This window comes from Micropterus salmoides, unplaced genomic scaffold (assembly GCF_014851395.1).
Source record: "Micropterus salmoides isolate LMB-PRFRI ecotype aquatic unplaced genomic scaffold, ASM1485139v1 Ms_hic_scaffold_18, whole genome shotgun sequence".
In the NCBI taxonomy this organism is placed as follows: Eukaryota; Metazoa; Chordata; class Actinopteri; order Centrarchiformes; family Centrarchidae; genus Micropterus; species Micropterus salmoides.
Genome location: NW_024040928.1, coordinates 25,186,592 through 25,330,770, shown reverse-complemented (window position 1 = coordinate 25,330,770; position 144,179 = coordinate 25,186,592). Strand labels below are relative to the sequence as shown.

Below are 144,179 nucleotides of genomic sequence, written 5' to 3'. Positions count from 1 at the left end.
ATAACATCACACTGTAAAGAATGCTTTTTCCTTGCTCAAGATACTTTCACTCTTGTAAGGACATATCTCCCTTCACTGAGTCTAACGTTTATGTTGATACTCAGAGAACATTTCCATCAGTTTATGTTTCATTCATTTGTGCAACGTTAATTTAGGAGTCAACATGAATTCCTTGCCAGCAACGTCTAACAACACATATTCAACATCAGTCACGTTGGCACAGTGTCAAACGGGACAAACGTTGGTTTGTTGTCAAGAAATTAAGTTTAGCCGTGGCTTTCCTTACATTAATAACATATTTCCATATCTCACAGAACATTATGTTGCATTTTCTGCATAATAACTGACATGGACATTTGTATATTGTATTGTGTTTTGGTAGTTAATGACTTACTTGCACAGAGATGTTTTTATCCACTTTTCTGAATGCTAACCACACTATTTTCAATAAAGTGGAACATTTTTAATGAAGTGTTCACAGAAAAGACCCCCTCATTTATATACACACATCCCCTATTCCTGTAGGCCACTACAATAGTATGTCCTTTGTACTGTATTTATCTGTAGGAGTTTTTACAATAAAAAAAAAAATAATAATAATTTGTGTTTTCATTTGCTTTCAAGATGATGTTAAATTAAGTGAAGAATGTTAATTTGTCTATAGAACATAGAAAAGATATAAATTCAGGTATGTGTAGGTATGATGCAAATTAGTGACAACAGGCATAAACGAGAAACCAGGGCTTGCAAAAGGTTCCTAGGTACGTATCAAATATGCACCAACAGGCATTGGGGGAGTCCGTGTGTTATCTTGGCTTGCAGTCTGCAAGGAAGAGGTGTGATGTGAATTTGCGACAATCGGCGCCAAGGGTTTAATGTCAATCTCATCAACAGCCCACTGTCAACATTGACTGTCATCGTCATTTTTATTTAGGATTTTATAAAATGAAATATTATAAATAATCTTATCTAATTAGGTAATCCCGGGGGACAGGGACCAAGAGAGGAAGGGGGCCCATAGAGACTGCTTTTATATAGGGCCCAGTATTTTGGGCTACGCCCTGGTGTCTGGACTGAAAACCAGATTGAAATGTGTGAAGGAGACTGTTGATGGATATGTGGGCAGTGAGCTGATCAGTGACCCCCTTCTGCAGTAATTTTGACAAAAACGAAAGAATGGGAATTGGTCCATAATTGTACAAAAATTGCAGATCGATGTTGGGGGTTTTCAGGAGAGGTTTTCAGCAGGTCACAAAATGAATTCAGATCAGAATTATTTATAACTTCAAGAGTGGGATAAATTGAAAGAGGGAACAGTTTCTTAAAAAGCTTAGATAGTATGGGATCTAAAGAGCAGGTTGTAGGTTTGGAAGTGTTAACCAAGGCCTCAGAGGAAATGGTATCAAACTGAGAGAGGGTAGAATTGGAACTGAGTCATAACATTGATATAAAAAATCTTATTAGAGACTGATATAATATTTAATAAGAAATAATAAACTTAAGGTCAGCTGAGGAGGAGGGTGCAGGATGGGAATTTATCAGGCTAACCAGTGTCTCAGGTTGAGTTCTGTTCTATAGGACAGATATTCTTTGGCGGTGGTTAGTTCTGCCAAGGGAGATGTTAATAGGGCCTCTAAGCCTCAAGGTGGAGCTAGTGTGTTTTTATTAGGGGAGAGAGAAGTTGTAGTGGGCAGAGGAGAGAGAGAAAAAGCAAAGGGGAGCAGGGACAGGTGAGAAAGGCCTCTTCTCCTACTCATTCTCCTGCTCACCGAGCCTCGTCTGCTGCTCCAGGCCACTCTGCTGCTCCAGGCCACTCTGCTGCAGACAACACCCTGATCGCCAATATGTTGCCTCTGGGTAATTTCAACCAAGAAACTCATGCCTTCAGTCCTTGGACATTTTGTGTTCCATTGTTCAACTAGACAGCGTAGACAGTGGTGGCTGACTTTGTTTGACATCAATACTTCACCTGTGGTTTGGAGGTTTTTCATGCTATATGCTCACTGCAGAGATGACTAGTTAAATTTTAAAGACGCATGAAATGTATTCACATTCATATTAAGTCAGAGTAGGTGTTTCTTTGCATTCATAACTTTGACTTTGAAGGTTTCGATTCTGTCAGAGAGATCTATATGAACTAATTGTTAAGAGATGTCACTGAATTTACAGTTTGTGTCAGATCACAAAGCAGCATTGATACCTGCATTACAGCTGTTAATAGCACTACGTTTTGATGCAAATGGTGTGTTTCAAAACACTGTTGGAGACATGATTCATCTCCACAAATTCACAGTATATCGGGCCATCCGCAGGGGGTCACTGGCACTGACCTACTGCCTTCCGCAATCTGCTCACCTCCCCACTAAGGCCGAGTCTGAAGTAATGAAACAAAAACATGCATCAATGGGACTCACGTCCGGGTCCAGGCACCATCTGATAATGAGTATCTGTATGTCAACCACAAGGGATACCGTTCGATCAATGTTTAGATTGCTTGTGTCACCAATTATAATATCTTTAGTTTGGTGGCAAGATGGCCTGGATCTGCACATGACGCACGTATCCTCTGTGAGAGTGCGTTATACCAGGATTTCGAGGCTGGAAGAGTTAACGGGCTGCTTCTCGGTGTGAATAGGCTACCCACTGAAACACTGATTGGTGACGCCTATAATTGCTCCAAGGACTGAGCAAGAATGATGGTATAACACCATCCACACCACCACTAGGTCACATGCGATGCATCAGAGTCGTCAAGAGCAGGTAAAATCCTTGTGTCAGCACCATGGATAGCGGCATAGTGCTGTCACTAGATCACTGAAAACTATATAAATAGGCTAAATAAACAAACTCTGGAAAAAATTACATATTTAGGTTTGACAGTAATCATTAACTAGGCCTATTTTTTAGGTTTCATTGTCTTCATGGGGAGATGCACACACTGTCCTCCACAACATCTGTGTCACCAAGAGGATCCCTCTCACTAGGCAGGAGGAAGGTATTGACCCTGTGGACCATGCAGGGCATAAAGATGTCGGTCTAGTCCGTACATGCATTATTAATGGTCTGTAAATGTAACCTATTGATTCACTTCAGTTTTTTGGCTACAGAAAATAAAGATTTCCTCAATTAATGCAGGAAAAACACATTTTATTAACCTCAAAATGGGCTTCCTGATTTGACAATAAATCAAGACTTGAATATTGTTGTACAAAGTCAGACTGGAATAGAAACGGTTGAGCACAAAAAAAATACTGATAAATGAAAACAAAAACAAACAAGAGATTTTTGTTCGTGTAAATGTGCACCCAAGTTCCAAGAGTTCACTAAACTCACCACATTAGAAACAGCAGATTTGGTTTTCTTAGTTAAATCAAATGTAGCTAATAAAGAATCTTTAACAATAATATTGATCAAGTTGTTTTTTACAATGTGCCTTCCATTTATATATGATATATGTATTCTCCCCGACATATTTCTGACACATCGCCGACATCTGCCAGATCTCTAGCATGCCAAATATCTGGAGAAATCGGCCGACTCGACATCCACATTCAGCCAATGAGAGCAGGCTGCTACTTTTTCACAGCAAAACACTTTTCACTCCCCTCCAGCTTTCTCTGTAGCTCAGACAATCCCTACTACCTGCATGCGCTAATCCATTCTTTAACTCATATCCTTTGCTTTGTCTTTATAATTGGTATCTTTAGAAAAACAAACAACAGCTGTTTTGTCTGTAGGTTTGTGTCATTTCCCGTTTCACATTTCATGTGTGTTATCTTGACAAAACGTGGTTTGGGGACCAGTGTCGGCTGTGATAGAGTCGTTGTCAGCTCGCGTTGTGTGTGACCCCCTGTCACCTATCAGTCACGTAGTGTGAACGCCACAACGACGTCAAGACTACGGTCATAAGACAGTAAGATGTGTAGTGTGAACAGCATGCTGAAAGTCGTGTAGTCTGCACGAGCCTTTACAGTAATCTGAGTCTGCTAGCCCAAGTTTTTAATGAATTCGACTAAAGTTAGCACGCTAGGTGGCCCCAGTACAGAGGTGAGGAAACCCCGCATATCCTGCTAACGGCTAACGGCTGAGATCAGGTTGGTTTATTAGAAAAAAGACAGGATTCAAAGGTGAACAGAAGGTGAAGAGTCTCCTCGCCCACCAGAATCTGACTCCTGATGTCCATGGTGCAATATGGTGATACTGTAGCAGCTGCTGAAGAACACAGATAAGATGATATTTTACTGCTCTGAGATCTGATGGTTCCTTATTGTATCTTTGCAGTTATTTTTACTGAGAACTGAGGAGGAAGTGTTTTGGTGAGAATGTGGTTAACAATACCAGCAGAGCTCTGGAGGTGTTACCCTCTAATGATGACACTTGACACTTTACTGAGACTTAAGACAAATGAGTTTTTATCAAATTGTGTTGAAAACAAAGTTAAGGTTTGGGGTCACTGAGACTAGTTTTAACAATTCAATTCAATTCACTTTTATTTATATAGCGCCAAATCACAACAACAGTTATCTCAGAGCACTTTTCATAATAAAAGCAGGTCTAGACCGTACTCTGTGATGTTATTTACAGAAACCCAACAATTCACACCAAGAGCAGCACTAGGCGACAGAGGCAAGGAAAAACTTCCTTTTAAGAGGCAGAAACCTCAAGCAGAACCATGGCTCAGGGTGGGCGGCCATCTGCCTCGACCGGTTGGGGGTGAGGGAGAGAGAGAGAGGAGGGAGGGAGGGAGAGAGAGGGCAAGAGAGGGGCAGAGAGACAGAGAGAGAGGGAGAGGAATACAGCCTACACAATATACACACGGATGTACAGACAGTGAAGGTGATGTTGCTAAAGACTGGATGAATAATGGTACAGATATTTATGAGGTTGCATACAGAGGGAGAGAAAGTAGAGGAGAGAGGAGCTCAGTGCATCATAGGAAATCCCCCGGCAGTCTAGGCCTATAGCAGCATAACTAAGGGATGGTTCAGGACTCACCTGAGCCAGCCCTAACTATAAGCTTTATCAAAGAGGAAAGTCTTAAGCCTACTCTTAAATGTGGAGATGGTGTCTGCCTCCTGAACCCAAACTGGAACCTGGTTCCACAGGAGAGGAGCTTGATAGCTGAACGCTCTGGCTCCTAGTCTACTTTTGGAAACTCTAGGAACCACAAGTAACCCTGCATTCTGGGAGCGCAGTGCTCTGGTGGGGTAGTAAGGTACTATGAGCTCTTTAAGATAAGATGGTGCCTGACCATTAAGAGCTTTGTAGGTAAGAAGAATGATTTTAAATTCTATTCTGGATTTTACTGGAAGCCAATGCAAAGAAGCTAAAACAGGAAATATGATCTCTTTTCCTGGTTCCTGTCAGAACACGTGCTGCAGCATTCTGGATCAGCTGAAGAGTCTTAACGGACTTTTTCGAGCAGCCTGATAATAAGGAATTGCAGTAATCCAGCCTAGAAGTAACAAATGCATGGACTAGTTTTTCTGCATCATTTTTAGACAGGATGTTCCTGACTTTTGCAAGATTACATAGGTGAAAAAAGGCGGTCCTTGAAATTTGCTTAATGTGAGACTTAAACGACATGTCCTGATCAAAGATAACTCCAAGATTCCTCACAGTGGTGCTGGAGGCCAGGGCGATGCCATCCAGGGAAACTATATCTTTAGATAATGCATCATGGAGGTGCCTGGGCCCCAGAAAAATAACTTCCGTTTTATCTGGGTTTAACATTAGAAAATTACAGGTCATCCAGGTTTTAACATCCTGAAGGCACATTTGAAGTTTAGCTAACTGATGAGTTTCAGCTGGCTTGATCAATAGATATAACTGAGTATCATCTGCATAACAATAAAAATTTATGGATTGTTTCCTGATAATATTGCCTAAAGGAAGCATATATAAAGTGAAGGGGATTGGTCCGAACAACAAGTCTTTAATGGCCGGGACGTAGAGCATCAAGCCTCCACAATAGCAGCAGGTGTGTTCATGGTTTTCAAAGGAAATGGTTTGACATAAATAAACATTTTGTGCTCCACAGTTGAACTAGAGAGCATAAGAAAGTGGTGAAAGTGTGTTAGTTTGATGTAGTTTCTTCACCTGTGGTTTGGAGGTTTTTCATGCTATATGCTGACTGCAGACACAACTAGTTTGATATTTAAGATGTGTGAAATGTATTTACATTCATATTAGGTCAGAGTAGGTGGTCATGTACATCCAGAACATCTTTAAGTATGTAGTTATTATATGTGTGCGTTATCAGGTCACTTTAGATACTGTAGCAGCTGGTGAAGAACACAGGTAAGATGATATTTTACTGGTCTGAGATCTGCTGGTTCCTCGTTCAATCTGCAGGGGAAGTTTTTTGGTGAGGATGTGGTTAACAACAGCAGCAGAGCTCTGGAGGTGTTACTCCTATAATGACCAGATGAACATCAGAAACACACGAAGCTCACAGGAACAGACACTAGATACTTTAGTGGGACTTAAGACAAAGAGTTTTTTTTTCAAATTCTGTTGAAAACACCTTTAAGGTTTGGGATCAATAAGACTAGTTTTAACAAAGAGTTTAAACACAGATGAGCGTGCTGAACTGTCATATTAATGTAGGCAGACCTCCTTCTCTTCTGGCTGACATGAGCTGGTATGAAGTTCACACTGACCTGAAGTATCTGGGATTAACACATGTAAAAATTTAACCCTTGTGAGTTTCCTCTCATTCAACTGTTTAATTCAATTCTCAAAAGTGACTCAGTCAAGATGAGCGTTGTCCCACTTCCTCTTAGTTTGCTTTAATTACTTTCATACCAGAACAAAAAAATTACCTGAACAGAGATACAGACATTAAAATGACTGCATATAAACAGTAACAGGAGAAACAGAAATAACAGTAAATAATAAATATACAACAATAAATCCTGAAAATGATCATAAAATAAGTCTAAAAAAACATTGATCAGTTATCAGTGTAAATAAACTGTAATATGAGCTGTAACTACACTGTGGTCAATTTGTTTGGTTAGTTGACGGTGGCGTAGAGGTCGCTGGGATCAGCTGAGGCTCCAGCAGAAGAAGAGGAAGCTTTCACGGTGCTGTAGGTCACTGCATCATCTTCATCATCACCATCTTTACCCAGAACCTGGAAAAGAGACAAATAGCACAACGCAGAAATTACACAACATTAAATGAGACAGAATAATGCAGGTAAATGCAACATTATGATATCCAGCAGCACATAAACACAAAGCTCAATAATGAAACAGCAAACAACATTACAAAGAGCAACACAACACAAAACAGTGAGTCAGTCCAGTCAGTTCAGTTTGAAGATGTGCTGTTAAAGATCTGTTTGTACATGTACTGAGCTCCTCTGGCCGCTCGTTGGTGAGATATTTTGTTCTGGACCAAAGTGTTGGACACACTGACATCACAATCCTTACATGTAGACCTGGGCTGTAAAGGGAAAATAAAGAATCTGTCCTGTTTTTATACCTGAGAAGTGTTTTCATTCACTGCCATCATCACTAGAACCAATCAGACAGCTTACCCGGCCTTTACTGTTGGTCTTCCTGGTGTAGCTGATGGAGGCGTAGGAAACACCATCTTCAGGATCAGCCTACACAGAGAAGACAACATAATGGCTGCTCAGTAACATGTGGACTTGATTGTGTTCTGGTCTGTTCTGGTGTCGTCCAGCTGCATCATCAGACTCCCCACTTCTTCTCTTGCAGAAAGAACTTAGATTCAAGAGTCACTGTGTGTCTCATAGAGCTACATTTTGAACAACAAATCTAAAAACAGTGAGTGTAACTTTGTCCTGGGTGTAGTGTGAGATCTCACCGTGTCCTGACTGCTTTCTGGACTCACTGCAGGGTTTAAGCTCCGTCCCTGAAAACAACAAACAAACAGAGTCTACTTCCATGTGGTCAAACACTGGCTCTGTGAAGGCTGTTTAGATTTGGATGACTCTGTCAGAGAGCAGCTGATTTAGCTCTGTCATAACTGTAGAAACATTTGATTACTCAGCCGTAAAACTCACAGTGTTTTCATCCATCTGGGTTTTTTTTCCTGAAGAGACAAAAGAGAGTCGACTTTCGCTTCAACAATACAAATCCAGGTTCATAAAAACACCTTCTTTACAAAAGTTTCATCTGTGGAAGCTCTCACCTGTAGTTCTTTTCCACATGATGAGAGCAATAATAGTTATTAAGAGTGCTGCAACTCCCACAAACACAAAGATGAGCGTCCACTGACCTGGAAAGGTTTGTTCAGCTTTGTGCAGACAGGGATTGCAGTTAAATATCCATTTTATTTACAAGTAATTACAATACAGTCTCTACATGTTCCACTACGTTATGTTTTCCAGATCACTTCCTACTTTCTGTTTTATACTACGATGAATGGGCAGTTCTGCCTTTCCAGAAGTGACTTAATTAAATAAGCTGTTTGAAAAAAAAAACATAACAACAAAGAATTATAAATGACTAAAAGAAAAGTCAAAGAAATAAGTTAGTGTGGAGAGAAAGAGAACAGGAAGAAAGAGAGACTCTAAAGAAAGATGACTTACTACCTCCTGGTTTTGAAGTATCATTGGTTGCTGTTGTGGTTGTAGCTGGTTTTGTGCTGTTTTCATTTGTTGTTATTGATTTTGTTGATTCAGTTGCTGTTGTTGGTGGTGGTGGTAATGGTGTTGGTTTTGTTATTGCTGTTTTTCGTGCGTCACCTGCTTGAATGAAATAACACAACCCAAGAAACTGTTCAGTTAGAAAATCCCTCATGTTTACCATCTGCTGTCACTAAATGAGAAAGAATGATGTCATCTTAAAAAGTCATCAAATAAACAAATGTTTTGGTGGTTTTAGTGATCTCAGCATTCTCACCTGTTTTCTCACCCGAGGACTGAGGGCTGAAGGTGAACAGCTGCACTTTTCCAGAGGAACCATCTGTCACTTCACACTTCAAGTTAGACTTTGATTTGTAACTAAAATGAGAATCCAGGAAAGACACAGTGGCGTAGCAGACAGACTGTGATGTCTTCATGTCTTTGTCATCTTTGTCCACATCTTTACCCTCATACAGCCACTTTACTGTGTGTTCACGCTCTCCATGTGTCAACACAGAGCAGTTTAACGTCACCTTATCAGTGTCCTTATGTTCAGTCACTGGTGAAGGTGGAGATATTGTGAGAGAAAGACAACAAGAGTAAAGTTAACTTCATCACTGTGATCATAATTATTGTAATGTTTCAGTATATTGTTCTAACAAGACAGTTTGAGCTGAAAACATTATGATGGAAATACTCACTGTTAATAACAGAGAGTAGAACCAGAGAGTCTTCACCTTGTTGTTGTCCTCCTTTTTGTTTGAACTGTCTGCAGGTGTAACAACCAACATCCTCGACTGTGACATTCTTTATAACCAGAGAACAGTTCTCTGTAACACTCAGTCTGTCTGATTTAGCTTTGGTGTTGTTGAGAATCTGCCCAAGTTCAACCAGCTCTACTGCTGCTGTGTTTCCTGAACCAACAAAGACCCATGTAGTATATTCACATTTTTGCTGACCGTCTATCACATTTTCACAAGGCAAAGTGACTTCATCTCCAACTCTGACAGTGAAGTAGAGGGGAGGTTTTTCAGCTGCTGCTGTTGAGAAAATGATGAAAAATAAAGTGAAATGAGAAAATGTCTGTTATGTTCATAGTTAGTGACGATTATTTCTTTATCCTTAGTTTCCAAGAGTTCACTAAACTCACCACATTAGAAACAACAGATTTGGTTTTCTTAGTTAAATCAAATGTAGCTAATAAAGAATCTTTAATAATATTGATCAAGTTATTTTTTACAATGTGCCTTCCATTTATATATGTGATATATGTATTCTTACCTGTAAACTGAAGCACCGCTGTAAGAAATAAAGAAATCCATTTGAACTCAACCATCATGATTCTCTGAGTCTCTCCTTCTTCTGTCTCTTGTTCTCGTGCTCAGAACTGTCTGAGTTTCTAAACTAGTGCTTTAGTAGAGAGACGCAGCAGCTACTTCCTGTGGTTAGGATGATGTCGCTTCCTCATCAGTGAATTTTATTCTGTTTTAGATTTCAGTCTCTCTGAATTTCTTGTCGATATCCAAACAGCCAGAAACTCAAGAATTTTCTCTTTTACAGTTTTGAAATGTAGTTTTCTCTCATCCACAGTGACTGACAGAGACCCCAAATTATTGATCAGCATTATGAGATGCAGCCATCAGAGTTCACACTTTTTGTTTAGTCCCACGATCTATTTGTGACAATGACGTGTTTTACCTCCTGCAAAGAAGAAGAAGCGGAAGTTGAAGGTGTGAAAATTCTTAGTTAAAAGAAATGTTTGCAATAATGCAACTTGTTTTTTTAGATAGTGTTTATTCAGCTTGTTCTCATTCCCATCAAAACACCTGATACTACATGCTTTTTCTCCAAAACATTATTTTATTCATCATTATTGTGTGTGTGTGTGTGTGTGTGTGTGTGTGTGTGTGTGTGTGTGTGTGTGTGTGTGGTTGTGGTTGGGGTTGCCATGGTGATGTGGGTGTGAGCGCGGAGGTCATGACCAGAGGTCAGCTGCTGTTGAACTGCGCTCTGCCCATGTAAAAGTTGATCACTGTGAATTTGCTGTGACTAAACTGTTATATGTTGCTTAATGTTATGTCTTACTCACCCTGTGTGAGTCTTACTGTAATCTGAGTCTACTAGCCAAAGTTCTTCTAAATGAATTCGGTAGCAAACTAAACGCCTAACGTTAGCATGCTAGGCAGCCCCAGTACAGAAGGGAGGAAACCCTGGCTGTTTCTCAATACCGAGTTCGCCAAGTTCAGACTTCTGTTCTGTAAAATTCGAACTTGGCAAGTTTGACTCGGGAATACAAACTCCCAGGAACGGGAACACGCAGTCAGTCATTCAGCAAAAGGAACAGCTGCGGACTTGATGACGGCCGGACCCGTTAGCAGGCGGGACCTCACATCTCCGAAAACGTAGCAAATTTTAAAATCAGCTCTGTATTGAGAAGTCAACCACACATTTGGAGTTTAAACTACAAACTATATTCCTGCATAAAAAACTCTGACATTTCTGCTTTTTGGTGGTGAAATGCATTCTGGGATGCTAGGCTTTCCGATGTCCACACAAGTCACCACCGATGCAGGCTCGGTAAAACGGGCGGTGCGAGAACACATCCAGGTATTTGACTGTACTTGGCTAGATGCGGATTTTTGAACTGGAACAGTACTGATGACGTTTCACAAGAACAGACAAGAACCCAGATTGAGAAACAGCTCCTGTGTATCCTGCTAACGTCTGCATTCTGTCTGTTACACAGCCAGCTCATGTTCTCCTGTGCTTTTATTGTGAATGCAGATATGGAAAATCCTGAACTGTGCTTGTGTTATTGATGCCAGAACACAACGCAGAGTACATCAGCAGACACGCACACACACAGGGTTGGGGAGTAATGGATTACATGTAATGGCGTTATGTAATCAGGATACCAAAAAAAAAGTCATTGTATTCCGTTACAGTACAAAAACAAAATCCGTAATCAGATTACAGTTACAATTTGAAAAATCGTTGATTACTCATATTGATTACTCATATTGATTACTTTTCTCCATCAAATATGATCCAATTTCACCAAGATCTGTGAAAAAAGTTGTGTTTTTGCACAATAATCAATGGGGCCCAGAAACACTATGCTTCAGCAGCTTCATATTGAGAAATATTTGGATGCTAAATTAATACACAAGTGCAGAATGAGTTATCTGTTATAATGAGTTATTTTCCAAATGACAAACTCTTAAATGTCATCAAAAATACCTACAAAACACATTTTTTGTAATTGATGGCCCAGGTACTGCCATAGTGGTGACATAGTGCAAAGCATATCATATAAAAACATTTAAACATGTATTTTGGTAATGGGAGATTTTGTTATTCAATGTTTCTCTGAAAATATACTGAGCAGAAAACGCATCATTGATTCCTCTCTTAGGGCGGCAGAGTGGTCTGGTGGATCGCACAGTGGCCTCACAGCATGAAGGTAGCGTGTTCATACCCTGGTTGCCCTGGCCTTTATGTGTAGAGTTTTGCGTGATCTCCCTGTGACTGCATAGGTTTTTTCCGGGTGCTCTGACTTCCTCCCACCGTCCAAAGACATGCAAACTAGGTTGATTGGTGACCCTCAATTGTCCTTAGGTGTGGATGTGAGTGTGAGTGGTTGTTTGTCTATGTGTGGCCCTGCTATGGATTGGCGACCTGTCCAGGGTGTACCTCGCCTTTCGCCCCAATGTCAGCTGGGATTGGCTCCAGCCCCCAGCGACCCTGCATGCAGGATAAACGGTTGATGATGGATGGATGAATATATATTAGTGTTCAGAATCACTATCAACACCCTATCAAGAAATTAAGTTTAATCGTGGTTTTCCTTACAATAAAAACATATTTCCATATCTTACTGAACATTATGTTGCATTTTCTGCATAATAACTGACATGGACATTTGTATATTGTATTGTGTTTTGGTAGTTAATGACTTACTTGCACAGAGATGTCTCAGTATGTTTTTATCCACTTTACTGAATGCTAACCACACTATTTTCAATAAAGTGGAACATTTTTAATGAAGTGTTCACAGAAAAGACCCCCTACAATAGTATGTCCATTGTACTGTATTTATCTGTAGGAGTTAATGTCAATTCCCATCTCATCAACAGCCCACTGTCAACATTGACTGTCATCATCATTTTTTATTTAGGATTTTATATAAATAAAATTTTATAAACAACCTTATCTAACTAGGTAATCCCGGGGGGACAGGGACCAAGAGAGGAAGGGGGCCCACAGAGACTGCTTTTATATAGGGCCCAGAATTTTGGGCTACACACCTGGTGTCTGGACTGAAAACCAGATTGAAATGTGTGAAGGAGACTGTTGATGGATAAGTGGGCAGTGAGCTGATCAGATCAGAATTATTTAATTTCAAGAGTGGGATAAATTGAAAGAGGGAACAGTTTCTTAAAAAGATTAGATTGTATGGGATCTAATCAGCAGGTTGTAGGTTTGGAGGTGTTAACCAAGGCTTCAGAGGAAATGGTATCAAACTGAGAGAGGGTAGAATTGGAACTGAGTCATAACATTGATATAAAAAATCTTATTAGAGACTGATATAATATTTAATAAGAAATAATAAACTTAAGGTCAGCTGAGGAGGAGGGTGCAGGATGGAAATTTATCAGGCTAACTCTCAATAAGCTTCTGGATCTGAGCTGTCAAGGATGGACAGCATGTGCCTCAGGTTGAGTTTTGTTCTATAGGACAGATTTGTCCTCTAAGCCTCAAGGTGGAGCTAGTGTGTTCTTAGTAGAGGAGAGAGAAGAAAAGCAAAGGGGAGCAGGGACAGGTGAGAAAGGCCTCTTCTCCTACTCGTTCTCCTGCTCAAACAGCCTTGTCTGCTGCTCCAGGCCACTGAGCTGCTGACAACACCCTGATCACCATCATGCTGTCTCTGGGTAATTTCAACCAAGCTATCAACAAACACCTTCAGTCCCTGGAAGGTGCAGCCTGTCTGTGTTCAACCAGCCCTTCACATCCATTCTGATTTGAGCGGCTCAACATTCACTGGCCTCTGCCGTCACAGCTCCTCCACCAGGTAGGTCACACATCCCTCTCACATTTCTTAAACTCCTATTCCTTTCCCTTATTAATTACTATTTAAGCCTCTTTTTCAGTTCAGTCTCTCCTGATTAAACCGGTGGAGGTTTTACCCTCTAAAGATGACCAGAATAACATCAGAAAAACATGAGGCTCACAGGAACAGACAGTCGACACTTTAATAGGACATAAGAAGAAGAGGGGCTTATTGAATTCTGTTGAAAAGTACATTAACCCCTGGAAGGTTTGGGGTCACTGAGACTTGAGTTGCAACAAACGGTTAAAACATTGACGACATCCTGACAAACTGTCTTTAACTGTCCGGATGTAGAGCATCAGTCCCCCACAATATGTAGCAGCAGGTCTGTTCATGTTGTTTTCAAAGAAAATGGTTTCACAAAATAAATATTTTGATTTGGAGGGTGTTCATATGCTCACTGCAGACACGACTAGTTGAAAGTTTAAGATGTGTGAAATGTATTTACATTCATATTAGGTCAGAGTAGGTGGTCATGTGCATCCAGAACATCTGAAAGTAGCTGGAGTTATTAGGTTTCTGTGCATGAACTGATCACTTTTAATGCATTTATATCTGTATTTAGACACATTTGAGCGCCCAGTGAGAACAGAAAACATGGTGTAGGATTAAGTGGTAAACATTTATTCATTTTCAGACTAGATATCAGACGTAATAAAGAAGAGACTCCATTAAGGCTGAAAACTCATTCAAGCCAAACATGAACAAATCCCAACAAATATGTCAACAACAATGCTAACTGAAAAATGAGTTCTTCTGTACACAGAGACATGAAACTGTGCTCGAGCTGCTGTAGCTTCAAAAGCAAACAGTAAACCTTAAAATCAGGTCTGAATTCTTCAGCTGGATCTGTTAACTGAAGTTGAAATCCAGCTGCTGTGTTTTGAACTGGCTGCAGAAAATAAAGATTTTCACAACTGATGCAGGAATAGACATTTTATAAAACTCGCAGTGAGCTTCCTGATATGAGATGACTTGAATATTGTTGAATATTGTCGAATATTATAATGTTGATATGGAAGTTGTTAAACAGTGGATTCTGGCCATAGACTGTATATAAGAAGTGGACGTAGTCACCCTTTGGTTTGTGGACTGCCGTTTTGAAGCCTCGAGGTGGCCGATAGGGCACCGCCATGTTGAGTTTTTGCAACCAGAAATGCCCGGAAGGGACCATATTTGGACGAGACAGTGGCGCTAACGGCTGTCTGTGGAGCTAGTTAGCTTGCTTCTTGGTGCATCTATAATTCGACTTAACTGTCATTTTAACAGGGCTGTCAGCTTTATCTAGCGAACAATAGTCTTAAAATTAAATGTACTCACCAGAGAAAGTGAACAGCCAACTCCTAATATGCTTTTTTAACGGCGCTGGTTAAATTTACACAGTGCTGTGGGTACGAGTCACTCTAGCCTGATTGGCTGCCATGGTTACAACTTGTCAATCACAGATAATCCCATCCTAAAGCATACTCTGCTTTATGGTCTATTTCAAAATAAATGGGACCATAATTTACAAAATGAACATCATTTTAACATTGTTTCTTCTTTTTTCGCAACCAGAAGTGTCGCCCCCTGCTGGCCGTTCAGTAGAGTGCAGGTTTAAGGGACTTCCGCATTGGGGTCACGTCTCAGACCGGAAGCTTCCCGCGTCATTGTGACAGAAACAGAGGGGTCTCCAAAGTTTTCACAGTTCACCACACCATCATCTTCATCTTAGTCATTATTCACCTGTGAAACACAAACAAACCCTCACTCTGACACACTTTTACATCACTGACCGACATTTAACACAAGGAGATAAGAAATAATTTTACAGTACCTGAACGCACAACCAGTTACTGTTACATGTTTCTGCCACTGACAGAGGAAGTGTTTTTGTGGTAGCGAAGGTCTGTGTAGGTACTGTATATTAGCCCAAACATACCCCAAATCCAAAATGTTCCTCCCAGTTTACTGTTGATGTTTTGAAACTGAACACAGTTCACTGCTGAGTCAGCAGACCCTGAACGCACCATTAGTTACTGATCTTTACCTCTCTCATCTTTATCTGACTGACTGCTGGACAGTTTGCATTGGAATTAGATTTTATAATAGTATAGTAACATGGACATTGTTTTTTGAAATAAAAACAAATCTATCTGTGCTGTTTAAAGCCGCTAGAGTTTAAGTGAGAAAATACTGCATGATGTAAAAGGTGAAACGACCCTTTAATCTGGAACTCATAATGTTCAGTTTGTATTGACACTGTGTCAAAGATGTGTTGATTCAGATCTATGGTGTCTCTGGTTTGTGTTGGCGTAATTCAATTTTCTTGTTTATCTAATATTTACACGCAATTAATATTTTTATTGCAAAATAATTTAGCTTTTCTCTGCAATGAATCCTTTGAGCTTTGCTGCTACGACCACTTCAACACAACTCAGTGAGTCCTGTTTCTGTTTGTCTTCTTCGATCTATCTCTACACTTCAGAATGAAGAACAGATGTCACAAACACCGGTTTGCTGTGTAAAGTACCAACTGTAAAAACATTATAAACTCACTGTGTTTTCATCCATCTGTGTTTTTGTCCCTGAAAAGAAAAGAGAAAGAGCCGACTTTAGTTTCCACAGTGAAAATCCAGCTTTATCAAAACTTCCTGTTTCTGAGTTTCATCTGTGAATGTTCTCACCTTTAGTTCTTGTCCAGATGTTGACTGCCACAACAATTATTATGAGTGCTGCTAAACCCACAGACACAATGATGAACCTCCACCAGTCTGAAAAAAATTAAACCATTAAACATATTTCAGCTGCAGTTTTCTGATCTGTAGTGAAGTACAAATAAATGATTAGTAAATCATGTGTCACTATATCTTAAGATGCCTGAATCTTTGTGTGCATGTCTAAAATTCACTGTTGGATTTTCATCTTCTTTTCTTCTAAACCAAAGTCAACACATGTCAAACATAGATCAGAGACTCTAGAGAAAGATTAGTTACGGCCTTGTAGTTTTGATGAAGTATCATTGATTGCTGTTGTGGCTGAAACAGATTTTGTGCTGTTTTCAGGTGTTCTTGTTGATTTAGTAGTTGCTGTTTTTCGTGCGTCACCTGCATGAATGAAATAACACAACCCAAGAAACTGTTGAGTTTGAAAATACCTCATGTTTACCATCTGCTGTCACTAAATGAGAATGATGTTATCTTATAAAGTCATTAAATAAACAAATGTTTTGGTGGTTTTAGTCATCTTGAACAGCTCAGCATATTTTCACCTGTTTTCTCACCTGAGGACTGAGGGCTGAAGGTGAACAGCTGCACTTTTCCAGAGTAACCATCTGTCACTTCACACTTCAAGTTAGACTTTGATTTGTAACTAAAATGAGAATCCAGGAAAGACACAGTGGCGTAGCAGACAGACTGTGATGTCTTCAAGTCTTTGTTATCTTTGTTCACATCTTTACCCTCATACAGCCACTTCACTGTGTGTCTACAGCTGTGTTCATGTTTCGACACAGAGCAGTTTAACGTCACCTTATCAGTGTCCTTACGTTCAGTCACTGGTGAAGATGGAGATATTGTGAGAGAAAGACAACAAGAGTAAAGTTAACTTCATCACTGTGATCATAATTATTGTAATGTTTCAGTATATTGTTCTAACAAGACAGTTTGAGCTGAAAACATTATGATGGAAATACTCACTGTTAATAACAGAGAGTAGAACCCAAGAGTCTTCACCTTGATGTTGTCCTCCTTTTTGTTTGAACTGTCTGCAGGTGTAACGACCAACATCCTCGACTGTGACCTTCTTTATAACCAGAGAACAGTTCTCTGTAACACTCAGTCTGTCTGATTTAGCTTTGGTGTTTTCACCAATCTTTCCATGTTCAAACAGCTCTACTGCTGCTGTGTTTCCTAAACCAGCAAAGACCCATGTAGTATATTCACATCTTTGCTGACCGTCTATCACATTTTCACAAGGCAAAGTGACTTCATCTCCAATTCTGTCAGTGAAGGAGAGGGGAAGTTTTTCAGCTGCTGTCTGTTATGTTCATAGTTAGTGACGATTATTTCTTTATCCTTAGTTTCCAAGAGTTCACTAAACTCACCACATTAGAAACAACAGATTTGGTTTTCTTAGTTAAATCAAATGTAGCTAATAAAGAATCTTTAATAATATTGATCAAGTTATTTTTTACAATGTGCCTTCCATTTATATATGTGATATATGTATTCTTACCTGTAAACTGAAGCACCGCTGTAAGAAATAAAGAAATCCATTTGAACTCAACCATCATGATTCTCTGAGTCTCTCCTTCTTCTGTCTCTTGTTCTCGTGCTCAGAACTGTCTGAGTTTCTAAACTAGTGCTTTAGTAGAGAGACGCAGCAGCTACTTCCTGTGGTTAGGATGATGTCACTTCATCATAGTGACTTTTAGTCTGTTTTAGATTTCAGTCCCTCTGAATTTCTTGTCAATGTCCAAACAGCCAGAAACTCTGTTAGAATTTTCTCTTTTAAATTTTTGAAATGCAGTTTTCTTTCATCCACAGTGACTGACAGAGACCCCAAAGTCTTAATCAGCAAAATGAGATGCAGCCATCATAGTTCACACTTTTCGTTTAGTCCCACGATCTATTTGTGACAATGACGTATTTTACCTCCTGCAACGAAGAAGAAGCGGAAGTTGAGGGTGTGAAGACTGTTAAAGATAAATATTTGCCATAACACTAGTTTTCTTTAGATTGTTGTTATCAGAAAACAGACATGATCCATGGTGATGTTTGACAGCACACATGAACAGACAGGTGAAGAGTCAAACTCCTCTCCTACCAGAATCTGACTCCTGATGCAATATGGTGATACTGTAGCAGCTGCTGAAGAACACAGATATTTTACTGGTCTAAGGTCCGTCGGTTCCTTATTTTTTTCTTTGCAGGTATTTTTATGAGACTTGAAGGGGAAGTATTTTGGTCAGAATGTGGTTAACAACTGTAGCAGAGCTCTACCCTCGACTGATGAGCAGATAAACATCAGAAACACATGAGGTTCAAAGGTACAGACAGTTTACACTTTAGAAGGACATAAGACAAAGAGACGCTTATAGAATTCTGTTTAAAACTACATTAACCCTGGAAGGTTTGGGGTCACTGGAACTAGTTGCAACAAAGGGTTAAAACATGAGATGTAGAGCATCAAGTCTCCACAATATGTAGATGCAGGTGTGTTCATGTTGTTGTCAAATTAAATGTTTGGCTCAACTGTTTACAAAATAGACCAATAGATCCTCTTTTGATAAGATTTTGTCCCATGTTTTATTACAGAAAATGTATTAGGGCTGAATGAATTCATCGATTAATTTGATTTCTAAAAATGACACTGGAATCATAAAATACAGTCTAGTATTAAGTGATAAACATTTCTTTATTTGCATATTATATTGTTATCAGATACAATAAAGAGGAGGACTGTCACCGACTTCATTGAGCCCTAAAACCCATTCAAACACACAAACATCCAAACAAATATGTCAACAACTATGCTAAATGAAAGTGAATTCATATGAGTTCTTCATGAGACATGAAACGGAGCTCAAGCAGCTGTAGCTTCAAAAACAAACAGTAAACCTTAATTTCAGGTCTGAATTCTTCAGCTGGAAGACGATTTGAAGGTTCAGTGTTTTATATTTAGGAGTATCTACTGACAGAAATGCAATATAATATACATAACTTTGTTTTCAGTGGTCTACAAAGACCTTACAAAATGAACCATTATGTTTTTTCCCCCTTTAGAATGAGTCAGTTGTATCTAAATACACTGCAGGTCCACTTAAGTGTTGCGCCTCTATGTTTCTATAGTAGCCGAAATGGACAAACTGCTCTACAGATTGTGTTTCGTGGCTATGTACAAGTACAAGAAGAAGAAAAGCAGTAGTAATAGTGGTCTGGTTTGTTAGAAGTAAAAAGAAACATGAAATTTGTACAAATGGAGGACCACATGTATTGTTTAGCATAAAAGACCTGACGGCGCGTGTTGGCCACCGTAGCTGCTCATACCTGCTTAGAAAGGGAGGGGTGAGACGTGACTGAGCTGCTGGTTGCTATCTACAGTCTAGAGTTGCAATGTGCAAACTTTACCACTAAAACGTGCATACTGAACCTTTAATGAAGTTAACAGTAAAATGTCATCTACAGGTTTCAACTACTCGTGTCAATGTGCTGTTATTGGTCTGCAGTTTTCTCTGATGGGTTTATGTTGATGCAGAAGTTTTTGATCAGCGGAGTCTGATAGAGGCAGAAGGGTCTCCAAAGTTTTCATAGGTCACCACGCCGTCATCTTCATCATTATTCACCTGTGAAACACAAACACTCACTGATGACTTTCACATCACTGAATAGGAAATAATCCTATAGCAGCTAAGCGCACCATCAGTTACTCTTCTGTGTTTCTACAACTGAGAGAATATGTGTTTTTGTGGTAACAAAGAACATGTGAAAGAAAATAAATACAGCATCGACTGTAGTGAGTGTATAGCTTGTAAATTTGCTGTCCCCTCAAAATAACACATCACACAGCCAGTAACGTCTAAACTGCTGGCGACAAAAGTGAGTACACCCCTAAGTGAAAATGTTTTATATTTTGTGTGGCCAACATTATTTCTCAGCACTGCCTTAACCCTCTTGGGCATGGAGTTCACCAGAGCTTCACAGGTTGCCACTGGAGTCGTCTTCCACTCCTCCATGACAACATCACGGAGCTGGTGGATGTTAGAGACCTTGCGCCCCACGGATGCTCAATACGATTTAGGTCTGGGGACATGCTTGGCCAGTCCATCACCTTTACCCTCAGCTTCTTTAGGAAGGCAGTAGTCATCTTGGAGGTGTGTTTGGGGTCGTTATCATGTTGAAAAACTGCCCTGTGGCCCAGTATCTAAGGGGAGGGGATCTGCTTCAGTGTGTCACAGTACATGCTGGCATTCATGGTTCCTTCAATGAACTGTAGCTCCCCAGTGCCGGCAGCACTCATGCAGCCCAAGACCATGACACTCGCACCACCATGCTTGACTGTAAGCAAGACACGCTTGTCTTTGTACTCCTCGCCTGGTTGCCGCCACACACGCTTTACACCATCTGAACCAAATAAGTATTCTTGTGCTCATCAGACCACAGGACATGGTTCCAGTAATCCATGTCCTTAATCTGCTTGTCTTCAGAAAACTGTTTGCAGGCTTTCTTGTGCATCACCTTTAGAAGAGGATTATAATTTGATGCAGTGTGTGGCGTATGGTCTGAGCACTGACAGGATGAAACTGGATCGTATTTGATGGAAAATATTTTCTGGTTGTCTCTCTGATGTTTCCCGGCTGCTCTGCCTCAACTCTGTGACTTTTCTGATGGACAGATAGTTTTACTTGTTGCTGTAGCAAGTCAGCTAACTGCTGCTAACTAGCTCAATCAGCCTGCAAGTACAGGTCAAACTAGCTTACTCTGCTCAAACTGTGAACTTGGAGCACCAGAGTGTGCGTTTAGGTTTATACCTTCACTCAAGCACTGGAGGTTTTCAGGCCAGGGGAGGGGGTCCCAGCGGGGAATGATTCAGGGGGGCGTCACCAGGGTAGCGCGCAACAAAACTGCGCTCAGCAGCCTCCAAGTGAACGCAACATGAACAGAACCGAACACAGTCTCGTTAACGTTGACTCAGCCCCTGGGATGTCTCTGTGTTCCCATTGGTCAGACTGGCCTCTGTCGGTCTCAGAGGCTGGTCATCAGTCCGCACAGTCTGCATGACATGATACACCTCTGTGCCTGTATTTATCAAGCTTGTGCGCAGCATGTGCACAGCATGCTGGCGTGTCAATGACGTAGCCTATCACACAGCCGAAACCAACATCTGCACTATGGTGCACCTGGTCAGTGCTTGTAAATTATCCACTGCAACTTGTAACGTAAAGGCTACAAGTTGTTTTTTTTGCCAAGTGAAGTCTGTGCGAAGAACATATGCACATAAGATGACCCCTCCCCATCTGTGAATGTTCTCACCTTTAGTTCATGTCCAGATGTTGACTGCCACAACAATTATTATGAGTGCTGCTAAACCCACAAACACAATGATGAACCTCAACCAATCTGGAAAGAGAATGAAAACATAACAAATATATTTCAGCTGAAGCTTTCTGATCTGTAGTGAAGTACAAATACACTATTAGTAAATCATGCATGACTATATCTTAAGTTGCTGTGGGATTTTCATCTTTATTTCCTAATGAAACTTTTCTTCCAAACCAAAGTCAATCATCTTTAAACACACACAGAGAACAGATATTCAGGAGAAAGATTAGTTCTTACATTGTAGTTTTGTTGAAGTATCATTGGTTGCTGTCGTGGTTGTAACATGTTTTGTGCTGTTTTCAGTTGTTGTGGTTGATTTAGTTGTTGTTTGTGTTTCACCTGCACAAAAGCACAACCCAAGAAACTGTTCAGTTAGAAAATACCGCGTTTACCATCTGCTGTCACTAAATGAGAAAGAATGATGTCATCTTAAAAAGTCATTAACAAATGTTTTGGTGGTTTTATTCATCTTGAACAGCTCAGCATATTCTCACCTGCTTTCTCACCTGAGATCTGAGGGCTGAAGGTGAACAGCTGCACTTTTTCAGTGCAATCATCTGTCACTTTACACTTCAAGTTAGATCTTGATGTGTAAGATAAATGAGAATCCAGGAAAGACACAGTGGCGTAGCAGCCAGCCTGTGATGTCTTCATGTCTCTGTTATCTTTGTTCACATCGTTACCCTCATACAGCCACTTCACTGTGTGTCCACATTGTCCAGGTGTCAACACAGAGCAGTTTAACGTCACCTTATCACCGTCCTTACGTTCAGTCACTGGTGAACATGGAGATATTGTGAGAGAAAGACAACAAGAGTAAAGTTAACTTCATCACTGTGATCATAATTATTGTAATGTTTCAGTATATTGTTCTAACAAGACAGTTTGAGCTGAAAACATTATGATGTAAATACTCACTGTTAACAACAGACAGATAAACCTGAGACTCTCGATGTCCTGATTTGAACTGTCTGCAGATGTAATAACCAACATCCTCGACTGTGACCTTCTTTATAACCAGAGAACAGTTCACTGTAACACTCAGTCTGTCTGATTTAGCTTTGGTGTTAACGATAGTCTGACCAAGTTTAACCAGCTCTACTGCTGCTGTGTTTCCTGAACCCCCGAATGCCCATGTAGCATCAACACATTCTTGCTGACTGTCTTTAACATTTTCACAAGGCAAAGTGACGTCATCTCCAACTCTGACACTGAAGGAGGGAGGAGGTGTTTCAGCTGGTGCTTTTGAGAAAATGATGAAAAATAAAGTGAAATAAGAAAATGATCATAGGTAGTGATGACTTTATCCTTAGTTTCCAAGTTCACTAAACTCACTATGTTAAAAACAGATTTAGTTTTAGTTACAATTTAGCTAATAAAGTACCTTTAGCAATAATGTTCATTTATATATGTATATATGTATTCTTACCTGTAAATTGAAGCACCGCTGTAAGAAATAAAGACATTTTAATCCATTTAAACTTAACCATTGTGATTCTCTGTCTCTTGTTCTCGTGCTCAGAGCTGTCCGAGTTTCTAAAGTAGCACTTTAGTATAGAGAGCTGCACCTACTTCCTGTGATTAAGATGATGTCACCTCCTCATTTTGACTGTTAGACTGTTTTCGTCTCTTTGAATTTCTTTTTCTTCCTTCACAGTGTGTTTGTGATAATGACATGTTTCACCTCCTGAAATGAAAAAGAAGTTGTTGAAGGTGAGAAGATCATTAGTTTAGATAAATGTTTGCAACAATGCAACTTGTTTTCTTAGTGTTTATTAGAAAACAGACATGAGTCATTGTGACGTTTGACAGGACACAGACAAATAAAGAGTGAATATGCTCCCTGCAGAGAACACTAGTGTGAAATGCATTGACATTCATAGTAGGCCAGAGCAGGTGGTCATCCAAAACCTTGACCTTGAAAGTAGCCTGAGTTATTACATCTCTGGCATTCTCAGGTCACTTTGGGTGCATTTCTATTTTTAATCAGGCAATAGTGTCCAATGAGAACAGAGCTTTTCAACCCAACAGAGGGAAGGTTTTCTACTAGAAGGGGACAAGAGTTTGTACATAGTAGTGGGATGACATTTAAAGTGATAAATAATTTGTAACTTTACATTGTTACACTGTTAGTCCATTAAAGAATCACAAACTCCAGTGTAGAATTAAAGGTACAGCCACAAGAGGTGCCCCCTGGTGGTCGTGTGGTCTGGTGCTCGTAAGCGTGCTCAAACTAATGAGCAAACAAAATCGGACACGCAGAGGCCGAAACACCGGGAGACTTCACACAACATGCTGGAAACTCAGGTAAACTCCCACTGCTGTTACAGTAATATTTGTATCAGCTTGATGTTGAACTAATCCATGCTCGTTGTACGATAAGGTTACATTGACTACATTTAGACGACATGATACATCAGCGTGACCTTGCCGCCACTTTTAAATAACTCAGCAATGTCAGCACAGCTAAATGTATTTGATGATAACGAAAACGGTTAGTGAGCTCCACAACTGCTTTGTACCCTTAAATCATTTCTAGTAGGTTAAAATCAACACTTTAATACTTGTGGTCCACAGGACACTAATATGGTGTTAGCTGGTGATGTCTCTCCGTGACTAAAGCCTTTCTGATGTTGACTGTGTTTTCACCCGAGGTTGATCTGATTTCTGTTTGGCCTGAAGGTCTCCAGCACATAAAACAGTTTTTTTTATCCTTACGTGGAGTTTGTTTTGTGAGTCTATGTTGTGCTGGGAGCCAGTCGTTATTTTGGTTTTAGTGAACTCCATGTTGTTAACTGCAGAGTTGTTGCTGTGTATACAGTACAGAATCAATAAACAAGAGGCACGGGGCCGCACATCCCGGGAAATCCGGAGTCTTCACATAGAACAGCAGTAGCTCATCTGTTGGATCGGACCACAGGGGCCAAACTTGCCTCCCCACAAGCATCAATGGGCGTTGGCCCTTCATTAACCTGTCACCGGTTCACGGCTTTTCCTTCCTTGAACCGCTTTTGATAGGTGCAGACTGTTGTTGGAGATGCTCTGGACCAGTCACCTAGCCATCACAATGTGGCCCTTGTCAAAGTTGCTCAAGTATTTACCAGCAAAATCCACTGACTCCACCTCCGCTCTCCACTCCGCAGAGAAAAATGCAGCGGGTCTATTTTTGACAGAAACAGCATTGGACCGGGCAGGAAGTCTGACACAATACAAGCTTAAGATAAGAGATAAGAAATGCCACAGTGACTGCTAGCGCACAGGCTGCGATGTCTTCATATCTTTGATACCTTCTTCCACATCTTTACCGTCTTACAGCCACTTTACTGTGTTCACACCCTCCATATGTCGACACAGAGCAGGTTCATCATCGCCCATCGTCCTTAAATATTTAAAACTGTTGTGTACGTGGGCTGTAATACCTTTTCCTGAATGGATTATTTTAATAAAATCAATCACAGTCTCAACAGAAATGTAAACAACTGCACATCAATAAATATTTTACAGCCATCTATAAACAGAGAGATAATAAGCATGTGTATTTTACCTTACACATAATCTGCCGTTTAAGAGTGTTGGTAAAGGGATGAACTAGATCTAGTTCATCCCTTTACCAACAATCTTTAATTCTATCCAAAGCTACAAGAAACCATTTCTCAACCACCATCTGCTGTCTATTATACAGTGACCTGCTGTTGAATGCATCTAATACTACATGACTGTCTACAATGAGGATTTGCAACTTTAAGATTTCACTCAACTATAGCTACAACATTTCACATTTGAAAGAGGCGCTAGATAACTTTGTTTCTGGAACCCACGTCCCCTCTGGTTTAATCATTTCCAACGCACCAACTGTAACTACAGACAAACGGCTCACATATACAGGTGCTGGTCATTAGAATCTCATCAAAAAGTTCATTTATTTCAGTAATTCCATTCAAAAAGTGAAACTTATTATATTCATTCATTACACACAGACTGATATATTTCAAATGTTTATTTCATTTAATTGTGATGATTAAAACTGACAACTAATGAAAATCCCAAAATCAGTATCTCAGAAAATGTGAATATTACTTAAGATTTTTAGAAATGTTGGTCAACTGAAAAATGTGAACATGAAAAGTTTGAACATGTACAGCACTCAATACTTAGTTGGGGCTCCTTTTGCCTGAATTACTGCAGCAATGCGGCGTGGCATGGAGTCGATCAGTCTGTGGCACTGCTCAGGTGTTATGAGAGCCCAGGTTGCTCTGATAGTGGCCTTCAGCTCTTCTGCATTGTTGGGTCTGGCGTATCGCATCTTCCTCTTCACAATACCGCATAGATTTTCTATAGGGTTAAGGTCAGGCGAGTTTGCTGGCCAATTAAGAACAGGGATACCATGATCCTTAAACCAGGTACTGGTAGCTTTGGCACTGTCTGCAGGTGCCAATTCCTGTTGGAAAATGAAATCTGCATCTCCATAAAGTTGGTCAGCAGCAGGAAGCATGAAGTGCCCTAAAACTTCCTGGTAGACGGCTGCGTTGACCTTGGACCTCAGAAAACACAGTGGACCAACACCAGCAGATGACACGGCACCCCAAACCATCACTGACTGTGGAAACTTTACACTGGACTGCAAGCAACGTGGATTCTGTGCCTCTCCTCTCTTCCTCCAGACTCTGGGACCTTGATTTCCAAAGGAAATGCAAAATTTACTTTCATCAGAGAACATAACTTTGGACCACTCAGCAGCAGGTCTGTGCGTGGTGGTTCTTGAAGCACTGACTCCAGCTGCAGTCCACTCTTTGTGAATCTCCCCCACATTTTTGAATGGGTTTTGTTTCACAATCCTCTCCAGGGTGCGGTTATCCCTATTGCTTGTACACTTTTTTCTACCACATCTTTTCCTTCCCTTGGCCTCTCTATTAATGTGCTTGGACACAGAGCTCTGTGAACAGCCAGCCTCTTTAGCAATGACCTTTTGTGTCTCGCCCTCCTTGTGCAAGGTGTCAATGGTCGTCTTTTGGACAGCTGTCAAGTCAGCAGTCTTCCCCATGATTGTGTAGCCTACAGAACTAGACTGAGAGACCATTTAAAGGCCTTTGCAGGTGTTTTGAGTTAATTAGCTGATCAGAGTGTGGCACCAGGTGTCTTCAATATTGAACCTTTTCACAATATTCTAATTTTCTGAGATACTGATTTTGGGGTTTCAGTTATAATCATCACAATTAAAAGGAATGAACACTTGAAATATATCAGTCTGTGTGGAATGAATGTATACATTATACAAGTTTCACTTTTTGAATGGAATTAATGAAATAAATGAACTTTTTGATTCTAATTATATGACCAGCACCTGTATGTTTAAAATACGTTAAACATTATAGTTGAACTAATTACCGTTATCGCTCTGCCACTGATAAACATGGGAATAGCTTTGTGGCTACTTTAGCTATGTGCAGCGTTAGCTGCTGTCAGCGATGTTAGAAAATATTTAGAAGTGATGAACTAGGGGAAAATGATAGGACCATTAGCTAGAACTGCCACACTGTTTCAGAATTAAGTCTACAATCAAGTCTGTCAACAGTGCAGCCTCCACCACTCACTTACTGTACCATTAAACACAGTGCTGTGAGCTGGGAGGTCATGAATGTTTTCAGGAGAGGAGACGTGATGAGGGCTCTTTTTATTATAATTTCAGTCATGTATTTCACCTGAATGACCAACTCTCCGGGAATTCAGACTGAACTCTTTGTTGTCTGGTCTGCATGTTTTGTAGACTCTGGTCAGCTGCTGTGTTGTTTTGTGGTGTTGTTAACAGGGGAGTTGCAGAGCGCCCTCTGGTGGGCAAACTATGCATCACTCATGACATGACTGAAGGATCTGTATCTCCTGTTCTTTTTTAATAGTCTATAATCGGCTGTTATAAACGCCAATGCCGATTTAAGTACAATTAGCTCATATCGGCCGATTATATCAGCAGCAGCATCATAAATATAGACACTTCAACCCTTTATTTAAATCTCTGCAATTTAGCCATTTAGTTAACACTCTCATCCACATGCATTTACACCAGACAGTAGATAACTAATCAATCAGCAATAATAAATACCAGCTGTCTTAGAAGAAACCAACAGACAAGTGGTCAGGGACCAGATGTCACAGCGGCCTGTAAACAATCCTGTGGAGATAAATGAGAAGGGGATTTGCTCTACTGATAAACAAACTGCACTTACGTGAAAACAATTACTTTAGAAGGCTATGCAACAAATGAACTGAAGCTAATTGAAAGTGCACCCTCTAAAGAACCTATTGGTTCCTTTTCAGCAAGTGGAAGCTATAAGACCCACACAGTTTTACTAAGATTTTCTAATGATTATGATCTAAAGATGCATTTTTCTGCTTGGTTAGTGCTGCATTGAAGTCTCTGCAGCAGTTTTATATATCGTCATTGTCATCATCCAAGTATTTATGTATTAGTATTAGTATTAGTATTTATCCATGTTTCATGGAAGGGCTGAACACGAGTCCTGTCATAGACACCTATGGCATAGGTTTTGGTTTATAATCCAGCGTTGCTTGTAGCACTACAGTGAAAAGTTGAAAAATGTTTTACTTTATACAAATGTCCTCTGATGCAATGTGAGCAACAACCAGGCGACAGCCAACCACACTTGTTTTGATTCCCATAGAAACCGAAGAGCCGAGTTGTTTACTGCTCCGCACCACTACTGGAGTGGGGATCACTTCTAGTGCAGATGCAGGACTACAGTGCCCATGACGACACAGGACACGGCCTGTGAAGGCTTGATTAATATTAACATAATATATAACACACATAACATATTGAAACCACAATGACCAACTGATATAAAGTGTTGATGACAAGATGGCGTATTAGTGGTTCTCGAGCTGTCAGTTCCTTATTAATTATTATTGACAGTTAAATAATGCACAGTTGCTGCCCTTGCAACAATTTTGTCTTTTTTTGTTCCTTCTACAAAAATAGGCCACTTTTTCATTTCATTTGTATTATATTTATATCTTGTATGTAGAATAAGTATGAACTTCATTTTACATATTGACTCTAACAGCATTCAAATTAAATATAGTTATTGATTACTTGATGCAGAGATAAGTGACGGCAGCCTAAAACTTTCATTGACTAACATCCCATATTTCTTCCCCGCTGCGTTCAGAAACCAAAACATGTAAAAAGAAACTTCTTCCACTATTTTACATTTACATTAACTTATTTATCTGATGCTTTTTATCCAAAGCGACTTACAATTGCTATACATGTCAGAGGTCGCACGCCTCTGGAGCAACTAGGGGTTAAGTGTCTTGCTCAGGGACACAATGGTGCATGTGTCACAGTGGGGGGATTTAACCCGGGTCTCTCACATCAAAGGCAGGCGTCTTATCCATTGTGCCATCACCACCCTATTTTCGTAACATATGAACTATTTTCTTTCTACCCATAGTTCCTACATGAAACTGCTCACATCAAGGACTGTAGATTAGCTTGAGTAACTGGGTCATGATTTTTGAAAACAGACATTGCTGTTGAGTTTTGAGCACCACAGGCCGAGTATATGGCAGACATCTCTATGGGAGATTTCTCCAAAACTCCGCAGCCTTGGTTCCTGTTTTTACATCAACTTGCAATACAATTTACTATGATTTTGCACCGTTAACCTATTTAAAAAACTTTTTAGGACATGTTTTATAGAATCTTGTTAAGTGTCTGTAACAAGACAAACAAACTTGGTAACATGGTATCTTGTCTTAGCTTGTAAAGAACACAGAAACAACATATAATAGGGGTAACCAATATTTTAATATAATTTTTAATTTAGATATGAAAGGCTTCATAAAAGAACATTCTTTCCCAAATTGCGGCATGGAGGCGTGTCTTTTTAGCATATTCTCAAAACTGGAATGAAATAATTTCCAAACACTGCAATAAAAAACAGGCAGTTTCTGCTACAGTAATACAATTTTCCATTTACGTGACGTCACAGAGGTCAAGAAACAAGATCCAGCAGCTGCCTGCATCCACAGAAACCATTAAAATAAAAACAAAAAGCAAATACTGTAATCACAAGATCATCCGTGCCAATTTCAACACATACTCTTGGTATACATTAACATGCTTTAAAGTAAAAAGTAAAGTTGTGTGAAAACAGGTCCCCTCTAAAAAAAAAAATAAACATACAAAGCAAGACTACGTCCACATGAAGCCATACAACTTTTAAAACGCAGTTTAAGTGTAAAAACAATGTGCGTCTTCACTACTTCTATGTTGTTTTGGTAAAGATCAACATCCACACTGAACAGGAAAATAGCTTAATCTCTTCATCTTTAACTTCTTTTCATTCTGCAAACAATAAAACTCTCATCACAACAAACACCAGCTGAGGAGCGGGACTAACACTTTGCTGAGTCTCAGCTCTTTAAACCTCTTTCTGTCCCCTCCTGCTCTCTGTGTTCACCTATACTGTCTTTTAATACTGCAGAACTCACCATTTACTTTGTCCTCACTTACTCTATATGTTTATCCGTTTCTACAGCCATATAATGGATAGAGTTTATAATGATGATTGATAACATAACATGTTAAGCAGCAGTCAATCCCTAGCTGCTCTGGTTCAAGTCATTATTTTACAATCATGAGTAAGGCTACAGCTAATCATTATTTTGATTAATGGACCGTTTTATATCATCCTATAAAACGCCAGTTTGTCTGACAAACTAAATGTTTACGGTAAAACAGAAAAAAAACCAGCAAATCCTCACATTTTAGAAGATGGGATCAGCAAATGTTTGTTTTTGTGCTTAAACAATTTAAAAAAAAATAGTTGCAGATAATTTTTCTGGTATTCGCCAAAATACTTATACCTAAAAACAGGTGAGTAATGGAAGCTGTTTTGGCCTTCGCCTGTGTTGTATGTTATCGCTTCACAGAGAAAGTTTGAAGAAAATTACCTCCTTAATTTTCCTGCCACGCATCCCGTGACTGTGCAGGCCAGTTTTCTGCAACACAAAGCGCACTTCGTTTTTTTGTCTTAAGACACGGCGGCTTAGTGTGGACAAACGGCTGAAACGGAGTGTGAAAGTGTAAATTTAACCGGCTTAATGTGAACGTACTCGAAGTCAGTGCAATAGAGTTAAAAAAAGAAGAAGCACTCGCTCTGGATGCTGGATACTGGCTTCCTGCAGCAGCTGGGTGTGAGGCTTTTCACATTGTCGTCCTCTCTTCAGTTCGCTGAGGATTCAGCAGCCTCACAGTCCCCGTCTTTTCACCGAATGGACCCGTGTTCAGGGAAGGGAAAGGACTTCAGCCACCAGCTGGTGGATTCCGCTTTTGACTTGTCCGCTATCTGAGCCATTTTGAAAGGTAACCAGCCAGAATCTGGAAGTCCTCTCCGGCGCTTTAAGCTGGCTAGTGAATTTATCAAAGTGGCTGGTCAAGCTTTGGAACATGAAAATTTGGTTTCCCGCCCTTCCTGATTTTAGTTTTCAGTGCAAATCAGCAAGAGTCTCTTTTTCATCCACTGCACCTCACGCTGAACTGAGCTGGAACAAAGTGCCTCAAGTTCGCAGGGGACTTTTTTTTTGTGACCTCAGTAACAAAACTAGAATCTCAGTTAAAACAATAAGGAAAAATATACACAAATATATGTTTACATTATGTACATTTACAGAAGCTCTTTAAAAAGTCAAAATCGACACAAGGCTGCCTTATCAAAAATGTCCAAAGAAAGTGTCATCATCTCTTTACATAATGTAAACACGAGACACAGATCTGTGTTGCTGCTGGAGACGACCTCATCCTTTTCATACTTACGTTTACGTCCTGAAAATAACGTCTCAACAACATTAATCACAAAAGGTGACAGCGAGAGGTGACGTGCACAGCAGGTCGGTCAGATCCAGCAACAACACAGAGTCTCTAAAAATGTTCACAAATGCAGGCAGCATGTTGAATTATGGGAAATTGTACTACAGTTAATAAAAACTCCCTATATCGTATTGCAGTGTGTTAAAGGCCAAACTCAATTTAACTCACAAAGTTTCCAATTGTTCCAATCACAAACCTGCGATCATGATTTATCCTGAACCTTCAGCAGCGACTTTAAGTGAACGCTCATTTGCTCTCGGCTTTGGTTGCTCTGTTGAGGCTCGTTTTCTCCGACCCAGTGGCTGGGCGGTTTGGGTAAGACACTCGGTGAGGGCGGCTCACTGAACTTCGCTCCAGCGTAGATCTTCTCGCCATCTTTGAGGTATTCAGACGCGGCTTCAGCAGGCGGTGTGTTCACGATCTTCACATTGTTGGAGGCGTGGAGGGGTTTTTTCTGCTCCCGGAGCGGAGGCTGGTGGAGCGAAAAGGGCTTATTGGGGCTGCTGTTATCTTTCTTTGAGGGGTGAGAAGCGCCGGGGGTCTGGCCCTGTTTGGGCTTGTGGCTCCGTGTCACCACGTTCTGGGTGATCTGATCGTGTCTGGGCAGGTTGCGGGGAGGTTGGCCCCCCGGCTGCATGGCCCCTCGTTCCAATCTGCCACCTCTGGATTTCAGCAGCTGAGAAACAGAAACAAACTCTTATTAACCCAGTTATCTCATAAATATAATTGTTCTATTACTGGACAAATAAAAATCCTCATGTTGAGCATGAAAGTTCATACTTCACCTTGGAAATAGTAGTTTGACAAGAAAAACATTCAAGGTCGACTTACAAGCTTTAATCAGAGCTTTCAGCTTAAACTAATGGCCTTCATCAGTGGATCACGATACCAGAATTTTAGTAGTCGATACAGATACTAGTAAAATTCCACGATTCTCCATGTCAATTCGATACCACGGTAAAAACCAAAAACAATAAATATCACGTACTTTAACAAACACTGTTTTAATAAAAAAACATTTAAACATTACAAAAACAACAAACAGCTGTGAAAGTAGTGAGAGGATGTCCAGGATAGATGTTATAATTACAATGTAATTATTAAATTAATAACCTAATTTTCTTAACTTTTCTTTGCAATCTCACAGGTGTTCAATGTTTAAGGGAGGGTAATTATAAAATATATATTTTTTTATTTATTTAATAAAGTCTGTGAGAAGAAGAACTGATGATCTTTACAAGTCTTACTGTTGCTTTTTTCCTTTTTCCTTTCTTTCTCTTGTGTTTTTAATTTATTTATAGTATTGCCTTTGTTTTCCTTTGTGTTCTATGTTTGGCAAGTGCTTTTGAAATTTTAACCACTGCTGCCTGAAGACCATTAACCGAATAGTGTACCACAGTTATCAGCCAGCAGTGTGAATATTTACCTTTGGAGGGTGTCACAATTTACATTATTCAGAGTTTACACCTGAGTAACACCTGAATTAATGTTTTCCAACCTGTGCTACCATGTGACGTGACTCGGGGGTGTGCTCACAACGCTGCCGCAATATGTTAAAATAATTTTCCAGGACAAAACAAGATTTTCCAGGAAATTTTGCTTTTCCTCTGACTTTCCATGTGTTTTCCATGACTGGAAAATTGGTCAACTGTTTTCCAGGTTTTCCAGGACGCGGTAGAACTCAGAGTTCAAATACATTTTTATGGACAGGATTTAAAAACTTTCCAATTCTGTTTCAGGGACCCATAATAAAAATGTCCATGACAATTCACAGCCTACAGGTTCATGAACTACACTATACAGTTCTGTTTCTATCATGCAGATTACAAACTAGATTTTATTTGATCCATAACGTGAGGGCGGTGGTCCGTCTTTACAGTGAAGCCACTTCGGGGAGTCTGATGATGTAATTTTTTTTTTGCAATGTTTTTAAAACATATTAATTATTATATTTAATTATTATAAAAAGAAAAAGAAAAAAAGATTTGATTACATCTGACAAACACTGGTGAAGCAGAACGGATCAGAAAACACAAATGAATATTTTGCAACTGGGACAAGATAAGTGTATGTGTTATATAGTTTGTTTTTGTTTGTGGTTTGCCAGCAGAAAGAGGACACCACACACAGGTTGAGATGGTGTGACTGGGACGTCTAGAAGCTCGTTAAGTTGGGTCAAACCTCAAATTTTACCACAATTACATCAAACCTCATTTCCTCTGTTTTTACCTCCTGTACTGACAATATCAACATCAAACACACCGAATTATATTCTATTTTCACATCAAGTTAAACAGGAGTCTTTTTCAATAATTACCAAACAAGTTTTGCAGAGGAGAGGCCAATGCATGCCCAAAAATAACTGTTAAAATAACCAGTTGCTGTTAACCTGTTAATCCACATAAAGATGCCAGCAGAAAGAGGAAGTACACCACGTTTCTACTTTCGATTCTTCACAACTGCGTCAGTCACTAAATGGGGTTTAATCACGCTTAAATCCACAAGAAAACATGAACATTTTTAATTGTTTAACAGACTGCATCATCTTTTTGTGCGGCTGTATGAGGTCATAACTTAAAAAATATGCTGATATTGATGTGAACAGGGCTGCAAATGACTCTTATTTTTAACAGAATAATAGTTTGGTCATTAAACAGTGAAACATGAGCACTGTAGTTTTTACACAGAGACCAAGTTGATGTCTTCCAATGTCTTGTTTTGCCCCACAAACAATCCCAAAACTCACAAATACTCACGCATTATCATAAAAAAAACTACCAAAACCAGCAAATATTCACATTTGAGAGCTAAAGTTGTGGCACTTTTGCTTAAAAAAATACAATCACGGTTAACTAAATCACCATAACAGCTGCCAACTAAATTTTCTGTTGATTGACTAATGAAACTATAGATTAAGAATGTGTGTAACATATATAAAGAAGATTACCAGGCTTTCAGGAGAGGACATCAAGTGATTTCTGGTAATAAATGAGCTGTTTTTACTGATCAAGAACAAATACTGGATGTCATATTAGGTTCAAACTGCCTTTTCTTTATCTCACTGGACGATACTGTGCGGTAAACACAGTCTGCAGCAGATAAACAACAACAAACCAGGAAGATACCTCTTTCTTGGCTCCCTGTTTGAGCTGATGGAGGGTCAGGGCGGTCTGTGTGTCGGTGCCGGGCTGAGCTGCAGCTCTGTTTGCCGACGGAGCCGTCAGAGTGCTGCTGTTGTTGTTGTTGAGGTCTGAAAGGCGGATGTTGGGGCAGTTTCTCGGGGGTTTCTGGTGATGCATCGGCGCTGCTGACCGCAGCTTCCTGCCTCCTTTCTTCAGCAGCGCCTGCCTCGTTTTGTTGCCCGTGTTCAACCCATCGCTGCTGGAAATCAAAGATTTCGGGTTGTTGTTTTCGACGTTGCCGATGTTGGCCTCATCGCTGTGAGCCGGAGAGCCGTCTAACATTTCTCTGAGTTGGCGAAAACATAAACAAGCTGTGAAATTCCCCTGCAGCTAAGTTGGCTTAACCTAACGTTAGCTAACGACGTCGCAAGCTAACAGCAAGCTAAGCTTCTTCTTCGCGAGTGGATATTACACTTTATTATCCAAACGACTCTCACGCAGAAGTAATTACTTAACGACTATAGCGTTATTTTGTTGTCTAATTAGTTTTAATTACTTCTGATGCTAAATAAGTCGAGAGATAATCCTTTATCCCGAGATGGCGTCGAGGTAATGAGCTTGTTGGAGCAGAAGTAGCGTTAACACGCGTTAAGCTAGCCACAATAAAACACATGACTTCCGGTTAGGTATTTCAAAATAAAACGTCGTATTGGCCGCCGGGCAAAATGCTGTGATGCATTGTTTTGTAATCATGGGGTCTGTGCAAGATTAATATTTATAAAAACAGGGCAATAAATAAGTAATTTAAATGTCCTGTTTTACAACAATAAAGATAAGATATACTTTATTGTTTCCTTAATGGAAATTTGTCCGTCTGACCGTTCTACAGCTTCGCAAAAACAACACACAACTAACAATAACATCTCCCAACACATACTCTCATGTACATTAGACAGGTACCTGTATAAATATACACATTCCAATTTTGTCCATTTTATATTTATATATTTATACAAATCCAGTCCCCCCTGTAATGTGTTTGGACAACACAAATCAGGAGTAATGCACATGTAAATAACTGCCAAATTGTTTGTTTGTTTTTTCCCAAAGCCTGATTATTAATTTATGACTTGCTTCAGTTTATTCCATATTTATATCTACTATATCTATTTATGTCAACTGTATGTTTACTCTTGGTCTAGCAACTAATCACCGTAGATTAGGTGCTAGACAAAATACTACTAAGTTAAAGAGGACCTAATAACACAATGTAAAAATTTTGCTTTCAGATCTGTATCAAGTTAAAGTAAAGTGTTATCAGCAAAATGTACTGTTAGTATCAAAAGTAAGTATTCATGATCAGGTCTGCAGTTAGGATTCAAGGAACACTTAGTTTGAACTTTGACTTTAACTGTTCAATTATAATATTTTAATTTATATAATAAATTTCCAAACATGAATGGCAAAGTCCTGCTTCAGTGCCTTCTCCAAACTCCAGGGGTACAATATTAATGGTTATGTTAAAATATCTGGACACTAAAAATACTGAAATCAGCATATAAAATGCCCATGGTGTTATTTAAAGTTTTTAATTGTAGAATATTAGTTTACATTCTATAATTAAAAACTTTAAATTGGCACAAAATGTCAGTGTTATTTCATAGCATAGCATACTATAATAATGTAATCATATTATAGAATTATTATTACTGATAAATGCATAAGCAACCTTTTGCTGTTGTAGCTGGTAATGTAAAGTCATTTGATCTGTGGAGATGCATAATATTAAATAAACTGATTAAATGTTTGTATGTAAATTAGAATTAGCATCTTTGTGTCATCTTTATCTCTCAGAAATGTAGTGCCAAGTATTGGGGCATAATTACTGTACTTCAGTATTTCATTAATCTCCATCACTGCATGTTGACACTGCGTATTGATTGTCACTTTCTACATTATTGTTTTGTAGATAAAATCTCCCCTAACTTCCGGTAGCATTCTGTATAGCTTGACACATCTCCACTTCCGGGGACCTTGTTTCCAGTAAGGGGTTTTCCCGACTTGATTCTGTCACTGACGTTCAACCTTTTTATTTGGTAGCACTTTTCGGAGGCGGGGCAAAACTGTAACACTAGAGAAAAAAAAAAGAAAAGAAAAGTGTATGCTATCAGATCACTGTCTCACCTTCTTGTCTCCACTAAAACAGAGTTTAAGGTTATTCTCTTGTCTTTAAGAAGCAATGAAAGCTCTACAGGTCGGCCTACATGTGACTGTAAGAAATGTTCAAATGGTTTGAGTCACAAAGACCTCTCAGTTCACTGGGAGTGAATCAAAATCTGGTGAAGCTTCTTTGAGTTTTTATTCTTACAGTCATTCTAACAGCCTTCGTGAGGAATTAACCTGTGCTGAAAACATTTATTTATATTGATTGTTGACTACATATGCAGTACATATGTATAGGCCTACTTTAAATGCGAGCATGGTTTTAGTAGCTCCCCTTAATGTCTGTAATGCTAATATATTTTCAGTACTCATTTATCAAGCAAAACTATAAAACATTTGTTGGTTCCAGCTTCTTTAGCAACACAATTTGTTACTTGGTACTTTCATTTTAAATTCAATATTCATCATAAAATCTTTGTTTGTCAGACAAAACAACATTCCAGACGTTTTGGTTCTGGAGAAATGAGCAATTTTGACTGTTTTTTAAATGATTATGTAGTTAATTAAAAAAATAATAATAATCAGCAGATGAATCAATAATGAAAAAAACTGTTGCATACCTAAAGATATTTTCCTTGTGTAGGAAGTCCTCTACATAAACAAAGTTAGCCTTGCTAAATGATAAGTAAAATTATTGAAAAGGCTGTTTTTCAACAGCTTAGTGCTTTCTTGGCACTAAATAACTGTTTTGATGTCTTCTAGTCAGGTTTTCGACCACACCACAGCACTGAGACGGCTCTTGTTAAGGTCTTCAATGATATCCATTAAAACACTGACAGTGGCAGAATTTCAGTCTTAGTATTATTGGATCTCAGTGCTGCATTCGACACGGTCGACCACAACATATTACTAGACAGACTTGAAAACTGGGTTGGACTTTCTGGCACAGTACTAAAATGATTTATATCCTACTTAAAGGACAGGGACTACTTTGTGTTTATAGGTAATCACACATGAGCTGACAAAAATGACACGTGGAGTTCCCCAAGGCTGCATTCTGGGACCTCTTTGTTTAACATTTACATGCTTCCACTGGCTCAGATTATGAAAAACAACAATGGTAACATATGTTACCATAATTATGCAGATGACACACAGATTTACATAACCATTTCACCAGGGGACTATGATCCCATACGAGTGCTGAGTAACTGTATTGAGCAGGTCAACGACTTGATGTGCCAGAATATTCTTCAACTGAACAAAGATAAACTGAAGTTATTGTTTTAGGATTTTTGGAAGTCAGTGCTCGACTTCAATCTGTAATGTTAAATCTTGGTGTAGTCATGGACTCAGATCTGAATTTGAGGAGCCACATTAAGACAATTACAAAGTCAGCCTACTATCACCTGAAGAATATATCACGGATTAAAGGACTTATCTCTCAGCAAGACCTGGAAAAGCTTATCCATGCATTTATCTTCAGTCGACTTGACTACTGTAACAGTGTCCTTACAGGGCTCCCTAAGAAATCCATCAGACAGCTGCAGCTGATTCAGAACGCTGCTGCTCGAGTCCTCACTAAGACCAAAAAGGTGGATCACATCACTCCAGTTCTGAGGTCTTTACATTGGCTTCCTGTATGTCAAAACAAATTCTGCTGTTAGTTTATAAAGCAATAAATGGTTTAGGGCCAAAATACATTTCTGATCTTCTGCTTCATTATGAACCATCCAGACCTCTCAGGTCGTCTGGGGCAGGTCTGCTTTCTGTCCCCAGAGTCAAATCTAAACAAGGAGAAGCAGTGTTCAGTTATTATGCTCCGTATATCTGGAATAAACTCCCAGATAACTGCAGGTCTGCTGAAACAGTCAATTATTTTAAATTAAGACTGAAGGCTTTTCCTTTTACCATTGCTTTTAATTAAATATTTAAGATTTTTCTTTTTAACCACTGCCTTAACTAGTAGATTAATAAGTTACACTGTACTGTAACTTTGACTGTCCTGTTTTATTTTTCTTTGTTTTTAGCTTTTTACCATTGCTTTTAATTAAATATTTACAAAGAAAGAGTGAGAAATGAGTAGGTAATAGAGTGAAAAGATAATGAGAGTGAGATTGAACAGAGTGAACGAAGTGGTCTTAAATCTCGCGCCCGAGTGATTTGCAGGAACCTCTGTCCACCTGTAAACGCGCAGGTGGGTCCAGAGTATAACTGGATCAAAGTGGCCTGCGGACAGACATGTCCTGGTTTCTCTGTAGTGTCCGAAGGTTTTTGGAGTTTCAGTGGACCCAAAGATTTCTATGGACCCGAGTACAGACTAGCTAGAGAGAGTAGATTAAAGTACTTCTCTGTTTATTCTCTTTTCAAAATAATTGTAACTCAATTATTTGCTCAACCCCTCAGCCTGTTTTTATTTTCCATTTAACTCTTTTAACCCTGATTGCACACTGCACTGTAACTTTTATTATTTTTTAATGTGTATTATTTCAATTTCCCTGTGTTGCTTTTAAACTTTTTTATATTTCTGTTGCTTTTATGTTTTATGTAAAGCACTTTGAATTACCTTGTTGTTGAAATGTGCTATACAAATAAACTTGCCTTGCTGTTTTGTAATAAATGAATAACTATAAGGAACATATGCACAGACACTGAACACAGGTTTGGTATCACAGTTTTACTGTAGAAAATGTGATGCACAGTTGAAACCTTTTTGTTCTTAACAGACCCCAAACTCCCCTTCAAAACATTCAGTAATATGGACGTCTAAAATGTGCGTACAGTACCTCATACGTCTACACCTCATCCCTCTTTTTTGGATCGAGGATTTTTTTAGAACCAGGATGAACTTGTTCAAGAAACACTAACAATAAATTGGTCGGCTGGTACATTTTTTTTTCCCTCAATACAAGTGCACAAAAATCTTAAAAACTATTAATAACGAGTGAAAAAACACAGGCGTTTTAATCCACTACATAATAGGCTGAGACTTATTTGGCAAAGAGAACCAAGAAACTTAAAGGCAAATCTGAAACTCACATGGGAGGACGTGTTAAAGGTTTGTTTCAGTACAAAAAATAGATATATAAACAATATACAAATACAACATAAACATCTAAATATCCGTCCCTGTGAGCGCAGTACATATCGTTTGTCACCATGACCGTCAAAGGCAAATTAAATCAAAGAGACATTGAGGGTCCTGGAGGCGGTTCTCTTATCTGGAGGCAGCGTCAGGGCTCAGGGCTCCGCCTCAGCTTCGGGATCGTCGTAGATGTAGCTGCCGACACCTCCAGTGTTTACGCCTGAGGGCAGAACACCCAAATACATTTGGAAAATCTCATCAGCAACGTGTCTTTTGAGAAACATGGTCTCAGTTATTAAACCTCAGTGTGAGCAGTTTTCATTGGAACTACTTTCTATGGATGAAATATTGCCCATGAAAGCTCGACAGCGTGTTCTGTAGATTTATCCACATGACTTCATATAAGAATAGACCTAAGTGGGCATATAATTTTTATGTGATTTGCTGGAAAAAACAAAACAGCAAGCTTTCCTGATATTTGTCTCCTGCAAAGGCTGATGGAAGACATAGGAAAAACTACATTAAAGCCTTTACATTAACATCTTAATGGATTTACATAATGAAATAATAACCTGGACAATTAGATGTTAAAAGAAATTCGAAGTTCACTCTCAAACATTTTGATGATCCTGTTTGTCAATGTCTCCAAATATAACGGCCTGCAATGTTTCACATTTCAGCTCCTTGTTCTGGTTTATTACAGTGTTCAAGCCCCTCAGAGGCCTCAGTAGGTGGCTGCACCCTGGCATAGATTACACACATGAGAGCCTAATTAATAATATAATGAAGTCACCGCTGCTGATAAATAATAACAATAATGAATGAAGTTACCGCTGTTGTGCCACACACGGGGAAAAAAGCCCGTTCTTCATTTGGATCCTGCTGCTGTGTGATGGCTACAGGTATTTAATAATTTATAATAAATATAATGGGTGAGATTTATTATTCTAATGCATTTCAGACTCAGTGAACCTGTAGTCTTACGTTCAGAAGTCCTGTGTGCACAGAAAGCCTAGTTAACCTACATATCGACAGAGCCTATTAAAAGAATATTAAATTGAGAACATGAATTAGTAATGAATTATAATCTGTGCACATGAAATGCTAATTTGAGGGCACAAATTTGTTTCCTGTGACACTTCCCAGGCTCTGTATGTTCGACATTTCCTGCTTTCTTCTTCTACAGCAACCTTCCCGCATGCTTATTGAAAATTAGTTGCCAACTACAGTGTCGGAGAGCAATGGATACTCCCGCAGGGACAAGTGCACGATTTGTATGAATATATGTTTACAGACAGTGCGAGGCCCTGCAGATTGCTGCAGCAAACATCCTGAGAGCTAAAACTTGAGGTTCCCTTTGTAAGTAGAGCCTCAGTTTTACATACAGAATTGTTAAGTTAGGGTTAGGGTTCCCAAGGCTAATGACTAAGTTAATTTAGAATGGCTATAGGATTATGTGGTGAGAACACATAAGGACATAATAATAGTTTCCTCCTCTCTTCATGTACCTTTGCCCTTTTTACCAAGTTGCAATCTGAAACTTGAAGGCCACTACCATTGATAAACAGTGGTTATTTTTCTTCACCCACCCAGGTATGAGTCAACCAATACATGGCTTTCAATAACTGAATAAAGGACAGTTTCTCTCTAACCCTCCCACAGTGCTGCACTAAGTGACTTCATACCTTTGGGCCCAAACAGCACAGCGTAGCATGGTTTGTGGCAGTATGGCTGTCCATCATGCTGCAACGGAAAGAAAATTATTCCATCTTTTGGCAACATTTTTGTTTTTTTAACATGATTAAAAATTTAACATCCAGCTTTGTGAGCGTGGTGTCGCTGCATGTCTCACCTCTGCATGGCTGCCAGGAGCCAGAGTCTTACTGCACCTCTCACAGCGCAGACAGGGCCGGTGCCAGTTCTTCCCAAGAGACGACACCTTCTCAGCTGCACACACACACACACACACACACACGCCATCATGCAGATAGTCACCAAGGCAACCAGCCCCCTTAGACACATTCCTACACTCTTATAATACATGCAAACTGCGAGACATCCATCTGCTCACCAAAATATACTGTCTTGTTGCATCGTGGGCAGATGTTGGGTCCTCCAGAGAAAGATGAGAAGCTTGCAGCTGATAGAAACACATTTAGATTGATGGATTATTTAGCAGCTTTATATGGCAATAAGTGAACATAATTATTTTCCAACACACACCATTTCTTTCGTTACGCCTCTACCTATTACCTGTTTTTCTCTTTAGACATACACATCTTCAAATGATCACTTTGACTCAAACATCATCATTTTACTGACAGTTTGATATATTTCCTTCCTCTGTGAGTTTCTCCTTTTGCCATCTTGATTTTCCTTTTTATTCTCTAAAAGCTGCCCCTCCCCATATCTTCAGTATGTTAATCATCTATGCAACTAAAGTGATTAAAATAATCCAAATCCTTCCAGAGAGGATAATATTCTAGCAGACATGGAATTTATCTTCCCAACATATGACTATAACTTTCTATTTTTGCTCCACATATTTCTCACCCTTCACTGGTCCCCGTGCGTGGGCTTTCTTCTCCTCCTCTGGTTTGGCATCTGTTTCCATGGAAACAGCGGCAGGGGCTTCGTTGGCCAGATTGTCGTACACGTAGGAACCAGCTCCGCCGATGTTCACGCCTAAAACACACACAAACGTTGCATTTACAACACAGAAAATGGCCATTGTAGAGTTGTTACAAGTATTCTTTTTAAGTGTAACCAAGGAAAAACAGCACCTTTTGGTCCAAAGAGGGCGGCGTAGCAGGGCTTGTGGCAGTAAGGCTTCCCATCATGCTGCAAAATACAAGAGGGAGGGAGAGTGGGACTAAAGGTCCAGTTTCTCGAAAAGTTTAGTTAAACACATTTTTGTATTTAGTCTGTTTGGATTCACATAATGCCAAATAACAAATGAACCAGGACTTATTCACAGAGGTTTATAAGACTTGTCTGCTCTCTGTTATTTTCTCTGTTCACACCAACACATAACAAAAGAGCTAACTATGACCATCAGTCCATTCTGCATTCTGTTAACTGTCACTTGATTGTATTATTCTCTGTGAAAGCCTGCGACAAACCACTCTCTTTTTTTGCTAACTGTTTTGTTTAAATCAAAAATAGACTAATATGACTTGTCCAGGAAAATGTCATCAGCTTGACTTTCCATGTATGACCCCTTACAGACATTAAAATATGCAACATTTGCTGGCTTCATCTCCAGTAATGGCCGTCTGCCATCCAGACATGGCTGGACCGATAAGGAGCTGCTTCATGTTTTCATCTGACCGAACATTCAGCTTCGTTTTTTATCCGTCCAGCTGTCTAGACAGCCTGCGCTACAAGGGTTCAGTTCAGTACATATCCGAACAAATCTTTGACAACGAATCTTTATACTGACTTTATTCTGACTGTACAGAATCACCATTGTCTCTGACTGAATCAGTAGCTTTTAGTGAGGAGCACTGGTGACTGAGAGCTGATATTCACAGTAAGTTATATCGTCATTAAATGCTTAGTAAAAGACTGCAAAAGACACAGAAAAGTTATTAAGTTATTAAGTTATTAAACACATGTACAGAGCTTGTCTGTCAGAATCAGTGCTGAATATCAGGCCCAAACCCATGAATAGTGATGTGTTCACTTAGCATAAACAGTCAGCGACTACAAATCTTTGAACTGAACTGGATGATTTTTTTTGGCAGTTTCAGATCAGGTTTCACTCCCCCAAAAATGTGTCAGAGCAGCAATTTGATGCAACTTTGATATAAATGACACTGCTTTTTCTGGGACTAACTGCTACTGCTGAGATAAATACATCCTCAAAATAAGGTAGATAGTTTAACTTTTTTGGCCTTTGACAGAGAATGTAACCACAAGAGGAAGTACACAGTTTCCTTGTGGTCAAACTTGCCATTGTCATTGGTGGTTAGAAAGTCAGTCGATTTTGACTCTAAAGAAACCAGTGTAGTCTACTTCCTGTTGAGGTTTTGTCCTCTTGTGTTAACAAAGGTTAACAAAGGCATTGGCTTTGGTTTTGAAACAGCCTGTGACTGCAAGTATTTAGTATTTAGTAACTCTTTAGATCATTAGTCACAAATGTTATTAGGACATATGGTCTAGTTCGCCAGGCAGATCCTTCCCCTACTGTCATGATCATGATGTCATGATCTGTCCCAGCAGTGTCTCTTTCCTTCATGATCAGTCAAAAGTTGAAAAAAGTTTATTCTAAAGTGAGATTAAAGCTCTTAGGCATGCATGTGCCACTATGATGACATTAAAATGTGGCAATATGTTAATTTAAAAATGTTCTATTGTTACTTCATAAATCTCTCTAGATTAAAGCATCGTCTTAAAAGATACCCTCTCAACTCAAACTCTAATTTTCATGCCTCCTCCAGTTCACTTTCTCTTACCTCAGCGTGGCCTCCTGGATTCAACGTCTTGCTGCAGCGCTCACATTTCAGACAGAACTTGTGCCAGTCTTTCCCTAAAGACGACACCTTCTCCGCTGTAAAAGCAAAAGAGACAGAAATCAGAAATATTTATCAATATGTTATGGTGTTTATGAGACATTTACACATTCAAAATAGGTGAATAGATCTAGCTAAGGTGAATGGGCCAGGTACTCACTTCTGGGTAACCCAATGATAATGGGGCAGGCCAATAAATAGAGAAAATCACCAAGAGTATAAATGCACCAAAGAAAAAATGAAGATCCAATCATCTAAGCCACATCCAGAGATACAATAAAAAACAAAACACAACCGAAAAGTGTTGTATAAACAGAAATGGTCCAGAAATCAAATCAGAGCTAAGATTATAACATCCCTATCAAAAAATATGTAATAGAGAACCAGGGAAAAAGGTGTTAAGAGGCATAAGACAGCTTCTCAGAATTGTAATGCTTGTCAAGTTTGGCAGCATCCTTTAGCCTCTGCAGTGAACGGCTGCCTTCCATTGTCTTCAAACAAGCAGTTTTTAACACCAGATCCAAAGGAGGTCACGCTCAAATGTGGCTTTTTATTTCCACACAAATGAACCTTCAAACGGTTCATAACAAGCTTGGAAAGTAACACCTTCAGAGGAAGTACAGAACAACTGCTAATACATTTTGACACAATCTTGATACAATACATAAGTAAAACTGATTTATAGCAGAGGTTTGTTCCATGACACAACACTGTTACAGTTAAAGTGACAGAAGACACTTGAAGGGCACTTGTTAGTTCACATCAACCTAAAGAACATTCTTTCCACTGCGTTTGGATGAAGAGCAGACTGACACACAGAGATTCCCATTTCGTTGTCTCAGTCAAATTAATTCAGACTTTTTATAAAGCTACTGTACGTTCCTCCATCCCTCTAACTCTACTAACACTAACCTCAATTATCAGAGCTACATGCCAAACGCTAACCCCACCCTAAACCTATTTCTATAAATAAATAAAAAGATAATAAATAGAGTTTCACTGATACAACTCCTTTAATCATCTACTCAAATTTCGCAGCTTGAAACATTATATGATAATTATCAAAATTATCATATAATGTTTAGAGTTAAAGCCACTGCCGTCCTGTTTCATGTCAATTAACTGATAAGTAGAACAAGTTAGCAATGTTATTAGTAATGTAAAGAAATGTTACTAGCTAATGTTATCTGCAGGTTAAGAAAAGACTTTTACAAGCTACAGTAAAAATCAGGTCCACCTTTACCAGCTAAAACATTAACATGATGCACAAGTAGATGCATCAATTATAATGCAATAATATAACGGGCCATGCTGCATGACGAGTACTACTTTTGCTTAAATAAACATTTGAATGCAAGGCTATTATTTGTAACAAATTTTTAAACCCCTTGACTATCGAATATGCACAAGCTGGCATTGGGGGAACACATCTGTTTTCTCGGCTGCAGTCTGAATGGAAAGCAATGTGATGCAAATTTGCGACAATCAGCATTAAGGGATTAAATATTAACTATATCATGAGGAAAAATTTAAATCTGGTGTGAGACAAAATAAAAGGCACACCCTGGTCTCCAAGAAAAGTTAAAGTAAAGAAAAACTGCATAACCCTTCCCCTTCATGACTTCCGCCGTAATAATTTTTGTACAGTCACTAAAACAATATCTTTGTTCAAGCTACTGAACAGTTTCAGTCACAGAGACTGTTGTGAAAAGGACAGAAGGATGGGCAGAGGGGGAGAGCGGTTCACTAACAGTGATTTATCTGTTTTTCTTCCTCCCAGAATATCCCAGCAGATACACTGAGGCCCTGATACAACATGACACTTCCTGTTTACACTCACTGCCCAGCCTGTCACTGTGATATGTGACAGAAAGTCACCTTGGCACACAGCGAGCACTTTGCATTGATGGTGGAGGACAATTGTGTGTGTGTAACAAGTGTATACAGTAGTGTTTTAGTGTTACTTATAATGCCAGTAGATATGGTTTGTAAGAATCTACTGAGCAAATCACATTAAATACTGTTATTTTTAAAAGAATGGTATTTGAGTCTGCAGTTTCTAGAGCAACATTTCAGCAGGGATTAAAATTCCTTTCTTTTTCTTCCTCTTCATTTCTTTATCTAATGAAACAGCACACATTTTTCCACTCCTGTACTATACTCTTTCTTGTCTTGTTTCAATTTATTTACTTTTGGGTCCTTTATGTCCTTCTACCAACTTCTTTCCCTCCTTCTGTGTGTGTGTAGGTTTGTATGTTTGTTTTCTTGTATCTCTTTTGGCTGCTGACAACTTTGAAGCTCAAAATCTGAAAATAGATCAAACTTTCTGAGCTTCAACAACTCACACGGCCAGAGGAAACATGTTTTCTTTTAAATTCACTGCATATTTTCAAGAAGAAAGAGAGAACAGCGTGTTCGGTTGAACCTGCAGGGTGGGGCTTTGCTGCTGTTCCCCAGAGAAATGAAGGTGGAAAGAACAAAAAGAAAATCCATCCATTTGATGCATGTGCAATCAATCAATTATTTACAATGCCATGTGGTGCCGCTCCAAAATGAATAGAAGCTGAAAACTGATATATGGTCACTAAAGACACTCCTAAGCAACATGATATCACATTTTTATATCATGACTATTTCATTTGTCATAAGTGCTCGGATAACACAGTTTAGGGTGATGACCACAAGTGAACAGGACTGTTTATGGCTCCCTGTAATCTTATCCAAAGATAGTGAACCAATTATAACCCAGTCTGGGCTGCGTCAAAGCAGAGTGGTTACCAGTTTGAGTCTTAGACTCACCATCTCAGGCATTTTTTTAACATTTCTGGAAGAAACTGTCATATTCATATCAAATCAAACATATGAGGCACTGCAGACTTCAGATAGGAGGGTTATTAGATCAGGATATTAGATGTGCCTGGTGGAACATCACTGTAATGTAATACTACTCTGTGTGTGAGTTACTCAGCAGCGAGTTTATTGAGGTTTTCTTGTAACACTAATCCTCCTGCCAGCTTCTCAAATGAGATTTTTTTCTTTTTTTTTGTCTTCTATGATAATAAACCAAATATCTTGAGGTTTTGGATTGATGGTGATGGACAAAAAAGCTCTAAGCTTTAGGCTTTCAGAGATTTGGATGTGAATTTTTCACCATTTTGTGACATTTTATAGACAAAACAATAATGAAAATAATCATTATCTCCACCTCTTATCTATGTGCATGCTTTACACTTTTAGGTTAGACAACATACATTTATCGTTGTAATATCCACCCTTTATGTGCAATCTGATTCAAGGCCTCTTATTAGACCTTTAATATTTATCTGCTTCTCGTTCTTCTTATTTGTCAGCTTTAAAAGGAGAATAATAGAGTTGGTGATGTGACATTATGCCTTCAATGATAAATATTTATTTACTTTGTCAGAGATTTTGTCATACAATTTTTAACATGGTAGCTTCATATCTTTGGAAAGCCAATGTGGTCATGTTGCATATCAAGGAGCAGGACTGCTTTATGGCAATACTGGATTTTTTAAAATAGGTTGTCACATTATATATTTATCCATATTGCTGATAATGACTCAGTTTCACCAACATATTTTGCAACGTAATCTGAAATACAGTTTATTTTAGGCCTATTAGATTTTGACTCAGTGAAACACTAGAAATCAATAAAACTCAATCTTATCAGCAAGAGTTTAACTCTTCACCGTGTGATTTTGAGTGCTTGAGTAATATAATGTAGGCTGCTGATCACCATATTAATGTTCTCCATATTACCAAGCCCCGCCTGTACTACAGATTGTGCGCACATTCCTTTGAAAAGAAGAGATGATTTATACGATAGTTATGAATTTAATCATCAAATAATATATTATGTACAGTGCTTCTTAAAAGTGTTTACAGTTAGTATATTAAATTTATGAAACAATATAGTTATTACAGCATTTAACAAAATGAAACTCCCTTCTTTTGTCAATGGGCGCACGTCATCTCAGATCCTCTATGGACTCTATCTGCATCCGTTTCTGTATCTGCATGTCCTGTAATAAATCTAATCTGTTTCAAACACGCACTAGAATCAAACGTATTGCATTAAAACACATAGAGTATTTAAAAAAAATATAGCGGACTATCTTTTCATGAGATGCTGACACTTCCACCCAGCAGTCAAAGCTTCGCCTCTGATAATAGTCTCAACGCTGAAAAAGACGCACTCACCGAAATACACCGTCTTATCGCATTTAGGACATTTTGACGCCATGTTCCGTGTGAACAAAGAGAATGATCCGGTTTCAGTCCGTCTGTCTGCAGCTGCAGCGGAGCAGACACACCTCAGAGGATGGTGGTGGTGGTGATGGTGATGGGAGAGACCGACGCTCACATCCTCCCTCTGCTTCTTATCCTTCATTTGCATGGCCCCGCCCCCAATTGTGACATAATGCAGCCATGTTTTTCAGCCTAGGCCTACAGTAGATATAAAACAAGAAATGAAAAAAAACAACATATAAATGTAGTCCATAATATTTAATTTAGGATTCAATGAGGTACTATTCTTCCACTTCATATCTGTGGCAGGTTAATAATCGGTTCATAACATCATTGTATTATTTCTTATTACACACAGGTGGAAAATATAACATTTACTCAGATATTATACTTCATTAAAGTACTTTGTATGTATTTTTATTTATTCTATTAATTGTACTTCATATTTCTGCTCCACTCACATAAACTACATCTACTTAATCATTCTTCTCTCCACTACATTTATCTGGCAGCTGTAGTTACTGGTTACTTTGCAAAATTAGATTTTTCATGCAAATATGATTTGATTAAAATGTACAGTTAAAATGTTGCTTACATGTTATTGCGTCATGATAATATGATAATATAGTGTCATTTGACCTAATGAAAGATTTTGCTTTTATACTTAAATTACACTTTGCTTATTTTATTTAAATTTGCATTAATCCTTTTGGTCACTTGGGAGTAGCAGAACACGCAATCGACTCAACATAAACATGTCATCATCTATACATTTGACATGGCAACATTATCGTTCATTTGGAGTCATGTATCTGGTCTCCTATGTTGGTCTAATATTGACTGTACTTTCAGCTCTGTGTTGGTCCATCCTGATCTGGCTCTTTTGCTGCCAAATGGTACAAAAATGGTTAAATGCTATGTGTTCACCAGTTAGTTGCTAACGATGGATGTTGGGCAGATAGTTGTTTATCAGTGCTTTTTCGCTGAAAACAGCTTGTTAACCTGGAAATCCAGTACAAAAACCCAAAAGTGAAAGTGGTAAAGATTAGCCTGTTTAGGTATTTACAGGTTTCTAATCAATGACTACAGGCTGAGGTGGAGGATATATTACTAACTGTTTTCCTCCTAGAGCCTTTCCTACTGCCTGTCAACTTCTCAATCAGGCCCTGACTAGAAAGATACTTGATGAAAGTTTTCTAGTTAATGACTCACTCCTAATTGTAAGTGGTAGTTGCTTTCCATCAGCATTTTCTGTTCCTATTTAACATGATACACACATCAGGTCACATTAGGATTATGTCAAACAATCACACATCAACTTCATTTCATTAAAAACCTGTATAAAACATTTATCTGTGATGATTTTTAAACTCAAAAATGGACAGAATGAACAGTATCATTTTTCTTAAATTTTAAAAAATATCACAATTATTGCCACCTTATATTATAATGTGTATCTGTCCGCAGCTGATCTCAAATACTACTGGACCCATCAGCCTAACATTTCATATTTATATTTATGACTGTATGGACCTCTCGTGGTTCCCGTGATTTACAATTTATTGACTATATATTGACTTTATATCACCTCCGACTGCTGACTCCTTACGTCAGTTAAATTATTTATGTGTATAAGTGACATGACTTAAGTACGTCACATAAGTTAAAATAAGCCTTTAGTTTCACATGTGACAAGATCATCAGTCTCCTGGGTGAATGTCCTGTGTTTGTTTGACCCATCTCTCCACCCTGACCTCGGCCTTACATGGACTTTATCGCTCTTTGTACTACATCACATGAAATGTTTTCTACATGACATTCACTTGTAAAATGACACACCGTCTCGGCACAATTGATGTGTTATTCATACGTCATTTGGTGATATCAGGCTCAGTAGGGATCTGAGCTCTGCTGAGTGCACTCTTCTAGCTGTTGTTTGGTCCTGTTAATGACAGAATGACATGTCAATTTATTTAACGAATAATTGCTAACGTTTTTAAATTTCACGAACATGTCAAAATTAAAAAAAATGTATATCTGGTGGGCAGAACAGCCTTCAATCTAAAATACAATCAAAACATCTTTTTATAGGTCAAGAAGAAGAATCAGAATGAAGTTTATTGCTAGGTAGACATTTACATTTGTGACCTTAATTTAACTGAGCGTAAACCCGTCTACAGATATGTGTCGTTGCAGGTGCCTCTATTTTGGAAACGTCATTAATCCTAAATCCTAGCAATGCTGGCTCCCATGCATTCGTCAGTGTCACCTCTCTGCTGTGTTTGTTTCCTCTGTGTGGTTGTTAGGTTACGTTGCCTGACAGCACTGCTCTTCACAGGGAATGTTAAGTGAAGCTCTGCAGCTCCCAAGAGAGCTGCACTGTACATTCTTGGCAACAAGATACCACGAGAGTAGACATAAGGTGCCCTGTTGTGTGGAATTAAGAAGAATAATACATAATACATGTAAATATAGCTTGTTTTTTTTCATTTTTAGACCAAAAATTAAACATAAACTGAGATGCCCTCTCTGTGTCTCCAGTTGTTGGTGTAAAAGCAAATAAATGTGACAAATCACCATATGTTACTTTTCCCTTTTCTAAATATTTGACTAAACTAAACATAGTAAGATCCCTAAAAGCTGCAATAAGACAAAACAGATCCTCAAAAATGAGCTATGGGCCACCTTTAACCTCCACTCTGTGTGTATTGTGAATTCATTAGCTAGTTATTAGTTTATGGTAACTTTATTATCCACTGTGACCCAGGACGCCCTCGTCTCTGTTAGGCTGCTAAATATTCACATGTGTGTTCTGTGGATAGGTGTCAGTAGGCGGGGTTGTCATCAACATCTACTGGAGCCACCTGGGGCCCTGTGTTCTCCATATAATGCCTGTGGCACTGAGGAAATAGAGAGGAGGGAAACGCAGTTCCCTGTCCTCTACGCTCCCCATTCTTTTTGCTTTCTTTGTTAACACTACACCACACTCATCATTTCATCCATAACTACTGATTAGCTGATTACCATACTACACTGCATTATTTGCTTAGTTATGTTTTGTTAATTAAACGTTTGAGTTATTGTAAAATAAAAGTAACGGTACCTTTTATACTGCTGGTTATCGCATTGTGATTATTCACGTCAGGGTTTTTGAGTCGGCCCGTGACAGCACACATTTATTTATTAAAATGCCCCACATAATATATAAAATAGTTTTGTGTTAAAAGCGTCAAAGGAAACGTTTTGACATTTTGGGAAGTTACTGGCACTGACAGTGAAGCAGTCTGGCACAGAACCCTTGTAAAATGATGATTTTTCATTTCTCCGTTTTGGTTTTTGTGCAGATTAAACAAACAAGATAGGTGTTCATTTGTGAATTTTCATTTTTATACTGTTTTAGGTGCTGATAGGTGAATTTTGTTGCCTGTGGACAGAGCCGGGCTAGCTGCTTCTTTACCATTTATGTATAAAATGTGCTTCAAGATTGTATACAATATAAACCCTATACTGAGCAATTAATTACATTACCACAAACTAGCTGCCATCTTTGCCTTTGGGCCCCCTGAAGGTCTGGGACCCTGGGGCAGTTGCTTGCTTTGCCTATCAGGTGAATCAGCTCTTAACATATTTTCAGGCAGTCTGGAAACAAATGTGAAGAATAATTGTATATGCTCACACAGGCTCCTTCCTCTGGTTTCACGCTAGTTTAACAGTTGGTGGTGGTCTAGATGCAAACAATGCAGGATTTATAATGTATATCATCCCAGTTTGTACGAATCATCACGTCTCACCTGTCTCTATGATGACAGGCGTTTTGCCTTTGAGTGTGTCCATAAAGCACATGTATACCCATATTTTTATGAGCTAGTATATTCAATGCACACTCAAGCCTTTAAGATGATTCCTAACTTCAACACTAACCAATCACATATTAAACTTTTGCACCCTGTTGAATAAAAGAGAGTGGTGAAATACTTATTGTGCCAATAAGACTTTCCTTTCTATAGGCTGACAAGTGCATGCTGTATTTTCAAAACGAGATAAACACCCATAAACAGACACAGCAAAGATGGAAACAGCAGCAATTTTTTTCCACATTTAGTGCACTTGGTCTTGAGCCATCTAGGGCCTGGGAATGCACTAATCTTAAAATAAACATATCCAGATTGTGCCTCTATGTAATTTTGGCATAGACATCAACAATGACTGGATGTCTGTGTTGTAGGGGTGATCTACTCCCAAGCAGCTTCTGAATCATATCTACCTAAAAGGCCTTTGTTGATCTTAACATTATCTGTCTTATTAGCATGCTGTCCAGTGTATTCCAGGAATAATACAGGAATTTTTGTGATCAAAAATGCTTCCTGCTCTTTTCTCAGAGTACAGATCAACAATCCAGGTGCAATGGGAGCCAGGGGGAGCTTGGCTGATTACTGATGCATGAACACATCAATGAGCCACACTGTTGCACTGGGTGACACGTGTCTTCATTATCATCAACACACGCACACTGTAGTTTGGCTTTACCAGCAGATACTTTAATGTGTGTTTTGTCAGCCGTGTCTCGAAGAAATTACATTTCTATACAATTTATTTGCAACAGCACATCCGTGTTCAAGGGAACTTAAATTACATCACAAAATTAATCGTCAGGACACCATGAATGTCTGTACAAACCTTTGTGCCAATCCATCTAGTTGATATTTTAGTTTGGACCAGAGTTGGTTTCTTCCACCTCTTTGGTCCAGACTGAAATACAGCTCAAGAATTATTGGATTTACGCCAACTGCAGGTCAAGTTTTCAGAGCTGCTAACATGACTGCAGACTGTAGATTTATTAGAAATGCTAAGAACAGTAGGTTCATGGCTGATAATTAAATCATGGATGTGGTGGTTCCATTTACATTACATTTACTCATTTGGCAGACGCTTTTATACAACATACAAGCATCAACAGAGCATCAAATACAGATCTACAACTGACAATACATACTAGTAAGAGCAGCAATAAATACTAGTAAGAGCTCATAGTACATATCACATCAATGGGGTAAATACCAAGGGAAGGAAGTAAGAGTTAACAAAAAGTGCAATCAAAACAAAAAGTGCAATCAATACAAGATAATTGTAGGGGATAGAAGAAGAAGAGCACAGGAAGTGCATGTTAGAGGTGTTAGAGCCAGTGGAGGTCACTGAGAAATGGAGTGACATGAGTCCTTTTGGGCTGATCAAAAACCAGATGCACTACTGCATTCTGAACCATTTGTAAGGGTTTCACTGCACAAGCTGGAAGACCTGCTAGGAGGGCACTAATAGTCGAGGCGAGAGATAACCATGGCCTGTACCAGAAGCTGCTTGGCATGCTGAGTGAGGTAGGGCCTGATTTTCCTTATGTTGTATAGAGAAAAGCGGCATGACCGAGAGACAGTAGCAACATGGTCTGAAAAGGACAGCTGGTCATCAATCATGACACCCAAGTTTCTCACCACCTTGGTTGGAGTGATGGTTGCGGAGTCAATTTGTAGTTTGATGTTATGGTGGGTAGATTGCTTGGCTGGAATGACCAAGAGTTCAGTCTTAGAGAGGTTTAGTTGAAGGTGGCAAGCCTTCATCCATGCAGATATGTCCGATAGACAGTCCGTGATCTGCACCGAGACGGTGGGTTTGCCTGGACCACAGGAGTGCTTTACTCGAGATGCCCATTGCTGAGAGAGCGGATAGCAGGATCCTCTGATTGACTGTGTCAAAGGCAGCTGATAGGTCAAGCATGATAAGAACCGAGGATTGGGCTGCAGCTTTAGCTGACCTTAGGGCTTCTGTTACAGACAGAAGCTGTTTCAGTAGAGTGGGCACTAGAGTGGGAGGTCATTCCCTAAGAGGAATTCTGAGACCTGTTTGAATACTGCCCATTCAATAGTTTTGGATAAAAAAGGTAGAAGAGACACTGGTCGATAGTTCTCAACTTGAGTTGAGTTATGGGATATGTGTTACATAACCGCAAAAGAAATGAAAAGACTTCTTTAGAAGGCGGAACAAAAAAAAGGAAATGACAGGACCTTACTGCAAGGAAACTTCCTGTGCATCTTTCAACATAATGTAAAAGAACAGAAGGTCAAGAACATTAAGGAACTGACAGCTCACTAACCGCTGACACACCAATATATCTTATTGTTGTGTTGCACATGGGTATTTCTAGGGAATGTATTATACTTTGCATGTTGATTATTTCAAGTTTAGCAATACACCTACAATTATTTTATTTATTGATTTTTATACCTACATGAAGGTAGATAAGATCATTGTAACATACCATTCTTGGTAGCTTCCTAGCCTACCTTCATCTGTTGTTATATTGACATGGCCACCAAACATGAAATAGAGAAGGTATTTTCCATATTTTCTCAAAATCTCAGTAATATCTGGCACGTGTGCATGTCTCTTTGTTCTGCCATGGAGACTGGTTTAGCTTTCCTGCATAACCGCACACACACAGCTTGGCTGACAGCCCATTTTGGTTAATAAAGCAAAACGCATAGTTGATAACAGACTAGTTGAAAGAAGGTATAAATGGCCACAAATGACAGAAATAGTGACAGAAACATAAAATACAAGTTAAGGAGGCAGGAAGAAGGAACACCTCAATTTCATCAAAAAAAGGGAAATCAATCTATCTGAGGAACCATTAGTTCATGAGATACTGACATAGAGAGAGAGCAGAATGTCCAGTTTCAGATGGGTTAAAATGTCACTATTTCTGGTGTTGCTTCATTTGACAGGTAGGACAATATATGAAAATATTACACAGCATTCATTCTAACAGAAGCCATGAAGACATTTGGTTAAACCTCTATTTAACAAAATACAATTGTTTATTTTTGTGACATGTTCCCTTTCATTTATTTCACAGCAGTGACTGGACAATACTCTCCCGTCGTTGTCAGAGATGGAGATGATGTCACTATACCTTGTGAAAATGTGAGATACAACCAGAATGACTGTGAATATACAAATTGGCTCGTCAGTGGTGCAGGAAACACACCATCAGTGGAGCTGGTTGCACGTGGGCAAATTGGAGAAACCGCCATGACTAAACCAGACAAACTGAGTGTTACAGCGAACTGTTCCCTGGTGATAAAGAAGGTCACAGTTGAGGATGTTGGCCGTTACAGCTGCAGACAGTTAAACAGATCAGGAGAACAACAAGGTCAAGATGCTCGTGTCTATCTGTCTGTTCTTCACTGTGAGTATTTACATCATAATTTTTTCAGCTCAAATTGTCTTGTTAGAACAATATGACATAAACATTACAATACCATGATTACAGTGATGAAGTTTATCTTGTTGTCTCTCATACAATATATCCACCAGTGGATGAATATAGGGATCATGAAAAGGTGTTACTCTCCTGCTCTGTGTCGACATACGCATGGTGTTCACAGAGAGTGAATTGGCTGTTTAACGGTAAAGATGTGGATATAAAAGATGTCAGCATATCACAGACTGACTGCTTGGCAAGTGTGCACTTTAAGACTTCGCATTACATTTACACGTCAAGGTATGAATCGTTTGTGTGTGAAGCGACTGATATTTACACTGGAAAAGTGCTGCAGTTTACCTTCAGCCATCAGTCGTCAGGTGAGAATCTAAAATATTGTTTTAAATCTACATTGGATGGATTAATTTAATTCATCTTTATCTATCTTTCTTCTTCATTTAGTTACTGCAGACAGTTGATGCGTTGTTGCCTTTTGTTACCGTATTTCTCAGGTGATGATACAACAGTGAGAACAGATGAAAATAGTTATTCTACATCTGCAAACGATACAACAAAATCACAAGGTGTGAACATTTAAGATTCTGATTCCAGGATTTAAAACATAACAGAAAGCTGCGTCTAAAATGTTTTTAATATCTTCCAGGTTGGTGGAGGTTAGTAATTTTGTCTGTGGGTTTAGCAGCACTCTTAACAGCTGTTGTGGCTGTCAACATGTGGACGAGAACTAAACGTGAGAAAATTCACAACTGAAACTTTTATAAATAAAAGATTTGATAAATGTGGATTTTACTTGTGGAAGCTAAAGTAGAGTCTTTGTCTTTTGCTACGCTTTTTGTCAGGGAACACAACACAGACAAATGAAAACACTGTAAGTGTAAAGACTGAATCATACTTATTTTACAATGATGATTTTAAAAGGTATCTTTTGTGATATTTGTTCTTCACAACTACTTGAAGGGGCAATGTGTAAGATATGGCCAGAATTATAGTTAGTTATAGTTATAGGAAACAAAAAAAAAGAATGTGAGCAACATCATATGATCAATATGATGTAACAGCTCTGACGTTATGTCAAAGATGTATGATGTACTATGTTGCAGAAGTACTGAAATGAGCATGCTAACCTGCTAGCCCCAGCCTGTCCTAAGGCCTATGTCGGTGTGGTTTAATAGATTTGAATGATAGTGAACTGTTACAACCTCTTGCACAAAAGAAAAAATAAAACTACATATATTTTGATGTCGGACCTCATTGCTCATTAGAAGAAGCTGAATGAGAAATTAACACACCACAATGACAACACAAGTTGCATTCTCCCAAGTCACCATAGAGTTAAATTAAAATCTCTCTGACATCATATCAACAAAAACTGAACATGATTGGATTAGATTTGATTAGATTCAACTTTATTGTTATTATGCAGAGTACGGTTACAGAGCCAATGAAATGCATCTTACCCGAAGTGCAGACATAAGGGCTAGTGTTTTATATAGATAATTGCAGGAAGTATTTATCATACAATACGTACAGTGGCATTATAATATACAAATACTATACAGTATATGTGAATACATTAAAATCTAAAGGAGAAGTGGACAGAGTTAGAGAATGTGCAAATGTAAGGTTGTCAGAACAGCATAGGGTCATCTGTACTTTATTTTATTATGCAGTATTTAAGATTAAAGAGTCAGTTCAACAAGAAAATCATCAGCTGTAAATGTGTAGTAAATTCAACTGGAAACTTTCGGTTGAATTTGCTTGCAGCTCTCTCTTTATTAATATTGACAAAACACAAAGATAAAAAAATCAACTTCCTGTTGTTGCCACATTTTAAACCCTGTGTGAACTACATGCTTTGGTATAAGTAAAGCTGTCCGGCAACAAAATAAAGGGGTAATGTTCTAATCTGCTCTGATGTCTTTCACTAAAGCTTCATTGAGCAAAGCAATAAAAACCCTTAGATGAAACTCTCCAGCTGCTGACTCTCTCCTTACTTTTTTTCACAGGTGCACAATGAAGAAGATGATGGTGCACCTAACTATGAAAACCCGGGAGACAGTTATGTCTCTGTCCACTGATCAGAATGTGTTTATGTTGGCTTGTATTGAAATGTTTGGCCAAGTACAGTACAAGTACAAGTACAAGTACCTTATTATCAGGCTGCTCGAAAAAGTCCATTAAGACTCCAGAATGCTGCAGCACGTGTTCTGACAGGAACCAGGAAAAGAGATCACATTTCTCCTGTTTTAGCTTCTCTGCATTGGCTTCCAGTAAAATCCAGAATAGAATTTAAAATCATTCTTCTTACCTACAAAGCTCTTAATGGTCAGGCACCATCTTATCTTAAAGAGCTCATAGTACCTTACTACCCCACCAGAGCACTGCGCTCCCAGAATGCAGGGTTACTTGTGGTTCCTAGAGTCTCCAAAAGTAGACTAGGAGCCAGAGCGTTCAGCTATCAAGCTCCTCTCCTGTGGAACCAGGTTCCAGTTTGGGTTCAGGAGGCAGACACCATCTCCACATTTAAGAGTAGGCTTAAGACTTTCCTCTTTGATAAAGCTTATAGTTAGGGCTGGCTCAGGTGAGTCCTGAACCATCCCTTAGTTATGCTGCTATAGGCCTAGACTGCCGGGGGATTTCCCATGATGCACTGAGCTCCTCTCTCCTCTACTTTCTCTCCCTCTGTATGTAACCTTATCCCATTATTGCATGTTACTAACACAACTTCTCCCCTTTCTGGTAGTCTTGTGCTTTCTCGTCTCTCTCCTCTCTCCTATCACTTCCTGCAGGTTTTCTGGCTCTGGAGCTGTGGAGTCTGGAGCTGTGGCTGCGGGTCACCTGCTGCCCCCGTGTTCCTGCACGACACCCTCTGCTGCAACGACTATTTTTGCTAGTCTTATTGTTATTATTGTTATTATAATCATTAACATTACGATGGTTACCATTAACACTACTATAAATATCTGTACCATTTTTCATTTAGTCTATAGCAACATTACCTTCACTGTGTGTACCTCTGTGTGTATATTGTGTAGGCTGCCTCCCTCCCCTCTCTCTCTCCTTACATCTCTCTCCTTACATCTCTCTCTCCTTACATCTCTCTCTCCTTACATCTCTCTCTCTCTCCTTACATCTCTCTCTCTCTCTCTCTCTCTCTGAGTGGATGCGTGAGTGTGGAGTGAGTGTGAGTTCGCGGAGCGAGTGAGTGTTTTTCTAAACTTTTTCTTGTTTCATGTCGGTTTAATGTGTTACTGTGTGTAGTTCTAAGGTTAGTTGTTGTTGTCAGGTGTGTGTGTTTGTTTGTTGTCGTGTATTTTGTGTCGGGCAGCGTTTCGCTGCTCGGCAGCATGGAGTTCTCCAGGCTGACGAGGAAACACGGACTTAAGATCTGTCCGGGTTTCCGCTGCTCCGTAGAGGAGTGTGCGTTAGCGGTGGCGGAGGTTGTCGGGGCCGGCAGTGTCAGATCTGCGGCCAGGATGAACGGGGCGGTGGTGATCTTTGTGGACGAAGTAGAAAAAGCTAACGCCGCCATCACAAGCGGTATTGTGGTGAATGAAACCTTCGTACCAGTGCTGCCTCTGGCCTCACCGGCCAGAAGGGTGATTTTGTCTAACGTCCCCCCGTTCATCAGAGATGAAGTGCTGGAGAGAGAACTCTCCAGGCATGGAAAAATAGTGTCCCCTATTAAAAAAGCCCTGTCTGGGTGTAAGTCTCCTTTGCTCCAGCATGTGGTGTCTCACAGGAGACAGTTATTCATGATCCTGAATAACAGCAATGAAGAGCTGAACTTGTCTTTTCGGCTGAAAATTGATGGGTTTGATTATGTTCTGTTTGCCACGTCAGACGTTATGAAGTGTTTCGGCTGTGGAAAGGAGGGTCATGTGATCCGAGTGTGTCCAGAAAAACCTGCTGGTACTGAATCTGGTCAGACTGCTGGAGAGGGAACATCAGGGCAGAAGGAAGCTGGAAAAAAGGGAAGAATAAGTGACAAGGAGCAAAGAGGCAGAGCTGAAATGAAGAACAGGGAGGAGGAAACAGGTGGAGACAACAGTGGTGATGGTGAACAGATGGAGGGAGGAAATCAAACTGTTAGCTGCAGAGAAAAGGACACATCAAACTGTCAAAGCATCAGTGATGAGGGAAACAAGGCAGGTGAGTCTCAACAGAGCTGTGAGACTGTGGGTGCTGATATTGAAAATAATGAGGAGGAGGAAAATGGGGAGGATGAAGATGAGGAGGAGGAGGAGGAGGATGAGACGCAAAATAGTAAGACAGCTGGGCCAGAGGAGATTTTGGCAGGAAGTGCAGATATAGACATGGTTGGTGAGGAGAGCAGCCTGACAATCACTCAGAAAGAAAATCTGAAATCGACAGTAAAGGCTCAAAAGCAAAGAAGGTTACTGTCAGCAAAGACAAACAGAAGCAGAGTGTGAAGGAGTCGATGGCGGAGTATGACTCCAGTGTGGAAGGCCGTTTTGATGCAGACAGTGAGAGTGATGTCTCACTGAACAAAATAACACCAGGAGAGCTGAACGAACAGATTTATGGGGTTGAGAAAATCAAACTGTTTCTACAGAAAACAAAGAACGTAAAAGGGGTAAAAGTTGAAAGTTTCTTTCCAGACAAAGAGGCTTTTCTTAACTCAGTCAAGTCACAGCTGAGGGCCAAAGGAAGAGAGGGTTTAACTGAGCAGGAGGTTTACAGGTTGAGGAAAATAGTGGTGAAGATCAGACATGAACTTAATGAAGAAGATGGAGAGGAATCAAACTAAAGGTTTTCTTTTTCTCAGTCTGTGTGTGCTGGCTGGTTGTTTTTTATTTTTTCAATGAGTGATTTTAAAGTTGCTTCATTGAATTTAAATGGCGCTGCGGACATCAGAAAAAGGATGCAGCTATATGAGCTGATGAAGCTGAAAAGTGTTGATGTGATGTTTGTCCAGGAAACACACAGCGACAGGTCCAGTGAAACTGACTGGAGATCAGAATGGGACGGCGAGGTCGTGTTAAGCTTCCTTGACCTCAGTGAGCGGGGGGGTAGCCGTCCTTTTCTCTAAAAAGTTTCTGCCGATTTCTTATGAACTTAAAGAAGTGATAGAAGGAAGGCTGATGATGGTCAGAGCCAAGTTTGAGTGTTTCACTCTCACATTCATTAATGTTTATGCTCCAAATGTCGGCTCAGACAGAGTCCGTTTTATTAATACTCTCAGTGACACTCTGACTAGTTTTGGTTCAGATGATTTTTTGTTTTTAGGGGGAGATTTTAATTGTACTCAGAATGATTCTTTGGACAGGAATCATGTTGAACCTCATGCTGCTTCGAAAAAGGCAATTAATGAGTAATAAAAACACATGATTTGGTGGACGTTTGGAGGAGGTTGCACACTGAAGACCGACAGTACACCTGGGTGCATACAAGAGAAAATTTTATTTCTTTGGCTCGACTGGACAGGTTTTATTGTTTTAAGCATCATTTTAGTGTTTTTAAGTCATGTAGTATTTTACCTGTACATTTTAGTGATCATTTTTTAGTGGTCTGCAGTGCTTTTATTGCAAAAACTGAAAAACGGAGTGCATACTGGCATTTTAACACCAATTTACTCAGTGATGCTAATTTCAAAGATGTTGTGGTTTATTTCTGGAAGGTGCATAGGGCTGAAAGGAACAGTTTTGTTTCTTTAAGACAATGGTGGGACTGTGGGAAGATTAAAATCAAACAGCTCTGTCTACAGTACACTCTGAATGTCATGAGGGACATTACTAGATCAATGACGACTCTAGAGACTGAGATAGTGGAACTTTTAGGCTTGATTGAGTCCACAGGAAATCAAGCATTTTGAAGCCCTCAAATCTAAAAAAGCTTTGTTAGCAGACCTGCTGGGCACCAAAGCCCAGGGAGCACTGGTTCGTTCACGTTTCCAGAGCATCAACCAGATGGACGCTCCGTCCAAGTTTTTCTTTGGCTTAGAAAAGACAAATGGGCAGAGCAGGTACATCCACACACTACAGTCAGCTGATGGGGAAGAACTCACGGAGCCTCATGAGATCCGGAGACGGGTGGTGCAGTTTTACTCTGAGCTGTATAAAGCGCAGCATGTGGAGCATGAACAGCTGTTTGAGTGTTTCAGTGAAGGCCTGCCTAGAATCTCTGGAGATGACCATCCTGAGCTGGAGGAGCCTCTGGTTTTGGAAGAGCTGCATGCTGCCCTGCAGGGGATGGATGGAGGGAAGGCCCCAGGTATTGACGGTCTTCCTGTCGAGTTCTACAAGACCTTCTGGAAAGAGCTTGGTCAGGACTTGTTAGATGTGTTCAATGAAAGTTTTGAAAATCAGACCCTGCCTCTGAGCTGCAGGAGAGCTGTGATAACCCTGCTGCCGAAGAAAGGAGACCTTCAGGACGTCAGAAAGTGGCGCCCAGTCTCCCTCCTCTGTTCGGACTACAAGATCTTGTCCAAGGCTCTGGCTAACCGGTTGAAGCAGGTGATGGAGGAAATCATTCACCTGGATCAGTCGTACTGTGTGCCTGGTAGGTCCATCACAGACAACGTGTCATTAATCAGGGATGTTTTGGATGTCTCTAGTTCTTTGGGCACTGACCTTGGTCTCATTTCGTTAGACCAAGAAAAAGCATTTGACAGGGTTGAGCACCTTTATCTTTGGAAAGTTCTGGAGCGTTTTGGTCTCAGCCCACGTCTCATTGCTATGATAAAAGTTTTGTACAGAGACATTCAGAGTGTGCTGAAGGTTAACGGGGGTCTGAGTGCTCCCTTCACAGTAGGCAGGGGTGTCAGACAGGGCTGTCCTCTGTCTGGGATGCTGTATACATTGTCCATTGAGCCCTTGTTACACAGAATCCGGTCCTGTATTCATGGTTTGGTTTTACCAGGTTTTAACACACCACACGTTTTATCTGCTTATGCTGATGATGTCATGCTCCTGGTCAGAAATCAAGCTGAAATTAATATTGTTGGAAATATTGTGTCTGAGTTTGGTCTTATCTCTGCTGCTAAAGTGAATTGGACAAAAAGTGAAGCTCTAGCAGTGGGAAACTGGGTTGGTGGTCTTCCGGTCCTGCCGGGGGGGTTGGGATGGAGGAATGATGGTATAAAGTATCTAGGTGTTTATCTTGGCAAAGAAGAAATGGTGAAAAGAAACTGGGAGGGCATGATAGAGACGATGAAAGGAAGGTTGAAAAAGTGGAAATGGCTGCTTGCTCAGATGTCCTTTAGAGGAAGAACTCTAGTAATCAACAACCTTGTAGCTTCAGCACTGTGGCATCGTTTAGCTTGTATGGAGCCACCTGCTGGCTTACTCTCAAAACTACAAGCAGTTTTAGTGGACTTTTTTTGGGACAGGTTACACTGGGTACCTCAGAGTGTGCTTTTTTAACCAAAAGAAGAAGGGGGGCAAGGCCTGGTACACCTAGCAAGCAGAGTGGCAACTTTTCGATTTCAATTTGCACAAAGATATCTGACTGGTTTTAAATACCCAGTGTGGAAAGAGTTTGCAAGCAGCATTTTAAGGAGAGCAGACAGGTTAGGACTTGACACTGCTTTGTTTTTAATGGATGTTGGTTATTTAAATTTGTCTGTATTGCCTGATTTTTATAAGGGAGTTTTTAAGGCCTGGCACCTTTTTAAGAAGAGACGGTTGGAGCCGTCAGTCTCCCTGTACTGGTTACTGAACGAGCCTCTGATCGGTGGATCCACAATGGACATACAGGACAGTGGTACACCAGGCCTCCATCACACGCTCCGTTCTGCTGGCGCTACAACTCTCAGATGGATAGTGGATGTAGCTGGACCTGGTTTTATGAACACTGAGGCTGTGGCTGCACTAATTGGACTAAAATCTGTGCGTCACGTGAGGAACATTCTGAATGGTTGGACTAACAAACTAACAGCAGCGGATAATGAGCTGTTGAGGATGTACTGGAAAGGTGAGGAAGCTCCGGACGAAGAGGACCCTTTTCCAGAGTTGGGACTGGTACCCGACCTCGACTGTTGTTCTAGTCTATTGTTGGATGTCAGGCATCAGAAGGTCCCAGATCTGCACACGGTGACGGGTAAAATGATTTACAGGTGTTGTGTGAAGGTGTTGTGTAAAAACAAGTTAAATGGTAGAAGTGACACGGTGTGGAGGGAGAAACTGGGGGTTAGTAACGCTGTGAGGCCCACCTGGAGAGTCTTTTACAAACTTCCTTTAAAGAAGCGTACAGGTGACTTACAGTGGAGAATATTACATGGGGCTGTTGCAGTGAATTCTTTTATCTCTGTGATTAATCCCTCTGTCTCTGACGGCTGTCCTTTCTGTGGGCTGCTGGAAACTGTTGTTCACTGTTTTTTAGAGTGCAGCAGACTGGGGGAACTGTTCAATGTGTTGGGGTGCTTGTTTTCTTCTTTTAATGAAGTGTGGTCTAACACTGCTTTTGTTTTTGGAGCAGGCTACAGGAAGACCAATGCAACAAAGTGGCAACTGTTAAATTTTATTTTAGGAGAAGCCAAACTGTCCATATACTTGAGTAGGAAGAAGCAGGTGGAAGGACGGCTGTGTGGAGACGTAGTCCCTGTGTTCACCTCTCTGGTCAAAGCCAGAGTCTTAGTGGATTTTAAGTTCCATCAGCTGATGAACAGCTTGGATGTGTTTGTACGTCAGTGGTGTTATGATGATGTCATCTGTTCTGTGGTGGATGAAGAAGTCAGTTTTAGTCGTGTTTTTAGCTAATTTGATGTTTTTATTCGTGTGGAAGGTTTTTCTTTTTTCTAAATGTCAACCGGTTTTGATTCTCTGACTTATTGAGTGTTGCTATGTTTGTGAATCAGTGATGTTTTATTAAAGTGGTTTTAAAAAGTCAAGTCTCTCCTTACATCTCTCTCTCTCTCTCTCTCTCTCACCCCAACCGGTCGAGGCAGATGGCCGCCCACCCTGAGCCATGGTTCTGCTCGAGGTTTCTGCCTCTTAAAAGGAAGTTTTTCCTTGCCTCTGTCGCCTAGTGCTTGCTCTTGGTGGGAACTGTTGGGCTTCTGTAAATAACATCACAGAGTACGGTCTAGACCTGCTCTTTTATGAAAAGCGCTGTGAGATAACTGTTGTTGTGATTTGGCGCTATATAAATAAAATTGAATTGAATTACAGACACCAGCTAGCGGCAAGCGCTTTAACCTGACAATGTTTCATTTTGTAATATTGTCAAGTCTCTCACAGAAATTACTTCATACTTTTGCAAACTCTGTTTTCTACTCACATATGTGAGCACAAATAACCCTAAAGGTGTATTTGCATTTTCATGGTAAAGCATCTTTTTAATGCACCTCTTCCATTGTTATGTGGTGTCTTGCGACAGCTCTGCCCAGCACACCTGCTAAGCTGAGGTGTGCTGAAAGTTCTGTTGAACTCTGTCTTGAACTCTGACCTTAGTAGGCGCAGCAAATTTCTGTTGATCTGAAATGAGAGATTGATCAAAACCCAATTCCAGAACTGCAGGATAACAAATTGAGCACATATTGAGACCAGCAACATATTTGCATAGCTTTAATATAAAGCTCCCAGCATGGTCTGTGTGGCAACTAGTGTGCTGTGTCCTCTGCAGTGAACACTGTCTGCATCTAGTTATTAATTAATGTGTAAATACTCCAGCGAGTGGCTCTCTCATCTGTACAGAAGTTGCCATTTCTTTTTGACCCTGTAGAGGGAGCTGTTGACCAATCTACAGCAATTCACTGGAAGGCCACTGTAGAAGATAAAAGCCATGAAGAGAACACAGCGGCCTATGTCACCACTGTACAGCATGTGTGTTGTTTTCTTCCTGCCGCCTCACTCCTTCTGGCTTCATAAATGTGTTTTTTTTTTTATTATTGTTCAGCTTTTGAAGGAGAAGGAAGTAGAAGTGGTCTAGGATCCCACTTGTCATTTAAAATTTCCAAAGGCACACACAGTGTCTGCGTGCTGTCTGCTGTTATGTGCACACGCCTGTTTGTTGAGAGTCCAATACATTTTTATTAATTAGTCATACTGTGCTTTAATGATCTCTTCACTTCATTGTAACTCATATAACGTGCAAATAAAAACACATATTTAGCAATAAACTTTGTTTTGTAATTTCCTCATCAACGGATTTCATAATGGAAGGTGGATTTTCTTGTAGATACACTGCTGTGGTCTCACTGACCCGATCACTTCAATGGCTCAGGCTCCAGTCTACAAGCTGGAAACTCCCCTGATTAAAATGATGACTATGAGTGCTCAATCCTGTTTATTCACCTTGAAATGACATCATTTATATCATCAACAACATTTATAGAGTGTGAAAGGTCTGTGGCAGCATACCGCTCGATTGACTGGTGATCTCTAACAATAGTTTGCAGAAACAGAGCAACGAGGAAGAGGCAGCCAAGAGTCTTGCCACTACAGGGACCTCAGTTTGATCCAAATTAGCTTTAACTTGATGTCATTGTCTGATCTGTTTCTGATGAACTGGTCTGAGTAGTGTGACACCTATTTAAGTTTTAAGGTTTTCCGTTCTGAACATGTAAACAAAATTAGATGATGATATCAGAGTCAGTCTTGACCACAACACTTCCACTCAGCGACACCTCGCAAACAGAAATAACCAAGTGCAAATAGTAGCTATTTGTACTTGTTTTCTTATTGCTCAAAGATGCCAACTTAAAGCAAACAGAAAACCATGACAGGAACTCATTCAATGAATCACCTCCCTAGCACTGCAGTAAAGTAGCAGCGAGTCGGTAAGTGGCTTGTAAGGAAGCTACCCTGTCTGTCAAATTCAAGGTGTCATTAATATTTTTTCATATGTTCAAAAGCATTATATGATGATGTCATGGTGATAAACAGGAAGAACCTTAATAACTAAATACCGTAATGGACACCAAGTGTTTAGGTTTGGATTTGTGGGTAAATGAAAAAACTAAGCTACACTGGGTGGCTTCTCAGTTCATACTAAAAATATTTAGACTAATCCCTTCCCAGTCCCAAAACTGCTAAGCGAGTGCCATTTCACAACATTTGCAATCTGAAGCTTACAGCAAGGTCAACTAGACAGCAACTATTTCTCAGTATTGAAGAAGCACAGTGGAGGAGGTCTCGGATGGACGGATCAACTGTGATGCAGACCAATCACAGGAGAGAGACGGCAGGAGTCTATCAAAAATGTGAGAAATCTAGACCACAAGAAACTAACGGCAATGACCATAACAGTATTAAATATTTTGTTAAAGAGGGTGTGAAATTTATACCAGCTCAATGGTTAACCTGGTTTAATTTCTAATGAGTGTTAGGTCTTAAGATGTTGATAGCGTGTGCCACAGAATCTTTAAAAAGCATTAAAAGATGAGATCATGGCTGTAAACAGGAAGAACTTTAATCGTGAAATAGTGGAAAGGAAGTGTATTGTGGTTTTGGTTAGTGGACATGGTGTGCTGATTAATAAACACACATCACAACACACAATAAACACAGTCTACAGAACACAATAGTTGCTACGTTGTTGCAAACATTTGTCTTTACTTACAATCTTCACACATTCAACTTCCTCAGTGCGCTTCTTTTGTTCAGGAGGTCAAACACGTCATCAGAAATGCACGTGGGACAGAAGACAGTGTACACCACTCTAGTTTTTATCTGGTTTGCTTGATATAGCACTATGTTGGTTTAAAGTAGTATTTGCAGAACTGATCAAAGTGGCTGAAATTTTGTTTTAAAATGCAGAATCAGGTAATTCTTCTTCTTCTCTGCTTATTTTCCAACACTCAGTTTAGTCACTGATCCTATTCCACTGCAGCCGGTTTTTCACACCATGTGCTTTTTCATTACTAGAAAAGCATTAGATCATCTACAGTGGCAACATCTTTGACAGGATTTAGAAGACACTGGTTTTGAACCTGGCAATATTTCCATGATAATGCTGTTATATATAAATCTAAATGTCAGAGTTCTAGCAGATAGTATGTTTAATCCCCCTTATTGTTTTGACTTTCTCTTGAATCACTTTCTCAGGTCATTCACCACTGCCTTTTCATACTGCTACAGTATCACCATATTGTTTTCCTTCACCTGTCTGTTCATGTGTGCTGTTAAACATCAAGTTGCATTATTGCAAACATTTATCTTAACAAACGATCTTCACACCTTCAACTTCTTCCTCTTTTTCTTTTCAGGAGGTGAAACGTGTCATTGTGACAAATACACTGTGAAAGGATAAGAAGAAATTCAAAGAGACGAAAACAGTCTAACAGTCAAAATGAGGAGGTCATCTTAATCACAGGAAGGAGCAGCGTCTCTCTATACTAAAGTGCTATATTAGAAACTCGGACAGCTCTGAGCACGAGAACAAGAGAATCACAATTGTTTAGTTTAAATGGATTATTTCTTACAGCGGTGATTCAGTTTACAGGTAAGAATACATATATACATATATAAATGAACATTATTGCTAAAGGTACTTTATTAGCTAAATTTTAACTAAGAAAACTAAATCTGTTGTCTGCTTTCTACATAGTGACTTTAGTGAACTTGGAAACTAAGGATAAAGAAATATTCATCTCGACCTGTGAACACTTTCTTATTTCACTTTATTTTTCATCATTTTCTCAACAGCAGCAGCTGAAACACCTCCCCCCTCCTTCAGTGTCAGAGTTGGAGATGACGTCACTTTGCCTTGTGAAAATGTTAGTCAGCAAGAATGTGTTGATGCTACATGGGCATTCAGGGATTCAGGAAACACAGCAGCAGTTAAATATGGTCAGACTATCGTAAACGCCGAAGCTAAATCAGACAGACTTAGTGTTACAGAGAACTGTGACGTTAACCTGCTCTGTGTCGACACCTGGACAATGTGAACACACAGTGAAATGGCTGTATGACGGTAAAGATGTGGATGAAGATAACAAAGACATGGATACATCACACTTCCTAATCACAGGAAGTAGATGCTGTATTACTTTAAGAAGCAGCACGTTAGAGACTTTGACAGTTGAGAGCGTGAGACCAAGAGAGAAGCACGATGGTTGAATTCAGATGGATTATAATGTCTTTATTTCTGATGCTGGTGTTTCGGTTTCCAGGTAAGGATACAATATACACACAATAAATATGTAACACTTACTGTACTGCGATAACAATACTATCCATCCATCCATCCATCATCAACCGCTTATCCTGCAAACAGGGTCGCGGGGATAACAATACTAATGTTTCTTTAATATATATTCTTCTTTTAACTTTTTTGTTTTGAAACGTGACGTTAAAATTTCGACTACTGCCATGTTTTGTTTTTTGTTAAATATGATCAGTTTAAACCAAAAACGAGACACATTTACAAACTTCTGTTGTATCTATAATAATTTTCACACTAACTCTGAACATAACAGTCATTTTCATGTTTCTGTTTATTTAGCACATTTCTCTCTCTTTATCTTAGTAAGAGCAACAACTGAGCGACAATCATCCTTCACTGTCAGAGTTGGAGATGAAGTCACTTTGCCTTGTGAAAATGTGATAGACGATCAGAAAAAATGTGAATATACTACATGGATCTTCACTGTTTCAATAAACATAGCAGCAGTAGAGCTGTTTGAATTTGGGCAGATTCACAACGATGCCAAAGCTAAATCAGACAGACTGAGTGTTACAGAGAACTGTTCTCTGGTTATAAAGAAGGTCACAGTCGAGGATGTTGGTCGTTACTCCTGCAGACAGTTCACACATAAAGAAGGAAAACAACAAGGTCCAGACTCTCATGTTCATCTGTCTGTTGTTAACAGTGAGTATTTCCATCATAATGTTTTCAGCTCAAACTGTCTTGTTAGAACAATATACTGAAACATTACAATAATTATGATCACAGTGATGAAGTTAACTTTACTCTTGTTGTCTTTCTCTCACAATATCTCCATCTTCACCAGTGACTGAACATCAGGACGCTGATAAGGTGACGTTAAACTGCTCTGTGTTGACAGATGAACACTGTAGTCACACAGTGGAGTGGCTGTATGAGGGTAATAAGAATGATCTCACTGACATGAGGAGATCACAGCATTCCTGTTCAGCCACTGTGACATTTACAACATCTGACTTTAATCAGAAGTCGAAGCATCCTGAGTTGTTTAAATGTAACGTGACTGATGGTTACACTAAAAAAGTGCAGCTGTTTCCCTTCAGCCCTCAGTCCTCAGGTGAGAAACCAGGTGAGGACATGCTGAGCTGTTTAAAATCACTTCAAACTGATGTAGATAATTACAGAAGCTAATTGTTTAGCTTTCAGGTTTTATTATCACATCATTCTTTGTTACATTTTGTTATTATATTCGTTAAGGTGAAGATGCAACAACAACTACAATTAAGTCAACATTAACAACAAGAAATAAATGGACATTAAAAAATGCACTTTGTTAATTTAGATATTAGACAAAAACAGACATCTGATCATCAAACTATATTATATATATAACACTTCTAAGTTCTCTTTTCAGGTTGGTGGTGGCTCATCATTGTGTCTGTGGGTGTTGCAGCTCTCTTAATAATTGGTGTGCTTGTTTTCAGATGGAAAAAAACTAAAGGTGAGATCATCCACAGAGTTTTGATATATCTGGATTTTTATTGTGGAAACTAAACTTTACCCTTTTTTTTATCTTTTCAGGGAACAAAACACAGATATATGGAAACATTGTGAGTTTTAAAATCAAATATTTATACAATTGTAATTTTGTAAATTGTGTTTTTTGTTATTTGCTATTAACTCTGTAGTTCTGTGCCTGAAAAAAAATACTGACTTTGCTGTATATAAAGTAAGTGAGTAAGTACAACACCACAAACAGCCTCTGAAATTCAGTGACAATAAAAGCTAATTTAACACGTAAATTCAACCGCCAACAGAGGAGAGAAAACACAGACTGAAGTCAGTTTGAGGAAGTGACTCCTTCCTAATCACAGGAAGTAGATGCTGTATTACTTTTAAAAAGCAGCACGTTAGAGACTTTGACAGTGAAGCACGATGGTTGAATTCAGATGGATTATAATGTCTTTATTTCTGATGCTGGTGTTTAGGTTTCCAGGTAAGGACACATGAAACACACACTAAAATTAAAACGTTACTAAAGCTCATTAACATTACTAATGGTACTTCATTATGTCAGCTCCTCTTTGACTCAGTGTGAAATCAACCAAGACTTATATTGGTAGCATTTGTTGTGGGACTGTTGTATTGGATTACATTCACAGATGTTCAAGATGTTTCTCCAGTCATCCTTAAAATTCTTCTTCTTTATGTGCACAGATTTGTTGCATTGCTTTGCAAAGTTGTTGCTTGTGTTATATCTTGGCATCAGGAACTAACCTGTATTTTGCAGGGACTGAGCTTAAACTCTGTAGTGACTCAGTCTGGGCCGTCAGTCAGGACATGGTTAGATCACATCCTACAGTCAGTCAGGGCTGGACTGGGACAAAAAATCGGGGTAGCCTACAAGTCATTTTCACAGAAGCGTGGGATTAGCCAACGCAATGCTGACAAAATTAACCTCACCTCAGCCATTAGGACAGTTAGTCAAGTTAAGACAGCATTAAGAAACTATACAATGTCAAATAGTTTATGCTGCGCTGGTTGACAGTGAGTGATCACCAGCAGTAGCCTAGGTGATGATCTCACTTTATGATAGCGTTATGATTATCTTATAATCATTGACCTTAATTGAAGTAATTATCATCATTGTCGCTACTGCATGGCACACACCCTACCCAAGGGTATTTCTTACTGTAAGCTGCTTCTTAGAAAATATTTTACAAATGCTTTCAAAAAGTGACAGGGACAACATCAGTCATTTCAAAAAGTCACGTCCTCAGTGTAAATGACACTATGACCCTACCTCCCTGCTCCCTCCCTGCTACTCCATGCTTACCGCTTCACCTCCACTCTCCTCCTGCTCTGTCCCTCGGCCCTGTCACAGTGTCTTTGTCACTTCACTCTTTCAAGTGCCTGAGCCTGCACTACCTGATGTTGAAGCTGCAGCACAAACATATCGGTTATTTTCGCACATTTGGCAGCTTCCATCTCAAGATATATATAGGCCTATATATTTTCTTTTTTTTTCCTTCAACGCAAGAAACAGAGTAGTAGTAAGAGTAAGAGAGAATAGTAAGAGATGTGATTGGACAGTGTAGAAATTTACCCAATGGCTGTTATATAAATTAAAAATCTTAATTACACCGGCCCCAAAGATGCGCCGGCCTACCAGGCCAGATTACCGCCTACCCCTGCAAACAGTACACAGTTACACTCATGGTTATGTTTGCTTATTGAATTTTTGACTCCTGAATCTTTTTTGCTCCTGCAAGAGAGAAGAGGAAGGAACTATGATGCCAGTAGAGTTTAAACAGAGATTAAATAGGTGTTAGATTGAGTCAGTATGAACTGTTACTGAGCAGCCATTTTGTTTTCTTTGTGCAGGCTGATCCTAAAGACTGTGTTTCCTACGCCTCCATCAGATACAAAAGCAAAGCCCAGGTAAGCTGCCTGATTGTTTGTGGTGGTGATGTTAGTGATTGAAGAATCTATTTTATAATTAAAGTTGATATATATTTATTATGATTCTGATGTCAGTCAGGCAGACAGTCTCTGTGGTCCAAAACTAAAAGCGAGCTTCAAATGAAATGTTCTTCTCTTTCCTTCCAGGTTTGGAGTGATGATGAAGGTGATGAAGTGAAGTACTACAAAGTGGAAGCTCCCTCTTCTTCAGCTGGAGCCATTGCTGATCCCAGCAGCCTCTACGCTAACCTCAGCAGCCTCTATACTAACATCAAGTAACCAAACAATATGGTTACTTATTAAATGCAACATTTAATAAGTAACCTCATTCAAGGAAGCTTGGTGTGTAGAAATCTAACTCTAATTAAAGCTGCAAGCAGCGTTGGGCGGGCCCTCGCACTTGTAGCGCGTCCGCGTGTGAGCCGGCCGAGTTGCACATTCTGGAGCTCTGCCGGTGCGGCTGTGAATTTGTTACGCGGTTCCGACACCGCATGAAGGTGTTATATGTCACTTCCTGTGTCCCCTATGTGGAGCTACATAGCACTTGCCGCTATGAATATAAATCGGTATTGGTGTGTAGATGTCTGCGGGGTGGGACAGTTATCAAGCACGTAAAGTTTATTTCAGATGTGAGCATGTGCACTGAACAATAATGTACCCAAACAATAAAATAAATTCCTTTTATATTTCCCTGCCTTGTTGTTTATGTGTACATACAGAGGAAGAATGTGAGAACAGCACACATTTCATCGTTACTGTGTGTTAGAGCATGGGAGAACAGTGGATACTTTTAATACAGCCCACACCCCTAATACTGTGTAACTATAACAAGTAGAGAACAGAAGAAAAAGATGTTCTTTCTTTACAACTGTCTGCATAGCTTATTCATATTGTGTAATGAATGAAAATAAATAGGCCTACTAGGCTCCTCTCTACTTTGACATTTAAGATTAGCTTGTTTGATCCACCTTCATACACATGTGACATTACTGTACAACTTGAGATAGGTGAGTTGTTTTCTGCTCCAGCCTGCCTAAAAGAAAAGCGTTTTTGGGATTAAATGGACTTTATTAGCTGCTGCAGTGCAGGATGAACTCAGAACAGACCCATTTCTCACCTTATTATTCTAAATCATACAACGAAGAAGAAGAAATGCATAATAAATCCTGGGACAAAATCTGTCCACAAATACTGTACAGCATGTAGTCTGATGAACAAGACTTGTGTTATAGCTGACTTGGGCAGTGAAATGTTAAATTTTTTAAATTCATGTGGTCATAGTTGTCCACAACTCAAATCAGAATATAAGAAGAAATGTTTTATACCACCTCAAGAAGGCTTCCTATCAGAAAGGTAGGAAGGTATTTCAAATGTACAACTGCAGTACTTAAATCTAAGTAAAGTAATTTCCCTGACATTTTTGTGTTACTTTACTTTTAATAGACACATGTAACAGGTTTTATACTTCCTGTGAGTATAATCCAATCAATCTTATTTTCATACTGTATATCCGTTGTGTAATTTGATAAATTGTGTTGTATGTCGTGCTCGCATCTCAGAGAAGACTCTGACTGCAACATGCGTCTTTGTAAAGAGAGAAACGGACAGAAAAAGTCTCTAACTCTGCCTGTCAGCTCGCTCTGCTCCGTTAAAACTGAATTTACCATACAGAATTGAATACGAGTGCACTCCAGATTTAGCTGCAGCCAGCTGACCGTGTGCTTCTCTCTATACCGCAGTTCTGTGTCCATGCATGCAGCAAACTGAAAGCACTGTCTGTCGGAGCGTCTACGTGAAAAGAGAAGGAAGACATTGCTGGTAGTATTGTCTTCAGAGTTGTTAAACACCTCAGCGCACTGAAGGAAGCCATCTGACTGTGTGAGGGGCAAGATCGTTGATGTCTGCAGGCAGAGTAGGAGCTCTCCTGTCTGACTGGTCCACCAATAGCAGAGAAGATGACCCCTTGAGACACAGCCCCTCCTCATTTGCATAATGAGGCAGAAATGCATACAGAAATTTAAAAAGGACAGGCAGAAATAAATGCCATGGGTGAAAATAAATAAGGTAAAAAAATACAAAGGAAGAATAAAACAGACAAAAATATTAAAACACACACATAAATAAATACATTTAAAAAATTAGTAATAAATAAAGTTGAATAAACAAATAAGGTAATTATAACAAAGGTGAATAAGTAAAGGTATTATTATTATATTATATATAATAATACTATTAAAGGCACTATTAAAGGCGTATTAAAGGCACTAATTAAAATATATACATATATGTCTCCTTGTATAATTTAATTACTACCTACATTTATTTATTTACTTTATTTTTTTGTGTATTTAATTGGATGCTTATTTATTTATTGAGCATTTATTTATTTCTGTATTTATTTCTGACTGTGTCAGGATCGGTCCTCCATAGCGGGGTGGGAGAGTTATCAAGCACGTAAAGTTTGGTTCAGATGTGAGCATGTACACTGAAATTACAACAAGCAGAAATTTGAAGTCGGTCGGACTAAATCCCTAGGAGGAGTTCGTTAAAGTACGAAATGTGTAAATCATCCAAAATTTGACGTAAAATTCAAAATGGCCGACTTCCTGTTGATTTTAGGGCAGCGCTCCAAGAGGCTTTTTTGTGCGTCTGGACAAGATACACGTACAGGTGGCGCTATGACTGTGGGTGAATGTCAGCATGTACATGTGTTCAGGGCGGGACTCTCATCCTACATGTACAGTTTGGTGCAGATGTGAGCATATACACTGAAGTTACAACAACTTCCTGTGTCATGGCGAAGACTTGATCTTTGACGCCACGCCACGGACACGCCCATTGACGAAAACTCGCAAATAGCACAACTTTTCATCTTCAATGCCTTTAGAAGGCACAACAGAACTTTGAAGTCGGTCGGACTAAGTCCCTAGGAGGAGTTCGTTAAAGTACGAAGTGTGTAAATCATCCAAAATTTGACGTAAAATTCAAAATGGCCGACTTCCTGTTGACTTTAGGGTATGGGTTCTTGAGGCTTTTTTGTGCGTCTTGATATGATACATGTCCCCAGAAAATGTCATGCATGTAGGTTGAACGTGAACGAGGGGCTAATTTTTTCCAATTTTCTAGGTGGCGCTAGCGAGTCATTTTGCCACGCCCATGCGCGAAACCGATAAAATACGAAATTTTTCACCGGTTCTGACATGTTTGCAAATTTTGGTGAGTTTTCGAGTATGTTACATGTATGATCCGCGTGGTGTCGTTGTGCTCATTAGAAAGACATTGGACAGGAATGAAAGGTGGATGACATTGGAGACTGGTGACTAGCTGGATGAAGAAGTAATGCTAAGTGGGTCTGATGGTAGAGAACAAGATTAATTAATTGATTTTAGGATGTATTACCGGTTTCGTAACTGTATTAAGCAGAGTCATCACTGCATTGTCTGTGCCTCTGGCTCTTTTTGCATGAGTGGATCTAGCATAGCAGACACAGTGGAGTGACTGGCCAGAACTCCCTCCGTGGTTTTACATCCTTTACTGCAATAGGCCAAAAAACAATTGGCTGACTTGCGCCTGACTTGCGCCTGACTTGCGCCTGACTTTTTTTTGGCACAGACCTGATTATTGAGAATTTCCATGAGGGAATGAATCCACCTTGCAAGGTTAAACATTCTTTGTTACCCTCGTTGTCTACCATTTAGGTGAATATTGCTGTTTGTTGAATGTCTTTCATTACCTATGTCTACCATTTTCTGTGTATCATAAATTGTGTTTGGTTTAACACCTTTTGAGTCAGTAGAATTTTTTGTGCTTTGTGTTTGTATTGGTTGCACCTGCTGCCACACTGATTTAAATGTTGCTAACCCTCCTGCACCCAGCTTAGTTTTCTTTATAGACTTAATAAATCCTTTAGTTTGTTGAACTTTTAACCTTTCACTCATTCCATTCACATTGTATCAGCAAACAGATAAATGATGACACACATCCATCCATCCATCCATCCATCCATCTTCATCCGCTTATCCGGGATCGGGTCGCGGAGGGAGCAGCTCCAGCAGGGAACCCCAAACTTCTCTTTCCCGAGCCACATTAACCAGCTCTGACTGGGGGATCCCGAGGCGTTCCCAGGCCAGTGTGGAGATATAATCTCTCCACCTAGTCCTGGGTCTTCCCCGAGGCCTCCTCCCAGCTGGACGTGCCTGGAACACCTCCCTAGGGAGGCGTCCAGGAGGCATCCTTACCAGATGCCCAAACCACCTCAACTGGCTCCTTTCAACGCAAAGGAGCCAGTTGATGACACACAGCTAATAGTTTTTGTTAATTTCTGCACAGACACACTTTAGTTTAGTTTAGTCTTTAGGTAAGTTTAACTGTTGTTGTGTTAATTTCTATTTATTTAAGCAGAGCTGTTAAATACAAGAAGATGTGACTTCATGAGGCTTTTGTTTTCAACTTGGCGGCCGGGTCAGAAACTAGGAAGCTAAACAGTACACTAAAATGTGTTTCAGATAACATTTGAGGTGATATACAGGTAATACACTAACAGAATCTTTATTCATATTTGATCAGTACTGCCTAGTCCTACAGTTTGATCGTGAGCATGAGGCTCTGGGCTGGATGGGCTCATTTGCATAACGTTGTGGGCGTGTTGGGTCGAGTTCAGATATGAAACACTGTCAGTCAACTTGTTGTGGCGTTTTTATCATGCATGCAGATAGCCCAGATGTCTGCGATGTGGCAAATGCTCGAAAAGTTCAAATTTTGGGTTAGGGTTAAGACTTTTATGGGCGCAGCCAAATGGACGAAAAAATAATTAGTATGATACAGAAAACCCTGCCAAGAAATCATTCAATGAAATACTTCACTAGCCACTGCACTAAAGTAGAAGCTAGTAGGTAGCTATCATGTCTGTCAATCATTTTTTATTATGTTCAAAAGCATTGTATGATGAGATCATGGTTATAAACAGATGGAAAAGAAGTGTTGTGGTTTTGGATGTGTAGGTGAGTGAAAAAACTACTGGGTGACTAGTGGGTAGACGAACAAATTAAAAAGGTTTCGGGTGACATCAAATCAATAAACCTATCTCTAACTTCACAGCTATATTGCTGACAAATTACAGGAAAGTAAAAGGGGAGCAGATGCCTGCTTTTCTCCTCTAATGCAACAGTGACAGCCACAGCGGACCAATCACAGGGGAGAGACGACAGAGGTCTATCAAAAATGTGAGGAATCTAGACCACAAGAGTTACCTCATAACATACCCAGCTAACAGCAATGACTGTAATATTATTCATTACTTTATTTAAGAAATTTATACCAGCTCAATCGTTAACCTGGTTTAATTTCTAATGAGTGTTAGGTCTTAAGATGTTGATAGCGTGTGCCACAGAATCTTTAAAAAGCATTAAAAGATGAGATCATGGCTGTAAACAGGAAGAACTTTAATCGTGAAATAGTGGAAAGGAAGTGTATTGTGGTTTTGGTTAGTGGACATGGTGTGCTGATTAATAAACACACATCACAACACACAATAAACACAGTCTACAGAACACAATAGTTGCTACGTTGTTGCAAACATTTGTCTTTACTTACAATCTTCACACATTCAACTTCCTCAGTGCGCTTCTTTTGTTCAGGAGGTCAAACACGTCATCAGAAATGCACGTGGGACAGAAGACAGTGTACACTACTCTAGTTTTTATCTGGTTTGCTTGATGCAGCACTATGTTGGTTTAAAGTAGTATTTGCAGAACTGATCAAAGTGGCTGAAATTTTGTTTTAAAATGCAGAATCAGGTAATTCTTCTTCTTCTCTGCTTATTTTCCAACACTCAGTTTAGTCACTGATCCTATTCCACTGCAGCCGGTTTTTCACACCATGTGCTTTTTCATTACTAGAAAAGCATTAGATCATCTACAGTGGCAACATCTTTGACAGGATTTAGAAGACACTGGTTTTGAACCTGGCAATATTTCCATGATAACGCTGTTATATATAAATCTAAATGTCAGAGTTCTAGCAGATAGTATGTTTAATCCCCCTTATTGTTTTGACTTTCTCTTGAATCACTTTCTCAGGTCATTCACCACTGCCTTTTCATACTGCTACAGTATCACCATATTGTTTTCCTTCACCTGTCTGTTCATGTGTGCTGTTAAACATCAAGTTGCATTATTGCAAACATTTATCTTAACAAACGATCTTCACACCTTCAACTTCTTCCTCTTTTTCTTTTCAGGAGGTGAAACGTGTCATTGTGACAAATACACTGTGAAAGGATAAGAAGAAATTCAAAGAGACGAAAACAGTCTAACAGTCAAAATGAGGAGGTCATCTTAATCACAGGAAGGAGCAGCGTCTCTCTATACTAAAGTGCTATATTAGAAACTCAGACAGCTCTGAGCACGAGAACAAGAGAATCACAATTGTTTAGTTTAAATGGATTATTTCTTAAAGCGGTGATTCAGTTTACAGGTAAGAATACATATATACATATATAAATGAACATTATTGCTAAAGGTGCTTTATTAGCTAAATTTTAACTAAGAAAACTAAATCTGTTGTCTGCTTTCTACATAGTGACTTTAGTGAACTTGGAAACTAAGGATAAAGAAATATTCATCTCGACCTGTGAACACTTTCTTATTTCACTTTATTTTTCATCATTTTCTCAACAGCAGCAGCTGAAACACCTCCCCCCTCCTTCAGTGTCAGAGTTGGAGATGACGTCACTTTGCCTTGTGAAAATGTTAGTCAGCAAGAATGTGTTGATGCTACATGGGCATTCAGGGGTTCAGGAAACACAGCAGCAGTTAAATTTGGTCAGACTATCGTAAACGCCGAAGCTAAATCAGACAGACTTAGTGTTACAGAGAACTGTGACGTTAACCTGCTCTGTGTCGACATCTGGACAATGTGAACACACAGTGAAATGGCTGTATGACGGTAAAGATGTGGATGAAGATAACAAAGACATGGATACATCACACTTCCTAATCACAGGAAGTAGATGCTGTATTACTTTCAGAAGCAGCACGTAAGAGACTTTGACAGTTGGGAGCGTGAGACCAAGAGAGAAGCACGATGGTTGAATTCAGATGGATTATAATGTCTTTATTTCTGATGCTGGTGTTTCGGTTTCCAGGTAAGGATACAATATACACACAATAAATATGTAACACTTACTGTACTGCAATAACAATACTATCCATCCATCCATCATCAACCGCTTATCCTGTGTACAGGGTCGCGGGGATAACAATACTAATGTTTCTTTAATATATATTCTTCTTTTAACTTTTTTGTTTTGAAACGTGACGTTAAAATTTAGACTACTGCCATGTTTTGTTTTTTGTTAAACATGATGAGTTTAAACCAAAAACGAGACACATTTACAAACTTCTGTTGTATCTATAATAATTTTCACACTAACTCTGAACATAACAGTCATTTTCATGTTTCTGTTTATTTAGCACATTTCCCTCTCTTTATCTTAGTAAGAGCAACAACTGAGCGACAATCATCTTTCACTGTCAGAGTTGGAGATGAAGTCACTTTGCCTTGTGAAAATGTGATAGACGATCAGAAAAAATGTGAATATATTACATGGATCTTCACTGTTTCAATAAACATAGCAGCAGTAGAGCTGATTGAACTTGGGCAGATTCACAACGATGCCAAAGCTAAATCAGACAGACTGAGTGTTACAGAGAACTGTTCTCTGGTTATAAAGAAGGTCACAGTCGAGGATGTTGGTCGTTACTCCTGCAGACAGTTCACACATAAAGAAGGAAAACAACAAGGTCCAGACTCTCATGTTCATCTGTCTGTTGTTAACAGTGAGTATTTCCATCATAATGTTTTCAGCTCAAACTGTCTTGTTAGAACAATATACTGAAACATTACAATAATTATGATCACAGTGATGAAGTTAACTTTACTCTTGTTGTCTTTCTCTCACAATATCTCCATCTTCACCAGTGACTGAACATCAGGACGCTGATAAGGTGACATTAACCTGCTCTGTGTTGACATATGAACACTGTAGTCACACAGTGGAGTGGCTGTATGAGGGTAATAAGAATGATCTCACTGACATGAGGAGATCACAGCATTCCTGTTCAGCCACTGTGACATTTACAACATCTGACTTTAATCAGAAGTCGAAGCATCCTGAGTTGTTTAAATGTAACGTGACTGATGGTTACACTAAAAAAGTGCAGCTGTTTCCCTTCAGCCCTCAGTCCTCAGGTGAGAAACCAGGTGAGAATATGCTGAGCTGTTTAAAATCACTTCAAACTGATGTAAATAATTACACATAAATAACACACACAAATAATTACTAAACTGTTTGTTTAGATTTGAGGTTTTATTTTCACATCATTCTTTGTTTTATTTTTATTTTTTTAATTTTTTTTTTTAAGGTGAATAAATGGACATCAGTGAAAGTAACAGGAGGGACAAACAACACAGCATCTACAAATGACAATAATTGAGTTATATTAGTTTATACTAATGTTAGATACATAGAGACAGTACAGATCACACTAACAAATCTCTGGGCACTATTTATCAAGCTTATCAGAATTACTCATAAGAACACTGCTAAGAACTGACTTAAGAGTAAAAAAATTCTTGTCTCAAAGCTGTGCTTAGAAGTTAGCTATCAAGCATCGTAGTCCGATTTTGAGTGAAGTGTAGGACTAAATGTTAAGTCTTTTTGCTGATTTACGACAATTTGCTGTGCCGCAAATAGGATTTTGGATGACGATGTCACCAAGGACCAATCACTAAATAGAATTTCCTTCCTTAAGAATATTCTCAGATAAATTCACATTGAATGGTGAAATTCCTAAGAGGAGTTTCAACAATAAAGACTTTTCAAGATAATACATTATGATATAGGCCTACACATTAATAAATAAAAGTTAAAAAAGGTTTATCTTTATATGAGAGCCATTAAATGCGCTCCTGTATTGCCGACTATATGAACTGTGTTTCTGTCGGATTACGGGGTGTTGTTGGGAAGTTGATGAAACGCGTGACAGTGTGTGAAGCTGTAAGTGCTAAAATTGTTTCCATAACTATTCGGCTTATTGATGGTTTTGATGGCCCTAAATCATCGGCATTGCAGCATTTGTCCTGCGGCCAAGAAACAAAGTCATCATCTTCTTCACTTTAGCTGAAAACACATTGCTGCATAAAGTCAGTGTTGAGATGACGTTCCTCACAAACCCGCTGACAAAGTTGATGCCTGCTCTATCCAAGCAATACTGTATGTATTATTAACTGCATCATCAAATAATTTAGAAACATTCTTCCTCTCCTGAGAGATTTGCACCTGTCTCTGTCTCCTCAATGCCATCACAAGCCCCTACTGGCAACTCCTAACGGCTTGAGAGACCTCTAGAGCTGTCTTAAATAACTGGGAGAGGATCGAGGTGCACGTCAGGCTACGCCGTAGGGTAGGGGGCTACGATGAGGCTACACCGTCGATTCGATGCAGGAGTATAAATTGCACTTAAGAGTGATTCTTAGCTTTAAGAAATTTGATTAATTGTTTTTTATTCTTAAGATTGAGTAGAAGTAGAAGTACATTTCAGCACTCAAGTACAAAATGGCACTTTGAGAATCTTAACAAATACAGGCACTGATCATCAAAACATATCTGACTATATTTAACACTTCTAAGTTCTCATTTCAGGTTGGTGGCGGTTCATCATTGTGTCTTTGGGTTTATCAGTACTCCTAATAACTGTTGTTGCAGTCAATATATGGGCAAGAGCTAAAGGTGAGAGCATCCACAGATGAAACTTTTAAAAACAAGAATTTAAAAACAACCTGCATTTTCACTGCGGAAACTAAACTCAGCTCTTTTTTGTCTTTTCAGGGAACAGAACACAGATAGATGAAAACATGGTGAGTTTGAAACTAAATAATCAAATCTGAGCTCAGGTTCTGCTGACTCAACTGTGAACTGGGTTCAGTTTATAAAGATCAACTGTCAGCTATGAGGAAAATGTGGGGCATTCTGGGGGCTTTTGGACACTATATGCACATTAGGGAGCGAATCTTAAAATTTAATTCATGCTAAATGTGGATTAGAGGAATCCTGAGAGTCAGAGAAGTGGGACTGTAATTTGAAAAGATGAACGTTTGAGTCTCTGAACTGGCTTTGAGAGTGTTTGTTAGGAAAGTGAATGAGTTATGCTCTCATCTGTTCCAATGACTATACTCTGTTTCCCTTGAGCAAGGCACTAAGCTCCACTTTCTCTGGAGCTGATCTGTGTTTGAACACGTACAGTATTTGCTTTTTGTGTTGTTTTCTTTCACAGAAGTGTAATGATGAAGATGAAGTTGAAGATGATGGTACGGTGAATGAAAACACTGGTGACCCAGCTGGATTTTAACTTCATCTAACATGATAGTTAACTTATTATATTAATATTTTTTTCTTATTTAACTTAAATAATGCTTTCACATACCCATACAAATTTATTCTACTGTCCATACTGTATATATCTGATCTGTGTTCATATCATACCATAAGCTGTTTATTTAATGTTAGCATTACTTGTACCTACACCTGCACTATGTATTTTATATTTACACCTGCACTGCCTACTGTAACTGCTACACACTGTTTGTTCAAGTTTTTTTTAGATCTCAGGGTTTTCATATCTACACCTTCTGTATTGTCTATATGTATTATCATATGTAGCTGTGAGTTTAACATTTACAGGTTCTTTTTTAAGTTGCCGCAGACATTCATTTTAAACATATCAAACAATGTGTTTGGCTTTAATGAGTCTTAATGGAATCTGCAACAATATTTACATTGTGAAGGCTGACAATTAATATCATTTGCAAATTAAAATAAATTCAATATTCAACCTTACAGTGTGTTTTATAGTTCTCTATCTCTCAAACACACACACACACACACACACCACACCACTAACATCTGCCTCTGCTCAGCTGACCACTACTTGTTTTCTCACCTTTCGAGGAAACCTTCCTCTATTGGGTCCAACACCTCTGTTTGCACTGTGCTCTAACATTTGTCTAAATAACATGTAAATGTATCTAAGATGATGCAGGAATGATCTAAAGTGCAGCAGCTCATGCTGCGTTCAGAAGTGTTGATGCACATGACCTCTTACTGTAGCTGTAAAATAACATCATTAAAGGGCAAAAGCCTCATCTCTGCAGCATGCAGAGCATGAAAACCCTAAAGTGATGTCAATTAGACTAAAACAGAAACTCTTTTAGTTTTTAGTTTGCTAAAATGTCCTTATTACAAACCATTTCTAAACAGCAAGAATTGACCTGCTACTACATATGTTCAAAAGCAGGACTGTGGGGACTTTTTCCACCTGCAGGTAATTAAAGACAGTTCAGTTAGATTGTCATCAATTTGTTTTCTATTTGTACTTCTGATGTTTATCTGGTTATTATTAGAGGGTAACACCTCCAGAGCTCTGCTGCTGTTGTTAACCACATTCTCATCAAAACACTTCCCCTTCAGCTCTCAGGTAAAAAATAAGTGCAAAGATACAATGAGGAGCCAGCAGAACTCTTCAATATCATCTTATCTGTTTTCTTCACCATTCTAACGGGAGAGGAGTTTGACTCTTCATCTGAGTGTTCATGTGTGCTGTCAAACATCACCATGGATCTAGTCTGTTTCCAATAAACACTATCTGAAGAAAACAATTTGGATTATTACAAACATTTATTTAATTTAACTGTCTTCACAAATTTACCTTTCTCTGTTTTGTTTCTGATCAACAAACACACTGTCTGCTAAATTTAATGTAATTTAATCTTGAATCTAAATGTATTTTCTGCAACAAAATGTAGCTGTGACTTTAAGTATTACTGTTTTTTTTCTTTTTAAGCTGCAGCAGTTTTGCATCACTTTTGTCCCTCATTTTAATTGACTTTAATTTAAACATATCAAACAGTGTGGTTGGCTTATCTGAAGTAAACAAGTTGTATTATGGCAAACATTTTTTTAAAATGAACAATCTTTACACCTTAAGCTTCCTCTGTTCTGTTGCTGATCAACACCATAAGAAAGTCAGTGAAATGCATCAAATATAAAAGTTAAAGGTTTTTCATTCTTTGTTATCCACAAGAAATTCAGAGAGAATAAAAGCTAATATCACACCTACATTCAACAGCCAACAGAGGAGAGAAAACATAGACTGAAGTCAGTTTGAGGAAGTGACTCCATCCTAATCACAGGAAGTAGATGCTGTATTACTTTCAGAAGCAGCACGTTAGAGACTTTGACAGTTGAGAGCGTGAGACCAAGAGAGAAGCACGATGGTTGAATTCAGATGGATTATAATGTCTTTATTTCTGATGCTGGTGTTTCGGTTTCCAGGTAAGGACACATGAAACACACATTAAATAATTAAACATTATTAAATTTCAATATTTTTTCTAATTGTACTTTATTAATTATTTTAAATGAACTGCAGAATGGTCTGGGTGTATATGTGAGTAGTAATTAACCTTTGTATATAAATAACTTTATATTGTTTAATTTAATTTAATAAATTTTATATTTTACCATATTGCATTACACATTTAATTTTCTGTTAATTTGTGTTTGTGTAGCATTAATGAACTACAAACTTTGTATAATGACAAAAAACATAACAATCTAAAGTAAACTAATAAGTAAACTAGGTGCCAATAAAATGTACACACTGAACCTTTAAGTATTATTCCTTTAACTGAGAAAGCCAAGTTTTGTATGCAACATGAGTTTTGTGAACATGTTTTGTGAATATTTACATAATATATTGTAATATTTACATCAGCTGTATCTAAAATTATGTTCATACTAAGTGAATATAACAGTTTTATTTTTCTCTCTTTCTCAACAGCAGCAACTGGACAACAGTCTTTCATAATCAGAGTTGAAGATGAAGTCACTCTGTCTTGTAAAAATGTGATAGATGATAAGGGTAAGTGTGACAGTACTACATGGATCTTCACTGATTCAAGAACGAAACAAACGGTACTGCTGTTTGAACAAGGGCAGATTCTCAACGATGCCAAAGCTAAATCAGACAGACGTGTTACAGAGAAATGTTCTCTGGTTATAAAGAAGGTCACAGTCGAGGATGTTGGTCTTTACACCTGCAGACAGTTCAGATCAGGACAACAACAAGGTGAAGACTCTGCGGTTCATCTGTCTGTTATTAACAGTGAGTATTTACATCATAATGTTTTCAGCTCAAACTGTCTTGTTAGAACAATATACTGAAACATTACAATAATTATGATCACAGTGATGAAGTTAACTTTACTCTTGTTGTCTTTCTCTCACAATATCTCCATCTTCACCAGTGACTGAACATCAGGACGCTGATAAGGTGACGTTAACCTGCTCTGTGTTGATATATGAACACTGTAGTCACACAGTGGAGTGGCTGTATGAGGGTAATAAGAATGATTTGACAGACATGAAGAGATCACAGCATTCCTGTTCAGCCACTGTGACATTTACAACATCTGACTTTAATCAGAAGTCGAAGCATCCTGAGTTGTTTAAATGTAACGTGACTGATAGTTACACTAAAAAAGCGCAGCTGTTTCCCTTCAGCCCTCAGTCCTCAGGTGAGAAACCAGGTGAGATTTAAAGTTTTGAGATGACATCATTTGTAAACATGAGGTATTTTCTCATTTTACAGTTTGTTGGATTTTGTTTTTTTAATCTGTCAGATGGGGATGCAACAACAACAAGATCAATATTGACAGCAGCACAAACAACAACAACAATGGGATCAACAACAAAACAAGAAGGTGAGAAACAAAGAAGCTTACTGATCCAACATAAAACAAATTTAAGAGTTGTAAACATAATTTATACACAAATGCAGGTGAGGTGGTTAAAATGTAGATGCTTGTATGTTTTGATGACGTGGGCAAACTCTCATATATTTAATGACCATTTATGTTTATTTTCCCATTCTCTGAGCTCCACACACACTACAAAACATTTGAACTGCTGTGTTTACAAGTGAGGATGTAGAAATTCTTTTCAAAAGATTTAAGTGAAGAAAACTTCATCAGCAGGGACAAACAACAATGAACAAACAAAACCAAAAGGTAGTGACTGAACAGAACAGAAATACATTTAAAGTTAGAAAACACACTTAGTTTATTCAGATATTAGAGATGTAGAGAAATGCAAGAACACTCTACAAACTATCTGATCATCAAAACACGTATTTAACACTTCTAAGGTCTATTTTCAGATTTGTTGCGGTTCATCATTGTGCCTGTGGGTTTATCAGGACTCATAATAACTGTTGTTTCAGTCAACATATGGAGAAGAACTGAAGGTGAGGGCATCCACAGATGAAACATTCATAAACCAGAAGTTAAAATAAACACTGTGGAAACTAAACTAGACCCATTTTTGTCTTTTCAGGGAACAAAACACAGATGGATGGAAACATGGTGAGTTTGAAACTGATTCATCAAATGTGTGTTCACGTTCTGCTGACTCAACTGTAAACTGTGTTCAGTTTGAAAACATCTACCGTCAGCTAGGAGAAAATGTGGGACGTTCTAATGAATCTCATGTGTTGTTGTGTTTCACAGGAGCATAATGATGAAGATGAAGATGATGGTACGGTGAACTATGAAAATGTTGGAGAGCCTTCTGTCTCAGTCAGACTTCACTGATCAACAACTTCTGTTTACATGTGATAGACAAACAACAGAATCATGAGATCATTTTAAGATTTTGGATGACTGAAAGTGTTTTTATTTATCAGTGTGACAAATGTGTTTTTGTTCCAAGTTATTTCTATGTCAGTCTGCGCTGGACAAAGATACTCAAGTCTTTGATCTCATATTAACATCAGGTTTTCTAAAATGTCTTTAACTTTCTCAGTTGTGAAATGTTTCTCATCTGCAGTCAGTTCAGAAGACAGCAGCTGGATCTGAACTTTATTTAAAAGGAAAGATAACTTATTATTCATGCATTTCTTATTTAATGTCTTTAAATAATGCTCTCACATACCCATACACATTTATACTGCTGTCTGTACTGTATATATCTGATCTGTATTCATATCATACCTTCAGCTGTTGATTCTGTATTTAATGTCATAATGTTAACCTTGTACTTACTTTATATATCTTAGCATATTCATATCAACCCCCAGGGGCGTTGCCAAACATAATACTCTACTGGGGCACGGGCCCTCCCATCCCTCATACATTTTTGGAAGTGTATGAAATGTGTTAATACGGGAAGCTGGTGAAGCGCATATTAACACATTTCATACACTTTCCAAAGGTATTTCATCCAGATTTTGTGCATGGGTTCAATTTTAATATTTTAATGTCTCTGTAATAAGCCTGAATGGAATAAACCTCCTCTAGAAAAATCTTATGTTGGTTTGAATTTGACCTCTGCACACACATACTTCTGGCTGTACTGGCTGATGATCAAGCATCTACTCTAATAACAAACTTTAGCATATCCCCTGTAAATTATAGATAGCAATACTTGCTAGATATAAATGTTATCGGCTGCATCAGGCCCATTCAAACTGGCTCCCACAGGTTTCCTTTAATACTCTTTCAAATGTATAATACTACTTTGACTTGACTGAACACATGATTTTTATTATTTACTAAGAGATGCATCCATATAGCCCAGTCTGCCCCGCTAATCAACATTTTAATAGTCTGTGTCAATCCATTGCTTTCCATCTTGCATTAGTCCAGAGTTACTACATCTTGGCTGACAGACAGATAATTCTTGTTTTAAAATGATGTGCACCTATGAGGAGTACCATCACATCCATGTGTTGTCTGGATTAGTCCCACTAATGTTGCTGCTGGAATAAGCAAGTTTTTCTTTGTGCACACACATATGGACGCATGGTTATCTTTTCCGAGCTGCAGTTTATAAACACCCGTCGGCCTTTATCAATTGTAATTTCACTCTCACATTGGTCAGACACAAAGGCTGGCAAGCAATCAGAACACAAACAGACCAAGAGATGCGCTGCCCAGCTGGGTTAGCAAAGCCTACAGAGAAGAGAGGTTCACTGCAGCTGAACAATAACCTAACATCACTGTTATTTGCTGACATCAGACTTTGAGAGGAGAGAACACAAGTTTACCTGACTGCTGTTCCTGAAAGTCACTCTCATTGAGTTGTTTTCTCTTCTTGTGCCCAGAAAGATAGTCCCTCTCCATCCTCTTCTTGATGAGATTTCCTCTCATCGTTGTAAACAATCGCTTTGACCTTCGAGTATTTTCTTGCAATGTTTCACAATGTAAACCAGCATAGATAAAACATATTTTGAAATGTAACCAGATGTTGACTGGGGCCCATATGAATACAGAGGCACGTGCCCCAGTAAAAAGGGTTTAGTGACACCTACGCACACACATACGTCTTTGCTCAGCTAACCACTACTTGTTCTCTCACCTCTCTTAATAAACCTTCCCTCTGGTTGAACACCCCTGTTTGCACTGCGCTCAAACGTTTGTCTAAATAACATGTAAATGCATCTAAAATGCCAAGAAAATACACATAAGTGCAGCAGTTCAGGCTGCGTTTAGAAATGTCAATAGTGGATTCACATGACCTCTTACTGTAGCTGTAATATGACATCATTAAAGGACCAAAGTTTCATATCAGCATAAAAACCCTGAAGCGGTGATGTCATCCAGACTTGGATAAACAAAACAGCATGAACTGACCTCCTACTACATGTGTTGAAAAGTGGGATTGTGGGGACTTCTTCTACCTCCAGGCAATTAAAGGAAGTTCAGTCAGGCTCGAATCAGGGTGTTCACTATTTGTGTTTCTGATGTTTACCTGGTCATCATTACAGGGTAACACCTCCAGAGCTCTGCTGCAGCTGTTAACCACATTCTCATCAAAACACTTCTCGTTTAGTTCTCATATAAAAATAGCGGCAAAGATAAAAAGAGGAACCAGCAGACCTTAAACTAGTAAAATATCATCTTTTCTGTGTTGTTCACCAGCTGCTACATTATCACCATATTGCACCATGGACATTAGGAGTCAGATTCTGGTGGGAGAGGAGACTCACCTGTCCTTCACCTGTCTGTTCATGTGACTGTCAAACATCACCATCGATCCTGTTTTTAATAAACACTATAAGATACTAAACTGCATTTCATTGTCTAATTACTTGTTGTGGGGACAGCCCGGCTGACAGTGAGAGACTGGGTTTCTTTTTTCGCTTTATTAGGGCCTGAGCACGAACCGTGCCTCAAAAGCCTCAAGAACCCATATCCTAAACTCAACAGGAAGTCGGCCATTTTGAATTTTACGGCCATTTTTGGATGATTTACACACTCCGTACTTTAACGAACTCCTCCTAGTGATTAAGTCGGATCGGTTTCAACTTTCTGCTGTGCCTTCTAAAGGCATTGACGATGAAAAGTTGTGCTATCTGTGAGTTGTCGTCAATGGGCGTGTCCATGGCGTGGTGTCAAAGATCAACTCTTCTCCATGACACATGAAGTTGTTGTAACATGCTCTCAGTGTACATGCTCACATCTGAACAAAACTTTATGTGCTTGATAACTGTCCCACCCCGAACACATCTACACGCCAATATTAGTTTATATTTATAGCGCCAAGTGCTCTGTAGTGCCACAAAGAGGACACAGGAAGTGACGTAAAACACCTTCATGCAGCGTCCGAAGCGCGTAGCAAATTCACAGCCGCACCGGCAAGTATTTCAACCCCGGTTCTCCACACCATCTTTGCTTGATCATCGTTGCTCCCAACCTGGTGCCAACCGCTCAAGCTCTGGTTAAGAAGCGATCTCTGTTCTCCAGGCCCCGGTTATTCCCTGTGCTAACTCTGTCCCTCTGCTTTCCCTAGCAGATTGACTCACCCTCATCCTCCGTTTTGTCAGCTGGGATCATCCTCCGGTCCTCGCCTCACGGCCTGCTCCTCGGTCCTCCGTGTCCACGTCCCCCGGCGTCCACCTCACCTCCGTCTCCTCTTCCCTAGCCCCCTATGTAAACCCTCAATAAACCTCCTTCCCTCTGAGCGTTGCGTTTGGGTCCGTTCTGTCCTGTCTCACAACATTACTTACTTATTGTACTATATACAATAAATATAAATCTAAGATAATCATGAATCAAAATTTATTTCCTGCTGCAAAATGTAGCTGTGAGTTATAATGGTTCATTTTGAAGGTGCAACTGTTTTGTCCCTCAGTGTACAGATGAATTGATTATGATTGACTTTAATTTAAACATATGGGACTATGTGTTTAACTTTAAGGATTTTCATGTCTTAATGGAATCTGTAACAATCTTTACTTTGTTATGGCTGACAATAATATAATTTGCAAATAAAAAATAATTTACATTTAACTTTACAATGTGTTTTTTGGTTCTGTATCTCACAAACACACACACACACACACACACACACACACAGACACACACACCACAAGCTTGCCTCTGCTCAGCTGACCACTACTTGTTCTCTCACCTCTCGTAGTAAAACTTCCCTCTGGTTGAAAACCTCTGTTTGCACTGCGCTCTAACATTTGTCTAAATAACACATACATGCATCTAAAATTAACTAAGAATTGGTGCAGCAGCTCAGGCTGCATTCAGATGTGTTCAAAAAGCATGACCTCTTACTGTAGCTGCAATGTGACATGTCATTAAAGGGCCAAAGACTCATCTCTGCAGTGTTCAGAGCAGGAAAAACCCTGAAGTGGTGACGTCATCCAGACTAGGATAAAAAAAATCTTTATTTTTAGTTTACTAAAAGGTCCTTATAACAAACCATTTCAAAACATCATGAACTGACCTGCTACTGCATGTGTTCAAAAGTGGGATAATGGGGACTTCTTCTACTTCCAGGATATTTAAAGACAGTTCAGTCAGACTCTCATCAGTGCATTCACTGGTCATCGTTAGGGGGTAACACCTCCAGAGTTCTGCTGCAGCTGTTAACCACATCCTCATCAAAACACTTCTTCAGTTCTCAGATAAAAATAACTGCAAAGATTAAATGAGGAACCAGCAAATCTTAGATAAGTAAAATATCATCTTATCTGTGTTCTGGAGAAACTAACTGCACCCAACAAATGCCTGGCAGTACACAACTGAACCAAATGCTAATTGACAGGACCCACCCAGAATGGTTAACCCAAGGACGGACAGTCTTGATCACAAAGGATCCCCTGAAGGGAACTATCCCATCCAACTACCAGCCAATAACCTAAGTTCCTGTCAGGCAGGGAATTGGCAGTAATACCAGAGGAGCAAAGCTACGGGTTGATAGTCACTCGAGACTGCAAAACCAGTCAGACCAACCTGTGCACTGTATGGATTGACAACAAGAAAGCCTATGACTCAATCAATCGCTCAATCAGTCAATCGCACAAGTGATGCACCACAAGATCGTGAGAGAATCGTCACAATTCACCACATGCGTGCCAAACAGAGGCCAGCAAAACAAAGCTTTATATTTTCCAATTTTCATGCTTTATTTCATCACTAAATCCACTTCTGAGACATTTTGAGGGGAGAAATCAACTGTGTAGATTTCAAATATTGGCAGTTTTATGAAAATTGATAAAAAATGTGCTTGAAAGTTTGAAACTGTAAGATTTTGTAGAACTTATATGTCTTTACTTTCTGAGTAATGTTAAAACGTTTTTACTTAAATCAAGAGACAGCTGGTGTGTGCGGGTCACATGTGTGTGTCGCGTTGAACACTACATTGCAGCAGTTGGTTGAGGCGTTGCTATGACGACCAGCTGCATTGAGGGGTACTATCTCTGGGTACTATCTGCAATGGAAAAAGGAGGACAGCAATGGAGTAGGGGCTATAGTGCACAGGAACATGTGCCATGAGGATGGGCTGGAAGTCCCAAGATGAAAATGGAAGACACCTCATAAGGTAGTTGACTATAACCGAGCGAAGATCCTGTGGGACTGTGTGACAAACTGGTGATGGCTAACCAAGCAGACATGGGTGTTGCTAGACACCCCCAAATAATGCTCTCACATACCCATACACATTTATTCTGCTGTCCATACTATATATATCTGATCTGAAGTGTATACATATTCATATGGTCCTTCTAACAAACCATTTCAAAACAGCATGAACTGACCTGCTAGTACACGTGTTCAAAAGTGGGATTGTGGGGACTTCTTCTACCTCCAGGTAATTTGAAGACAGTTCAGTCAGACTCTCATCATGGTGTTCACTATTTGTGTTTCTGATGTTTATCTGATCATCATTAGAGGGTAACACCTCCAGAGCTCTGCTGCTGTTGTTAACCACATTCTCATCAAAACACTTCTCTCGACCAGTTGCTACAGTATCACCATATTGCACCATGGACAATATGGTGGGAGAGGAGCAGTAAAATATCATCTTATCTGTGTTCTTCAGCAGCTGCTACAGTATCACCATATTGCACCATGGACATCAGGAGTCAGATTCTGGTGGGAGAGGAGTTTGACTCTTCACCTGTCTGTTCATGTGTGCTGTTAAACATCACCATGGATCCTGTCTGTTTCTAATAAACACTATGTAAAGAAAACAACAAAACAGTATCATCACACATTCAGCTTCCTCTGTTCTGTTTCTGATCAACACAATGTCTGCTGTTACCCTCGCTGTAAATCACTGTAGATAAGAAAGTCAGTGAAATGCATCAGAAGTAGACGTAAACTATCCACAAGAAATTCAGAGAGAATAAAAGCTAATATCACACCTACTCTCAACAACCAACAGAGGAGAGAAAACACAGACTGAAGTCAGTTTGAGGAAGTGACTCCTTCCTAATCACAGGAAGTAGATGCTGTATTACTTTCAGAAGCAGCACGTTAGAGACTTTGACAGTTGAAAGCGTGAGACCAAGAGAGAAGCACGATGGTTGAATTCAGATGGATTATAATGTCTTTATTTCTGATGCTGGTGTTTAGGTTTCCAGGTAAGGACACATGAAACACATATGAAATAATTAAACAGTGTTAAACTTCAATATTTTTTCTAATTGTACTTTATTAATTATTTTTAAAAATTAACTGCAGAATGGTCTGGCTGTATATGTGAGTAGTAATTAACCTTTGTATATAAATACCTAAATATTGTTTAATTTAATTTAATTGATTTTATATTTTACCATATTTTATTACACATTTAATTTTCTGTTAAGTTGTGTTTGTGTAGCATGAATGAACTACAAACTTTGTATAGTTATAAAAAAAAAAAACAATCTTGTACCTTGCAATAAAGTAAACTAATAAGTAAACTAGGTGCCAATAAAATTTACACACTGAACCTTGAACCATGAAGAGTGAGATATATTTACAAACATCTGTTGTATCTAAAATTATCTTCATACTAACTGAATATAACAGGTAAATTAATTTTTAACTTTTAATTTTTATCTCTTTATCTCAACAGCAGCAACTGGACAACAGTCTTTCATAATCAGAGTTGAAGATGAAGTCACTCTGTCTTGTAAAAATGTGATAGATGATAAGGGTAAGTGTGACAGTACTACATGGATCTTCACTGACTCAAGAACGAAACAAACGGATACGCTGTTTGAACAAGGGCAGATTCTCAACAACACCAAAGGTAAATCAGACAGACTGAGTGTTACAGAGAACTGTTCTCTGGTTATAAAGAAGGTCACAGTCGAGGATGTTGGTCTTTACACCTGCAGACAGTTCAGATCAGGACAACAACAAGGTGAAGGCTCTGTGTTTCATCTGTCTGTTATTAACAGTGAGTATTTCCATCATAATGTTTTCAGTTCAAACTATCTTGTTAGAACAATATACTGAAACATTACAATAATTATGATCACAGTGATGAAGTTAACTTTACTCTTGTTGTCTTTCTCTCACAATATCTCCATCTTCACCAGTGACTGAACATCAGGACGCTGATAAGGTGACGTTAACCTGCTCTGTGTTGACATATGAACACTGTAGACACACAGTGAAGTGGCTGTATGAGGGTAATAAGAATGATCTGACAGACATGAAGAGATCACAGCATTCCTGTTCAGCCACTGTGACATTTACAACATCTGACTTTAATCAGAAGTCGAAGCATCCTGAGTTGTTTAAATGTAACGTGACTGATAGTTACACTAAAAAAGTGCAGCTGTTTCCCTTCAGCCCTCAGTCCTCAGGTGAGAAACCAGCTGAGATTTAAAGTTTTGAGATGACATCATTTGTAAACATGAGATATTTTCTCATTTTACAGTTTGTTGGGTTTTTTTAATTTGTCAGGTGGGGATGCAACAACAACAAGATCAATATTGACAGCAGCACAAACAACAACAACAATGGTGACAACAACAAAACAAGAAGGTGAGAAACAAAGAAGCTTACTGATCCAACATAAAATAAATGTGTGAACATATTTTATACACAAATGCAGTTGATTTGGATAAAGTGTAGATGCATGTTTACAGTGGCGGTCTTGGATGTTTTGATGAGATCGTCAAACTCATATATTTAATCACCATTTAAACTGCTGTGTTTAAAAGTGAGGATATAGAAATTATTTTCTAAAGATTTTAATCAATTCAAATTTCTAACATCCAAACTATCAAAATCCATTGAAAAATAACATACACCATTTACATGTTATTATTGTTTTTATTATTGAAACACATATGGAACATGTTCATCTTTAGTTAAATTTATTTTGCTGAGATTTTATCTATATTAATAATAATAGTAATAATGATGAGTTGATGTTTTATTATCACATCATTCTTGTTTACATTTTGTTACCGTATTTGCTAAGGTGATGGTGCAACAACAACAGAATCACCAAAAACAATTACATCAACATGGGAAACAAGAAATACATGGACATCAGTGAAGAAAATCACATCAGCAGGGACAAACAACAATGATCAAACAAAACAAAAAGGTAGTGACCAAACAGAACAGAAATACATTAAAAGTTAGAAAAGACATGAAGGAAAACATTTTTGACAGACACTTTATTAATTCTGACTGTATTTAACATTAAGGTCTCTCTCAAGTTCAGTTGACGTTCATCATTGTGTCTGTGGGTTTAGCAGCTCTCATGATAATTGCTGTGGTAGTCATAAGATGGAAGAGAACTAAAGGTGAGAGCAACTTTTATAAACAAGAAACCTTTTCATAACTTAATATAAATTGTCACTGTGTAAACTAAACTAACTCGACTCTTTTCAGGAAACAAAACACACATGAATGGAAACATGGTGAGTTGAATGTTGTTTATACAACTGGGGTTGTATAAATTAGGTTATTTTATTTTATATTTACTGTGCAGTTGTACACCAGAAAGAGAAAAGAACAAACATTGCAGAATATAGTGTATAGAAAGTAAGTAAGTAAGCAAGCAGGTATGTGAGAAATGTGAGCAACACTGTTGTGAAGTGGACAGAGTGGACTCAAATGCAACGCTCAGGGTTAACAAGTTTTATTTGGGAAAGAAGGGGTTGGAGGGACTGGAGATGAGGGAGAGGTGGACGCCGGGGAAACGCAGGCACGGGGAACCGAGGAGACTGAGACCAGAGAGCCGAGGGACACTGGGGGCCGAGGAAGAGAGGAGGCGAGGCGGGAGAACTGGTCAGGGGGTTGGTGGAGGAGTGTGGTGGCAGGCTGAGAGTACAGAGAAAAAAACAGAATCACAGAAAAAAAAAGGAGAAATAACCAGGACACTCACCGTCAGCCGGGCTGCCACCACAACAAACACGACTGAATGGGTGCGAGTGAGTCATTGTTAATTGTTAGTGAGCAGCACATTATGTTGTCTTCTCTGTGTAGGCTGATCCTGAAGATGGTGTTTCCTACGCCTCCATCAGCTACACCGGCAAGACCAACAGTAAAGGCCGGGTAAGCTGTCTGATTGGTTCTAGTGATGATGGCAGTGAATGAATATTCTATTTTATTATTAAGGTTGTTATTAATTTATGATATGTATGATTCTGATGTCAGTCAGGCTGTCAGTCTCTGTGGTCCAAAACTAAAGAGCAGAATGACATGAAATGTTTTGTGAATATTTATGAGTATGATTCATGACAGACGCTGAATTCCTGTGTGTTTTCAGTGATCCTCTCACCTTTCCTGTAAAGTAGCACTACCATCAGATCAACATGTGAACTCTACTCGCAAGATATTATATGATCTAATAAAAAAGAAAAGCTGCGGCAAATTGAACATTTTAGTTGTTAGATAACAGCAAATCAGGATGTTCAGAACTCTTGGTCATGTTTTGTTAACTTGTGTTTATTTAATATATGATTGGTTCTCTTACCTTCCAGGTTCGGGGTGATGATGAAGATGATGCAGTGACCTACATGAAAGTTAAAGCTTCCTCTTCTTCTGCTGGAGCCTCAGCTGATCCCAGCAGCCTCTATGCCACCATCAACTAAACACCCCACCCCAAAAAAGAGGCATTACTTATTGAATGCAACCTGTTGTTTTTTGCATAATGGTTTGAATCATATAGTCATTAAAAAGAAACCAGTTGTTTTTCTCCTCTCACAGTTTCAGCTCTGTCGCCCTTAAAAGAGCTGGGACTCCCTCTAGAGGTGGAGAGAGTGAACAATGGAGGCAGACATGTTGGATATACTGTGTATTGTATTTTTTATACTGTGTCCCCATAGACAGAATGAAGGGTTTGTAAAATAAAGTTTTACTTTTTATGTTAATGTTAAACGTTCTTTAACATTAACATAAAAAGCCTTTTTCTAGCATTTAAGTGAGTATTGCTTTTTGTATCGTTAATTTCACTGGGTCACCTCACAGCACCAGTTCTGTGACAGATGCAGCCATTCAGAGTTGAAATTCCTGCAAGAGGCGAAAGAGTGAAAACAGGAAGCAGACATACTGTAAAAACTGTATACTGTATTCTTCTTAATGCTGTGTTCCTGCATGGGCAAAATTTTTGTAATATTACTTCCTGTTTGCCTTTGTTCTGTTTAAAGTTAAACCTTCTTTGTTGCCCTTTTTATCCACCATTTAAGAGAATGCTTTTTTTTTTTTGTAAATTTGATTACCCATGCCATGTCCACCATTTTCTATGCTTTACTGAATAAATAATTAGTCCCACAATGTTGCATTTCACACCTTTTGACCACAAAGCACTTGGATAAATAAATTTCTGCTGGAAATGTTCCTGCTCAGGATCAGACATTTCACATTAAATGCCTGTTTGTCTTTTCAACAACAAACCACCAGATCTCTGCTGCTGCTGTTCCCACATTCACACTGAAAAGAGTTCCCATGAATATTTCACTGCACCACAAACACAGGTAAACCATAGACTGTATAAAAAAGGTAAAAACACAGTATCTGTAAATAATGTTACTTCAACAAACCTCTCTATTCTAAGTATTTTGCAGCATTTTAAAATCTTTATAGCAGACAGTAGTAGAGATGACAGGAAATTAAGGAAAGAGTTATGGAAAAAGGTCGTGGGGGGGCATCTCTCTCGCTCTCCTCCTTGAAGTCAGTAGTGTAAATGTCAGACTGACGCTTTCTTGTGGATGTTAGATTTGTAGTTTAAGCACAGATTTCAGTTCAAATAGTCAAGTAAACCATGATGTATTACACCTTGCATTTTTATTATGACTCATATCTTATTAACCTAAAAACATGCTGTTAACTGAAACTGTAGACAGACTGAGTTGAGGTGTTTAAATCCACTACATGCCTTGTTAGCAGAATGAAGGCGCCCTCTAGTGTTGTGCATTTTCACATTTCACTTGTTAGCCTGCCAAGATGCAGGAAGACAGGTAAAAACTTCTCTGAGCCTTAGCTTCAACAGCTTTACATTTTCTTTACTAGCTTTGCATGACAAACTGAAATAAAGACAAGGAGAAGATCCTTTGTTCAATCATGAATAAACTGCTTCAATTCAATGATTTTATGTACAGATTCACTTCATCCACACTATCAGAAATATTTGACCAGAATCTCAGTCATGTAAGAGAAAAGACTGAATGTTCTCCTTAATCAGTCAGGAGTTTTGATGTTGTTGTACCAAAATTCATAATTTCTTTTGTGACATCTTAATGCCCAAGACTTGTCATTAAATCCAAATCCACATTCATTCAACCTCCCTGCTCTGCTGATATTCTTATATGCGACTGCTACATAAACTGCTGTCCCCCTCCACTCCACCTCCCAGTAACAACGTCCAGTCAGACCCTCTCTACTCAGCACCTGGAAATTGGCCAGGAATCTCTCTGGGTGCCTAGAATAAGACAGTGGTTTACTCATTAATGTTTCTTTCCTGTTCCCCTCAGATAGTAAGAGCTGTGTGTGTGCTGTGTCTGGATCCAGTGTGATTTCACATGAATGTTGTAAGAATCCAGCTCTGGTCTTGGGCTCTGGTTGTAAATATGACAGCAAAACATCCACTTTAGTCACTTTTAGTGAGATGTTTGTCCATTTCTCACTCAGAACGTCGCTGACTTCTGACACAGCCGCTGTCACATCCTCAAAGTAGCGCAGAGGACGGTTAGTGAAACTGGATGAGTCTCTGGATTCACTGAGTGCTGACAGTGAGGGGTAGTGGTTTAGAAACACGTTGTCATCCTGTGTGTGAGAGCTGCTTCAGTTCAGGGTCTTTCCTCTTCAGCTCAGTGATCTCCTGCTCCAGCTTCTCCTGAACCTCTTTGACTCAACTCACTTCAGTTTTCTTCTGGGATCTGACCTGCTGCTTCACATCAGAGTGAAATGCAAGAACACACTACAAACTGTCTGATCATCAAAAAACGTATTTAACACTTCTAAGTTCTATTTTCAGTTTTGTTGCGGTTCATCATTGTGCCTGTGGGTTTATCAGGACTCATAATAACTGTTGTTTCAGTCAACATATGGACAAGAACTGAAGGTGAGAGCATCCACAGATGAAACATCCATAAACCAGAAGTTAAAATAAACACTGTGGAAACTAAACTAGACCCATTTTTGTCTTTTCAGGGAACAAAACACAGATGGATGGAAACATGGTGAGTTTGAAACTGATTTATCAAACGTGTGTTCAGGTTCTGCTGACTCAACTGTGAACTGTGTTCAGTTTGAAAACATCTACCGTCAGCTACGAGAAAATGTGGGGCGTTCTCATGACTCTCATGTGTTGTTGTGTTTCACAGGAGCATAATGATGAAGAAGAACATGATGGTCAACTATGAAAATGTTGGAGAGCCTTCTGTCTCAGTCAGACTTCACTGATCAACAACTTCTGTTTACATAAGATAGACAAACAACAGAATCATGAGATCGTTTTAAGATTTTGGATGAACGAAGGATGATATTTGCTGTGTAATGTTAGAACATTTAGGTGTTTTAGCATCTGCTAAATTGCTAGGTTTTTATAATAAAGTATGGGAATTGGGGAAATTGCCAGTTGGGTGGAAAGAATCAATAATCATTCCTATCAGGAAACCAGGGAAGGATTCGTCAAGTCCAATGAACTATAGGCCAATAGCACTTACGTCACATATAGGAAAAATAATGGAAAGAATCATTACAGAAAGATTATCATTTTACATGGAAAGAAGAGGAATTTTTTCACCTCATCAGAGTGGATTTAGCAGGGTTAGAGGAACTATGGATCCTGTTATGTGTTTAGAAACAGAGAAAAGGAAAGTGCAAGTTAATAAAGAATCTGTAATGGCAGTGTTCTTTGATGTAGAGAAGGCATATGATATGGTCTGGAAGGAGGGATTAATGATAAAATTAAAAATGATAGGAATAACAGGTAGGACATATAACTGGATTAAAGAATTCTTATTTGAGAGAAGTATACAAGTCAGAATTGGGACAGCTGTATCAGGAAGATATATGGTAGAGAATGGTACTCTTCGGGGCAGTGTCATTAGCCCTATACTCTTTTCCATTATGATTAATGATGTTTTTTCTCAGGTTCATGGTGATATTGGGCAGTCACTGTTTGCTGACGACGGAGCCCTGTGGAAAAGGAGAAAGAACATTAACCATATTAAGGGTAAAATACAAGAGTCAGTTAATGTGGTGGAAAGATGGTCATTTGCATGGGGATTCAAGTTTGCAATTGGGAAAACTAAAACCGTAGCCTTCACTAAAAAGAGAGGGGTCAATGCTCAGTTAAAGATGTATGAGCAAAAGATAGAGCAAGTAAAAGTCTTTAGATTTTTGGGTATGTGGTTTGATGATAAGTTAAAATGGAATGAACATATCAGTAAGATAAACACCAAATGTAAAAATATACTGAATGTGATGAGATGCTTAACAGGGTCAGAGTGGGGAGCAAGTAGGGCTGCTATCAAAAATGTATATATAGCGCTGATTAGATCAGTATTAGACTATGGGTGTATCGCTTATGGATCAGCAGCAAGGTGGTGCAAGCTTAAGCCTTGAGACTCTGTTGTGGGGCTGTAAAAATAACTCCTGTGTCTGCACTTCATGTTGAGGTGGGGGAAATGCCGCTGAATATTAGATGTAAACAGTTGCACTACTGGGTAAATCTGCAAGGGCAGTCTGAGGATCGACATCCTACAACAAAGATACTTCTCCCATGTTGGGAGAGTGAAAGGGCCAAATGAGTTTTTCATGGAAATGTGAGGAAATAGCTGGAGACATGACATTAAGTCAAGGAAGATATATCCCTACAGTGCCATTATCCGTAACTCCACCCTGGATGTTTCCTTCAGTGTCAGTTGACTTACATTTTCTGGGAAAAATGCAGGGTCAAAAAGGTTGTGGAAATATTGCAGCATTGGTTGAAGATAGGTTACAAACACTATATCAAACATTTGTCCAGGTGTATACAGATGGATCCAAGGATGCTAATACAGGCAGAACCGGTTTTGCTTTCAGTATTCCTGCCTTACATGTTTCTGTTAAAAGAAGGACATCAGATCATTTATCCGTATATACAGTCAAGATGTTGGCAATTGTAACAGCATTACAGTGGATAGAAGAATTACAAATTTAAAAAAACATTTCTTTGTACAGACTCATGCTCTGCATTAATGTCACTGCAGTCATTTACATCTCACAGCAGGCAAGATATGGTTAATGAGATTTATGAAACGTACAGAATTAAAAATATGAACATGCTGATAACATTTATGTGGACCCCAGCTCACAGAGGGATTAAGGGAAATGAAGGTGTGGATGCATTAGCAAAACAGGCTCTGAAACATGAGGAGATCTTGTGCGTACCACTCAGTAAATCTGAAGCCAAAGGAATAATCAAAAGAAATTTATTTTACCTCCGTGTGGTTTTTGCTCTGCTCCAACCACGATTTTAAAAGAACCTGCGTGTGTGAGTCCTACGACTCAAAGTATTCGCTAGGTGGCGTTGTTGGCATTTCTTATTACATATATTTTATCAAAGTCTTTCATTTGAGAATTCTACTTTTATTGGACACCGGCCATGTTACAATTTCATCCAGATTTTGTGCATGGGTTCAATTTTAATGTCTCTGTAATAAACCTGAAAGGAATAAACCTCCTCTAGAAAAATCCTATGCTGGTTTGAATGGACCTCTGCACACTCACACTATCCTCATTTGGTGAAGCAGCTACTGTTCCCTTAGGGTCGGAGCTGCTTGTATCTGATGCTGGTTGTACAGTTCTGGCTGTGCTGGTATTGGCTGAGGCTGGCAGTACTTCATGTGGGTCTGTGGGACTTGCTAAAGACTGGGTCTGTGCTTGTAGCCTACTGGCTGAGGCTGGAGTCTGTGCTTTTACTTGCTGATGATCCAGCGTGTACTCTACCAACAAACTTTAGTATAGCCCTGTAAATTATAAATAGCAATACTTGCTAGATGTTATCATCAACATCAGGCCCATTCAAACTGGCTCCCACAGGTTTCTTTTAATACTCTTTCAAATGTAAAATACTTTATATGACTTGACGGAATATGTGTTGTAACCAGATGTTTGCTGGGGCGCATATGAATACAGAGGCATGTACCCCAGTAAAAAGGGTCTAGCGACACCTATGCACACACTTACGTCTTTGCTCAGCTGACCGCTACTTGTTCATCACCTCTCTTCGTAAACCTTCCCTCTGGTTGGCTCTAACATTTGTCTAAATAACATATAAATGCATCTAAAATGAAGAGAGAATACACAAAAGTGCAGCAGTTCAGGCTGCGTTCAGAAATGTTCATAGTGGATTCACATGACCTCTTACTGTAGCTGTAATATGACATCATTAAAGGACTAAAGTTTCATCTCTGCAGTGTGCACAGCATGAAAACCCTGAGGCGGTGATGTCATCCAGACTTGGATAAACATCTATTTCTTTAGTTTTTAGTTTTCTGAAATGTCCTTATAATAGTTTCAAAGCAGCCTGACCTGCTACATGTGTTCAAACATGGGATTGTGGGGACTTCTTTTACCTCCAGTCAATTAAAGAAAGTCAGTCAGACTCTCATCAATGTGTTCACTATTTGTGTTTCTGGTGTTTATCTGGTCATCATTGGAGGGTAACACCTCCAGAGCTCCGCTGCTGTTGTTAACCACATTCTCATCAAACCACTTCTCTTTCAGTTCTCATTTAAAAATAACTGCAAAGATACAAAGAGGAAGTAGCAGACCTCAAACCAGTAAAATATCATCTTCTTTGTGATCAACATGTTGTCTGCTGTTACCCTTAATGTAGAAAGTCAATGAAATGCATCAAACACAAAGGTTAAAGGTTTTTGAGTGGATATGTACATTATTTCACAATTTACTGCTTGTTGGATTTCTGGTTAGATACTAAACTACATTTCATTGTCTAAGTACTTGTACGCAATAAATATAAATCTAACCTAATCTTGAATAAAAATGTATTTCCTGCTGCACAATGTAGCTGTGAGTTTTTTAATTGTTAATTTTGAAGGTGCAGCTGTTAGGTGAAGGTGCATCCCTTTTGTCCCTCAGTGTACAGATGAATTGATTATGATTGACTTTAATTTAAACATACTGGACTATGTGTTTGACTTTAAGGATTTTCATGTCTTAATGGAATCTGTAACAATCTTTACTTTGTTATGGCTGACAATAATATAATTTGCAAATATAAAATTTAAAAAATTGAATTTAACTTTACAATGTGTTTTGTGGTTCTGTAAAACACACACACACACACACACACACACACACACCACAAGCTTGTCTGTGCTCAGCTGACCACTACTTGTTCTCTCACCTCTCGTAGTAAAACTTCCCTCTGGTTGAAAACCTCTGTTTGCACTGCGCTCTAACATTTGTCTAAATAACACATACATGCATCTAAAATTAACAAAGAATTGGTGCAGCAGCTCAGGCTGCATTCAGATGTGTTCAAAAAGCATGACCTCTTACTGTAGCTGCAATGTGACATGTCATTAAAGGGCCAAAGACTCATCTCTGCAGTGTTCAGAGCAGGAAAAACCCTGAAGTGGTGACGACATCCAGACTGGGGTAGTTTACTAAAAGGTCCTTCTAACAAACCATTTCAAAACATCATGAACTGACCTGCTACTACATGTACATCTACCTCCAGGATATTTAAAGACAGTTCAGTCAGACTCATCAGTGCGTTCACTATTTGTGTTTCTGATGATTATCTGGTCATAATTGGCGGGTAACACCTCCAGAGCTCTGCTGCTCACATTCTCATCAAAACACTTAAAAATAACTGCAAAGATCAAATGAGGAACCAGCAAATCTTAGATAAGTAAAATATCATCTTATCTGTGTTCTGGAGAAACTAACTGCACCCAACAAATGCCTGGCAGTACACAACTGAACCAAATGCTAATTGACAGGACCCAAACAGAATGGTTAACCCAAGGACGGACAGTCTTGATCACAAAGGATCCCCTGAAGGGAACTATCCCATCCAACTACCAGCCAATAACCTAAGTTCCTGTCAGGCAGGGAATTGGCAGTAATACCAGAGGAGCAAAGCTACGGGTTGATAGTCACTCGAGACGTAAACTATCCACAAGAAATTCAGAGAGAATAAAAGCTAATATCACACCTACATTCAACCGCCAACAGAGGAGAGAAAACACAGACTGAAGTCAGTTTGAGGAAGTGACTCCTTCCTAATCACAGGAAGTAGATGCTGTATTACTTTCAGAAGCAGCACGTTAGAGACTTTGACAGTTGAGAGCGTGAGACCAAGAGAGAAGCACGATGGTTGAATTCAGATGGATTATAATGTCTTTATTTCTGATGCTGTTGTTTAGGTTTCCAGGTAAGGACACATGAAACACACATTAAATTATAAACATTATTAAACTTCAATATTTCTTCTAATTGTACTTTATTAATTATTTTAAATGAACTGCAGAATGTTCTGGGTGTATACGTGTATAGTATTATCTTTGTATATAAATACCTATATATTGTTTAATTTAATTTAATTTATATTTTAACATATTTTAATACACATTTAATATTCTGTTAAGTTGTGTTTGTGTAGCATGAAGGAACTACAAACTTTGTATAATGACAAAAAAAACAGTCTTGTACCTTTTAATAAAGTAAACTTTGTTACATGATGAGTTTTGTGAACTCTTGTAAACCAAGAAGAGTGAAATATATTTACAAACTTTTGTAGTATCGAAAATTGTCTTCATACTAACTGAACATAAAAGTTAAATTCATGTTTAACTTTTATTTTTCTCTCTTTCTCAACAGCAGCAACTGGACAACAGTCTTTCATAATCAGAGTTGAAGATGAAGTCACTCTGTCTTGTAAAAATGTGATAGATGATAAGGGTAAGTGTGACAGTACTACATGGCTCTTCACTGATTCAAGAACGAAACAAACGGATACGCTGTTTGAACTTGGGCAGATTCTCAACAACACCAAAGCTAAATCAGACAGACTGAGTGTTACAGAGAACTGTTCTCTGGTTATAAAGAAGGTCACAGTCGAGGATGTTGGTCTTTACACCTGCAGACAGTTCAGATCAGGACAACAACAAGGTGAAGACTCTGCGGTTCATCTGTCTGTTATTAACAGTGAGTATTATCATCATAATGTTTTCAGCTCAAACTATCTTGTTAGAACAACATACTGAAACATTACAATAATTATGATCACAGTGATGAAGTTAACTTTACTCTTGTTGTCTTTCTCTCACAATATCTCCATCTTCACCAGTGACTGAACATCAGGACGCTGATAAGGTGACGTTAACCTGCTCTGTGTCGACATATGAACACTGTAGTCACACAGTGGAGTGGCTGTATGAGGGTAATAAGAATGATCTGACAGACATGAAGAGATCACAGCATTCCTGTTCAGCCACTGTGACATTTACAACATCTGACTTTAATCAGAAGTCGAAGCATCCTGAGTTGTTTAAATGTAACGTGACTGATAGTTACACTAAAAAAGTGCAGCTGTTTCCCTTCATCCCTCAGTCCTCAGGTGAGAAACCATCTGAGATTTTAAGTTTTGAAATGACATCATTTATAAACATGAGATATTTTCTCATTTTACAGTTTGTTGGGGTTTTTTATCTGTCAGATGGGGATGCAACAACAACAAGATCAATATTGACAACAACAACAAGGGGATCAACAACAACAAAAAAAGGTAACAAACAAAGTCGCTTACTGATCCAACATAAAACAAATCTAGGATTTATAAACAAATGCAGTTGATTTGGATAAAGTGTAGATGCATGTTTACAGTGGAGGTCTTTGATGTTTTGATGACATTTTTATATTTAATCACCATTTGAACTGCTGTGTTTACAAGTGAGGATGAAGAAATTATTTTCAAAAGATTTTTAATCAGTTCAAATTTCTAAAATCCAAACTATCAAAATCCATTGAAATATCACATACACCGTTTACATGTTATTATTGTTTTTATTATTGAAACACATATGGAACATGTTCATCTTTAGTTAAATTTATTTTGCTGAGATTTTATCTATGTTAATGATAATAGTAATAATGATGAGTTGATGTTTTATTATCACATCATTCTTGTTTACATTTTGTTTCTGCATTTGTAAATGTGATGGTGCAACAACTACAGAATCACCAGAAACTTCAACATGTGAAACAAGAAATACATGGGCATCAGTGAAGAAAACCACATCAGCAGGGACAAACAACAATGATCAAACAAAACCAAAAGGTAGTGACCAAACAAAACAGAAATACATTAAAAGTTAGAAAAGACATGATGGAAAACATTTTTGACAGACACTTTATTCTGACTGTATTTAACATTTAGGTCTCTCTCCAGTTCAGTTGACGTTCATCATTGTGTCTGTGGGTTTAGCAGCTCTCATGATAATTGCTGTGGTAGTCATAAGATGGAAGAGAACTAAAGGTGAGAGCAACTACAGAGGCAACTTTTATAAACAAGAAGTTACAATAAACCTTTTCATAATTTAATAATAATTGTCACTGTGTAAACTAAACCTGACTCTTTTCTTTTCAGGAAACAAAACACAGATGGATGGAAACATGGTGAGCTGAATGTTGTATAAAGTTTGCTTTTTATTTTTCACTATTAACTGTGTAGTCCTACACCAGAAAGAGAAAATAACAAACATTGCAGACTTTATTGTATAGAAAGTAAGTAAGCAAGTAGTATAAATTGTTACTGAGCAGCCATTATGTTGTCTTCTCTGTGTAGGCTGATCCTGAAGATGGTGTTTCCTACGCCTCCATCAGCTACACCAGGAAGACCAACAGTAAACACCAGGTAAGCTGTCTGATTGGTTATAGTGTAGCAAGTTCAGGACACACCACGAAAATCACCACTACACCACATCTCTCTTTTTGGATCTTTCTATAGTGATTTTGTCTGCAATGTGACAGGGACTGCATCAGTTCGCACACTCCTCTTGGACTACAGTCTCTTTCAGCTCCAAACGCAGACTGAAACAAAACATTTGTACAGATATAATATCAACTGAAATGATCATATTATGTTAATTATTTTTCCATCATACCTGCAATGAACAAAACAACATGTGACAAGGACTGCATCAGTTCACACACTCTTCTTGGACTACTGTTAAGGATGCATAAATAATGTAAAACAACTGAAAAATAACTGTTCCTGTTAGCTGAGTTTCCCTGCCAGTCAGTCAGAACTGAAGAAGTCCTTTGGATGAGGGACGAAACATCTTCCAGTATCTTCAACTAAGTCCAGTTGCCCTTGACTTTAACCTTCATTGGATAGTGTGGATTTTTGCATTTTATATCAAATAAATTTGAAAGACTCCATATTCCTTCTCTCTCCCTGGGAGAAAGAGGAGGGGGTTGAGATATCAACCCTCAACAGACGGCTGAAAAGACCCCAGAGGAGGAGGTGAAAGGTTTGCTTTCCCTAAGTGCTGTTTCTGGGCAGTTTGAACGTTAAACTGGCCACCAGCAGCTGAGATAAGGCTCGGTGCCTGACACACGCTCTTGTTCTCTTCTCTTGTTCTGCTTGTTCTCTTGTCCTCTTCACTCTGCCCGTGCACTTCGGCACACGGCCAGCGTGCTCCCTCTCCCCGGCAATGCCCTAAGAAGTTCGACCCGGCGCAGCGAAGGCTCTTTGTTCGTTTCAAGCCACACACACGAAGCGCCGTGACCTCGACTTCTCCTCCGTTCCCAGCAACTTACTTGCTTTTTATGTTATTTCCTTTTGTTTGTTTAAAGTTATCAGTCCGTTAAGTTCCCCATTTTTAATTCAAGAACGACCAAGTTCTGTTAAGCTTTATTTGTCGAGCTAACTCATCCCACCGACGCCCGGACCCAGCCACGTGGGCCCGCCAGCAGTAACCCAAAGGACATCCAAAAAGAACAGCCTAATTGCCAGACCGAGGACGGTCAACACTGGAGTGTTTTTCTTCATTCAAACATGGAGAACCCCCTGAAAATTCCCTAGCAGAAAGCCAGGAATCGGGCAGCTAGCGTGGGGACCCGTGCAACAGGCCAAGGCAGGCTGCCGACCTGATGTCCAATAGTTTGTTAATAGATTATTTTTAACTCTTAAAACTCATAGCTTGCGTTCATTAGCTGCCCGTGTGAATCAAATTCTCCCCACAATAGAAACCCACATTCTCATTGTTTAGCCATTGTTATATCCACCTTAGTTAGTTAATAAATTTCACCTTAATCACAGGAATTGTGTGTGTGTATTGTCTACCTCCAAGTCCCTGCCACGAGAATTTACCCCTTCAATATGAGACTGACTGAAGATAGTTGAGCGATTATTAACTAACTGATCACTAGTGAATAATTGTATAATTATTAAAACACTACCCAGACGTCCGGAGAGTCTGGGTGAATTAAATCTCCGGTGGTGCCCCGCGAAATGAGAGCTTTATGAATTAATATTCTCTGAATATTTTGTATTAATTCTCATAAGTTTATTAAAAACATAAGTAGACATGCTACAGAATGAATATTCTATTTTATTATTAAGGTCAGTTTTTATTTATGATATGTATGATTCTGATGTCAGTCAGGCTGTCAGTCTCTGTGCTTCAAAACTAAAGATCAAGTTGACATGAAATGTTCTGTTAATATTTATGACAATGATTTTTCACAGACGTGTGTTTTCAGTGACCCTCTCACCTTTCCTGTACAGTAGCACTACCATCAGACCAACATGTGAACTCCACTCGCAAGATATTATATGATCTAATAAAAAAGAAAAGCTGAGCAAATTGAATATTTTAGTTGTTAGATAATAGCAAATCAGGACAAATTCAGAACTCTTGGTCATGTTTTGTTAACTTGTGTTTATTTAATATATGATTTGTTCTCTTTCCTTCCAGGTTCGGGGTGATGATGAAGATGATGCAGTGACCTACATGAAAGTTAAAGCTTCCTCTTCTTCTGCTGTAGCCTCAGCCGTTCCCAGCAGCCTCTATGCCACCATCAACTAAACACCCCCCCCCCCCCCCCCCCCCCCCCCCCCCCAAAAAAAAACAGGCATTACTTATTGAATGCAACCTGTTGTTTTTTGCATAATGGTTTGAATCATATAGTCATTAAAAAGAAACCAGTTGTTTTTCTCTTCTCACAGTTTCAGCTCTGTGGCCCTTAAAAGAGCTGAGACTCCCTCTAGAGGTGGAGAGAGTGAACAATGGAGGCAGACATGTGGGATATACTGTACATTGTATTTTTTATACTGCGTCCCTACATAGAATAAAGGGTTTGTAAAATAAAGTTTATCTCTTTATTTTATTGTTAAACTTTCTTTGTCACCCTCTTTTGTTGAGGTGTTTAAATCCACTACATGCCTGGTTAGCAGAATGAAGGCGCCTCTAGTGTTGTGCATTTTCACATTTCACTTGTTAGCCTGCCAAGATGCAGGAAGATAAATAAAAACAATTCAATTCAATTCATTGATTTCATGTACAGATTCACTTCATCCACACAATCAGAAATATTTGACCAGAATCTCAGTCATGTAAGAGAAAAGATCACCTTGTAGTGCCTCATTTGTGCTTTCCTTTGCTGCTAAACAAATACATATAAATATATATTATTATTACAAAGTGGATAGAAAAAAATATCCATGCAGAAGAAGAGAAACTACAACATAAAATACATCAATACAATTGTGCAAAAAACATTTAGAGCACAGAGAAGTTTACATTTTAATGCAGATAAATGTCAGTTCAGGTATTTAAAAACCATCATGACTCCATTATAGTCTCCATGGCTAAACAGACACAGGAAGGAGCGTGTAAAAGTAAAAGTACCTCCCTCATAATGTTTGATTGACAGGTGATCTCTGTGCAGTGAAGAAATGCCACATCAGCTCTCAGCAGCAAAAATAAGTTTAGGAAACAGAAAAAATTAATATATCCACTGTCCCTTAAATGATTTCTGGTGACTAAATTAATCATCATTAATGTTTCTTTCCTGTTCCCCTCAGATAGTAAGAGCTGTGTGTGTGCTGTGTCTGGATCCAGTGTGATTTCACATGAATGTTGTAAGAATCCAGCTCTGGTCTTGGGCTCTGGTTGTGAATATGACAGCAAAACATCCACTTCTGTCACTGTTAGTGGGATTGTTACGACCCTACGGGTCGTGTGTTTGGGTTGGGTTGTGTGTTCCTTGTCTCTCTCAGGAAGTGGCCCTTCCCCCCATGCCTCAGCTGCATGAGTGAGTGGCAGCAGGTGTGCTTGATCACCAGCACTTGGTCTGTTCCCTTTCTACCTGTTGCGACCACACTGCAGACCAACACCCGTGAGCAGACCACTGCCAGCCCGTCAGCCCAGTGGACAGAGGCAGCCCACCAGCGTAGAGCTTCCGTGAGTCCAGAACAGTGTCTGGTCACCTTTTCAGTCAGAGAGGACTTTTCAGCGGTTCATTTAGTTTTGAATCTTGCTCCCTCAGTTACTTACCCTGTGTTTGTTGTTGCCTTACCTTGTTGGCTCGCTGTCTCCTTTTGAGAGAGTATTTTTGAGTTGGTTTTCCTTTGTTGAATATTGAATAAATACACTTTAGTTTGTACATAACCCTGACTTCCTGTCCTCTTTTGCCCCAGTTTTTATTTCAAATATTGGTGCTCCTCCTCTCCCTGGACTTACCATCTGGAGGAATGTAACAGGGATGTTTGTCCATTTCTCACTCAGAACGTCCTGTAGTTTGTCACTGACTTCTGACACAGCCGCTGTCACATCCTCAAAGTAGTCCTGAACCTCTTTGACTCGACTCACTTCAGTCTTCTGCTGGGATCTGACCTGCTGCTTCACATCAGAGCGTCTTTTCTTGAAGAGACGGATCAGCTTTGTGAAGATCTTGTCAGTGTCCTTCACCATTTTATTAGGAGAGTGATTGATAGCTTTCACCTCCTGCTGAAGCACCTTCACATCTTTCTCTCTGTCCCGGATCCTCTGCTGGATGTTTTTTTGACTCACCTCGAGCTCTCTCTGCCTCTCAGTCCTTTCTGCTGCAGCTGAGACTGTGTCGTGGCCTTGATGTTCATCCACAGGGCAGAGATAACTGATACGCTGCTGATCAGTACGGCAGAACATCTTCATCACCTCATCATGACGTGAGCAGATGTTCTCCTGGAGCTGTGTGGACCACCAGCTTGTGTTTTTTCAAAGTAGGTGATTCATGGTGAGGCTGGAGGTGTTATAAAATAAATTCTAAACACTCATTTAGCTGCATCTAAAAGGGCAAGAAAATACACAGACGTGCAGCAGCTCAGGCTGCGTTCAGAAGTGTTCATGGTGGATGCACATGACCTCTTACTGTAGCTGTAATATGACATCATTAAAAGGCCAAAGTCTCGTCTCTGCAGTGTGCAGAGCATGAAAAGCCCTGAAGTGGTGATGTCATAAAGACTCAGATAAAACATCTATTTCTTTAGAGTTTAGTTTGCTAAAACGTCTTTATAATAACCTGATTCAAAACAGCATGAACTGACCTGCTACATGTGTTCAAAAGCTGTGGGGTAAAGCTGTGGGGACTTCTTCTACCTCCATGATATTTAAAGACAGTTCAGTCAGACTCTCATCAGGGTGGTCATCATTAGAGGTTAACACCTCCAGAGCTCTGCTGAGAATGTTAACCACATTCTCATTAAAACACGCCTCCTTCAGTTCTCAGATAAAAATAACTGCAGACATAAAATGAGGAAACAGCAGATCTCAGACCAGTAAAATATCATCTTATCTGTGTTCTTCACCAGCTGCTACAGTATCACCATATTGCACCATGGACATCAGGAGTCAGATTCTGGTGGGAGAGGAGTTTGACTCTTCACCTGTCTGTTTCTAATAAACACTATCTAAAGAAAATAAGTTGGATTATTGCAAACATCGATCTTAAACATCTTCACACATTCAGCTTCCTCTGTTCTGTTGCTGATCAACATATTTTCTGCTGTTACCCTCACTGTAAATCACTGTAGATAAGTCAGTGAAATGCATCAAACACAGACTGAAGTCAGTTTGAGGAAGTGACTCCTTCCTAATTACAGGAAGTAGATGCTGTATTACTTTCAGAAGCAGCACGTTAGAGACTTTGACAGTTGAGAGCGTGAGACCAAGAGAGAAGCACGATGGTTGAATTCAGATGGATTATAATGTCTTTATTTCTGATGCTGGTGTTTAGGTTTCCAGGTAAGGACACATGAAACACACATTAAATAATTAAACATTATTAAACTAATTGTACTTTTAATTGTTCTTTTTAAAAATGAACTGCAGAATGTTCTGGGTGTATATGTGAGTAATAATTAACCTTTGTATACAAATACCTATAAATCCATATTGTTTAATTTACATTTTACCATATTTCAATACACATTTAATGTTTTAAGTTGTATTTGTTTAGCATGAATGAACTACAAACTTTGTATAATGATAAACAATCTTGTACCTTGTAATAAAGTAAACTAACAAGTAAACTAGGTGCCAATAAAATTTACACACTGAACCTTTAAGTATTATTCTTTTAACTGAGAAAGCCAAGTTTTGTATGCAACATGATGAGTTTTGTGAAATCATGTAAACCATGAAGAGTGAGATATATTTACAAACATCTGTAGTATCTAAAATTATCTTCATACTAACTGAACATAACAGTTAAATTCATGTTTAACTTTTATTTTTCTCTCTTTATCTCAACAGCAGCAACTGGGCAACAGTCTTTCATAATCAGAGTTGAAGATGAAGTCACTCTGTCTTGTAAAAATGTGATAGATGATAAGGGTAAGTGTGACAGTACTACATGGTTCTTCACTGATTCAAGAACGAAACAAACGGATACGCTGTTTGAACAAGGGCAGATTCTCAACGATGCCAAAGCTAAATCAGACAGACTGAGTGTTACAGAGAACTGTTCTCTGGTTATAAAGAAGGTCACAGTCGAGGATGTTGGTCTTTACACCTGCAGACAGTTCAGATCAGGACAACAACAAGGTGAAGGCTCTGCGGTTCATCTGTCTGTTATTAACAGTGAGTATTTACATCATAATGTTTTCAGCTCAAACTGTCTTGTTAGAACAATATACTGAAACATTACAATAATTATGATCACAGTGATGAAATTAACTTTACTCTTGTTGTCTTTCTCTCACAATATCTCCATCTTCACCAGTGACTGAACATCAGGACGCTGATAAGGTGACGTTAACCTGCTCTGTGTTGATACATGAACACTGTAGTCACACAGTGAAGTGGCTGTATGAGGGTAATAAGAATGATTTGACAGACATGAAGAGATCACAGCATTCCTGTTCAGCCACTGTGACATTTACAACATCTGACTTTAATCAGAAGTCGAAGCATCCTGAGTTGTTTAAATGTAACGTGACTGATAGTTACACTAAAAAAGTGCAGCTGTTTCCCTTCAGCCCTCAGTCCTCAGGTGAGAAACCAGCTGAGATGTAAAGTTTTGAAATGACATCATTTATAAACATGAAGTATTTTCTCATTTTACAGTTTGTTGGGGTTTTTTATCTGTCAGATGGGGATGCAACAACAACAAGATCAATATTGACAGCAGCACAAACAACAACAATGGTGACAACAACAAAACAAGGTGAGAAACAAAGAAGCTTACTGATCCAACATGAAACTAATCTAGGAGTTGTGAACATAATTTATAAACAAATGCAATTGATTTGGATAAAGTGTAGATGCATGTTTACAGTGGCGGTCTTGTATGTTTTGATGACGCTGGCAAACTCTTATATATTTAATCACCATTTTTGTTTATTTTCCCATTCTCTGAGCTCCACACACACTACAAAACATTTAAACTGCTGTGTTTACAAGTGAGGATGTAGAAATTCTTTTCAAAAGATTTTTAATCAGTTCAAATTTCTAAAACCCAAACTATCAAAATCAATTGAAAAATCACATACACCATTTACATGTTATTGTTATTTTTATTATTGAAACACATAGAACTTGTCGATCTTTAATTCCATTTATTTTACTTAGATTTTATTTTCTCAGCACATAAATGTTGTCTTAAAATTAGCAGAACTATAATAACAATTATAAGTTGTGGTTTTATTATCACATTTACATTTTGATCACCAGAATCAGTTACATCAACATGGGAAACAAGAAACACATGGACATCAGTGAAGAAAACCACATCAGCAGGTACAAACAACAATGAACAAACAAAACCAAAAGGTAGTGACTGAATAGAACAGAAATACATTTAAAGCTAGAAAAAACACTTCAGATGATTCAGATATTAGAGATGAAGAAAAATGCAAGAACACTCTACAAACTATCTGATCATCAAAACACGTATTTAACACTTCTAAGGTCTATTTTCAGATTTGTTGCGGTTCATCATTGTGTCTGTGGGTTTATCAGGACTCATAATAACTGTTGTTTCAGTCAACATCTGGACAAGAACTGAAGGTGAGAGCATCCACAGATGAAACATTCATAAACCAGAAGTTAAAATAAACACTATGGAAACTAAACTAGACCCATTTTTGTCTTTTCAGGGAACAAAACACAGATGGATGGAAACATGGTGAGTTTGAAACTGATTTATCAAATGTGTGTTCAGGTTCTGCTGACTCAACTGTGAACTGTGTTCAGTTTGAACACATCTACCGTCAGCTAGGAGAAAATGTAGGGCGTTCTCATGACTCTCATGTGTTGTTGTGTTTCACAGGAGCATAATGATGAAGATGAAGATGATGGTACGGTGAACTATGAAAATGTTGGAGAGCCTTCTGTCTCAGTCAGACTTCACTGATCAACAACTTCTGTTTACATAAGATAGACAAACAACAGAATCATGAGATCATTTTAAGATTTTGGATGACTGAAAGTGTTTTTATTTATCAGTGTGACAAATGTGTTTTTGTACCAAGTTATTTCTATGTCAGTCTGCGCTGGACAAAGATACTCAAGTCTTGATCTCATATTAACATCAGGTTTTCTAAAATGTCTTTAACTTTCTCAGTTATGAAATGTTTCTCATCTGCAGTCAGTTCAGAAGACAGCAGCTTCATTTAAAGGAAAGATAACTTATTATTCATGCATTTCTTATTTAATGTCTTTAAATAATGCTCTCACATACCCATACACATTTATACTGCTGTCCGTACTGTATATATCTGATCTGTACGTTGTGTTCATATCATACATTCAGCTGTTGATTCTGTATTTAATGTCATAATGTTAACCTTGTACTTATACATACTTTATATATCTTAGCGTATTCATATCAACCCCCAGGGGCGTTGCCAAACATAAACCTCTACTGGGGCACGGGCCCTCCCATCCCTCATACATTTTTGAAAGTGTATGAAAAGTGTTAATACGGGAAGCTGGTGAAGCACAAATTAACGCATTTCATACACTTTCCAAAGGGATTTCATCCAGATTTTGTGCATGGGTTCAATTTTAATATTTTAATGTCTCTGTAATAAGCCTGAATGGAATAAACCTCCTCTAGAAAAATCCTATGTTGGTTTGAATGAACCTCTGCACACTCACTCATTTGGTGGAGCAGCAACTGTTCCATTCGGGTGTGAGCTGCTTGTATCTGATGCTGGTTGTACAGTTCTGGCTGTACTGGCTGAGGCTGGCTGTACTTCACGTGGATCTGTGGGACTTGCTAAAGACGTCTGGACTGGGTCTGTGCTAGTATATCTACTGGCTGAGGCTGGAGTCAGTGCTTTTACTTGCTGATGATCCAGCATCTACTCTACTGACAAACTTTAGCATAGCCCCTGTAAATTATAGATAACATTTATATCTAGCAAGTATTGCTATCAGTTGCATTAGGCCCATTCAAACTGGCTCCCTCAAATGTATAATACTATTTATACTATGACGTGATGTTTATTATTTACTATTAAGAGATGCATCCATATGGCCCAGTCTGCCCCGCTAATCAACATTTTAATAGTCTGTGTCAATCCATTGCTTTCCATCTTGCATTAGTCCAGAGTTACTACATCTTGGCTGACAGACAGATAATCACTTTCTTGTTTTAAAATGATGTGCACCTATGAGGAGTACCATCACATCCATGTGTTGTCTGGATTAGTCCCACTAATGTTGCTGCTGGAATAAGCGAGTTCTATTTAATGCACACATGTATGGACGCACGTTTATGCGTGACAAGTTTATTTTTTCCGAGCTGCAGTTTATGAACACCCGTCGGCCTTTATCAAACGTAATTACATTCTGACATTGGTCAGACACAAAGGCTGGCAGGCAACCAAAACACAAACAGATCAAGAGATGCGCTGCCCAGCTGAGTTAGCAAGGCTGACAGAGAAGAGAGGTTCACTGCAGCTGAACAATAACCTAACATCACTGTTATTTGCTGAGACTTTGAGAGGAGAGAACACAAGTTTACCTGACTGCTGTTCCTGAAAGTCCCTCTCATTGAGTTGTTTTCTCTTTATGTGCCCAGAATGATGATCCCTTTTCATCCTCTTGCTGATGAGATTTCCTCTCAACCTTGTAAACATTCACTTTCACCTTTGAATCATTTTTTGCAATGTTTGACAGTGTAAATCAGCCAACATAAAACTTATTTTGAAGGTGTAACTAGATGTTGCATAGTTATTATTACTAACTTGAATGGAAGTTGCAGAAGTGTTGTTGCTCACTTGACCGCAGAGTACTACACATCCAAAAATGACACCAAGGGTGTTCACCATGTGACTGGAGCAGAACTTATTAATACAGAGGCACGTGCCCCAGTAAAAAGAGTGTGGCAATGACTATGCACACACACAAACACACACATAGTCTACACTACAAGCATGCCTTTGGTCAGCTGACCACTACTTTGTCTCTTAGCTCTTTTAGTAAACCTTTCATTTGGTTCCTCTGTTTGCACTGTGCTCTAACATTTATATAAATAAAATATAAATGCATTTAAAATCACAAGAAAATGCCCAGACGTTCTGTAATATGACATTATTAAAGGACCAAAGTCTCATCTCTAGCGTGCAGAGCATGAAAACCCTGACGTGGTGATGTCATCCAGACTCAAATGAAACATCTATTTCTGTAGATTTTGTTTTGCTAAAAGGTCCTTATAACAAACCATTTCAAAACAGCATGAACTGACGTCCTACTACATGTGATCAAAAGTGGGCCCTGGGGGACTTATTCTACCTCTAGGATATTAAAAGACAGTTCAGTCAGACTCTCATCAGGGTGTTCACGGGTGGTCATCATTAGAGGTTAACACCTCCAGAGCTCTGCTGAGAATGTTAACCACATTCTCATTAAAACACGCCTCCTTCAGTTCTCAGATAAAAATAACTGCAGACATAAAATGAGGAACCAGCAGATCTCAGACCAGTAAAATATCATCTTATCTGTGTTCTTCACCAGCTGCTACAGTATCACCATATTGCACCATGGACATCAGGAGTCAGATCCTGGTGGGAGAGGAGTTTGAGACTTCACCTGTCTGTTCATGTGACTGTCAAACATCACCATGGATCCTGTCTGTTTTCTAATAAACACTAAAGAAAATAAGTTGGATTATTGCAAACATTTATCTTAACTATCTTCACACATTCAACTCCCTCTGTTCTGTTGCTGATCAACACATTGTCTGCTGTTAGCCTCACTTTAAATCACTGTAGATTAGAAAGTCAGTGAAATGCATCAAACATAAAAGTAAAAGATTTTTCATCTCTTTGTTATCCACAAGAAAATCAGAGAGAATTAAATTTAATATCACACATAAATTCAATGTCCAATAGAGGAGAGAAAACACAGACTGAAGTCAGTTTGAGGAAGTGACTCCTTCCTAATTACAGGAAGTAGATGCTGTATTACTTTCAGAAGCAGCACGTTGAGAGCGTGAGACCAAGAGAGAAGCACGATGGTTGAATTCAGATGGATTATAATGTCTTTATTTATGATGCTGGTGTTTGGGTTTCCAGGTAAGGACACATGAAACACACATTAAATAATTAAACATTATTAAGCTTCAATATTTTTTCTAATTGTACTTTATTAAAGGGATACTATGCGATTCTGCAGAGAGTTTGATGATGAATAAACTCAATGACCGCGCATTGCCATGGTAACCAGTCCTACTCTGCTGAAATATAGCAGAATCCACAGCGTCTGCGGTCGGAGAGCAAGTTAGCCTCAATAAGAGGGCATGTTCTAGCAGCACTGTAGAAGGTGTGACAACAAGCCTGTCAATATTTAAATATGTATTGAAGCAAAATACTTTCTTAAGCCTAAATCTAAGATACGGAGTCTAGTTTATTTATCAGTAGGAAAATCGAGAGGAACTTGCAGTGAACAAACATCATCAAACGAACAATATGTGTAAGCTCACAAACGCTGCATCCAACAGTAAAGGCCGGGTAAGCTGTCTGATTGGTTCTAGTGATGATGGCAGTGAATGAATATTCTATTTTATTATTAAGGTTGTTATTAATTTATGATATGTATTCTGATGTCAGTCAGGCTGTCAGTCTCTTTGGTCCAAAACTAAAGAGCAGAATGACATGAAATGTTTTGTGAATATTTATGAGTATGATTCATGACAGACGCTGAATTCCTGTGTTTTTTTCAGTGACCCTCTCACCTTTCCTGTACAGTAGCACTACCATCAGATCAACATGTGAACTCCACTCGCAAGATATTATATGATCTAATAAAAAAGAAAAGCTGCAGCAAATTGAACATTTTAGTTGTTAGATGGCAGCAAATCAGGACAAATTCAGAACTCTCATGTTGTGTTAACTTGTGTTTATTTAATATGTGAATTGTTCTCTTTCCTTCCAGGTTCGAGGTGATGATGAAGACGATGCAGTGACCTACATGAAAGTGAAAGCTTCCTCTTCTTCTGCTGGAGCCTCAGCTGAACCCAGCAGCCTCTATGCCACCATCAACTAACACCGCCCCTCCCACCCCCCAAAAAACAGGCATTACTAATTGAATGCAACATGTTGTTTTGTCCTTAAAAGAGCTGGGACTCCCTCTAGAGGTGGAGAGAGTGAACAATGGAGGCAGACATGTTGGATATTCTATATATTGTATTTTTTATACTCTGTCTCTATATAGACAGAATAAATTTTAGTTTTTATCTTAATGTTAAACATTCTTTGTTTACATTCTTCTTAATACTGTGTTCCTGCATGGGTATAATGTTGTAATTAAGTTTATAACAGTACTTCCTGTTTGCCCTTTAATCCACCATTTAAGTGAGTGCTTTTTGTTTGTTTTAAACATGTTTGATTACCCATGCCATGTCCACCATTTTCTATGCTTTACTGAATAAATAATTAGTCCCACAATATTGCACTGCACACATTTTGAGCACAAAACAACTTCCTGCTCTGGATCAGACATTTCGCATTAAATGCCTAAAATTAAAACTTTAGTGCTGCTAGTGTTAACAGCTGATGAGAGTTGTTCTGGGTCCGCTCCACTTCAGAGCACTGACAGGGTTCTACCAGGAGCCGAAGTACCTCTGAGGTCTTCTCCTCTCCAAAACAAAGGGACATGATCATTAAAACATTAAAACACAGACACATAGCAGCGTTGACATTAGGCCTGTGGTGTGTTTACAGCTTAAAGCTGATCCAGATCTGCCAGAGAACGCATCGTAACTTTTACTTTTTATTTATCAGCAGGGGTGGTGATGATGCCGCAGGGGATAAAACACATGCCTTTGGTGTGAAAGACCTGGATTTGAATAACACTTAACCTCTAGTTGCTCCGGAGGTATGCAACCTATATATAGCAATTGTAAGTCACTCTGGATAAAAGTGTCAGCTAAATGTAAATTTTTTTACTCTTGGGTGGTGAACAACCTGGCAGTGATGTGCTCATGTTTGTTTCTCTCTGTCTGCAGAATCTGGACCTGATGTGGCCCATTCTGCGTCCAGACTTGCCAAACTGCTGCGTTTATATAAAGTGTTTATTTCTTTGTTCATTTCTCTGTGATGCAGTTTTTTTAAGATCTCGGAGGATTTATCCCGATTATTATTAAAGAGTGTGTTAAAAAACATGCAGTGTGTCAAGCTTATTACTTCAATATATTCCCAGCAAATCTGACGTTAATACATACTGTTTTTACATCGAGGGCTGCAGTGCCGCAATAACCATCCATCCATCCATCCAACGTCAACCAGTTATCCTGCGTACAGGGTCGCATTTGACATCGGGCAAAAGGCGGGGTGCACCCTGGACAAGATTTGTTAATTTTAATCAACAAGATTTGAAGATTCGAGCCTGTCAAAAGAGTCACTTTTACCATCACTATTGTCTGAGAAAGAAGCAAAGTTGAGAACCACGTGTTATTTATCAAATTGGGTCAGACTTGATGAATTTAGCGCGAGGATACACATGTGATATCTTGTTTTCAAAATAAGGTGTCTATACAGGATGGAAACAAGATTAATTGGATTATATTCACAGAAAGTATAAAACCTATTACATGTGTACATTAAAAGTAAGTGAGCACATGTAATTTACTTTATCGGACCCTCTTGGGCCTCGGACCCACCTCCCATAGTCTCTCCAAATCCTGTGGGAAACACACATTTTGAATATTTAATTTTTGCGGTGGTAAAAAAAAGAAAAATGGCTAAAGTGTGAATGTAGGCCTACTTGTTTGGTATTAAGCAAATTTTTTTTATTTTGGTCCCTAATTTCACTGCATAGTCAAGCTGCATCTAAATCAACAAGTACAATCTGTCAGAACACAGACTAGAGTAGCAGTTCAAAGAAAGGAGAACTTATAAGAATTTATAAGGTGCAAACAGAGATATGGGCTGGGTGGTAGATGTTCAGATTAACGTGGGAGTTTGGGGTCCGGTTTCCTGTTCTCTGGGTTTCATGGTCCAGGTGAGCCGAACTGAGTCCAAGGTCCAGGCTGGTACTCTCTGGTCGAGACAGGGAAAAAGACAAGTTAACATTCGGTAGCTCAAAAGTCAGACAAGATTAAGCGTTCAAGACTAAGTTTGGCTGACTTGTGCTTATGCTGAATGGTACAACAATCCAACAGTTACTGGAAGGTTGGTCTGGCTTTTATGAGTGAGTTGATTGCAGGATGTGGAACAGGTGTGCTTGATTGAAGTGATGAGCCCAGGTGAACAGGCAGGAGGTATGAGTATGAGAGGCCTATGAGAGGCCGATTAGGGTGAAAACATTGAAAAACATACGCACACGCACTGAAAACTGTCACACACGCACTGACAATGTGCGCACATACACTGAAATACAGGGGTATCTGAGTGTGTGCATGTAAAATTATTTTAGTGCGCCCAGAAGCTGTTGTAGTGTAACAGGAAGCCTTAGATTCCAGTCCTAACTTTCAAAATAAAAGCATAGCTAACATGATGAAACATGGATTTCAGTGCGAGTGGTATTCCTTGTTCAGAGAGATTGTCTATCTAAGCAATTATATGAACAGTTAATCATTTATTATATTTATATATTTAGTTCAGTATCCTTAAACCTACAGGGAGGGATATTTATTGTATGTCACATTTAATTTTTGCTCCTCACCTTCAGATGTTTTATAAACTTTATCTCTGTCTTCTTATTCACATGAAACTTACAACACTTCACTTTATGATCTACAATATGCAATGATTTGCTGAGCTTATTATACACATTCTACATGTATTTTGACCATGGATATTTAGCTAGCTCCATCAGTGACTTCCTGTTACATTGAAACAGGCACTGAAATGACTTCACAGTCACACACTGAGATACACACACAGACAAGTAGCCTGTATCCTACTCTGTGCGACTCTGGTTTCAGTGCGTGTGCTTGGTGTGTTGTTGGTGCATGTATGATAATTTTCAGTGTGTATGTGCACATTGTCAATGTGAATGTGCCAGTATTTCCGTGTTTTCACAGAATCGGCCTCTCATCCGGAGCACCAGCGACCACACCCACCAGCGGTATCCAGAGCATGAGAGGGAAAGCAGAACACAAAGACAGATGCCAAACAAAAACACACCAAGCACACAGCAGACATACCAAAAGGGCAAAAGAACGCAAAAAACACATACATTCACACACGTATCATAAAGGACGCCGGGGTCACAGCCGGGGGGTCGTGATGCAATCAAATACACCACAAACGCAGGTAAAAACTATAGATAAAAACACAGCATCGGTAAATAATGTTACTTCAACAACCCTACAAAGTATTTTTGCAGAATTTTCCAATCTTTATTGCAGACAGTAGTAGAGATGAAAGGAAATCAAGGAGAGATTTGTCAGAAAAGGTCGTGGGGGGGCATCTCTCTCTTCTCTCCTTGAAGTCAGTAGTGTGAATGTCAGACTGGCACTTTCTTGTGGATGTTAGATTTGTAGTTTAAGCACAGATTTAAGTTCAAATAGTCAAGTAAACCATGATGTATTACACCTTGCATTTTTATTATGACTCATATCTTATTAACCTAAAAACATGCTGTTAACTGAAACTGTAGACAGACTGAGTTGAGGTGTTTAAATCCACTACATGCCTCGTTAGCAGAATGAAGGCGCCCTCTAGTGTTGTGCATTTTCACATTTCACTTGTTAGCCTGTCAAGATGCCTTAGCTTCAACAGCTTTACATTTTCTTTATTAGCTTTGCATGACAAACTGAAATAAAGACAAGAAGAAGAAACTTTGTTCAGTCATGAATAAATTGTTTCATTCATTATGTAAACCTTCAGTTTGTTCACACATCTCATCAGTAAAATCTGTTGAATGACTCTTATTCAATGATTTCATGTACAGATTCACTTCATCCACATAATCAGAAATATTTGACCAGAATCTCAGTCATGTAAGAGAAAAGACCATGATCATGATCATGATAACTACAGTTTTATAACACCATGTAGTACCTCATTTGTGCTTTCCTTTGCTGCTAAACAAATACATATAAATATATATTATTATTACAAAGTGGATAGAACAAAATATCTATGATAAAGGAAGGTCAGGTGCTATCTCTCTTAAGATCCATGCAGCAGAAGAGAAACAACAACATAAAATACATCAACAGAATTGTGCAAAAAACATTTAGAGCACAGAGAAGTTTACATTTTAATGCAGATAAATGTCAGTTCAGCTATTTAAAAATCATCATGATTCAATTATAGTCTCCATGGCTAAACAGACACAGGAAGGAGCGCCACCTACAGAAACTCAGATTTACACAACAACTAATGAGAGGACGTAAAATTACCTCAATACCTCATAATGCCACAACAATCAGCTCTCAGCAGCAAAAATAAGTTTAAGCAACAGAACAAATTATTTACCTACTGTCCCTTAAATTATTTCTGTCTTGTTGAGTTTACAGAACTCAGCAGTGTCTCCCAAAGTTAAAATCCAAAGTCCAGCATAGAGAGGCTGAGTGAACTTGGTCTGGACTCTGTGGAGGAGAGTCATGGTTTCAGAGATGCTGTAGAAGGACAGAATACCTGCACTGTGATCCAGGTACACTCCTACTCTGGAGGACTGGGGACCTGAGACGGGAGTTTTGATGTTGTTGTACCAAAATTCATAATTTCTTTTGTGACATCTTAATGCCCAAGACTTGTCATTAAATCCAAATCCACATTCATTCAACCTCCCTGCTCTGCTGATATTCTTATATGCGACTGCTACATAAACTGCTGTCCCCCTCCACTCCACCTCCCAGTAACAACGTCCAGTCAGACCCTCTCTACTCAGCACCTGGAAATTTGCCAGGAATCTCTCTGGGTGCCTAGAATAAGACAGTGGTTTACTCATTAATGTTTCTTTCCTGTTCCCCTCAGATAGTAAGAGCTGTGTGTGTGCTGTGTCTGGATCCAGTGTGATTTCACATGAATGTTGTAAGAATCCAGCTCTGGTCTTGGGCTCTGGTTGTAAATATGACAGCAAAACATCCACTTTAGTCACTTTTAGTGAGATGTTTGTCCATTTCTCACTCAGAACGTCCTGTAGTTTGTCGCTGACTTCTGACACAGCCGCTGTCACATCCTCAAAGTAGCGCAGAGGACGGTTAGTGAAACTGGATGAGTCTCTGGATTCACTGAGTGCTGACAGTGAGGGGTAGTGGTTTAGAAACACGTTGTCATCCTCAGTGTGTGACAGCTGCTTCAGTTCAGCGTCTTTCCTCTTCAGCTCGGTGATCTCCTGCTCCAGCTTCTCCTGAACCTCTTTGACTCGACTCACTTCAGTTTCCTGCTGGGATCTGACCTGCTGCTTCACATCAGAGCGTCTTTTCTTGAAGGTACGGATCAGCTTTGTGAAGATCTTCTCAGTGTCCTTCACCATTTTATTAGCAGAGTGATTGATAGCTTTCACCTCCTGCTGAAGCACCTTCACATCTTTCTCTCTGTCCCGGATCCTCTGCTGGATGTTTTGTCGACTCACCTCGAGCTCTCTCTGCCTCTCAGTCCTCTCTGCTGCAGCTGAGACTGTGTCGTGGCCTTGATGTTCATCCACAGGGCAGAGATAACAGATACGCTGCTGATCAGTACGGCAGAACATCTTCATCACCTCACCATGGCGGGAGCAGATATTCTCCTGGAGCTGTGTGGAGGGGTCCACTAGCTTGTGTTTTTCAAATGTAGGTGATTCATAGTGAGGCTGGAGGTGTTTCTCACAGTAAGAGGCCAGACAGATCAGACAGGACTTGCAGGCTTTCAGTTTTCTCCCAGTGCAGACATCACAGGCCACATCTTCAGGTCCAGCATACAAGTGATCAGCAGGAGCAGCATGGAGTCCGGTCTTCAGTCCTTCCACTAAATCTGCTAACACGGTGTTTTTCACCAGGAGAGGCCTCGGTGTGAAGGTCCGCCTACACTGAGGGCAGCTGTGGATCTGCTCCTTATCATTGTCATCCCAGTAGCTTTTAATACAGTTCATGCAGTAGCTGTGTCCACAGGGAATAGTCACAGGACACTTCATTAGATCCAGACATATGGAACAGCAAATTGTTTCCTGGTCCAGCTGAATTCCTATCTGAGCCATTTCACCTCTCACTGGCGATGACTGTTTGAGTTTCACTTTATAAGAAATGAAACTAGTCTGAGCTCTGATCCAAACAGCATGTGCTTCTGCAGTGAATGGAGCCTTTCAGCACTTACACTTCATCACATGTTGATTACACCCATCTTCAAACTGTTGATCTGAAGAGGAGGGAACGAGGAAATATGTGGACAGAGTGAACCTTGTTCTGTGTGGAATATATCTGAAAAATGTATGCTTTCCTACATATCCTTTCAGTTTTGTCACAATAAACCAACTTTACCAACTTTAGCAGTTAAATTCTCAACAGTCCACTAAAGATTTCAAGTTTTACTGATTAATGTCAATACAGTTATTCACACAAAAGCTTCAGCGTTAAAACAATCTTCTCACACAACCCAAATATAGTGAAAAATATCATTAACAGATTACTGACTTTATGATGATGGCAAAGTCAATCAGTCCGTTAGTATAATTTTTTTTCAAGCTTTTGAAAGATAAATTCCAGTTTCAAAACAGTTTCACAGCGCTAACCATGATGCATTAGCCTAAAAACATGTGAACTAAGTGAGTTGAGGTGCTGTAACCTCCACTACATCCCTGGTTAGCAGGATGAAGGCGCCCTCTTGTGTCAGTTGTTAACCTGCTGTGATCTTCTCTGCAGGAAGATGTAAAAATATCACTGAGCCTTTGCCAGCTTCAAGCAACATCAGTAAAGATAGATTTAAAAACATCACACTAGCAGTTTCTTAAGAGGTGTCACACCTTGTATCACTGACAATGCATTCAGGTCACATGGAAAAGATAGTAGATGAGAGTTTCCAGTTTACTAACTAAATATTATCAGGTTGTAAGTAGTCTAAATTAAGTTTTATAAATAGCTTTGGGAAGTAAGACAACGTTTTGGACTCATCCTATATGAGTAGGCTACTTAAGCACACCTTTTCTATTCACTTCCCCTTGACTCAGTTTTCACATACCTCCCACCCAAACCGCTTTTTCCCTTCCCTTTTCTGAAGAATGAGAATGAGAATAGACGGCTCCCCCACTCAGAGTCTCAACTCCAACTGGCTCCGATCCATCTCTCAGACAGCAGACTCCGGTTTCATCTTCTCATGGGTCCGAATCCTCCCCTCATCCATCACACCTCAACCCTCACCCCTTCATCGCTCAACCCTCTTCCCCATCCCTGCATCCCTTAGTCCTCCCTCCGGACCCCTCAATACATTACTCTTGTATCATCTTTTTACAACTTTATAATTTGTTTTTCTCAGAATGTTACCCCGTCCTCTGGAGAGTCATGGTTTCGGAGATACCGTAGAAGGACAAAATACCTGCACTATGAGCCAGGTACAGGTACACTCTGGAGGACAGAGGACCTGAGACAGGATGTTGGACATCAACTTACCAAAATGAATAACTTCTGTAACAACCTAACGACCAACATTTGTTAATGATTCCACCACCACGTTCTTTCGGGCTCCCCGCTTCCTGTGCCTTTCCACCTTACCTCCAAGTTGCAACATCCTGACAGATTCTCTGCTCAGGACCAGTAATACATTCACTTTCAGTGACATGTTTTTCCATTTCTCACACAGAACATCCTGTAGTTCATCTTTGACACAGTTGATGTCACATCCTCAAGATACTGCAGATAAGTCTGTAGATTTACTGAGTCGTGACAGTGAGAGGGTAGTAGGATAACCTTTTTATTAAAGGTGGAAAATACAAAAGGCTTTTCTGGTGTTATTTGTTAAGTTGGTTCAGTAAAGAATTTATGTCAGCTTGTGTGCCAATGTTAAATGTTAAATTTCCATAAGTTCAATGTTTGAATTTGTGTTTAGGTTTAGGGTAAGGTAATAGTCAGAACCTTGTTATAGGTGTTCTGGTTTTCTCTTTACACACAAGTACATAAGTGATGTACTACGTAGATCCCTTATCATATGCCACAAGTTCAGTGCGCCTCTCCTTTGCCACACATAGTATACCAAGATAACACAAGCAGGTAGCCCCAGTTTAAGTGTCATTTCAGCTAGAAAATAGTTGGTCGGCGCGCTCCTGAGAAGAATCTGACTCCGGTAATGTGGTTTTAAGGTTCATCAAGGGTCATAACACAGTACTTTTTTTACCTTAAAATACAAGCTAAAATGCTGTTGCCAGCTTTCAAATTATATTGAAACCATGTTCTTTCTTCTTTAGTAAGACAGGTCAACAGACATGATTCATGCATGGAAGTGTTTCCCATTGGAGTTGCTGATTAGTGGCTATTGGTAAAAATATTAGAACTAGAACAGTGATGGTGACTGGACAGCTGAGCGAGCCATGGCATTCAAAAGGAACTGCCTATTAAGCCAGTTGGGGCAGACACTGTAGTCTAGCTTATTAAGCAGATAATGTTAATATGATGCTTGATTCACAAGTTAAGTATCTGTACTTTGCTTGGGCGCGTTTTCAAAGACGGTGTGGATAAATTTGTTATGTAACTAGTGATGAGGTGCAATACTGGGGCTAGATAAGTGGTAGTGGAGGCTAGATCACTGAGTTGCCCCCCCCCAATCCCCACCCTGCAAATGCAGTGCACAGACCATGTCACAAACACACAGGCCTACATGATTCGACTCGATTCATCATCATTAGAGCATAAAACCTCCAGAGCTCAGCTTATGTTGCAACCACCTTATCAGCAAAACACTTCCCATTCACTTCTCAGAAAAATATTAGATAAGTAGGAACCAACAGATCTCAGACATGTACACTGATCAAAATTATAAACGCACACTTTTGGTTTTGCCCCCATTCATCAAGTCTAAGTCAAAGACTTTCTCTATGTACACAAAAGGCCTATTTCTCTCAAATATAACAAAATCTATGTTACTGAGCACTTCTCCTTTGCCGAGATAATACAACCACCTCACAGGTGTGCCATATCAAGATGCTGATCAGACAGCATGGGTATTGCACAGGTGTGTCTTAGGCTGGCCACAATAAAAGGCCATTCGAAAATGTGCAGTTCCATCACATAGCACAACGCCACAGAGGCTGCAAGTTTTGAGGGAGCACGCAATTGGCATGCTGACTGCAGGAATGTCCACCAGAGCTGTTGCCCGTGAATTGAATGTTCATTTCTATAACATAAGTCGTCTCCTAAGGCGTTTCAGAATTTGGCAGCACATACCGGCCTCACAACCGCAGACCACATGTAACCACACCATCCCAGGACCTCCACATCCAGCATCTTCACCTCCAAGATCGTCTGAGATCAGCCACCCAGACAGCTGCTGCAGCCGTCTTAGGGAAGCTCATCTGCATTTTCGTCGGGTCTCGACCTGGCTGCAGTTCATCTCGTTACCAACTTCAGAGGGCAAATGTTCACGTTCGATGACATCTGGCACTTTGGAGAGGTGTTCTCTTCATGTATGAATCCCTTGTTCTCGTACATCGTCATGTCTTGTGACTCATGTGTATCATCACACCCCTAATCTGAGCCCTTATGTCCCCACCACTTTTCAATACAAAGTGAAGCCCTTGTTAGAGGGTAAGGGCTCCAGAGCTCTGCTGCTTTTGTTAACCACATTCTGACTAAAACACTTCCCCTTCAGTTCTCAGACAAATTTAAGTGCAAAGATAAAATGAGGAACCAGCCGAACTCAGACCAGTAAAATATCATCTTATCTGTGTTCTTCAGCAGCTGCTACAGTATCACCATATTGCACCATGGACATCAGGAGTCAGATTCTGGTGGGAGAGGAGTTTGACTCTTCACCTGTCTGTTCATGTGTGCTGTCAAACATCCTGTCTGTTTTCTAATAAACACTGTCTGAAGAAAACAAGTTGCGTTATTGCAAACATTTATCTTAACTAAGAATCTTCGGACCTTGAGCTTCCGCTTCTTCTTTTTAGGGGGTGTAACACATCACTGTCCCAAATACACAGTGGGACTGTACAAAGTGTGAACGTGGGACTCATTATGAGTCTTAATATACTTTGTTAGTTACAGCATTAAATTGGCTAAGTGAATGCAGAAACATAATGTATTGCTTTGCCTTTTAATTAGTGTCTTTGCCTTCTTTACACGCTCATTCCAGTTTCACATTATCTTTGTCAGGCTGCTGCAACCTCTGACCTCTTTACTGATGACTGCAATTCATATTTCTGAATGAAGAATTTGGGGTCCCTGTCAGTCACTATGGAGAAAGAAAATGGAAACAGACTAAAAGTCACTATGAGAAAGTGACATCATCCTAACAACAGGAAGTAGCTGCTGCGTCTCTCTACTAAAGCACTAGTTTAGAAACTCAGACAGTTCTGAGCACGAGAACAAGAGACAGAAGAAGGAGAGACTCAGAGAATCATGATGGTTGAGTTCAAATGGATTTCTTTATTTCTTACAGCGGTGCTTCAGTTTACAGGTAAGAATACATATATCACATATATAAATGGAAGGCACATTGTAAAAAATAACTTGATCGATATTATTAAAGATTCTTTATTAGCTACATTTAATTTAACTAAGAAAACCAAATCTGTTGTTTCTAATGTGGTGAGTTTAGTGAACTCTTAGAAACTAAGGATAAAGAAATAATCGTCACTAACTATGAACATAACAGACATTTTCTCAATTCAGTTTATATTTTCATATAGCAGCAGCTGAAAAACTTCCCCTCTCCTTTATTGTCAGAGTTGGAGATGAAGTCACTTTGTCTTGTGAAAATGTGATAAACGGTCAGCAGAAATATAACTATACTACATGGGTCTTCAGTGGTTCAGGAAACACAGCAGTAGTAGAGCTGGTTGAACTTGGTGTTACAGAGAACTGTTCTCTGCTTATAAAGAAGGTCACAGGCGAGGTTGTTTGTCTTTACATTATTCATTTTTTGCAATAAAAGTAAAACTTATACTTTTGGTTTACATATGTTTATGGTTTGCTTTTCTTGTATGCTACTGTACACAACTGTAATATTTTGCCAAATAAATATTTTCTGTTTCAACATTGCATTTTTGTATAGTGTATTTTTCACCTCTCAGCAGATTACTTTCAGTCTACAGCATTGTATGGAAATGTACACATAAGCCTGTGAAAAACAAAAGGACTTTAGATTTAGAACAACAGTGTGGAAATGGTATATCAAAGAACTTACTATTATGAAAAAAGTGTTTGCCATCTGATGCCAATGCTTCATTTTGGAATGTGTTTGTGACATTTTGAATGCAGTGTTTCATTTTTACGGACATATGAGATATTTTGCATTTGGTGTGAGCAGTTGTGGGAATGGTGTGTAGAGTTTTGAAAACGTGTGTCAGCAGTTGGAAAAAACTGTAACACACAGCAGTTCACGGACTGTGACAGTTAATAGCTGAGAAGGGACAGAAGAACGACTCAAGCACAATGGTTGAATTCAGATGGATTTAAGTGTGTTTATTTCTGCTTCAGCTTATGAGTAAAGATAACATGTTAACTAACAATAACATCTCAAAACAAAACATGTATTGGATCTAAATTTATCCACTAAATATCAGCATAGAAGTCATTAATATTTAATCTTATTTTGTCTCATCTTTTCAACAGCAGTGGCTGGAAACCTTTCCATCTTCATTGTCAGAGATGGAGATGAAGTCACTTTGCCTTGTGGAAATGTGATCGGTGGTCAAGACAAATGTGACAGTACTAGCTGGATCTTCAGTGCTACAGAAAATACAGCGCCTGTGTGGCTGATTGAACGTGGGCAGATTAGTGAAAAGGCCATAGCTAAATCGGAGAGACTGAATGTTACAGCAAAGTGTTCCCTGGTTGTGAAGAACATCACAGCTGAGGATGCTGGTTACTACACCTGCAGACAGTTAAAATCAAGTCTGCAAGATGCGCATGTACATCTGTCTGTTGTTAACAGTGAGTGTTTACATCATAATTTTCCGTCTTGTTAGTTAATAATTATCATGTTTATGATATATCACAGTGAAGTTAACTTTACTTTTGTTTTTCTCTCACAATACCTCCATCTTCACCAGTGACTGAATATGAGGATGGTGATAAGGTGACGTTAACCTGCTCTGTGTCGACATATGCAGGGTGTGAACACACAGTTAAGTGGCTGTATGAGGGTAAAGATGTAGAAGAAGATAACAAAGACAAGAAGACACTGCAGTCTGACTGCTCAGTTACTGTGACATTTCTTCCCTCTTATCTAAAGGCAAACTATCGTGAGTTGTTAAAATGTAAAGTAACGGATATTTACATTGGAAAAGTGCAGCTGTTTCCATTCATCCCTCAGCTGTCAGATGAGGAAACAGGTGAGAATCTGATGACCTATTTAAAATCACTTCAAACTCCACGTGATATGGATTTTAGGTTTTGAGATGACATCATTTATAAACAGTTCAGTTTAGTTTTAGTGATGTGGGTAAACTCTTATATATTTAATAACCATTTATATTTATTTTCCCGTTCCCTGATCCCCACCTACACTACAAAACATTTAAACTGCTGTGTTAACAAATGAGGATGTAGAAATTCTTTTCAAAGTTTAATGTGTTAGCAAGTTAACATTTGCTAATTAACAACAAATACAAAGTACAGCTGAGGCTGATGGGAATGTGCTTAGTTTTAAAGGTATTTGTTTGTAAACAAAAAAAAAATAAAAAGTTCGACCTGATGGTGGCGCTAGATGAAAATTCACCCCTTGGTCCTCATGTGAGAAACAAGTTGAGCATATTATATAGAATATGTATGATGGAGTATTAGGGCCACATTTAAGGAGAAACAAATTGTACTATAGCTTTTATTTTTGTTATGTTGATTTAATTCTCGACATTTCAACTTTATTCTTGAAATGCATTTTAACTAAAAAATCTTAATCCTACATTAATCGTAAATATGTCATTTAGTTACTGAAGATGGAAAACAATTATTGTCTTACCATTGGTTTGTGTTTTCTAATTTAATTTAATCTGCAACAAAATCAAAATGAAACACAACAGCCAGGAGAAATAAGTTTCATGAGGAAAATAATATAAATAATTAGTTAGTCCTTCACATTCTAACTAGCATGATGTTGTATGGGTACCCAATATCTTGATCCAGTATCTCTTCGAATTACTTGCAAATTGTATTTTCAAAAGACATGCATGTTTACTGATACTTAATTTATTTTTCTATTTGTACTTGAACAAGTACAGCATTTTTAAAAACAGTTGTATTTCTCTTCTCTTTTAGTCACCTCCTTTGAACAAATCCGACATTTGGTGTCTGTGGGATTAGCCGCACTCATAGTAATTGTTGTTGCAGTCAACATCTGGACAAGAACTAAAGGTGAGAGCATTCACAGACAAAACTCAGGAACAGGAAGTTTTGATAAACCCGGATTTTCACTGTGGAAACAAAAGTTGACTCTTTCTCTTTTCTTTTTAGGGACAAAAACACAGATGGATGAAAACACAGTGAGTTGATAATGTTTTTACAGTTGGTACTTTACACAGCAAACCAGTGTTTGTGACATCTGTTTTCATTCTTACCTCTATAGATAGATATAAAGATAGAAGGCAAAACAAACAGGACTCAGTCTCTATAACCTTTAGTGGCTATAAGTAAGACCATTTTATAAAAATAAAAACCATGTCCATGTTACTCTGGATGATCTAGATTAAAATCTAGTTCCAGTGCAAATTGTCCAGCAGCAAGTCAGATAAAGATCAGATTAGAAAGGAACTGGTGGTGCATTCAGGGACTGCTGACTCAACTGTGAATTGTGTTCATTTTCAAAATAGTCAAGGGAGGAATGTTTTGAAGGGTATTACCTTTTATCTAGCTTGTTAAAACAAGTCACCATCAGAGTCCAGACCCACGATCATAACAGGCACCTTCTGAGCAACAGGTTAACATATATAAATCTGTTTTTTTTCTGAACAGGTATCAGCAGAAACATTTTTATATCTTTTATCAGAGGGCAGCATAAACAGTGTATGTTCAGTAGCTGTTAGAGTGAGGTGAAGTGGTCGAGCACAAGGAGTAGTGACCATAGACTGTAGCGACAAGCGGGAAAGTTCCATTGAAACTGTCACATTTGTACTCGCCTCACCCACACACCCGCCCGCCCGCTGCCAAAGTTGGATTGTCTTAAACTTTTTGTAGGTGACATGCAGCGTCGGCATTAATTAATTAATGCGTCAACGCGATAATTATGTGTTAACTTGCCCAGCCATGTATAAATGGATACTGCACTGCCCCGACAGGCAGGGTGCGAACTATGGGGAAGCCAGAGGGAGCTCCCCTAAAACATGATCTGTGAAATTTTGTGGGGTCTCTAAAATATTGACAGTATGCTTTTTTGCTATTAATTTCTATATTTCTGTATAATCATCCAGCCAGATGGAATGACCACTGAGCGCACCCGGGTGCTCCATGATCTCCTGTCCCTGGCCCTGTATGCCCTGTTTGTATTACGATGGTACACTGCATGAATTTTACACGTGATCCATGCACTACTGCAGCTGGAGGCTCTCAGCAGTGCCACACAACTTTCTAAATTCTTCCATCGAAAAGAAAGGTCAGGTTAAAACAGTATAGAGAGACTGGTAATAACATAATAATAATGATAAACAATGCCTGTGTAGCAGACCTAAACATTTTTAGTTATGCATTTTAATAAATTTATGAGAATTGATACCCAATTATGAATTCATAATTGAAGATTCATAAAATCAACATTTTCCTCGTTAAGTGCACCACCGGAGTTGTTATAATTCTAGAGTCTCCGGACCTCTAGGTAGTTTTGAATAATTATACAATTATTACTAGTGATCAGTTAGTTAATAATCGCTCAATTATCTTAAATCAGTCTCATATCTAAAGGGTCAATTCTCTTGGCAGGAACTAGAAATAGGCAACACACACAGTTCTTGATTATATTACAGTGAATTTATTCTCTAACTAAGGTGATAAAAAGATGGTTGGATACAGGGAACATAAACATTTGCTGAACAATGAGCCTGGAGGTTCGGTTGTGGGAAGCATTTGACTCATACGGCATAGAAGAGCTAATGAAAGTAAACTAATGCTATGGTTTTAAGCTTTAAAATGGACATCTGATCACAGAACGTGTGTTAAGTCTTACTGCTTGTCGACGGCCTGCTTTTGGCCTGTTGCACGGGTCCCACTCTAGCTGCCCGATCCTGGCTTTTGGTAGGGATTATCCGGGGTTCTCCGTGTCTGATTGAAAACGCCTCCTCCGTCTGGCAATTCGGCTGTTTTCAGGTTTCCTTCGTTGTAGCTGGCGAGACCACGTGGCTTGGTCTGACCTCGGTGAAGTTGGCTCGACGAAAAAGGCTTAAAATGGAACTTGGTCGTTCCTGAATTAGTCCAGTGTAACTTAACGGACTGATTACTTTAACAAACAAAAGAAATAAAGAAATTAAAACAAACTGAAGGGCAGATCGATGTCGCAGCACTTCAGGTGTGTAGCTTCAGGCGAACAAAAGGCCGGTCTCGCTGGCCGAGTCTGGGCGTTTCCCAGCGAGGCACGCCACGCGCGTGCCGAAGCGTCCAGAGGGCAGAGCAGAGTGGAAGAGAGCGAACAGCGAAGAGAAGAGAGCGAACAGCAAAGAGAAGAGAGCAGCGAGGTCGCGTGTCGCTCTTTTGTTGCCTGGGGCGTGGTTCCCCAGGGGGGCGTCTCAGGTTTCCGGAGGGACTGCATTTCTAAACTTAATGTTTAAAGAAAAAAAAATCTATTTGCACGTATTATAATCAAATAATTTCCACAATCGAACCTCAATGGTCGAACGGTTATACTGTTCTAGGCATTTGGTAACAGGAAACAATTGTCACATTATTGGTTAGGATATTTATACATTTAACGGCATTTACGACGAGGGCATGTAATACTTATTTCGTCCACTTGGGGGAGCTCAGGTTTCATGAGGAAAGCTTGGATTAGTTATAATTCTGTAGGAAAGTATTATGAACAAGCATTGATTACATTAGATGAAGGAGTGTCTTGCTGAAAATAAAAACACTGCACAAGTAACTTCTTTTCAGCACTAATATCAACAACAGATAGCAACAACAGTTAACATAACTACTCAAATAGAGGCAAACGTAGTCAGGTAACTAAAGATTTAATTAAACTTAATTAAATGCATTGAGTCTTTAGAGACTCCAGTCTTTTTACATTGAAAGTTCAGTGTCTGGACCGTGTCACACTTGGGTGAGACAGGGGTTTTCCTTTTTGATGTGGTAATAAACAAAGAATAAGTTCAGTTGCCACGGAAATGTTTGTTTTGATAGGCTGTTCAGGGAAATGCCAATGGCTGGTTCGTGTCCCTTTGTCAGTTTAACAGTCAGGCCCTGCGTTATCAGCTTCGGAATCAAAAAGGTGCCAGTTTTATGGTCGGGATAGCACTTAGAGAAAGCAACTTTGACCCCTCCCCTTCTTCTCTGGGGAGGAGAAAGGAATTTAGGGTAGCTCCAAATTTATTCAATGTAAAATGCACAAATCCACACCGTTGTTCACTACACCTGGTATTTTCACATTCAGCCCACACAATGCCTTAAGTTCACTGTGTTTATGGCATAAAATGAACAAAAATAATACTTCAACTATGGGATGTGTCAGCAACATCAGTAGTGTAGGTGTGAACATGGTGTAAAGTGTTGTAGTGTCCAGATAAAGTAAACTTTTAACAAAACCAAAAGGTGCAGCTGCTGGCGGGGAAAATGAGAGACAGTGACAATCCAGGAGGTGAGGCTTTTATCTGCTGTGGAGCACACACGAGAAGCTTGAAAAATAGAGCACAAAGAGGAGGTAGAAAAGATGTGGAGAGTAAAAGCAACAGTGGTGTCAGTAGTAATCAGAGCACTGGGAGTGGGGGCTGTGACCCCCAAACTGGGAGAGTGGCTCCAGGAGATTTCTGAAGTCTCTGTCTAGAAGAGTTCAGTACATTTACAAGAGTTGTTGAAGCCTTTGGACAACAAAATCTTATAACATAACTTGAGGGTTTAATTATTTATAGATTTTTTTTGTTTTTATTTATCAACATGAGTGTCACAATCCTTGGTCTGTACTACGAAGGGAGTTCAACCTACTCAGAGTTAACTCGGGGTTATCAGGCAAACTCAGGGTTGACAAACTCTGACCGCCTACACTGGAGTTAAACGCTACTACGACGGTGGATAAGATGTTGGTTGGTTGAGTCTGTGTTAACCACGTGTTAACTTAATTGTAGTTGGTGCACGTTCGCATAAAAGGGGTGTGTTCGGCCGTGCAGGCAGATTTTTTTCACAACGGCGCATGCTCCCTATTTCTCCAGAGGAATGCACGTTGGTAGTGTCAGGAAATAATGAAGACACGTTGACCGCTAAATATCTTGGCGGACGACAAAGCCAGGGAGGCTTGTTGGCATTGCATTGAGTAAATTTGTAGCCTAAGTATCTTCACAGTGTTCTTATTGTAGTTCAAATCTCTATTATGTATTTTATGGGCTTCTTCTTTTATGTGTAATATGATTACAATGTAAAGGTACAACTGCACATAAGGTCCATTGTAATAGAAAAAAAAGGAGCCAGCGAGGTAGTCCTAATAATCCGAGAGAAAATTTAATTTCCAAGATTAATCTACAAGTAAAAAACTTGAAGATTCTCTGATATTATAGTCACACATTCATGAGAGAACTTCACTTTGCAAGGCTGCAACATCACACACGTCTGCCCTGTATTAAGCATGCAGTGGGAAGTTATCTTAGACTTTGCAATCGGATTTAGCAGTGAGGAAATACTCCTGAGTTTAGCTAACAATCACTATCATGCACCTTAGAGACTTTGCCTTAGATTGGGCATATTCAGAAGAAAACAGAGTGATTTTCGATTTTTTTATGACATTAATTTCAGGAAATTTCCGATTTTTCTTCTTGTAAATTTCACACTTTCATCTAGGATTTTTTTCTCGATTATTAACCCCAACCCTGGCTCCTTATTTTTTGGACACGTAAAAAATAGTCTATCTATTAATAATCTAAATATGTGAAAGCACTTCAATTATAGACTACAGATGGGCTACATCTATGAAACTATCCTGTTAATTAAAATCTAAAATCACTGAGGCTGCAGGGCTGGCTGTCTGAACGTAATGATGTTGTGTTCAGAACTTCATTGCAACCACAGTGGAACAAATCAGCATGAAATCTAAACATTTTATGAAGTGGTGTGTATTAATATCCTACTTCTCATCAGTTACACTGAGTACAGATGTGGTGTGTATTCCAGGTGCAGGGTAACCTCGAGTTAACCATGAACAAAACCTGCTCGGAGCAGTTTAGAGATGTAGTGTAAATTGCCATGGCAACAGACCTCGGGTAACACCTATCCACCTTTCGTAGTACGGGTTAACCGGGAAGTTACAGCCGACATCACAAAGTTACCCCTGAAGTTACCTGGATAAGCCAGTTACCCCGCTTCGTAGTACAGGCCACCTGTCTGTGTGTCTTGTTGGGGCGTCTGGGTTATGGTTCCATGTCGTTGTTCATAGCCCTGTGCCTTAGTTCATGTCTTAGTATTTACTTCTAGTTCTTTGTCTGCATTATTTTAGTTTAGTCTGCTCTGTATTCTGTGTTATAGTTCTGTGTTCTCGTTTGGGTTCTGTCTGTTATGATCCCTGTGTTATAGGTGGTCGGTGTTTGTCTGTTCACATGGGTTTCTCTTATTGTCTGAAGTTAGTTCTCTATCGTATCGAGACTATCTCTCCACCGTTACATATCCCTTATGTACGGGGATGATCCCCTGAGGTCAGGTACGTGGAAACCTCTTAAAGATACACCGGGAGTCCGGTGACAGCGGCTGCGGGTCCGCCAGGAAACCAGCCTCCCGGTTGTGGAGCTGTGTGTCCCCCCTTTCTGACGTATTGCTCGCGGCCTCCTGGGCTGACGCGCCCGGTGGGGCCCATGCCATTCGTTATTCACATCTCAATGCTAATAGCCTATATCCTTTTGTATAAACCAGCATTATGTAAGTACTCGATCAGTTTCTTCATTTTGTTCCAACAATCCAAATTAAGTAGAGTGCATATGCTAAATATAGTTTCTCCAATTGCTCCCAGGTCTCTAAACAATTTCCTCCTTTGACCAAAGTACTTTGTACAATGAACTAATACATGCTTCACTGTTTCCTTGTCTCCACATTCACATTTTCACCCTCTCTTTCTGTCCACCTCCATGTTGGAGGAGGAGGAGGATGTGGATGTGGATGTGGAAACTGTTACGGTGTGATGTCCTGCGGGCAGAACGTGGCAGTGCACGTAGGCGGTGACTCAACGGTTCAGAGCTTTGACCAGCTTCTCAGCAGGGCGGTCGCAGCCCTGGGTATTGCCCCCCTGAAACTCTGACGGCGCCCCCCTCTCGGTTTGATGAGAATACGGAGGTGCGCTCCACACCGGTACAGGTCCCTCTTCTGCAGTGGTGTAGTCTAGGTTTTTCTAGTGAGTATACTGTGATTTGTCCCTCCCAGCCTCATAGATTTTGAGCATTAAACATTTAATTTCCTGCATTCTGGAGACATTTTCTGCACCAATTTATGGTGGAAATGTCTAATGTTTAGTGTTAATCACCATCTAACTCAGCCAGTTAAGAGCTACATTTAGCCTTAGATGTTATATGAATCTGGTTTTATCATCTGGCAATTTTCAATGCACATTTCATAGTGCAAGTTGCAACTATTATTTACAATAATGGAAAGCAGGGGCTTTTCAGTAGCAGTAATGACAACAACATAACAATCTCAAGCTCACTTAAAAAAAAAACATAGATCAGCTTAAATGCATGAGCAAGCATCCAGATACTGCTACTACTGTACACACAAACACACACACACACACACACACACACACACAGTATCCCGCATTCATTGATCCACCACATTAACGTTAGTTGACTAGGTCTAGATTCAATTCAATAGACCAACAATGCTGTTACAGTTCCCTTAACGATAGCGTTAATGACAACATAGGCCTATATGCTATTTTCACTCACCAGGTAACGTTACAACAGCATCAGCCTCATCTGGCTCATTTTCTGTGTTTCAGTAACTTTAACGTTCGTACCACCACTAAACAGTTAAGATAGGATCTTCAGTTTAGGAAGTTTCTGTAATACGCCAATACCCCAAAGACCTGGTCCTTGATAGTTCAAACGTGCGCCGAGTGACTGCCACACAACTGTGTTGTTTATGGTAGCTGACTTCAGATCCCGGTCACAGGCCACGGAACGTCATTTCAGAGCTTCGCAACACAAACGGGGTGAATGAACGTGTGTTCTGTCAAAACGATGTTGTTACGTATCATCTCGCTATTTTAAGTGGGTATACAAAAATCTTTGACCATTCCTAGTGGGTATACGCCATATACCTGCGTATCACGTAGACTACACCGGTGCTCTTCTGCCTGACTTTAAGGACCTGGTGTGTAAACAGTTTGACTCACCATCAGCCACACACAAGTGGTCTAGATTCTGTAGGAGGTTCTCGAATGTGCAAGGCAGGGAGCAGGTTGCCTGCGGGCCCCTCCTCCCAATGGATCAAGCCCTCTCTCCTATGGTCTCTCCGTCCAGCTCAGTGCGTGGCAAGGCTACCTGCCCTAGCAAGAACTGCAGGGTTATGGATGGCCTGGCTAAGCTGCATAGAGCTATGACTACGCAGACCTGCTTGGCTAATTCTGTGGCTATTATGTCTCTCTACCTGCGCCACCTGTCTCATCAGGTGTCGGAGGGTTCTGTCAGCCCCAGTTCTACAGGGGAGCAATAAGAACTCTGTACCTCAACCGACGCCGATTCCGACGTACGTTCCGGCTAGAGGCTATGCGGAGGCGTAGCAACCGCTGTCAGGGGTGTGGGGGGGGACCAGCTGCCATGGGGAAGCGGACGGGGGGGCCCCTTGAGGTAGCCCCCTCCTTCCTGACAGTCCCTGGTACCCAGCCAGCCAGTACGCTCCAACAGCGCCGTACACGGCATTGTGGTTGGCTTTGGCTGCGGAGCTGTGGGTGATACCGTGATACAGTTTTACCACAGACTGCACGTGACAAATGTCCCCCACCTTTACCTCGATGAACGACCCTGGTCACGTAGAGGTACTGCAGACAGAGATATCCACCCTCTTGGCAAAAGCAGCCATACGGGAGGTGGAGTCTGGGGATCCGCAGGCTGGTTTTTTCTCAGGGGGCTCAACAAATACCTCCACCCCCTGAGATGCAAGATGTTGACGGTCCCCAGGGTAAGGCAATCCATCACAGCAGGGGATTGGTTTGCCACCATCGACCTCAAGGAAGCGGCACCCCGGACCTTCACCCGCTGCATGGATGCGGTCATTGCACCCATGAGGCAGCGGGGTCTCAGGATCCTCAATTACCTCGACGATTGGTTGATTTGTGCGGATTCAGAGGACCTATGCCGCTGTCATGTAGCTCTGCTTCTGGAGCACACTGGGGGCCTGGGCCAAGAAGAGATTTGGTCGGGTCAAGAAGAGATTTGGTCGGGTCCTCGCTGGTGGCGGGACCCGACCAATATACAGAGAGGAGGTGCACTGTCACTGGTAGTGTATCGCCGACTGGTCTTCACAGACGCGTCCCGGGCAGGCTGGGGCGCCGTCCACGATAGATGTGGGGTCAGCGGCCATCGGAACAGCCCCTGGGTGACTCAGCATATCAACGTCCTGGAGCTAAGAGCTGTGCAACTAGCACTTTGCCAGTTTCTGCCCAGACTAAGAGGCCATCATTTCATCGTCAGGACAAACAGAGAGCACAGTGGCGGCAGCCTATATAAACAGGCAAGGGGGGCTGGGCTCCCTCTGTAAGCTGGCGACTGAGTTGTGGCTGTGGGCACACCACCGCTTCTCTCAGAGCGATGCACGTATCAGGGCCGCTGAACTCAGCAGCGGACATTATGTCAAGAGGGGGACTCCACCCAGGGGAGTGGAGACTCCACCCTCAGGTGGAGGAGGAGATATGGCACCGCTTCAGCAGGGCAGGAGCCGACCTGTTCACGTGCAGGGAATCGGGTATCATTTAAGGGAATCACGTTTTCTGATGGTTCTTTCAAAGTCTGGTAAAGTCTTTAAAAGCTCAGTTCAACTCCAAATACTACATAAAACAAGCGTCTCAGGCTTTTATTTTGTAGGCAAAACCACTAAAGAGGAAGTGATTATGTGAGTAACTGTTGCTGCCATGACGGAGATCTATTTCAGTACTGCTATCAAAGCATTTATTTATTTATATTTTTTGCTGATATCAAAGCACCATAATCTGGCAGCGGGCCAGATATTATTGTTGGTGGGCAGTTTTGGCGATGGTCCATAATCACAGAATTAACGTGTTTCCCTTGTCATTGTTTGTATAAACTCTATCTAATGTGTAGTTTATAATGGACTGTGGTGCAGAAACAGTGACAGTGTTTCACACTCTTGGCTTACATTTTCCATATTATCTGTCAGTGGCCAAGTCACATATTGTTTAACTAAATAATTACGTAAATATAATTTCTCAATAGATATACCTAAAGAAACCTAATTTCTTGACTGGCCACTCTGCTGTCTCAGAAGAGACACCTTTTGTGCTGTTGTCAGCCACCGTATCCTACACTGGACAGATGGTTGCAATTCACAACACTCGCCATTAGATGTCACTGTTACACACTGAACCTTTAAATGAGGGTCAGTGATGTGAAAGTTGTCAGTGTATCATAGTGTTTGTCTGTATTTCATAGGTGAATAATGATGAAGATGAAGATGATGGCATGGAGAACAATGAAAACTCTGGGGACCCTTCTGCCTCTGCCAGACCCCACTGATCAACAACTTCCATATCATCAGCTCATCAGAGAAAATACTTTACTCTTTAAATAACAGCACATCAAGACAAAAAAAATTAAATCTAGTATAATTTATGGGTTTTGCATTTATTTCTCAATCTGACTGGACAGCAATATTACCAATAACCTAGCGAACTTTAAGTATATAAGGAACTGTTTGACAACACCTGTAGCAAAGCTATACATGACAACTATGATAATTCCTCACCTAACATATTGTATGACAAGCTGGACCCAGGTATGCAGTACAACACTAAGGCCTATTTTATCACTTTACAAACAAGCACTTAAAGTATTGGACAAAAAAACCCAACTTTACCACCACTGTAACATTCTTAATACTTATAACCTACTCAATTGGGAAAATATTTTAAAACACAGTGATGCATGCCTAATCTTTAAAATCATTAATGGGAAGGCTCCCCCACCACTCTGTACTTTTATACAGCAGAAGTCATCTAGCAGCAGAACCACAAGGTCTGCCTTAAGAGGGGACTGTGTAGTCCCTCGTAGGTCCAGTTCCTTTGGCCAATTATGCTTTTCTGTGAGAGCCTCTAAACTATGGAACCAATTGCCTGTGGATATTAGAAATTCCACCTCATACCATACATTCTCACACCATCTTAAGGTCTGGCTTTTGAGCATACAAAAATGTGAACACCTCTCATAATAATAATGTATGTCTGTCTCTATATTTTAGCTGTCGTGTAACTTTTGGTATATGTATGCTAAATAGATGGTTAGATGGTAACTTTATTAATGCCCTAACTGTTGTATGGATGTATGGTTATATGTTATATGTTTTATGATGTTATGTTTTAATGGAGCCAGTGCTATGGCATTATGTTTTATTGTTGTATATCAATTGCTGTGTGACTTAATGTGTTTTATTATTTTTGTTTCTTTTAAGCTATTATGTGCCTAGTATAACATCTTGCCAATGGACTACAGTTGAAAATTAGCCTGCTGGCTAACACTGGCACATTTACAGAAATGTTGATTAATGTGCACTGTCCTTAAATAAATAAATGAAATGAAGTCTTGATTTCATCTCATATCAGGTTTTATGAAAATGTTTTTTACGGCATCAGTTGTGAAAATCTGTATTTTCTGCAGCCAATTCAGATATTATATACAGTATATTTTTCTCTGAAAAAAAACATGAACAGAACTGCTGCTACATATTGTGGAGGCTTGATGTTCTACATCCTGGCAGTTAAAGGCAGTTCAGTCAAGATACTCGTCAATGGGGGCGGGTGTGTACTGCCTTGCTGGTCAGGGTCCCGTACGGCCGGTAGGTGTGTCTGGGGGTGGGTTGATTCTTAGATGCATTGCGGTGCGGGCGTGGGGGACTTTTTCTAATGTTTTTTTTTTTTTATGTTGGTTGATGACATGGTGTTGGCGGTGGTGCGGCGCTCGGGATGCCTAGGGCGCGGGCTTGACGGGGGGACCGGTGTTTGCCCTGTATTCAGCATGCCGCTGCTGCAGGGTGGGTAGCCACTCTGCTTGGGTGTCGCGCGGTTGGTGATTTTGACTCGCGCGCTGTGCGGATGTGGTGGCGCTCGGTGCTTGGCTGCCTCTCTGTGTGTCCTGTGTGTGGGTCCGGGTTGGGGGGAGGGGGCGGGAGGTGAGGCTCCCGCTGCTTCCCCCTGCCAGCTCTCTCATGGTGGGGGCATTCGGGAATCTCTGGGGCGCATGACCGGTGTTGTCGGGGTAGGTTTTGGTGCTCCTCCTTGGGGGTGCTTGACTAGGGGGG

The 144,179-nt window shown here is 39.4% G+C and overlaps 9 protein-coding genes and 1 long non-coding RNA gene across 11 annotated transcripts; 7 read left to right on the top strand and 3 right to left on the bottom strand.

Moving 5' to 3' along the window:
- Nucleotides 1–29,596: 29,596 nt before the first annotated feature.
- pnrc1 (proline-rich nuclear receptor coactivator 1) lies at nt 29,597–35,451 on the bottom strand. The gene is made up of 2 exons (XM_038726578.1): nt 34,808–35,451; nt 29,597–32,358 (listed from the first exon to the last, which is right to left on the bottom strand). The coding sequence occupies exons 1-2, from the start codon at nt 35,144–35,146 to the stop codon at nt 31,885–31,887; spliced, it is 813 nt and encodes a 270-aa protein (XP_038582506.1). The 5' UTR covers nt 35,147–35,451; the 3' UTR covers nt 29,597–31,884.
- Nucleotides 35,452–39,625: 4,174 nt separating this feature from the next.
- Nucleotides 39,626–48,942, bottom strand: crip2l (cysteine-rich protein 2-like). The gene is made up of 8 exons (XM_038726593.1): nt 48,788–48,942; nt 44,510–44,604; nt 42,836–42,893; nt 42,606–42,737; nt 42,124–42,192; nt 41,905–41,999; nt 41,738–41,795; nt 39,626–40,272 (listed from the first exon to the last, which is right to left on the bottom strand). The coding sequence occupies exons 1-8, from the start codon at nt 48,828–48,830 to the stop codon at nt 40,208–40,210; spliced, it is 615 nt and encodes a 204-aa protein (XP_038582521.1). The 5' UTR covers nt 48,831–48,942; the 3' UTR covers nt 39,626–40,207.
- Nucleotides 48,943–55,520: 6,578 nt separating this feature from the next.
- LOC119908718 lies at nt 55,521–66,192 on the top strand. Its single transcript, XM_038726567.1, has 8 exons — nt 55,521–55,611; nt 55,743–56,075; nt 56,204–56,470; nt 56,603–56,674; nt 56,755–56,841; nt 56,951–56,979; nt 58,118–58,233; nt 65,238–66,192. The coding sequence occupies exons 1-7, from the start codon at nt 55,554–55,556 to the stop codon at nt 58,187–58,189; spliced, it is 918 nt and encodes a 305-aa protein (XP_038582495.1). The 5' UTR covers nt 55,521–55,553; the 3' UTR covers nt 58,190–58,233; nt 65,238–66,192.
- Nucleotides 66,193–71,104: 4,912 nt separating this feature from the next.
- On the top strand, nt 71,105–86,559 carry LOC119909490. Its single transcript, XM_038727736.1, has 5 exons — nt 71,105–71,175; nt 85,541–85,864; nt 86,007–86,276; nt 86,382–86,462; nt 86,540–86,559. Exons 1-5 carry the CDS (start codon nt 71,115–71,117, stop codon nt 86,557–86,559), a joined length of 756 nt encoding a protein of 251 aa, XP_038583664.1. The 5' UTR covers nt 71,105–71,114.
- An 8,032-nt stretch (nt 86,560–94,591) lies between these two features.
- Nucleotides 94,592–97,775, top strand: LOC119908735. The gene is made up of 7 exons (XM_038726592.1): nt 94,592–94,855; nt 94,956–95,036; nt 95,479–95,607; nt 95,711–95,809; nt 95,898–95,926; nt 96,495–96,563; nt 96,992–97,775. The coding sequence occupies exons 1-7, from the start codon at nt 94,702–94,704 to the stop codon at nt 97,100–97,102; spliced, it is 672 nt and encodes a 223-aa protein (XP_038582520.1). The 5' UTR covers nt 94,592–94,701; the 3' UTR covers nt 97,103–97,775.
- A 6,888-nt stretch (nt 97,776–104,663) lies between these two features.
- LOC119909489 lies at nt 104,664–106,729 on the top strand. The gene is made up of 4 exons (XM_038727735.1): nt 104,664–104,901; nt 105,348–105,674; nt 105,817–106,180; nt 106,705–106,729. The coding sequence occupies exons 1-4, from the start codon at nt 104,841–104,843 to the stop codon at nt 106,727–106,729; spliced, it is 777 nt and encodes a 258-aa protein (XP_038583663.1). The 5' UTR covers nt 104,664–104,840.
- A 4,946-nt stretch (nt 106,730–111,675) lies between these two features.
- LOC119908734 lies at nt 111,676–114,176 on the top strand. Of its 2 annotated transcripts, none has more exons than XM_038726591.1 (3): nt 111,676–111,738; nt 113,270–113,596; nt 113,739–114,176. In XM_038726591.1, the coding sequence occupies exons 1-3, from the start codon at nt 111,693–111,695 to the stop codon at nt 114,029–114,031; spliced, it is 666 nt and encodes a 221-aa protein (XP_038582519.1). In that variant the 5' UTR covers nt 111,676–111,692; the 3' UTR covers nt 114,032–114,176. The 2 variants fall into 2 exon arrangements, with proteins under 2 accessions (XP_038582519.1, XP_038582518.1); XM_038726590.1 differs by lacking the exon at nt 111,676–111,738 and adding an exon at nt 112,588–112,759.
- Nucleotides 114,177–118,406: 4,230 nt separating this feature from the next.
- LOC119908752 lies at nt 118,407–120,700 on the top strand. The gene is made up of 3 exons (XR_005445335.1): nt 118,407–118,539; nt 119,399–120,340; nt 120,471–120,700. It is a non-coding gene; the product is annotated as an uncharacterized LOC119908752 (long non-coding RNA).
- Nucleotides 120,701–122,843: 2,143 nt separating this feature from the next.
- LOC119908699 (tripartite motif-containing protein 16-like) lies at nt 122,844–125,702 on the bottom strand. Its single transcript, XM_038726537.1, has one exon. The coding sequence runs from the start codon at nt 125,591–125,593 to the stop codon at nt 123,902–123,904; it is 1,692 nt and encodes a 563-aa protein (XP_038582465.1). The 5' UTR covers nt 125,594–125,702; the 3' UTR covers nt 122,844–123,901.
- Nucleotides 125,703–129,941: 4,239 nt separating this feature from the next.
- LOC119908723 lies at nt 129,942–143,918 on the top strand. The gene is made up of 6 exons (XM_038726574.1): nt 129,942–129,999; nt 131,157–131,477; nt 131,597–131,878; nt 132,801–132,896; nt 132,996–133,024; nt 142,319–143,918. Exons 1-6 carry the CDS (start codon nt 129,942–129,944, stop codon nt 142,400–142,402), a joined length of 870 nt encoding a protein of 289 aa, XP_038582502.1. The 3' UTR covers nt 142,403–143,918.
- The last annotated feature ends 261 nt before the right edge of the window (nt 143,919–144,179 follow it).

What these genes read in the sequence shown, in the direction of transcription:
- crip2l (XM_038726593.1), bottom strand. Translation starts at nt 48,830, where the DNA reads ATGGCGTCAAAATGTCCTAAATGCGATAAGACGGTGTATTTCG. An exon ending in CGATAAGACGGTGTATTTCG is followed by an intron (nt 44,605 to 48,787) that starts GTGAGTGCGTCT and finishes TTGCTTTTACAG; the next exon opens with CGGAGAAGGTGTCGTCTTTA. An exon ending in CTCCTGGCAGCCATGCAGAG is followed by an intron (nt 41,796 to 41,904) that starts GTGAGACATGCA and finishes TTTCCGTTGCAG; the next exon opens with CATGATGGACAGCCATACTG.
- pnrc1 (XM_038726578.1), bottom strand. Translation starts at nt 35,146, where the DNA reads ATGTTAGACGGCTCTCCGGCTCACAGCGATGAGGCCAACATCGGCAAC. An exon ending in AACAGGGAGCCAAGAAAGAG is followed by an intron (nt 32,359 to 34,807) that starts GTATCTTCCTGG and finishes TCTGTTTCTCAG; the next exon opens with CTGCTGAAATCCAGAGGTGG.
- LOC119908718 (XM_038726567.1), top strand. Translation starts at nt 55,554, where the DNA reads ATGTCCAGTTTCAGATGGGTTAAAATGTCACTATTTCTGGTGTTGCTT. An exon ending in GGTGTTGCTTCATTTGACAG is followed by an intron (nt 55,612 to 55,742) that starts GTAGGACAATAT and finishes TTTATTTCACAG; the next exon opens with CAGTGACTGGACAATACTCT. An exon ending in CACAGACAAATGAAAACACT is followed by an intron (nt 56,980 to 58,117) that starts GTAAGTGTAAAG and finishes TTTTTTTCACAG; the next exon opens with GTGCACAATGAAGAAGATGA.
- LOC119908699 (XM_038726537.1), bottom strand. Translation starts at nt 125,593, where the DNA reads ATGGCTCAGATAGGAATTCAGCTGGACCAGGAAACAATTTGCTGTTCC.
- LOC119908735 (XM_038726592.1), top strand. Translation starts at nt 94,702, where the DNA reads ATGAAGAGATCACAGCATTCCTGTTCAGCCACTGTGACATTTACAACA. An exon ending in AAGATGGAAGAGAACTAAAG is followed by an intron (nt 95,810 to 95,897) that starts GTGAGAGCAACT and finishes GACTCTTTTCAG; the next exon opens with GAAACAAAACACACATGAAT. An exon ending in CACACATGAATGGAAACATG is followed by an intron (nt 95,927 to 96,494) that starts GTGAGTTGAATG and finishes TTCTCTGTGTAG; the next exon opens with GCTGATCCTGAAGATGGTGT.
- LOC119908734 (XM_038726590.1), top strand. Translation starts at nt 112,699, where the DNA reads ATGGTTGAATTCAGATGGATTATAATGTCTTTATTTCTGATGCTGGTG. An exon ending in GCTGGTGTTTAGGTTTCCAG is followed by an intron (nt 112,760 to 113,269) that starts GTAAGGACACAT and finishes TTATCTCAACAG; the next exon opens with CAGCAACTGGGCAACAGTCT. An exon ending in TCATCTGTCTGTTATTAACA is followed by an intron (nt 113,597 to 113,738) that starts GTGAGTATTTAC and finishes CATCTTCACCAG; the next exon opens with TGACTGAACATCAGGACGCT.
- LOC119909490 (XM_038727736.1), top strand. Translation starts at nt 71,115, where the DNA reads ATGGTTGAATTCAGATGGATTATAATGTCTTTATTTCTGATGCTGGTG. An exon ending in TCATCTGTCTGTTATTAACA is followed by an intron (nt 85,865 to 86,006) that starts GTGAGTATTTAC and finishes CATCTTCACCAG; the next exon opens with TGACTGAACATCAGGACGCT. An exon ending in ATCAACAACAAAACAAGAAG is followed by an intron (nt 86,463 to 86,539) that starts GTGAGAAACAAA and finishes ACACAAATGCAG; the next exon opens with GTGAGGTGGTTAAAATGTAG.
- LOC119908723 (XM_038726574.1), top strand. Translation starts at nt 129,942, where the DNA reads ATGATGGTTGAGTTCAAATGGATTTCTTTATTTCTTACAGCGGTGCTT. An exon ending in ACATCTGTCTGTTGTTAACA is followed by an intron (nt 131,478 to 131,596) that starts GTGAGTGTTTAC and finishes CATCTTCACCAG; the next exon opens with TGACTGAATATGAGGATGGT. An exon ending in CACAGATGGATGAAAACACA is followed by an intron (nt 133,025 to 142,318) that starts GTGAGTTGATAA and finishes TGTATTTCATAG; the next exon opens with GTGAATAATGATGAAGATGA.
- LOC119909489 (XM_038727735.1), top strand. Translation starts at nt 104,841, where the DNA reads ATGGTTGAATTCAGATGGATTATAATGTCTTTATTTCTGATGCTGTTG. An exon ending in TCATCTGTCTGTTATTAACA is followed by an intron (nt 105,675 to 105,816) that starts GTGAGTATTATC and finishes CATCTTCACCAG; the next exon opens with TGACTGAACATCAGGACGCT. An exon ending in TTTGTTGGGGTTTTTTATCT is followed by an intron (nt 106,181 to 106,704) that starts GTCAGATGGGGA and finishes CAACAACTACAG; the next exon opens with AATCACCAGAAACTTCAACA.